The following is a 129,623-nucleotide window of genomic DNA, read 5'->3' as shown; positions in this document are numbered from 1 at the left end:
GTTCTTTTATTTTTAGTTTCTTGCTAAACAAATAAAAATTTAAATTATTTTAGCAAAATTTATGAATCTTGCACTTACCTTTCAGAGCCAGAATTGTTGATGTTAAATTCCAAGGACATTTATAAAGTACTGTTTTCCATTCAGTGTTATAAGTAGCTGAGTACTGAATACTTGACAATGTCAACCACTGAATGCTCCCCATACATGCAGCAAGGATGAATATGGATAGCTTTGTGGGCTCTGGAGGGAGAAAGGAAGGTTCTAAGAGAACATGGGAAATCTCCTAGGGCTGTTATTGCCTGTCCCTTTGAGAGAAAGGCCCTTGGGTTTGTTACAAAGAAATGACTTGTGGAGCCAGGTGACTCATTAAACTGGTTGGACCCTTCTGAAAGGAGCATCTATGTGCCATGGTGTCCTTTGGAATTCTTTCCTTCTTGCTTCATGAAAGTGAAGGATAGTGTTCTTGGTTTCCCAGAAGAATGACTAACATTCACTTATTTTCTTAATTGTGATCAATATGACAATGTCAAAATAGTTTCTCATTAAAATAACCTTTAAATCAAATTGAAAAGAAACATTGGAGGTGGAGAATAGTAAAGAAGAAAATTATCACTTTGACTTAGTGACCATTTAACTGCAGGAAAAGAAAAAAAAAAAAAACAAGATGATTCTTTCTGGAATTCTGTATACATGGGATTGCCCCTTTTAGAACAATTTAGGACACTCTTCCATTGAGGCAGCAAGCAATAAGGTAGTAAGTCAAGTATATTAGATGCTTGACTCAATTCACACTCCAAATACCTCACCTCCTTTTATATTCCTTAAGGGCTGACATTGGGATCCATCATTCCTGCTGCTCTTTTGACAAGTTCCAGTGAGCAAAGGCATCTCATAGTGATTTATTTTGTTATACACAACCATCATTGTCCACCCTTGAGTTCTGCTCAAAACCAAACTCCTTTACTTCTTGCACCATACATTTACCTAGGTCCCTTCTAGGACTGTCTGACTCCCAGTAAAAATATGTTCTTCAATTTAAAACCACCAAAACGTTTTTCTGCCATATATCATGAGCCTTCTCACTTCATCAGCTCTATTCAAAAGCATTTAAATTATCAAGAAATAGTGAGACTGCAACACCAGAATAAAAGAATACCTCATTTTATTGCACTTCATTGTATTACCTTTCACAGATATTGCATTTAGTACAAATTGAAGGCTGTAGCAACCCTATGTCAAACACAGCTATCACCACCATTTTTACAAAAGTGTGATCACTTTGTATTTCTGTGTGATATCTTGACAATTCTCACAATACTTCAAATTTTTTAATGAATTTTCTTATCTGTTATTGTGATCAGTGATCTTTGATGTTACTATTGTTTGGGGGCAGCACAAACCATGGTCATACAAGATGACAAACTTAACTGGTAAATGTTGTGTGGGTTCTGACTGCTCCACTAACCAGCCATTTCCCTGTCTCCTTTCCTCTCCTCAGGCCTGTCTAATCCCTGAGACACAATGATATTGAAATTAATAAGCCTGAAATGGCCTCTAAGTATTCAAGTGAAAGGAAGATTACACATCTCTCACTTTAAATCAAAAGCTAGAAATGATTAAACTTAGGAAGGCACACTGAAAGCTGAGATAGTCTGAAAGCTAGGTCTCTTGTACCAGTTAGCTATTTTGTGAATGTAAAGGAAAAATTCTTAGAAGGAAATTTAAAGTGATACTACAGTGAACACCTGAATGTTAAGAAAGCAGAATAGCCTTACTGCTGATATGAAGAAACTTTTAGTGGTCTGAATAGAAGATCAAACGAGCCACAACATTCCCTTAAACCAAAGTCTAATTCAGAGCAAGGCCCTAACTCTCTTCAATTCTGTGAAGTCTAAAAGAGATGAGGAAGCTGCAGAAGAAAAATTTGAAGCTACCAGAGGTTGGCTCATGGGGTTGGAGGAAAGAAACTGACTTCATAACATAAAAATGCAATGTGGGAGACAGGCACAGTGGCGTACACTTGTAGTATTGGCTACTTGCGAGGCTGAGGTGGGAAGATCAACTGAGCCTAGGAGTTAAAGACCAGCATGGGCAACATAGTGAGACACCGTCTATAAAAAAAGCCAAGATATAAGTCAAGTATAACATAAAACAGCCAAGTGCTGATGAATAGAAGCTGCAGAAATTTATCTAGAAGATCTCATTAAGATTATTGGTGCAGGTGGCTACACTGAACAACAGATGTTTAATGTAGATAAAGCAGATTTATATTGGAAGATGTCATCTAGGACTTTCATATCTAGAGAGAAGTCAATGCCTGGTGCTGACTCTCTTATTAGGAGCTAATGCAGCTGGAACGGAAAGTTGGCTTGCATTGGAGACCAGAAGCAATGCCACCAGGGCATTAATTTCATCTCTGTAGACAAAACAGTCTTCTTAGCTAAGGATGTCAGATAGCGGGGAGAAAACTATGCAAATAGAAACAAAGCACAATACCCTGTTACTCAAAATGTAGTTCAATATTCTGGAATAGTTTCAGCAGGGATGGTATCAGCTCTTCCTTGTACATCTGGTAGAATTTGGCTGTGAATCTGTCTTGTCCTGGGCTTCTTTGGTTGGTAGGCTATTTATCACTCCTTCAATTTCAGAACTCTTTATTGATCTGTTCAGGGATTTCTTCCTGGTTCAGTCTTGGGTGGCTGTATGTGTCCAGGAATTTATCCATTTCTTCTAGCTTTTCTAGTTTCTGTGCATAGAGGTGTTTGTAATATTCTCTGTTGGCTGTTTGTATTTCTGTGGAGTCAGTGGTAATATCCCCCTTATCATTTCTGATTGTTTTTATTTGAATCTTCTCTCTTTTCTTCTTTATTAGCCTAGCTAGCAGTCTATCTATTTTATTAATTTTTTGAAAAACTCAGCTCCTGGATTTGTTGATCTTTTGAATTTTTTTTTGGTGTCTCAACCCCCTTCACTTCAGCTCTGATTTTACTTTTTGTCCTCTGCTAGCTTTGAGGCTGATTTTCTCTTGGTTCTCTAGTTCTTTTAGTTGTGATATTAGGTTGTTAATTTGAGATCTTTCTAGCTTTTTGATCTGGGCATTTAGTGCTATGAATATCCCTCTTAACACTGCCTTAGCTGTGTACCAGAGATTCTGTTATGTCGTATCTTTGTTCTCATTAGTTTCTAAGAACTTCTTTATTTCTTCCTTAATTTCATTATTTGCCCAAAAGTCATTCAGGAGCAGTTTATTCAATTTCCATGTAATTGTATGGTTTTGAGTTATTTTCTTAGTCTTGAAATCTATTTTTCTTGTGCTGTGGTTCAAAAGATTGGTTGTTATGATTTCAGTTGTTTTGCATTTGCTAAAGAGTGTTTTATATCTGATTATGTTATCAATTTTAGAGTATGTACCTTGTGGTGATGAGAAGAGTGTATATTCTGTTATTTTGAGGTGGAAGGTTCTATAGATGTTTCTCAGGACCATTTGATCCAGTGCTGAGTTCAGGTCCTGAATATCTTTGTTAATTTTTTGCCTTGATGATCTGTTTAATGTTGGTGCATATATATTTAGGATAGTTAAATCTTCTTTTTAAATTGAACTTTTACCATTGTGTAATGCCCTTCTTTGTCTCTTCTGGTCCTTGTTGGTTTAAAGTTTATTTATTCTGTAATTAGGATTGTAACCCCTGTTTTTTTCTTTTTTTTTTTTTTTTTCTGTGGTAGATTTTTCTCCATTTCTTTGTTTTGAGCTTATGGGTGTCAGATGGGTCTCTTGAAGACTGCATACCAAAGGGTCTTGGGGTTTTGTTTGTTTGTTTGTTTGTTTGTTTTGAGATGGAGTCTTGCTCTGTTGCTAGGTTAGAGTGCAGTGGCACACACAACCATGCCCAGCTAATTTTTTGTATTTTTAGTGGAGACTGGGTTTCATCATGTTGGCCAGGATGGTCTCAATATCTTAACCTTGTGATCTGCCCACCTTGGGCTCCTAAAGTGCTGGGATTACAGGCGTGAGCCACTGCACCCAGCCGGGTCTTGGTTTTTTATCGAGCTTGCCATTCTGTGCCTTTTAACTGGGGAATTTAGCCCATTTACATTCAGGGTTAGTATTGTTATGTGTGAATTTGATCCTGCCACCATTATGTAAGATGTTATTATGCCAACTTGTTTGTGTGGTTGCTATAAAGCAGTGACAATTATAAAGTGTCACTGGTCTTTGTACTTAAGTGTGCTTTTGAAGTGACTGGTAACAGTCCTTTTCCATGTTTAGCACTTCCTTCAGGAGCTCTTGTGAGGCAGATCTAATGGCAATTAATTCCCTCAACATTTGCTTGTCTGAAAAAGATCTTATTTCTCCTTCACTTTTGCAGCTTACTTTGGCCAGATATGAAATTCTGGGTTGGAATTTCTTTGCTTTAAGAATATTGAATATAGACCCCCAATTTCTTCTGCTAAGGTTTCTGCTAGGGTTTCTGCTGAGAGTTCTGCTGTTAGTCTAATGGGCTTCCTTTTGTAGATGACCTGACCTTTCACTCTAGAAGCATTTAACATTTTTTTTCTTTCATTTCAACCATGGAGAATCTAATGATTATGTGTCTTGGGGATGATATTTCTGACAAGTATTTTACTGGGGTTCTCTGTATTTCCTGGATTTAAACATTGGCCTCTGTAGCTACATTGGGGAAGTTCTCATGGATGATATCCTGAAATATGTTTTCCAAGTTGCTTACACCCTCCTCATCTCTTTCAGGGACACCAGTGAGTCACAGATTTGGTCTCTTTACATGATCCCATATTTCTTGGAGGTTTTATTCATTTCTTTTCATTCTTCTTTCTCTATTCTTGTCTGACAGTCTTATTTCAGAAAGCCAGTCTTCAAGCTCTGAGATTCTTTTATCCACTTGGTCTATTTCTGCTATTAATACAGTTATTACATCATAAAATTCTTTTAGTCTGTTTTTAGCTCTATCAGGTTGGTTATATTCTTTTCTATGCTGGCTATTTTGTCCACCAGCTTTTGCATAATTTTATTGTGATTCTTAGCTTCCTTGGATTGAGTTTCAATGTACTCCTGCATCTCAATGATCTTCATTCCTATCCATATTCTGTATTCTATTTCTGTCATTTCAGCCATCTCAGCCCAGTTCATAGCCCTTGCTGGAAAGGAGGTTTGGTCATTTGGAGGAAAGAAGGTCCTCTGGCTTTTTGAGTTGTCAGTTTTTGTATTTCTTTTTTCTCATCTTTGTGGGATAATGTTTCTTCAATCCTTGAAATTGCTGACCTTTGGATGGGTTTTTTTCTTTTATTCTATTTGATGACCTTGAGGGTTTGATGGTGTTTTAAGGTGGATTCAGCTAAGTGGCTTCATTCCTGGAAGATTTTAGGGGGCCATGGCTCAGCTCCCAAATCCTTGACTGCATGCTTCAGCTCCAGGAGATACGTATTGGACCCTGACTTTGTTCTCTGGCTCCTTAAGCTTAGGGATCAACTTCACTGTGGGGGAAGGTACTCCCAGACCACTGGTCACTACACTCCAATGTGTGGTGTCAGCCAAATTATTTCTTAGTGCAGTGACATCAGGATCTATCCTCATTTGCACATGCCAGCAGCAGCAGCAGCAGCAGCAGTGGCAGCATGGCAGGGTGCATGCTTATTGGCTATGGCAGTGTGCTAGGGGGTGCCAGGGTCTCTGCCTTTGTGGGGGCATTCACCACAGTGGTGGCAGCCATGCAGCTCTTGGGGATGGGGGTCCATGCTGGTGACAGTGCATGCAGTCGTGCTGGTGGTGGTATTGACACAGGGGTGGGGCACTAGCAGATGCAGGTCTATTCGTGCTTTCTATACACCACAGGCAGGGATGGTCACTCAGGGGAGGGGAGCATCCGCTGTTCTCTATGCCTAATTTCACTCCCAAGGCACTGTTGATACAAGAGCAGGGTGCTAGCAGGGACAGGGCTTGCTGGCTGTGGCTGCCAAAGCTCCAAGTGCAATGGCAGTCACTGCGGAAATGCATTGGCAGGGCAAGGAAAGGAAACCTCACCTATGCACACACACACACCAGCAAAGCAATGTGACAAGTTGCTGTGGCCCAGGGGAAGCTGCAATGTGGGGAGAGAGAGGGTGGGCTGGTGAGTGGCTGTGGGGGCTGCCCACCTGGAGCTTTCCACTGGTCAGGCACAGTCCACCAGTGCAAGAGTTAAGATGTGGGCCCCCAGCGCACCCAAGCCCTCTGGGCTCCACATCAGCTGGCTGCCCCTACCACTTCTATAAGCAGCTCTCCCTGCCAACTCAAGTGTCCATAGTGGTCATGGGGTCTCGTGCTGCCAGTATTCCAGAGGCCTGTGGCAAGACTGGGTTGTTCCTTGCCAGTTCAACTCAGCCGTTCTCCCAGAGGTGTTGGGGCCAGAAACAAGTCCCAGTGCAAGGTAAACCTATTCAGATTTGCCAGCTTTCTCTCCCTTCAAACCAGCTTCTGTCTTTTCCCTCTGTCCACTCTCAGTGCCTTCTGCAAAAACATATTAGGTTGGTGCAAAAGTAATTGCGGTTTTTATCATTAAAAGTAATGGCAAAACCCGCAATTATTTTTGCACAAACCTAATATATTTAAAGTGTATGTAACATGAAGGCTTTCCAGAGAAACAGAAGCTAAAAAAAATTAATCACCAGTAGACCAACATTCCAATAAGTGAAATGATGTCCTTCAGGCAACAGGCAAATAATATAAGAAGGAAATATGCATCTACACAGAGAAAGAAGAGAATTGGAGATAATAAATGAGTAAATATATAACATTTTTAAATTCTAGGTTCATTAACTTCCCCTGCCTTTGTCTGTTTTGTTATTCTTTTATGCATTTTAATGAAAAATATATTTTAGACCCTATTTATATTTATTGTGTTGTACTGTCAATATCCACTTGTGTTTACTCATACATTCACCATTTTCTTTATCATTTATTGCATTTTCATGTTTTTATATGGTATCAGTTTCCATCTGTCTAAAATACTTTCTGTGATTTTCTTTTAGTTCAGGTCTACTGGTAGCAAATTCTCTTAAGTTTTTATTTATTCTAATTTTTAAAATTTCAACTTTATAAGGATATTTTTACTACATATGTAACCCAAATTGGCAATAATTTCTTTCACCATTTAAGAATGTTATTACATTGTCTTTTGAATTCCATAATTTCTTTGGTTAAATTAGTATTACTATTATCATTGAAGTGACAATGGTTATGGGTTGTTTTATTCCTTCAGCTGCTTTTTAGATTTTCCTTTAAAAATGTTTTTCATGTATTTTGCTATTATGTGCCAAGGACATTTTAAATTTATAGATGCAAGTTACACTATTTCACTCTGTTCCTGTGTCTTGTGTTTGCCATCCTCTTTTCTCTACAAGTGTCAGCCTTAATATTTTCTATTGACCTATCTACTAGTTTACTAATGCTTTATTATACTAATCTACTATGGAGTTAAGCCCACATTTAGCACTTTATTTCATTTTTCAGTTCTAAAATTTCCATTTGACTTTTTATGTGGATTCATATTTTCATCAACATTTTTCTTTTTCATTTAATAGATAATAACTGTGCAATCTGTTTTTATCGACTTTTTCTCTTGGTCATGTTTTTTCTTGTATTGGTTTCTCTCACTGTGTAATGAATTATGACAATCTTAGTAGTTTAAAACAACACATGGTCATCATGGGTAATAAGTATAATATATAATGTATAGTGACAAGTACACACCATTGTAGTATTATACAGAGTAGTTTCACTGCCCTAAAAATCCTCTGTGCTCTACCTATTTGTCCCTCCTTTCTCCTGGATAACCTTTGGCAATCACTGATCTTATTTGTGTCTCCATACTTTTGCCTTTTCTAGAATGCCATATAGTTAGAGTCATACTATGTAGCCTTTTCAGATTAGCTTCTTTTACTTAGCAATATGCATTTATGTTTCCTCCATGTGTTTTCATGGCTTGATAGCTCATTTCTTTTTAGCACTGAATAAGCCACTGTCGGATGTACCAGTTTATTCATCCATTCACCTACTGAAGGACATCTTGGTAGCATCCAACTTTTGGCAACTATAAATAAAGCTGCTATAAGTCTTCATGTCCAGATTTGTATATGAACATAAGTATTTTTCTCACTGGGTAGATACCACAGAGTGCAATTGCTGCAATGTATGCTAAGAGCACATTTAGTTTTTGCATTCCCATCAGCAATTAATGAGAGTTCCCGTTGTTCCATATCCTCAGCAGCATTTAATGATGTCAGTGTCCTGGATATTGGCCATTCTAGTAGATGTATATCTCATTGTTATTGTAATTATCAATTCCTTAAAGATATAATATGGAGTATCTTTTCTTTTTTTTCTTTTTTTAAAATTATACTTTAAGTTCTGGGTAACATGTGCAGAAGATGTAGTTTTGTTACATAGGTATACACGTGCCATGGTGGTTTGCTGCACCCATCAACCCATCACTTACATTCGGTATTTCTCCTAATGTTATCCCTTCCCTAGTCCACCACCCCCCACAGGCCCTGGTGTGTGATGTCCACCTCCCTGTGTCCGTGTGTTCTCATTGTTCAATTCCCACTTATGAATGAGAACATGCAGTGTTTGCTTTTCTGATCTTGTGATAGTTTGCTGAGAATGATGGTTTCCAGCTTTATCCACGTCCCTGCAAAGGACATGAACTCATCCTTTTTTATGACTGCATAGTATTCCATGGTGTATATGTGCCACATTTTCTTTGTCCAGTCTATCATTGATGAGCATTTGGGTTGGCTCCAAGTCTTTGTTATTGTGAATAGTGCCACAATAAACATATGTGTGCACGTGTCTCTGTAGTAGAATGATTTACAATCCTTTGGGTATATACCCATTAATGGGATTGCTGGGTCAAGAGGTATTTCTAGTTCTAGATTGTTGAGGAATCGCCACACTGTCTTCCACAATGGTTGAACTAATATATACTCCCACCAACAGTGTAAAAGTGTTCCTGTTTTTCCACCTCTCGAGCATCTGTTGTTTCCTGACTTTAGTTTGTTTCCTTTTTAATTATAGCCATTCTAACTGGTGTGAGATAATATCTCATTGTGGTTTTGATTTCCATTTCTCTAATGATCAGTGATGATGAACATTTTTTCATGTCTGTTGGCTGCATAAATGTCTTCTTTTGAGAAGTGTCTGTTCATATCCTTTGCCCATTTTTTGATGGGGTTGTTTGCTTTTATCTTGTAAAGTTGTTTAAGTTCTTTGTAGATTGCGAATATTAGCCCTTTGTCAGATGGATAGATTGCAAAAGTTTTCTTCCATTCTGTAGGTTGCCTATTCACTCTGATGATAGTTTCTTGTGCTGTGCAGAAGCTCTTTAATTAGATCCCATTTGTCAATTTTGGCTTTTGTTGCCATTGCTTTTGGTGTTTTAGACATGTAGCCTTTGCCCATGCCTATGTCTCAGGATGCCTATGTCCTGAATGGTATTGCCCAGGTTTTCTTCTAGGGTTTTTATGGTCTTAGGTCTTACATTTAAGTCTTTGATCCATCTTGAGTTGATTTTTGTATAAGGTATAAGGAAGGGGTCCAGTTTCAGTTTTCTGTATATGGCTAGTCAGTTTTCCCAACATCATTTATTAAATAGGGAATCTTTTCGCCATTACTTGTGTGTGTCAGGTTTGTGAAAGATCAGGTGGTGGTAGACATGTGGTGTTATTTTTGAGGTCTTTTTTCTGGTCCATTGGTCTATATCTCTGTTTTGGTACCAGTACCATGCTATTTTGGTTACGGTAGCCTTGTAGTAAAGTTTGAAGTCAGGTAGCGTGATGCCTCCAGCTTTGTTCTTTTTGCTCAGGATTGTCTTGGCTGTGCGGGCTCTTTTTTGGTTCCATATGAAGTTTAAAGTCATTTTTTCCAATTCTGTGAAGAAAGTCAGTGGTAACTTGATGGGGATAGCATTGAATCTATAAATTACTTTGGGCTGTAAGGTCATTTGCATGATATTGATTCTTCCTATCCATTGGCATGGAATGTTTTTCCATTTGTTTGTGTCCTCTCTTATTTCCTTTAGGAGTGGTTTGTAGTTCTACTTGAAGAGAACTACAAAGTAAGTTGTATTCCTAGGTATTTTATTCTCTTAGTAGCAATTGTGAATGGGAATTCACTCATGATTTGGGTCTCTGTTTGTCTGTTATTGGTGTATAGGAATGCTTGTGATTTTTACACATTGATTTTGTATCCTGAGAGTTTGCTGAAGTTGCTTATCAGCTTAAGGAGATTTTGGGCTGAGATGATGGGGTTTTCTTAATATACAATCATGTCATCGGCAGAAACAATTTGACTTCCTCTCTTCCTATCTGAATACCCTTTATTGCTTTATCTTGCCTGATTGCCCTGGCCAGAACTTCCAATACTGTGCCTAACAGGAGTGGTGAGAGAGGGCATCCTTGTCTTGTGCCGGTTTTCAAAGAGAACACTTTCAGTTTTTGCCCATTCAGTATGATATTGGCTGTGGGCTTGTCATAAATAGCTCTTATCATTTTGAGATACGTTCCATTGATACCTAATATATTAACAGTTTTTTGCATGAAAGGCTGTTGAATTTTGTCAAACGCCCTTTCTGCATCTATTGAGATAATCTGTCGTTTTTATCATTGGTTCTGTTTATGTGATGGATTATGTTTACTGACTTGCGTATGTTGAACCAGCCTTGTAGTCCAGGGATGAAGTCGACTTGATAGTCGTGGATAAGCTCTTTGATGTGCTGCTGGATTTGGTTTGCCTGTATTTTACTGAGGAGTTTTGCATCAATGTTCATCAGGGATATTGGCCTAAAATTCTCTTTTCTTGTATTTCTGCCATGTTTAGAGGTGTTTATAGTATTCTCTGATTGCAGTTTGTATTTCTGTGTGATCGATGGTGATATCCCCTTTATCGTTTTTAATTGCATCTATTTGATTCTTCTCTCTTTCCTTCTTTGTTAGTCTTGCTAGTAGTCTGTGTATTTTGTAGATCTTTTCAAAACACCAGCTCCTTGATTCATTGATTTTTTTGAAGAGTTTTTTTTTTTATGTCTCTATCTCTTTCAGTTCTGCTCTGATCTTAGTTATATCTTGCCTTCTGCTAGCTTTTGAATTTGTTTGCTCTTGCTTCTCTAGTTCTTTTAATTATGATGTTAGGGTGTCAATTTTAGATCTTTCCTGCTTTCCCTTGATGGCATTTCATGCCATAAATTTCCCTCTACACAGTGCTTTAAATGTATCACAGAGATTCTGGTACATTGTGTCTTTGTTCTCATTAGTTTCAAAGAACATCTTTATTTCTGCCTTCATTTCGCTATTTACCCAATAGTCATTCAGGAGCAGGTTGTTCAGTTTCCATGTAGTTGGGTGGTTTTGAGTGAGATTCTTAATCCTGAGTTCTAATTTGATTGCCCTGTGGTCTGAGAGACAGTTTGTTGTGATTTCTGTTCTTTTACATTTGCTGAGGAGTGTTTTACTTCCAATTATGTGGTCAATTTTAGAATAAGTGCAATGTGGTTCTGAGAAGAATGTATATTCTATTGATTCGGGGTGGACAGTTTTGTAAATGTCTATTAGGTCTGCTTGGTCCAGAGCTGAGTTCACATCCTGGATATCCTTGTGAATTTTCGGTCTCATTGATCTGTCTAATATTGACAGTGGGGTGTTAAAGTCTAATGAGTCTAGTGTGGAGTATCTTTTCATATGCTTACTTGCCATCTCTTCTTTAATGAGGTGTGTTTATTCAGGTCTTTGGCCCGTTTTTTATCAGGTTTTTTATTTTTAACTTTTATTTCAGTCTCAGAGGTACACATGCAGGTTTGTTACATAGGTAAATTGTGTGTCACAGGAATTTGGTGTACAGATTGTTTCATCACCTAGGTAGTAAGCATAGTATTCAATAGGTAGTTTTTTTATTCTTTTCCTCCTCCCACCCTTCACCCTCAAGTAGGCCCCAGTGTCTGCTGTCTGTTGTTTCCTTCTTTGTGTCCATGTGTACTCAATGTTTCACTCTCACTTATGAGAACATGCAGTATTTGGTTTTCTGTTCCTTTGTTAGTTCACTTGGGATAATGGTCTCCAGCTCCATTCAAATTGCTGCAAAGGACTTGATCTCATTCCTTTACATGGCTGCATAGCATTCCATGGTGTATATGTACCACATTTTCTTTATGCAGTCTACCATTGATGGTCATTTAGGTTGATTTCATGTCTTTGCTATTGTGAATAGCACTGTGATGAACATACGCATGCATGTGCCTTTATGGTAGAACAATTTATATTCCTTTGGGAATACCCAATAATTGGATTCATGCCTAGATTTTTGAGGATTTTTATCATGGAGGGATGCCACATTCTATCAAGTGCTTTTTATGTTTCTATTGAGATGATCCCATGGGTTTTTTGCTTAATTCTGCTTATGTGATGTGTTGCATATATTGATTTGCATATGTTGAATCACCATTGCATTCCTGGTATAAAATCCACTTCATCATGGTGTATTATTTTTTGATATGCTGTTGGATATGGTTTGCTAGTGGTTTGTTGAAAATTTTTACATCTATATTCATCAGGAGTATTGGCCTGTAGTTTTCTTTTTTGCTGTGTTATTGTCTGGTTTTTGGTATCAAGGTGATTCTAGCCTCATAGAATGGGTTACGGAAAATTCCCACCTCCTTTATTTTTTGGAAGAATTCCAGAAGGATCATCACTAGTTCTTCATTGTATGTTTGGTAGAATTTGGCAGTGAATCCATCTGGTCCTGGGCTTTTCTTTGTTGAGAGACTTTACTAGTTCTTTCTTGGATATGTGGTTTGCAAACATTGTCTCCTAGTGTAGATTGTTTTTTCATCCTCTTAAGGTCTTCTCAGAACAAAAGTTTTTAATTTTGATGAAGTCCAATTTCTAAATCTTTCTCTTTATGGATTATAGTTCCATTATCAATTCTATAAGCTTTTTGACTAGCCCAAAAATCTTGAAGATTTTCTCCATTTTTTTCTAAAAGTTCATAGTTGTATATTTTACATTTAATTTCATGATCTATTTTAATTTGACTTTTGTTTAAGAGGTGTGGTTCAGACTGAAGTTGTCCCCTTCCCCACATGAATGTCCAATTGCTTCAGCACCTTTTTCTGTAAAGACTATGCTTCTTTCATTGAATTTCTTTTGCATGTTTAAAAAAGTCAGTTAAGCATATTAGAGTAGGTCTTTTCTGGGTTTTTTTATTCTGCTTCTTTCATTTATGCATGTATTCTTCTACCAATACCACACTGTCATGATTACTGCACTCAGATGATAAGGCTTAATACCATGTACAGTGATACCTTCCACTTCATTCTTCCCTTTCAAGATTGCTTTAGATACTTTGGGACCTATGCCTTATCAACTGTTTTAGAATGATCTTACCTATATCTACAAAAATTTTTGAGATTTATTAGGAATTACATTAAACACCTAGGTGAATTGGGGGAGAATTAATACCTTTAATATACTAAGCTATCCATTTCCCAAACATGGGTTCAGCATGCAAGGTGAGTAGGGAGCACCGGTGGGAGGATTCACTTAACAGACAACATTTCATTGACTTCCCACAGCTGTTTTTTAGATGAGAAATCTGAGATAAAGAGAAATATGTTTATGCATTTATTTAGCTTTTCTATGATATCCTTTATCAGCAATTAGTAATTTTCAACATATAGTTTATCTACTTGCTTTGATTTATTCCAAATTATTTTATTTTCTTTGGAGCAATTGTAAATTCAATGCATTTTTAACTTAAATTCTTAAATGTTCATTGTTATTATATAGAAATTTAGTTAATTGTTGTGTGTTTATTTTGTATCCTTACCTTTGGTGAACTCATCTCTTTATCTAGGAGATTCTTTTACATTTACTGAGAGTTTCTACATAGACAATTACTTTGTCTGCAAATAGGAATAGTTTTATTTTTTATTTTCCAAATTTCACCTTTTCAATTTGCATTGGAATATCATTTCATTAATATCTGCAGTTATCTTTAGTCTTTCCTTCTTTCTTTTGCTTTTGGTGAATATCGTTCTTTCTCAAACTTCTTGAGATAGGAACTTTGATTACTGATTTCAGTTCTTTCCTCTTTAGTAATATATCATTTAGTGCTGTGAATTTTCTTCTCAGTGCTGCTTTATCTGGATCTCATATATATCCTGTTTTTGTTGGGAGGAGAGTTTTATTCATGCCAATTAGACTTTGTTGGTTTATGATGTTTATGAGTTCTTCTATATCCTTGATGATTATGCCTACTAGTTCTATCAGTTGCTGAGTTTGGATGTCAAAGTCATCCTTACTCCTTCCTACCTTTTGCCCAGCCCATGCCATTGTACATAAGCCTGCAGCTAATCTCTATGGTCACAAATGTACCTGCAGCCAGCCCCAGGAACAACACCTATGCAAAGTGATGGATCCAGCCTCAACTGCTGCATACCCTGGTGCTTTGCTGTTGGACACATAGGCATTACTGGCAAACCCAACAGACCTCACAGCTACCACAGTTTACACCAGCACTTGTCACCAATCCTCAATGCTATGGACCCTAGCTGCCTGAGTCAATGAGACACCATGTACCAGCAGACCAAGACCACCACATGCTCCTGCACTTGGCACCCTGTGCAACTAGAGCCATTGCCACAGCATGCTCCAGAATACCTCACTCACACAGTTGAAAGTATTTCCTTACCAAAAACAGTCCATAAAACCTGAAAGATGTGACTGTTTCTTTAAATGTGCAGAACCTATACAAGGCCACAAGGATCATGAAAAATCATGAAAATATGACATTATCAAAAGAATACAATAAACTTCCAGTAATTAGCCTCAAAGAAATAGAGATCCACAAACTTCCTAAAAATGAATTCAAAATAATTGCTCCAAACAAACTCAGTGAGATATAAAATAACACAGACAAATAATTTAGTCAAGCCAGGAAAATGACACAAAAACACAATTAGAATTTTGTTAAAGAGATAGAACACATTTTTAAAAACCAGAAATTTTAGAGCTAAAGAATATAATGACAAAGAAAACAAAAGCAATAGAGAGCTTCAATAGCAGACTTAAACACAAGTAATAATCAGCCAACTCAAAAAACAAGTTACTTGAAATTATCCAGTCAGATAAGAAAAAAGAATGAGAAAGAATGAGGAAAACCTATGGGATTTATGGGGCACTATCAAGAAAACTAATGTTGACATTATGGTAGTCTAATTAAGAGAAGGTAGAGAGAAAGCAGCAGAAAGCTTGTCAAAAGAAGTAATGACTGGAAACTTCCTAAATCTAAGGAGAGACATGGACATCTAGATACATGAAGCTCAAAAGTCCCCAAACATATTCAACTTAAAGAAGACTTCACTAAGACACATTATAATCAAAGCATCGAAAATCAAATACACAGAAAGAACATTAAAATCAGAAAAAGAAAGGAGGATTTCATGTACAAGAAAAACTCCATTAGGCTCTAAACAGATTTTTTTTGTGGAAACCTTGTAGGACAAGAGACAGTGGGATATTACATTCAAAGTAATAAAAGAAAAAAGTACTGCAACCAAGAATACTTACCTAGCAACGCTGTCCTTCAAAAATGAAAGTGAGATAAAGACTTCCTCATACAAACAAAAGCCTAATCACCACTAGACTTACCTCATCAAACATCCTAAAGAGAATTCTTCAAGTTGAAACGAAAGGGCACTATTTATGCAGGGCAGGGCCAAGATGGCTGACTAGAAGCAGCCTAGATCAGAGACTCCCATCAAAAAGAACCATAACAGCATGCGAATCGTGCAGCAACAACCAAGGTATCCAGGTTCTGTCATCAGAACTGACTACGTAGTTGGTGTAACACATGGAGTGGAAGAAAGAGCAGTGTGGTGCAGTGGCCCACCTGACAGCCACATGGGGTAGGGGAATCCCAACCCCCTAGCCAAGGGAAGCAGTGAGTGAGCAGGCTACCCAACCTGGGAAAACATGCATTTTCCCTGGAACTGTGCAACCCATGAATTGGAAGATCCCACTTAAGGGCCCATTCCACCGGGTCCTAGGGTCCCAACCACAGAGCCTTGTGGATTCTCAACAGCCACTAGGTTAGAATCTGCTTAAGCCTGCCAAGCTCCTGGGGGGAGGGGCAACCAGTTGTGGTTGTTTGCTGTCTAAGCCATTTGAGCTCCTTAGGGGAGGGGCAACAGCCAACACTGGGACTAACAGCTGCCTAACACACTAAGCTCCTAGGGCGGTGGAAGGGCAGCAGCCATCTCTATAGCTCCAGGCTGCACTTTTTCCCAGCTGGAGCCAGGGAGGCTGGATAGCTTGGTCTCAAGACGTATCCCCCACAGCCCAACACACCAGCTGTGGCAGACTGTGCACAGAGTGCCTCTTCAGGCCTGACCCTGACCCATCCCTCCTCATTGGGTGTGGCCTCCCTGCAGGAACTCAAACAACTCTAGCGGGGGGCTCAGGGACAGAATTCTGATATCCTGGGCCTGAGCCCCTAGGAAGAAGGGTGGCTGCAGTCTCCATGAACAAGCAGACTTAGACTTTCCTCCTGCTAGTTCTGAGGAATCCAGGCAGCCCAGACGAGTGGGTTTTCCCCCAGCAAAGCATACCACCTCCACCAAGGGACAAAGTGCTTTGTTAAATGGGTCCTGCTCCCTGTGCCACTGAACTGGGTGAGACCCTCCAATGGGGGTTGTCATACACCCTATACAGGAGCATTCCTGCTGGCATCAGCTCAGTGCCCATCAAGGTCAGAGATCTAAGAGGAAGGAGCAGGCACCCATCTTTGCTGTTCTCCAGCCTCCTCAAGTAACATCTCGAGGCACAGGAATGAACCAAATGAATAGGGCCTGAAGTGATCTCCCAGCAAACCACAGCAGCCCTACAGAAGAGGGACCTGACCACTGCAAGAAAAACAAACAGAAAGCAACAATAGCATCAACAAAACAAAAAGTCCCCACAAAAACCCCATCCAAGGGTTGGCAGCCTCAAAGGTCGATACTAGACAAACTCATGAAGATGAGAAAGAATCAACAAAAAATTCCTGAAAACCCAAAAGACCAGAGTGCCTCTTCTCCTCCAAATGATTCCAACACCTCTCCAGCAAGCATGCAGAACTGGACAGAGGAAGAGATGGATGAATTGACAGAAGTAGGCTCAAAAGGTGGCAATAACAAAGTCTGCTGAGCTAAGGGAGGATGTTCCAACCCAATGCAAAGAAGCTAAGAGCCTTGTTAAAAGGTTATATGAGATGCTAACTAGAATAATCAGTTTAGAGTGGAACACAAGTGACCTGATGGAGTTGAAAAACAGCATGAGAACTTTGTGAATCATACACAAGTATCAATAGCTGAATGGACTAAGCAGAAAAAAAGGATATCAGAATTTAAGACCATCTTGCCGAAATAAGGCATGCAGACAAGATTAGAGAAAAAGAAATGAAAAGTAATGAACAAAACCTCCAAGAAATATGGAACTATATAAAAAGACTGAACATACAATTGATTGGAGTACCTGAAAGAGACAGAGAGAATGGAATGAATTTGGAAAACACACTTCATGATATTATCCAGGAGAACTTCTCCAACCTAGCAACACAAGCCAACATTCAAATTCAGGAAATACAGAGAACACCACTAAGATACTTCATGAGGAGACCAACCCCAAGACACATAATCATGAGATTCTCCACGGTCAAAATGAAGAAAAAAATGATAAGGACACCAGAAGGGACAGGTATTCTACAAAGGGAAGCCCATCAGACTAACAGCAGACCTCTCAGCAGAAACCCTACAAGCCAGAAGAGAGTGGGGCCAAATATTCAACATTCTTAAAGAAAAGAATTTTCAACCCATAATTTCATATCCAGCCAAACTAATCTTCATAAGCAAATGAGAAATCAAATACTTTCCAAACAAGCAAATACTGAGGGATTTTGTCACCATCAGGCCTGCCTTGCAAGAGCTCCTGAAGGAAGCACTAAACATGGAAAGGAATAACTGGTACCAGCCTCTGCAAAAACATACTAAAATGTAAAGACCAATGACAATATGAAGAAACTGCATCAACTAGTGTGCAAAATAACCAGATAGCATCATGATGACAGGTTCAAATTCACACATAACAATACTAACCTTAAACATAAATGGGCTAAACACCCCAATTAGAAAACACAGACTGGCAAATTGAATAGAGTCAAGACCCTTCAGTGTGCTGTATTCAGGAGACCCACCTCACTTGCAAAGACACACATAGACTCAAAATAAAAGGACGGAGGAAAATTTATCAAGCAACTGGAAAGAAAAAAAAAAGCAGGGGCTGAAATCCTAGTCTCTGACAAAACAGACTTTAAACCAACAAAGATCAAAAAAGACAAAGAAGAGCATTACATAATGGTAAAGAGATAAATTCAACAAGGAGAGCTAGCTATCCTAAATATAGATGCACCCAATACAGGAGCACCCAGATTCATAAACACCCCATTGTCAATATTAGACAGAACAACAAGACAGAAAATTAACCAGGATATTCAGGACTTGAACTCAGCTCTGTATCAAGTGTACCTAATAGACATCTACAGAGCATTCCACCCCAAATCAACAGAATATACATTCTTCTCAGTGCCACATGGCACTTATTCTAAAATCAACCACATATAAAACATTCCTCAACAAATGCAAAATAACAGAAATAATAACAAACAGTCTCTCAGACCACAGTGCAATCAAATTAGAACTCCGGATTAAGAAACTCACTCAAAACCACACAACTACATGGACATTGAACAACTTGCTTCTGAATGACCCCTGGGTAAATAATAAAATTAAGGCAGAAATCAAGAAGTTCTTTGAAACCAATGAGAACAAAGAGACAACGTACTAGAATCTCTGGGACACAGCTAAAGCAGTGTTAAGAGGGAAATTTATAGCACTAAATGCCCACATTAGAAAGCTAGAAAAATCTCAAATTGACACACTAACATCACCATTAAAAGAGCTAGAGAAGTAGCTAAGCATGGTGGCTCATGCCTGTAATCCCAGCACTTTGGGAGGCTGAGGTAGGGGGATCAAATGAGGTCAGGAGTTCGAGACAAGCCTGACCAACACAGTGAAACCCATCTCTACCAAAAATACAAAAATTAGCTGGGCATGGTGGCAGGCACCTCTAATCCCAGCTACTCAAGAGGCTGAGGCAGGAGAATCGCTTGAACCTGGGAGGCGGAGGTTGCAGTGAGCTGAGATTGCACCATTGCACTGCAGCCTGGACAACAGAGCAAGACTCCATTAAAAAAAAAAAAAAAAAAAAAAAAGGCCAGGTGCGGTAGCTCGTGCCTGTAATCCCAGCATTTTGGGAGGCCGAGGCAGGCGGATCACGAAGTCAGGAGTTCAAGACAGCCTGGCCAATATGGCGACACCCCATCTCTACAAAAAATACAAAAATTAGCCAGGCATGGTGGTGCATGCCTGTATTCACAGGTACTCGGGAGGCTAAGGCAGAAGAATTGCTGGACCTCGGGAGGCAGAGGTTGGAGTGTGCCGAGATGGTGCCACTGCACTCTAGCCTGGGTGACAGAGTAAGACTCTGTCTCAGAAAAAAAAAAAAAAGAAAGAAAGAAATAAGATCTACTGATAGGTCAGTAGGGCAGTAAGGTGGCTGTAATTTACAATAATCTATTGTAGATTTCAAATGTCTAGAAGGGAATTCAAATGGTTCTAGCATAGAGAAAAGACAAATATTTAAGGTGATGGATATTCCACGTACACTGATTCACTGATTTGATCTTGTTGTCAGGGCAACAGGAGCTAAACTCCGTCTCCAAAAAACAACAACAACAACAAGAGCTAGAGAAGCAAGAGCAAAAAAATCCAAAATCTAGCAGAAGATAAGAACTAACTCAGATCAGAGCACAACTGGAGATGGAAACACAAAAAACCCTTCAAAAAAAATCAACGATTCAAGGAGCTGGTTTTTTTGAAAAGATTAACAAAATAGATAGACTGCTAGCTAGACTAACAAGGAAGGAAAGAGAGAAAAATCAAATAGACACGATAAAAATGATAAAGGGACCTTTATCACCACTGATCACACAGAAATACAAACTACCATCAGAGAATACTATAAACACCTCTATGCAAATAAACTAGAAAATCTAGAAAAAAATGGATAAATTCCTGGACACATACACCCTCCCAAGGCTAAAACATGAAGAAGTTGAATCCCTAAATAGACCAATAACAAGTTCTGAAATTGAGGCAGTAATTAATAGCCTATTAACAAAAAAAGCCCAGGACCAGATGGATTCACAGCCGAGTTCTACCAGAGATACAAAGAGGAGCTGGTACCATTCTGTCTGAAACTATTCCAAACAATCAAAAAGGAGGGACTCCTCTTTAACTCATTTTATGAGGCCAGCATCATCTTGATACCAAAACCCAGGAGAGACGTAACAAAAAGCAAAACTTCAGATCAATATCCCTAATGAATATCAATGCAAAAATCTTCAATAAAATACTGGCAAACAGAATCTGAAAGCACATCAAAAAGCTTATCCACCAAGATCAAGTTGGCTTCATCCCTGTGATACAAGGCTGGTTCGACATACGCAATTTAATAAATGTAATCCGTCACATAAAGAGAATCAATGACAAAAACCGCATGATCATCTCAAAAGATGCAGAAAAGGCCTTTGATAAAATTCAACATTCCTTCATGTTAAAAAATCACAATAAACTAGGTATTGATGGAACATATTTCAAAATAATAAGAGCTATTTACAACAAACCCACAGCCAATATCACACTGAATGGGCAAAAGCTGAAAGTATTCCCTTTGAAAAGCAGCACAGGACAAGGATGTCCTCTCTCACCACTCCTATTCGACATAGTATTGGAAGTTTTGGCCAGGACCATCAGTCAAGAGAGAGCAATAAAGTGTATTCAAATAGGAAGACAGGAAGTCAAATTGTCTGTTTGCAGACAACATGATTCTATATTTAAAAAACCCGAACATCTCAGCCCAAAAACTCCATAAGGTGATACGCAACTTCAGTAAAGTCTCAGGTACAAAATCAATGTGCAAAAATCACAAGCATTCCTATACACCAACAATAGACAAGTAGAGAGCCAAATTATGAATGAACTCCCATTCACAATTGTTACAAAGAGAATAAGAGAATAAACTACCTAGGCATACAGATATCAAGGGATGTGAAGGACCCTTTCCAGGATAACTATAAACCACTGATTAAAGAAATAAGAGAGGACACAAAAAATGGAAAAATATTCCATGCTCATGGATAGGAAGAATCAATGTTGTGAAAATGGTTATACTGCTTACAGTAATTTACAGATTCAATGCTATTCTGATCAAACTACCATTGACATTCTTCACAGAATTAGGTAAAACTACTTTAAATTTCATATGGAATCAAAAAAGAGACTGTATAGCTGAGAAAATCCCAAGCAAAGAGAACAAAGTTGGAAGCATCACACTACCTAATGTCAAATTATACTACAAGGCTATAGTAACCAAAACAACATGGTACTGGTGAGAGGTGACAATGTGCTAGCAGCCCTCGTTTGCTCTCAGTGCCTCCTCGGCCTTGGCATCCGCTCTGGCCGTGCTCAAGGAGCCCTTCAGCCCAACGCTGTGCTGTGGGGGCCCCTCTCAGGGACTGGCCGAGGCCAGAGCTAGCTCCCTCTGCTTGCAGGGAGGCATGTAGGGAGAGGTGCAAGCGGGAGCCAGGGCTGTGCACGGCACTCATGGGCTCCGTGGGCCCACACTCGGTGCAGCCAGCTGGTGCCTGCTGGACTTGATTGGAGGCTGGGTCCCCTGCATGGACCACTGTTCCCTCTTCACAGGGTCATTGTCCATGGTGGCAGGTCTCCATCTCTTTCTCGCTTCCCCTTTTTTCCTCTTGGTTGTCTGGGATGAGCTCCTTCTGGGTTGTCTGAGTGCCCAGGCTAGGTGCCACAAAGTGCCCCAGTGAGTGCCAGTGAGAGGTGAAACCGGCTGGGCTTCAGGGAGGGGTGGGGAGTTGGACAACTTTTCTGTCTAGCTAAAGGATTGTAAATATGCCAATCAGCACTCTGTGTCTAGCTAAAGGTTTGTAAATGCACCAATCAGCACTCTGTCAAAACAGACCAATCAGTTCTCTGTAAAATGGACCAATCAGCTCTCTGTAAAATGGAACAATCAGCAGGATGTGGGTGGGGCTAGATAAGGGGATAAAAGCAGACTACCCCAGCCAGCAGTGGCAATCCGCTGGGGTCCCCTTCTGCACTGTAGAAGCTTTGTTCTTTTGCTCTTCTCAATAAATCTTGTTGCTGCTCACTCTTTGGGTCTGCACCACCTTTATGAGCTGTAACACTCACCACGAAGGCCTGCAGCTTCACTCCTGAAGTCAGCGAGACCAAGAACCCACTGGGAGGAGCAAACAACTCTGGAGGCGCTGCCTTTATGAACAGTAACACTCACCACAAAGGTCTGTAGCTTCACTCCTGAAGTCAGCGAGACCATGAACCTACCAGAAGGAAGAAACTCCGAACATGTCCGAACATCAAAAGGAACAAACTCCAGACACACCATCTTTAAGAACTGTAACACTCACCGTGAGGGTCCGTGGCTTCATTCTTGAAGTCAGCAAGACCAAGAACCCACCAATATCGGACACACTGGTACCAAAACAGACATATAGGCCAGTGGAAAAGAACAGAGACCTCAAAAATAATACCACACATCTATGACCATCTGATCTTCATCTAACCAGCCATAAATAAGCAATGAGAAAAGGATTCCCTATTTAATACATGGTGCTGGGAAAACTGGCTAGCCATATGCAGAAGATAAAAACTGGACCCCTTTCTTCCACCTTATACAAATTAACTCAAGATGGATTAAAGACTTAAATGTAAAACGCAAAACCATAAAAACCCTAGAAGAAAACCTAGGCAATACTTTTCAGGATATTGGCATGGGCAAAGACTTCATGATGAAAATGCCAAAAGCAATTGCAACAAAAGCCAAAATTGACAAATGGGATCTAATTAAACTAAAGAGTTTCTGCACAGTAAAAGAAACTATCATCAGAGTGAACAGGCAACTTACAGAATGGGAAAAAAAAATTGTAATCTACCTATCTGACAAAAGTCTTAATATCCAGAATCCACAAGGAACTTAAACAAATTTACAAGAAAAAAAACCAGACAACCCCATCAAAAAGTGGGCAAAGGACATAAACAAACACTTCTTGAAAGAAGACATTTATGTGGCCAAACAAAGATATTTAAAAGAGCTCAACACTGATTATTAGAGAAATGCAAATCAAAACCACAATGAGATACCATTTCATGCCAGTTAGAATGGTGATTATTAAAAAGTCAAGAAACAATAGTTGCTGGCAGGGCTGTGGAGAAATAGGAATGCTTTTACACTGTTGGTAGGAATGTAAACTAGTTCAACCATTGTGGAAGACAGTGTGGCAATTCCTCAAGGATCTAGAGCCAGAAATATTCAACCCAGCAATCCCATTACTGGGTATATACCCAAAGGAATATAAATTATTCTACTATAAAGACACATGCACACATATGTTTATTGGAGCACTATTTACAATAGCAAAGGCATGGAACCAACCAAAATGCCCATCAATGCTAGACTGGATAAAGAAAATGTGGTACATATACCCCATGGAATACTATGCAGCCATAAAAAGGAATGAGATAATGTCCTTTGCAGGGACATGGATGAAGCTGGAAGCCATCATCCTCAGCAGATTAACAGTGTTGGGGTTAAATCAGGCTGGTGGGAAAAATATTAGAGATACTTATAGAAATAGACACAAATCTTCTTGGAAGGCCTAGAAGTTTACATAACTTCAGTTATAACTTCGGTTAGAAGTTTGCATAACTTCCACCTTCAGCTGAAGGTGGCCTGATCCCTTTACCTTTAGTTAAACAAATTAAAATAGTAATAAAGAAAGGCGGAGTAGTTTACCTAGCTAGCTTGTTTACTCATATCGTCTTAAGACTAACCTTTGGTGTATCTCCAGTGCTTAAGTGCTTTTAATTGGGAAGTCCACAATGTCAATTGCCCTCCAATGGTGTTGACTCAAGTTTTTGTCAGTTAATCCTACTGAATAAATGTGAGTGAGTCACAGCTGTTTACAGGACTCAGCAGGAAGCCTGTAAGCAGCGGGGACCCTCAGCTGTACTGGCAGAGCAGAATATCTGTGTGTCAGTTTATGTTTATTCATCCTTTGCCAAATCAGGGGTTTACAGAAATAGACCCCCCACAGCTAGTGCCCCCGCGAAAGGAGCGCTGCCCCAACACAGGAACAGAAAACCAAATACTGCATGTTCTCACTTATAAGTAGGAGTTGAACAATGAGAATATATGGACACAGGGAGGGGAACAACACACACCAGGGCCAGTCGGGAAGTGGGGGTTGAGGGGAGGGAGAGCATTAGGACAAATAGCTAATGCATGTGGCGGCTTAAAACCTAGATGATGGGCTGATAGCTGCAGCAAACAACCATGGCACACATATACCTATGTAACAAACCTACACATTGTGCACTTGTATCCCAGAACGTCAAGTAAAACGAAAACAACAACAACAACAACAACAAAGAAAGGACACTAATTAATAACATGAAAACACATGAAAGTATAAAATTTGCTGGTAACCATGGACATGTAGTCAAATTCATAATATTCATGCTGTAATTATAGTTGGTAAAACAGAAGTCTACTTTAAAAGTTAAAAGGCAAAAGCAATAAAAATAACTGCAACGGCAAAAATTTGTAAATGCATATACAACATAAAAAGATGTAAATTTTATCATCAAAAACATTTAAATATGAGAGAGGAAGCAAAAGTGCCAAGCTTTTATGTGGTAGAAGTTATTATCATCTCAAAATAAAATGCTGTAACTATATGTTGTATATATGCCTCATGGTAACCACAAGGCAAAAATCTATAGTAGATACACAAAACATAAAGAGAAAAGAATCAAGGCATGCAGAAAATCATCAAATCACAAAGGGAGACAGCAAGAAAGGAAGAAAGAAAAAAAATCTGTAAACCGGAAAACAAAATTTACAAAAGTAGTTAACAAAGTGGCAATCGTAAATACCTATCAGATTACTTTAAATGTATATGAACTATATTATCCAAAGAAAAGACATAGAGTGACTGAATGTATTCAAATGCACATGCACTGTATCCTGCCTATAGGATACTCAGTTCAGCTTTAAAGAAAACATAGACTGAAAGTGAAAGGATGGAAAAAGATATACCACACAAGCGGAAACCAAAAGACTGCAGCAATAGCTATACTTATATCAGATAAGATAGACTTGAAGTCAAAAACTGTCACAAAAGGCAATGAAGATAATTATATGATAAATATGGCAATTTACCAAGAGAAAAAGCAATAATTAATACATAGGCACCCTAGGTCAGAGCTCCTAAATACATAAAGCAATTATTAAGTAATCTGAAGGAAGAAAGTCAGCAGTACAATACTTCCAGGGGACTTCAATATTTTTCTTTCAATAACAGATAAGTTATTCAGACACAAAGACAATAAAAGGACTATGGATTTTAGGCCAAATGAACCTAACAGGCATATACAGAATATTGCATCCCACAGCAACAGAAAACACATTCTTCTCAAATGCATATGAAACATTCTCTAGGATAGATCATATGTAAAGCAAGAAAACAAGTGTTAATAAATGTTAAAAGATTAAAATCATATCAAGCATCTTTTATGACCACAATGGTAAGAAGCCAGAAATCAATGACAGGAAATAAATTGTAAAAATCACAAATATGTGGAAATTAAATATCACTTTCTTGAACAACCAATAGTCAAAGAAGAAAGCAAATGGGAAATAAAAATATATCTTGTGACAAATGAAGATGGAAACATAATATCTAAAAACTTACTAAATAAATCAAAAGTAGTTCTAAGAAGGATTATGGTGGTAAATGTCTACATTAAAAAAAGAAAGATCTCAAATAACAACTTTTAAATTTTACTTTATTTTAAGTTTTGGGGTATATGTGCAGGATGTGCGGTTTGTTACATAAGTAAATGTTTGCCATGGTGGCTTGTTGCACCTATTAACCCATCACCTAGGATTAACCCCAGCATGCATTAGCTATTTTTCTTGATGCTCTCCCTGCCCCCGCCCTCATCCCTGACAGGACCCAGATGTGTTTTGTTCTCTTCTCTGTGTCCATGTTTTCTCATTGTTCAGCTCCCACTTATGAGTGAAAACATTTGGTTTTCTGTTCCTGTGTTAGTTTGCTGAGGATAATGACTTCCAACTCTATCCATGTCCCTGCAAAGGACATTATTTTGTTCCTTTTTATGGCTGCATGGTATTCCTTGGTGTATATGTACCACATTTTCTTCATCAAGTCTATCATTAATGAGCATTTGGGTTGGTTCCATGTCTTTGCTATGGTGAATAGTGCTGCAAAGAACAAACATATGCATGTATCTTTATAACAGAATGATTATATTCCTTTGGGTCTTTACCCAGTAATGGGATAGCTGAGTCAAATGGCATTTCTGGTTCTAGGTCTTTGAGGAATCACTACACTGTCTTCCACAATGGTTGAACTAATTTACATTCCCACCAACAGTATAAAAGCATTCCTATCCCTCCACAGCCTTGCCAACATCTGTTGTTTCCTGACTTTTTAATAATTGCCATTCTGACTGGCATGAGATGGTATCTCATTGTGGTTTTGATTTACATTTCTCTAATTATTAGTGATGTTGGGCTTTTTTTTCATATGTTTGTTGGCTGCATAAGTGTCTTCTTTTGAGAAGTGTCTGTTCATGTCCTTTGCCCACTTCTTAATGGGGTGGTTCATTTTTTTCTTGTAAATTTGCTTAAGTTCCTTGTAGACTTTGGATATTAAACCCATATTAATATTAACCATATTAGTCAGATGAATAAGTTGCAAATAACAACTTAATGTTACACCTCAAGGAACCAGAAAAGGAAAAACAAATTAAGCCCAAAGTGTGCTTTAAAAAAAGGAAATAACAAATATCAGAGCTGAAATGAATTTTAAAAAATAGAAAAAAATAGACCAACAAATTGAGAGATTTTTTGAGTAAAAATTAACCAAATTGGCTAACCCTTAGACTAAGAAAATAAAAGAGAAGACATAAGTAAATAAAATCCAAACTAAAAGAGAATACATTACACCTGATACCACAGAAATACAAAGAGACTACCGTGAAAAATTATACACCAGTAATTGAATAACCTGGAATAAATGGATAAATTCCTAGAAATATAGGTCTTATATTTTTTACGTATGTCTAACATAAAAATAAAATCTGAACAGACCAATAAGGAGTTTGGAATTTGAATCAGTAGTAAACTATCTTCCATGAAAGAAAGACCCAGGATAAAATGGATCGTGAATTTTACCAAACATTTAAGAATAATTAATGCCAATCTTTTCAAATTCTTCCAAAACATTCAAGAGAAAGCAACACTTTGAAAATTATTCTGTGAAGTCAGCATTACCATGATATCAAGGATGGACAAATACACTACAAGAAAAAATTACAGACGAATACCCTGATAAATACAGATGCAAAAATTTTCAATAAAATACTAGTAAACAAATTCAACAACATATTATACATGATGATCAAGTGGGATTTATCCCTCTGATGTAAAGGTGGTTCAACATATGGAAACAATAAATATGATACACCACATTAACAGAATGTAGGATTAAAATCACATGATCACCTCAATAAATGCTGGATAAGTATCTGACAACATTCAACATCCCTTCAGGATAAAACTCTCAAAAAATTATGTATCAAAAAATATACCTCAACATAACGAAGGTCATGTATGACAAGCCCACAGCTAGCATCATATTCAGTAGTGAAAGGCTGAAATATTTTTCTCTAAAATCAGCAACAAGACAAGGATGCACACTCTCACCATTTCTAATCAACATAGTACTGGAAGCCCTAGCCAAATAAATTAGTCATGAAAGAAAAATAAAAGCCATCCAAATCAGAAAGATGCAACGTATCTGTATGCAGATAACGTTATCATATCTGTATGAAATCCTAAAGACTACATGCAAACACACACACACACACATTAGAACTAATAAATGAATCAAATAAAGTTGCAGGATGCTAAATCAACATAGAAAAGTCAGTTGTACTTCTTTATATGAACAAAGGTCTATGTGAAAATAAATTAAGAAAACAATCCCATTTATAATATTAAATAGCACCAAAAGAATAAAATACTTAAGAATAAATTTATCCAAGAAGGTAAAAAATCTATACATGAAAAATTATTTTAAAATGGATGTAAAAAATTGAAGAAGAAACAAATAAATATCCCTGTTCATGGATTGACAGATATAGATACCACCCAAAGCAAACTATAGACATAATAAAATTTGTCAAAATTACAATGATCTTTTTAGAAAAATTGAAAAAAAGTCATAAAATTCTTATGAACCTCAAAAAAGTTCAAATAACTCAAGCAGTATTAGGCAAAGAAGACAAAGCTAGAAACATCACTTTTACTGATTTCAAATTATATTACAAAGTTAAAGTGATCAAAACAGTATGGTACTGGCATACACACAGACCAATGGAACAAAATGGAAAGACAAGAAATAAATCAACATATATAGTCAATTAATTTTCCACAAGGGCACCAAGAATACACAATGGGGAAAGAATAGTGTCTTTAATAAATGGTTTTGGAAAAACTGCATATGCACACGCAAAAGAATAATATTGGATGCTTACTTATACCATACACAAAATCAACTCAAAATGGATTAAAGACCTAAACAAAATACCTGAAACTATAAAACTCCTAGAGAAAAGCATAGGGAAAAAGGTCCTTGATGTTGGTCTTCTCAATTAATTTTAGATTTGACACCAAAAGCACAGGCAACAAAAGCAAAAATAAAAAATTGGGACTACTTCAAACTAAAAATCTGCACAGCAATGAATACAAAATGAAAAGACAGGATTGGGAGAAGCTATTTGCAAAACATGTATAAGGGGTTAAGATCTAAAATATATAATTCACACAACTTAATAGCAACAAAAAGCACAAATAACTGGGTTTAAAAAATAGGCAAAAGTCCTGAATAGATATTTTCAAAAAGAAAATATGCAAATGGCCTATATATATTTGAAACATGTATTTGAAAAGGTGTTCAATATTAACCTTCAGCAAAATGCAAATCAAAACACAATGAAATATCTTCTCACACCTGAAAGTATGGCTACCACCAAAAAGACAAGTAGTAACAAGTGTTGGTTAGGGTGTGAAGGAAAGGGAACCATTGTACACTGTCGGTGGAAGATAAATTGGTATAGCTATAATAAAAACAATGTGGAGTTTCCTCCAAAATTTTAAAATAGAACTAACATATAGTCCAGCAATCTTTCTTCTAGGTATATTCACAAAATAAATGAAATCAGGATGACAAAGAGATATCTGCACTCCCATGTTCATTCAACATTATTCAAAATAGCCAAGATACAGAAATAACCTAAGTGCCCATCTATGGGTAAATAGATAAAGAAATTGTGTTACATATACACAGTGGAATATGACGCAGCCTTAAAAGAAAACAAGGAGATTCTCTCATTTACGACAACATGGATGAATCTGGATGATGCTATGCTAAGTGAAATAAAGAAGATAGAGAAAAATACTGCATAATCTCACTTATATGTAAGAAAAAAATGTTCAGTAGATAGAAAAAAATAGTAGACTGGAGCAAAGTGTGGGGGAAGTGGGAGATCTAGGTCAAAAGGTACAAAGTTGCAGCTACGTAGGATGAATTAAGTCTACAGCTATATAGCATGTGGACTATAGTTAGGGTATTGTATACTAAAAGTATGCTAAGAGAGTAGATTTTAGGTGCTTCTACCACACACACACACAAACACACACACACACACACACACACAAAGCTATGTAAGGTAATAGACACGTTAGTCTGCTTGAATATAGTTATTATTTCACTACGTACTTGTATACCAAAACATCATGTTGTACATCTTAAATGTATACAATAAAAATGCAAAAAAAGAAAAATATTCCACCCTCATTTGTTTTTATGGTATCAGATGAGAAACTCTCTGTCTTTTCTAAATGGTTTTCCACTATAAGAATAAATTCTTTCTCTCTAGTTCTTTAAAGGCTTTTCTGTTTTTAGTTTTTAAAATTTAATTAGCATGGATTTCCTTGGGCGTATCCTATTTGAGGTTTCTCAACTTCCCGAATCTGTGCTCTATATGTCTTTCACAAAATTTAGGAAGTTTTTTGCTATTGTTTCTTTGAATACTTGCTCAGTCCCTCTTTAATCCTCCTGTCCTTCTGGAATACCCACAATACACATGCTAGTTGTATTTTTACTGTCTCACAGTTATATATAGCTCTGGAGGAGTTTTTATTTTTCCAGGAACTGTGTGAAAATCAGATACATGGGAAAAGAGGAAAAATATCATACCTGATTTGATCTGGAGCCCCAAGAAGGCTTCCTACATGAGGGGAAATAAAATTTAGGTTGGTATGTATAGCGTAAGTAAGCATTACCCAGGTGAGAGGGGAAATGCGTTTCAGTTAGAGGTACTGCACATAAGAGGGTCTTGAGACATCAAAGAAAATACACATGTTTAAGGATTTGAAATAAGACCAAACAAGACCAAATAATTAGTTTTTAGAGTTTTGTGCTTAGGGCCAAGAGGAAGAGTGGTGAGAGATGAAAAAAAAAGGCCATATTCAGGATCTGAACTAATCTATTTAAATTTATGGTTAGCGTATTGAGGATTGGAAGAGAGTGAGAAACAAAGTAGAAAGCTGGCTAGGGTTTATTAGTCAAGGTTCTTCAGAGAAACAGATTCAATAGGATGTGTGTATACAAGTGTGAGTGTGTATGTGTCTGTGTATGTGAAGGGTGTGTGTGTGTTTGTGTGTGTGAGAGAGAGAGAGAGAGAGAGAAATTAAGAATTACCCTTATGCCATTATTTTGGTGGCTAGCAAATCCTCAATACACAGAGGAGATGAGCAGATTGGAAATTCCAGCAAGAGGTGATACTGCAGTCTTGAATCCAAAGGCAGTCTAGAGGCAGAATTTCTTTCTCTTTGAAGGTTCCTCATTCTTTTCTCTTAAGGCCTTCAACTGATTAGAAAAGATCCATTCATATTACAGCGGGTAATCTGCTTCAGTCAAAGCTACTGATTTAAGTGTTAATCACATCTAAAAAATACCTTTGCAGCAATATCTATCCTGATGTTCAGCCAAACAACTGGGCACCATAGCCAAGTCAAGTTGACACATAATAATTAGATATCCAGGGGTACTATTGTAAAATAAATGTAAGACGTGGTAACTTGAAATCGAAGTGCTGATAATGAAGATGAAGAGAAGCTGTAAATAAATATTGGACTCAGAATGTAAAAGAATTTGTAACACAGTGTAGGAGTGTAGAGAAGAAAAAAATAAATCACTATAAGTTTTCTGAATCAGTAAATTGATTCGGGCTGGGCACAGTGGCTCACACCTGTAATCCCAGTACTCTGGGAGGCCAAAGCAGGAGGATTGCTTAAGCCCAGGAGTTTAACCAGCCTGCTCAACATAAGGAGACCCTGTCTCCACAAAAAAATTTAAAAATTAGTCATGATGGCCCATGCCTGTGGTTCCAGTTACTCAGGAGGTTGAGATGGGAGGATCACTTGAGCCCAAATGCTCAAGGCTGCAGTAAGCCGAGACTGCACCACTGCACTCCAGCCTGGGCAACAAAGTGAGAATCTGTCTCAAAAATAATAATAATAATACATTGATTCAATGATGGTGCATATTACAGCAGGACAGCAAGTTAGGAGCCAAAGAGAGGATGAGGAAAGAGAAACAAATGTGGTAGTCATTGGCATATAGAGGAAGATTAAGATTATTTGGGATGGAACGGTCCACTTCCCTTAAGTATCCTTAGCAGGCTGTGGATCTAACTATGAACAAATCACTACAAGAGTTTATTCCACTCAATCCTTAACGAGTTCAGGAACACTGATGATCCCTGCAGAGGAAATCACCTCTTTTGGCCTGATGGAGGATTCCACAGGTAACTCAGGGGCATCTCCCCTTTACTTTTCTAGAGACTTCACATATCCAAGGCCAAATTCAGAGGTCAAGAACACAGTTTAGAATTTTATGGGTCCACAAAGCCCATCCCCAACAGATAAACTTACTGCAAGAAAAATGATCCTAGCAATTTTATTTTCTGGTTCCACTTTGTCATTTCCTCACAGAATGTAATTAGTCATAACTCTAGTTATCACACACATTTCAGGATAAGCTGCTGTTGAAAATGGACACAGTCTCAATGATTTTAAAGTGTAGTAACCTCAACTTACAGCAAACAACTACTTTTGAAAAATAAATGTGAATAACATTTTTTTAAATTTTTAGCATATTAAGTATTCTGTCATGTGAAACATTTTGTTTTTGTTAATTATACATTTAACTTAATTTTATTAAAGGTAACTAACTATGGACCTCTGATTTACTACTTAGTGTCTGAAAATCCACTAGCTGCATATACTAAAAAGCTCTGTACTAGTTAACTATATATAAACATATATTTCAATGACAGGCACTCAATTTCCTTTTATTATTATATCTATGGGATATCATTATATTAAATTCTACAAAAAAATAGTCATCATTAAGATAATATTTTTCTACCAAGCTCTCTCTTCAGAGCCCCCTTAATCTCCTTGTTCCTGAGGCTGTAGATCAGGGGGTTCAACATGGGAATCACCACCGTGTAGAACACAGACACCACCTTGTTCTGGTCAGTTGAATAGCTGGACTTGGGCATCACATAAATGAATGTAATGGTCCCATAGAACAGAGTGACTGCAGTGAGGTGGGAGGTGCAGGTGGAGAAGGCCTTGTGGCGCCCCTCAGTGGAGCGCATCTTCATGATGGTGATGAGGATATAGATGTAGGAGATGGCTATGACACACATAGTGACCACAATGATGGAGCCAGAAGAAAATGAGAGAACAACTGTGGAGACACTGATATCAGAACAAGAGAGTTCAAGTAAAGGAGCAAAATCACAGAAAAAATGATTTACTTGATTTGGTCCACAGAAGAGTAAAAAATAGAAGGAAGTAGTATAGGAGACAGCAATGAGAAAACCAGCCATGTAAGCTACTAAGAGTAGCTGGACACTGACTTGTGTGGACATTTTGGTTGAATAAAGCAGAGGACTGCAAATTGCCACAAAGCGGTCATAGGCCATGGCAGCCAAAAGGAAGCATTCGACTGTCGCAAAGAAAGCCGCTGAACCAAGCTGGATGGCACATCCAAGGTAGGAGATTGTATTTCTCTCCACCAGGAAGTTTACAAGCATGTTGGGTGTGACAGAAGATGAATAGGCCATGTCAGCAAAAGCCAAGTGACTCAGAAAAAAATACATAGGATGATGCAGCTGAGAAGAGATTCTGATAAGAATAATTATGCCGAGATTGCCAGATGTGGTTACCAGGTAGATGCATAGGATGATCATGAAGAGGATGACTCGAAGGATTGGATCATCTGTTAAGCCCAATAGGATGAATCCTGTCAGAGCAGTGCGGTTCCCGTCCTTCAGGGAATCCATGAGATGGAGTAGCTGCTGACTAAATGAACCCATGATGAGAACAGCATATTAAAATGTTATAAATTTGATGGCTTCATCTTCATTAATATATACATGAAGGTTAATATGAACAGATGTATCACTCAAGGAAAGTTTAGACTTTTTTTTTTTACCTTAGGGTTTCATTGTTTATATATTTGTGGGTAATGAGTCTTTCTGTATTTTAAAATCTGTTTTAGAAGAAACACCAAAAAATTGCTTCAAATAATGTGTATACTTTTCAATTTGTATTTTTAATGAAATATACTTAAAGTTGCTTTAAAGAGAAAGATTTTAAAACATAAGACTTACAAGAATAATAAAAGGTATGGTACATATAACAAAAATGATTAAAATATATTAATGTAAGATTAATGAAAACTTAAATATTAGCTAACATTTACTGAATGCCTATCAAAATACTGGCTCAGGGTTAAGAATTGTATCTATATGTATATAATATATAACATATATTATTGTATTATATACATTATATATACAGACGTACCTATTTTAATTTCCATAAAATAATATTAAGCACTTTTATTATTACCATTTTATAGATAGGGAAACTAAGTTTGAAAATGTTAAGTAACTTTCCTAAGGTTACATAGCAAGTGGTAGAGTCCAGATCTGAATCCCACGTAGTTTGAATCCAGTCAATTTCCATAATAACTATGTTATTAATGTAATTTGTATAAAATTGTACAATGTAATTCGTATAAAATTGTATAACCATTACATTTATAGCATAGTTGGAAAATATTTACCAGGAAATCTAGTACACTTGAAAATCAGTAGATAACAGATTAACATTTCAGTTCTCTGAAATGTACAACTGATGTATAAAAGAGATGCCTAGCTAGTTACATAGTTTATAATGTTTACCACTTAAACAACACTAGTTTTTTAAAAGAGACATACGATTTTCTTCATAGGACAAGGAAGAAATAGGAATTTCAAGTTGTGCTTATGAATGAAGTCACCTAGTATACATTGATTAACTACTTTTATTATTTCCAGTTAAAATATTATTATATCGGCCGGGCGCGGTGGCTCAAGCCTGTAATCCCAGCACTTTGGGAGGCCGAGACGGGCGGATCACGAGGTCAGGAGATGGAGTCGAGACCATCCTGGCTAACACGGTGAAACCCCGTCTCTACTAAAATTAAAAAAAAAAAAAATTAGCCGGGCGAGGTGGCGGGCGCCTGTACTCCCAGCTACTCGGGAGGCTGAGGCAGGAGAATGGCATGAACCCGGGGGGCGGGGCTTGCAGTGAGCTGAGATCCGGCCACTGCACTCCAGCCTGGGCGACAGAGCCAGACTCCGTCTTAAAAAAAAAAAAAAAAAATATTATTATATCAAGTAGGTTGAAATATCAATTTAACCACTATGCAAAATGTTGTATGATTAATATCCAGAACATAATTAAGATATTTAGTCAAACCAAATCATTTCCTAATATAACAGTGTTAACAAATTGAAGTATTATAGAATCAAATCATATTATTTTGGACATAATATACAGAAGAACAAAGTTTCAGCCTAGAAATATAAGAAGTTTACCAAGGACACTCTGCTGATGGCCAGCTTGACCCTCATCTCCAAGCTGTCTGGTCTTACAGCCTTATCTTTCTCTGAAGTGTCTAGTTGGGCCAGGCATGGTGGCTCACATCTGTAATCCCAACACTTTGGGAGGCTGAGGTGGACAGATCACTTGAGTCCCGAAATTTGAGACCAACCTGTGCAACATGGCAAAACCTCGCCTCTAAAAATTAGCTGGGCTTGGTGGTGTGCACCTGTAGTCTCAGTTACTTAGGAGGCTGAGGTGGGAGGATCACCAGAGCCTGGGAGGTCAAGGCTGCAGTGGGCCATGATTGCACCACTACACTCTAGCCTTGGTGATAGAGGGAGACCCTGTCTCCAAAAAAAAAAAAACAGTCTTTGGCTGGGCATGGTGGCTTACACCTGTAATCCTAGCACTTTGGGACGCTGAGATGGGTGGATCACTTGAAGTCAAGAGTTCAAGGCCAGCCTGGCCAACATGGTGAAACCCCATCACTACTAAAAATACAAAAAGTATCTGGGCATAGTGGTGCATGCCTGTAATCCCAGCTACTCAGGAGGCTGAGGCAGGAGAATCACTTGAATCTGGGAGGCAGAGGTTGCAGTAAGCCAACATCACACCATTGTACTCCAGCCTGGGTGACAAAATGAGACTCACAGTTAGTTAATTTATATTAGCATTATGGCTGAGTGCCAAGTTTAGACAGCAGTAAAAGACCATGTGAGTATCTGTTCTTATGGGTGGATAAATGAAGAGTCTTGGTAAACTGACTTATGCCTGTTAATTCACACTAAATTGACTGCAGAAACTTAATTTAATTCAGCTAAAGTTACTTGCTAGCTAATTGCAAGATTACATCGGTCTTGTTTCTTAATTGTGACTTGTGAGTACACACACAACTTTAGAGAATAAAGTGTTCTCAAATGGAAAAAATGAAATTTATTACACCAGATTCGCCCACAAATCCAAAGTCTTACCTTGTGAAATAAAAATTTAATCATCTGGCCAGGTGCAGTGGCTCAAGCCTGTAATCCCAGTGCTTTTGGAGGCGAAGGTGGGCAGACCATGAGGTCAGGAGTTCAAGACCAGCCTGGCCAACATGGTGAAACCCCATCCCTAAAAATACAAAAATTAGCTGGGCTCAGTGGTGCACACCAGTACTCCCAGCAACTCGGGAGGCTGAGGCAGGAGAACTGCTTGAACCCGGGAAGCAGAGGTTGCAATAAGTGGAGATCGCGTCACTGCACTCCAGCCTGGGCGACAGGGTGAGACTCCGTCTCAAAACAAACAAACAAAAAATTTAATCATCTTACACTTATAAATGTAGATTCCTTGTCATTTTATAGTAGCCACCCTATATTGTTTTTTGCCTTTGGGGATAAATCTCTGAAGATTCTAGAGATTCAAATGTGAATTTGAAGCAGCAGGAATCATTATCACATTTCTCAAGTGAATATTGAGCAGTTCAACTCACAAAAACACATATAATCTTTAAGAGTTTGTCAATTCTCAGATGATCAATTTTTTTCATTTTGTCTAGGAGGTGGTGCACTTTCATTTGATAATTAATGGGAGTATAATATAATGCATTATATCATAGTCAAATATTGGTTCTAAGTTTACTTTGATACTTCAGGTTAAAGAATACTAAACTGCAAATATAAAACAGTAAACGGCTTCATTCATTCAACAAATATTCATTTTCTAAGTATTTTGTAGTGTTAGAGAACATTCAAATAAACACAATTAGGAACAACAAAGGAAATATTACTACTGACCCCACAGAAATACAAATAATCATCAGAGACTTCTATAAACACCTGTATGCCCACAAACTAGACAATCTGGAAAAAAATGGATAAATTCCTGGACACATACATTCTCCTAAGACTGAATCAGGAAGAAATGGAATCTCTGAACAGACAAATAGCGACCTCAAAATGAAAACAGCCAACTATGAAGCTCACAGTCAACACCATACAGAATGGGCAAAAGCTGGAAGCATTCCCCTTGAAAACTGGCACAAACAAGGATGCTCTCTCTCACCACTCCTATTCAACAGAGTATTGGAAGTCCCGGCAAGAGCAATGAAGCAAAAGAAATAAATACAGGACATTAAAATAGGAAGAAAGGAAGTCAAACCATTTCTGTTTGCAGATGACATGATTCTGTACCTAGAAAACCCCAATGTCTCAACCCAAGAGCTCCTTAATCTGATAAATAACTTCAGCAGGGTCGCAGGATACAAAATCAACATACAAAAACCACTAGCATTCCTATACACTAACAACAGCCAACCTGAGAGTCAAATCAGAAAGGCATTCCCATTCACAAAAAGCATAAAATACCTAGGAATATAGCTAACCAGGCAGGTGAAAGATTTCTACAATGAGAATTACAAAGCACTACTCAAAGAAATCAGAGATGACACAAACAAATGCAAAAACATTGCATGCTCATGGATAGGAAAAAATTAGTATTATTAAATTGGCCATGCTGCCCAAAGCAATTTGTTATTCCTATTAAACTACCAATGATAGTCTTCCCAGAGCTAGAAAAAAAATTAATTCATATATAATCAAACAAGAGCCCAAATAGCCAAGGCAATCCTAAGCAAAAAGAACAAAGCCAGAGGCATCACGTTATAATACTCAACTTTATACTACAGGACTACAGTAGCCAAAACAGCATGGAACTGGTACAAAAGTGACACATCAACCAATGGAACAGAATAGACAATCCACAAATAAGGCCACACACACAACCATCTGATCTTTGACAAAGCTAACAAAAACAAGCAATGGGGAAAGGACTGTCTATTCAATAAATGGTACTGGGATAACTGGCTAACAATATGCAGAAGATTGAAACTGGACCCCTTTCTTACACTACATTTAAAAAAACTCAAGATGAACTAAAGACTTACACGCAAAACTATAAAAACCCTGGAATATAACCTAGGCAATACCATTCTGGACATAGGAGCTGGCAGAGATTCATGATGGAAACACCAAAAGCAAATATAACAAGAGCAAAAATTGACAAATGGGATCCAATTAAACTAAAGAGCTTCTGCACAACAAAAGAAGAAACTATCAACAGAGTAAACAGACAACCTACAGAATGGGAGAAAATATTTGCAAACTATGCATCCAACAAAGGTCTAATATCCAGAATCTATAAGAAACTTACACAAACTTACAGGACAAAAACAAAAAGCCCACAAAAGCAAAGGACATGAACAGACTATTTTCAAAAGAAGACATACAAGCATATGAAAAAAAAGCTCAATATCATTGATCATTAGAGAAATGCAAATCAAACCCACCATGAGATACCATCTCATACCAGTCAGGATGGCAATCATTAAGAAGTCAAAAAAAAAACAGATGCTGGTGAGGTTGCAGAGAAAAGGGAACGCTTATACACTGTTGGTGGGAGTGTAAATTAGTTCAGCCATTGTGGAAAGCAGTGTGGTAATTCCTCAAAGAAGTAAAACAGAACTACCATTTGACCCAGAAATCTCTTTCCTGGGTATATACCTTGATATGGTTTGGCTGTGTCCCACCTAAATCTCATCCTGAATTGTAGCTCCCATAATCTCCATATGTCATGGGAGGGATCTTGTGGGAGGTCATTGAAACATGGGGCAGGTTTTTCCCATGAAGTTCTTGTGATAGTGAATAAGTCTCACTAGATCTGATCATTTTATAAAGGGCAGCTCCTCTGCACACACTCTCTTGCCTGCCACCATTAAGACATGCCTTTGCTCCTCCTTTGCCTTCTGCCATGACCAGGAGGCCTCCCCAGCCATGTGGAACTGTTAGTTTACTAATCTCACAGTTTTCTTTACAAATTACTCAGTCTTGGGTATGTCTTCAGAGCAGTATGAAAATGGACTAATACATACCCAAAGGAATATAAACTATTCTATCATAAAGACACATCCCCATGTGTATTTATTGCAGCACTATTCACAATAGCAAGGACATGGTGATACGGTTTGACTGTGTCCTCATCCAAATCACATCTTGAATTGTAGCTCCCATAATTCCGTTTTGTGGGAGGGTCCCAGTGGGAGAAAATTAAATTATGGGAGTGGTTTCCCCCATATTTTTCTCTTGGTAGTGAATAAGTCTCATAGGATATTATGGTTTTACAAGGGGTTTCCACTTTTGCTTGGCTGCCATTCTCTCTTGCCTGCCACCTTCTAAGATGTGACTTTGCTCCTCCTTTGCTTCCACCATGATTGTGAGGCCTCCCCAGCCATGTGGAATTACGAGTCAGTTAAACCTCTTTCCTGATTGAGACCATCCTGGCTAACACACTGAAACCCCATCTCTACTAAAAATACAAAAAATTAGCTGGGCCTGGTGGCAGGTGCCTGTAGTCCCAGCTTCTCAGGAGGCTGAGGCAGGAGAATTGTGTGAACGTGGGAGGCAGAGCTTGCAGTGAGTGGAGATCATGCCACTGCACTCCAGCCTGGGCAACAGAGCCAGACTCCGTCTCAAAAAAAAAAAAAAAACCTCTTTCCTTTATAAATTACCCAGTCTCAGGTATGCCTTTCTTAGCAGTATGAGAACATGAGAACAGACTAATACACATGGAATCAACCTAAATGCCCATCAATGGTAGACTGGATAAAGCAAATGTGGTACATATACACCATGAAATACTATGCAGTTCTAAAAAAGAACAAGATCATGTCCTTTGCAGCAATATGGATGGAGCTGGAGGCCATTATCCTTAGCAAACTAACACAAGAACAGAAAACCAAATGTTGCATGCTCTCACTTATAAGCAGAAGCTAAATGATGAGAACACATGGATGCAAAAAAGGGGGACAATAGACACTGGGGGCTATCTTAAGGTGGAAGGAGGAAGAGAAGCAGAAAAAAAAACCTAAAGAAGAGACCTCAGAAACTGACCATGCTGGCATCCTGTTTCTGTAGAATTATAAGAAAATAAATGTCTATTGTTTAAGCCCCCAGTCTAAGTATTTTGTTATGGCAGCCCATGCTGACTGATACATTCATCAAAATTTAAAACATTTGTTCTTTAAGTGACAGCAAACAAACACAGAAACGGATATAATATTTGCGGTATATATATATATATATATATATCTCACTTAGGCCTTATGTTCAGAAAAGAGATCAGAAAATTACAAACGTTGGCTGACCATCTGTATTGCCTGTGTATTATAGTGACAGAGATGAGTAGTTATGACAGATTGTTTGGCCAATGAGCCCAAGATATTTCTCTCTGGCCTTTAAGATCTTGCCAACTCTTGAACAAGAATGTACAAAGAACTCTAATAAATAAATAAGAAGTAAAATAGCCCAATTTTAAAAATAGATAAAACATTTGAACAGGCATTATATACTTAATTAATTTTTTCCTGCTTGCCATCTGTAAACTACTTTTAAACCCATCTAGTTATTTTATCATTACAGTGACTGTATTTTTTCAGCTATAGAGTTTATCCTTTTTTATATAGTTTATGTTTTTCTGATTAGATTCTATGTTGGTTTGTTTATGCATTTTTAAGCCTTTGAACATATTATAATACGTTCTTTGAAGTCGTTGTCGCCTAAATCCAACAATTATTTGGAGTCAGTCTCAATTGACCACCATTTTTCATTGACATAGCTTATACTTTACTGCTTCTTTGCATTTTTTAGACACTTTGTTCAAAAATAGGACATTATAAATAATAATTATACTGACTCTGAAATCTGTTATATTCTTCTAATGGTTGTTGGTTTTATGTTGTGGTAGATAGCTGTCTTCTCTATATTTATACCATAAAATATATAGTAAACTCCTTTCCATTTGTTTTGCAGCACATGATATATTTGTTCAATTTATCTGGCTTCCAGCTGCTGTTCTTTTAACCCAGTGCCTAGGGGAACTCTTCCATGATTGTGAATTTATCAATAATTTAATAACTTGGGCAGTTTATTATCAGTTTGGAGAACAGGGTTCAGCCTCTCTGCAGTTAGTTCCCTTGCATGTAGGTACCCATTAAATTTCCAACTGCATTTTTGTTCCCAAGTTCTGTCATCTGACCATCCAAGTCATTTGTTAAATTTTTATCTGATGCCTGTGCTTAGAAATTCTATCAGTCAAAAGTGCAACAAAACAGGGGCCAATATGGCTGATTAGAAGCATCTCTTACCTCCTTTAATTAAAAGAACCAAAATAGTGAAGAGATAATCACTCTTTGAATAGATCATCCAAGAGAAAACACTGGAATTCAACAGAGAAGTGGCAACAAACACCTAAAGCAAGGGAAAGGCAGGGAGCAAGGCAGTCTGCTTAGCCAAGATCAGTGAAGAGCCAGAAGAGACTTCCTAATGCAGGGAAAATGTAAGTGAGAGATTCCCAGTGGTCCACATTCCCACCATGAAATCCTATAATCCTAGCCAATGGAGAGCTGCATGACCCTTGTAGGCCCCAAGAATAACATAGGGAGTCCCTGGAAACCACACAAAGGCATTGCTTCAGAAAGAGAGGTCATGCTGGGTCCCACAAGCCCTGAAGTCCTGCACACAACAACAAGACGCCATTTTGAGAGCCTAGCCCACACCAGACTGCATCTTGCCCTGCAACCTGGGCCAATATGGCAGACACCAGCAGCGATTCTGCCTCACCCCTGCAAAGGAATGGTTGCACATTCTCATTTACCCTGAGGACAAGTTCTGCTGCCTGCAACTGCTGTAGGTGTAGACTGCTATGGGCTGAGGTACACTAAAAGCCCACACCCCCAGCTGCCTGCCCATGGCTACCCCCAGGAAAAGCAACTCCACCCTCTGCAGTAGCACACCCACTGCCTCCTCCACCTAGGCTTACCCTACTACTGCACACCGTAGCCAATGTGTTTAATACCAACAAGAGGCCTGAGGACACAGGCAGGCCTGGTTACCCCCACCCAAGTACTTGAGCACATCACCCAGGAGTCTGGGACTCTCCCAGTCCAGTGCACCACTGGTGGCATCTGAGCACTTCTCCTAGAGTCTAAAGTTGGACCCACTCACCTGCCACTGCCACCACAGCTAGCATCTACCTACATATGCCACCTGTGGGTCTGGGGAACAGCTTGCCCAAACCATTTCAGCCACTGTTAACACCAGTGGGGACCACCTGGGTCCCAAAGTGCTCTTCTACCACTGCTACTGCCATTGCCCAAGCAACACCCACCCCTTAGGGGCTCAAGAACGCACCCAACCTGCCAACCCTCCACTGATATTCCCAATACTAGAGCAAGCCACCTGGAGGCCCAATAATTGGCCTGCCTCAACCCACTAATGCTGGTCCTATAGGGCCCAAAGACAGGCACACTCAGCCCACTGCTGCCACCACTGGTGTCTGAAGACTGGCCTACCTGGTGTTCCAGTTCCCAGCAAAACTTCATCAAAACCTTCACTAACAACTACACCCTGAGTCATTGAGGAAATTACAGACATCACTGACACTGTTTACAGCCAAAGAAATAATACAGAGACTACACTATTAAATGCACCCAGAATCAAAGCTAAAGTGCAATACCCAACCAGCACCATAGATATGTCTTCAGGAAAATGTCCTTGTCTCCAAAAACAAATTTTTAAAAAATGTATAAAGCAACTGTTACGTCAGACATGCAGGTATCAAAGTAAGTACATAGGAAGAAGAAAAAGCAAGGAAACGTGACACTTCCAAAGGAACACAATAATTCTCCAGCAACAGATACTAATCGAAAAGAAATTCATGAAATCTCAGAAGAAAGAATTCAAAACTTTGATGCTAAAGAAGCTCAGTGACATACAAGAGAACTCTGGAAAACAATACAGAGAAATCAGAAAGACAATTCAGAACACAAATGAGAAATTTACCATAGATAGATATAAAACAGAACCAAACAGAAATCCTAGAATAGAAGAATTAATTGAACAAAATACACAATGCATTTGAAAGTTTCAACAATAGGCTAGATCCAGCAAGAAAAAAAAAAAATCAGAATGTGAAGACAGGTCTTTTGAAATAACCCAGTCAGCAAAACTAAAAATAAAAAAGGATAACTAAATCCCTTGTGACATATGAGAGCCCATAAAGTGACCAAATTTTCAAATTTCACCTAAAAAAGGTGAAACATAGGGCACAGAACCACCTCTCTGCGCATACTCAGTAAACTGGTCAAAACCAGTCCACAGCCAGCAGTCATTTCTCAGAAAGGAATGCTTTGTAGACAAGGAGAACTGCCATGCCAGAACCATGAAAACAGAAGGAGTGGTGTCAGGTGGTCAAATGAAATAAGTGGAGATGTTTTCCTATCTTTTGTTCTGACAAGCTGGCTTTTGAGAAAATCTGGTAATAATAAGTAAGGGGAAGCCAAGAGTGGGATATCACCAATCTGTCTCACTATGACCAGAAACTTAAAGGTTTGGGGGTATTTTAGCCTAGTGGGTTGTATTAGTCCATGTTCACACTAATTTTATGCTAATAAAGACATACTCAAGACTTCACAATTTATAAAGGAAAAAGGTTTAATTGACTCACAGTTCAGCCTGGCTGAGGAGCCCTCAGGAAACTTACAATCATGGCAGAAGGAGAAGCAAACATGTCGTTCTTCACATGGCAGCAGCAAGAAGTGCCAAGCAAAAGGGGGAAAAGCCCCTTATAAAACCATCAGATCTTGTGAGAACTCACTCACTATCATGAGAACAGCAGCATAGGGGTAACCACCCTCATGATTCAATTACCTCCAACTAGGCCCTTCCTACAACATGTGGGGATTATGGGAACTAGGATTCAAGATGAGATTTGGGTGGGGATATAGCCAAACCATATTAAGGGTCCATTAGTCTGTCGGTGGGGGTTGAACCTTTGTTTCGGTCCTCAAATGGAGTAAAGAACAAAAATTATATAGTCATCTCAATAATGCAGAAAAATGTGAAAAAGTTAACTTCCCTTTATGATTAAAACTCTCAACAAACTACCCATAGAATGAACATACCTCAAAATAATAAGACCATATACGACAAACTCACAGATAACAACATACTGAATGGGGAAAAATGGAAAACCATTTCTCTAAGAACTGGAACAAAAAAGGATGCCCACATTCAGCTCTACAATTCAACATAGTACTGGAAATCCTAGCCAAAGCAATCAGGTGAGAGAAAGAAATAACCATCCAAATTGGAAAAGAGAAAGTCAAATTGCTTGTCTTTGCAAACCACATGATTTTCTATTTTTAAAAACCAAAAGATGTCACCAAAAAAACTCTTAGAACTGATGAAATACATTTAGTAAAGTTGTGGGACAAAAAATCAACATACAAAAAATTAATACTGTTTCTATATACCAATAATGAAATTGGAAAAAAAATAAATCAAGAAGGTAGTTCATTTACAATAGCTACCAAAAATACCTAGAAATAAATCAGAAATAATACAATCAAATAGAAAAACATTTTATCCTCATGGATAGGAAGAATCAGTATTGTTAAAATGGCCATACTGCCATAAGCAATTTACAATTCAATGCTATTCCTGTCAAACTCCCAATGACATTTTTCACAGAATTAGAAAAAAAAAACTATTCTAAAATTTACATGAAACCAAAAAAGAACCCAAATATCTAAAGTAATCCTAAGCAAAAAGAAAAAAGCTGAAGGCATCACACTGTTTGACTTCAAACTATACTGAGGCTACAGGAACCAAAACAGCATGGTACTAACTCAAAAACAGACACATAGACCAAAGGGACAGAATAGAGAACCGGGAAATAAAGCCATACACCTATAACCATCTGATTTTTGACAAAGTTGACAAAAACAAGCAAAGGAGAAAGGACTCACTATTCAATAAATGGTGCTGGAATAACTGGCTAACCACATGCAGAAGCCTGAAACCAGACCCTTTCTTTTCACCATATACAAAAATCAATTGAAGATGGATTAAAGACTTAAATGTAAAACTAAAACTATAAAAACCTTGTTGAAAACCTAGGCAATACCATTCTGGACATAGACCCTGGTGAAGATTTCATGATGAAGACACCAAAATGAATTACAGCAGGATTGACACTGCAATAGCCAAAGCAATTCTGAGCAAAAAGAACAAACCTGGAGGCATCATACTACCTGATCTGTAAATCTATTATAAGGCTTTAATAACCAAAACAACACAGTATTAACATAAAAACGGACACATAAACCAATGTAACAAAATAGATAACCCAGAAATAAATGCACACATTTACAGACAACTGATCTTCAATGAAGTCCTTAAGAACATACATGAAGGAAAGTGCTTTTAAATTAATAGTGCTCCATGTGATTACAGCAGGATCCTGCATGAATTGACAAGCAGGATCTAATTAAACTAAAGAGCTTCTGCACAGCAAATGAAACTATCAACAGAGTAAACAGACAACCTACAGTATGGGAGAAAATATTTGCAAACTATTTGCATCCAATGAAGGTCTAAAATCCAGCATCTATAAGGAATTTAAACAAATTTACAAGAAGAAAACAACCCCATAAAAAGGTGGGCAAAGGACATGAATAAATACTTTTTAAAAGAAGACATACACATGGCCAACATGCAAATGAAAAAATGCTAACATCACCAATTATTAGAGAAATGCAAATCAAACCATAATGAGACACCATCTCAAATCAGTTAGAATGGCTATTGTTAAACATTCAAAAAATAACAGATGCTGGTGAGGCTATGGAGAAAAGGAATACTAATACACTGTTGGTAGGAAGGTAAACTTGTTCATCCACTATTAAAAGCAGTTTGTAAATTTCTCAAAGGACTTAGAACTACCAGTCAATTCAGTAATCCCATATGCAATTTGATACATACCCAAAGAAAATAAATAATTCTACCACAAAGACACATGCATGTGCATGTTCATTGTAGCACTGTTCACAATAGCAAAGACATGGAATCAACCTAAATGCCCAACAATGGTGGAATAAATAAAGAAAATGTGGTACATATACACCATGGAATACTATGCAGCCATTAAAAAACAATATGAGATCATGTGCTTTGTAACAACATGGATGGAGCTGGAGGCCATTATCCTCAGCAAATTAACCACAGGAACAGGAAACGAAATAGTGCATGTTCTCACTTATAAGCAGGAGCTAAACATTCAGTACACATGAACACAAAGAAGGGAACAATAGACACTGTGGCCTACTTGAGATGTAGGGTTGTAGAAAGGAGAAAATTAAGGAACTACTATTGGGGTACTAAGCTCATTACCTGGGTGATGAAATTATCTTTATATCAAAATCCCTATGATGTGCAATTTACCCGTATAAAAAACCCACACATGTACCTCCTGAACCTAAAACAAAAGTTGGAAAAATAAAATAAAATAAGTCATTAACTAGTTGAGCAAATAAAACAGTGAAGATAGAAGAATACATGCTTAATACATGCACATATTTAAAGCCAATACATATTGGGTACTACAAGGTTACATCCAGAATTACTTCAGTATGTTGGCTAATGCCTTGCCCTCCACCAGAAACCAGAAGAAAGGGTGCAACTTACTATGTATTAATAATTAAGCACAGCCCAAGATCATAAACATTTAAACAGACTTTTTAAAAACATAGCCATGATCAATTTTTTCTTGTTTAAAGGAAATTTATATGAAAATGAAGGATTGTTTATTTAGGTGATAAAATTGCAAATAATAAAATATTCAGATATGTTTTCAAAACTAAAGACAGTTATATGTAAATAAATGAGTATTTCTTCAATAAAAGAGATAAAAAATCTCTACAAGGAATACTACAAAATAAAATACTGGTAAAAGAAATTGAAGAGAACAGAAACAAATAGAAAGAAATTTTATGCTCATGTTATGAAAGAATTAATTTTGTTAAAATAATCCTACTGCCTAAAGGAATCTGCATATTCAATGTAACCTCTGTCTAACTATCAATGTCACTTTCATAGAAATAGAAAAAAAAATCCCAAAATTCATATGAAACCAAAAAAAGAGACAGAATAGCCAAAGCAATTCTGAGCAAAAAGAACAAACCTGGAGGCATCATACTACCTGATCTGTAAATCTATTATAAGGCTTTAATAACCAAAACAACACAGTATTAACATAAAAACGGACACATAAACCAATGTAACAAAATAGATAACCCAGAAATAAATGCACACATTTACAGACAACTGATCTTCAATGAAGTCCTTAAGAACATACATGAAGGAAAGTGCTTTTAAATTAATAGTGCTCCATGTGATTAAAATGTGGAAGAATGAAACTGAACCCCACACTCTTACTATATACAAAAATCAACACAAGATTGATTAAAGACTTAAACATAACACCTGACACTAAAACTACTGAAAGAAAACATGGCGAAAACTATTCAGACACTGGCATAGGCAAACATTTTATAGCAAAGACCTCAAAACCACAGGAAATGAAAACAGAAATAGACAAATGAGACAATATTAAACTAAAAACCTTTGGTACAGGAAAAGAAACAGTCAACAGAGTGAAGGAAGAACCTCCTGAGTGGGAGTAAATATTTGCAAACTATTCATCCAACAAGGGACTAATATCCAGAATATACGAGGAACTCAAACAACTCAACAGTAAAAATAATAATAATTAATAATAATAATCCCATTAAAAATAAACAAAAAACACGAAAAGACATTTCTCAAACTAAGACATATAGATGGCTGGCAGGTGTATGAAAACATGTCCAACATTCCTAATCATCAGAGAAATGCAAATTTAAACCATTCTAATGGCTATTATTAAAAAATCAAAAACAACAGGTGTTGGTGAAGATACAGAGAAAAGACAACTCTTGCACACTTGATGGGAATGTAAACTGATACAGCCACTATGGAAAAACAGTACAGAGATTTTTTCAAAAAACTAAAAATAGTACTACCATGTGATTCAGCAATCCCACTACTGGGTGTCTATCCAAGGGAAAAATAATCAATATAACAAAGGGATACATAAACTCTTATGTTTGTTGCAGAATTACTCACAATAACAAAGATAAGGAATCAACCTAAGTGCCCATCAATGGATGAATGGAAAAGGAAAGTATGGTGTACATATACATGATGGAATAGCATTTGGACATTAAAAAAAAATGAAATTATGTCATTTGCAACAACATGCAACTAGAGATCATTAGGTTAAGTAAAATAAGCCAAGCACAGAAAGAAACATATTGCAGGCCAGGCGCAGTGGCTCACACCTGTAATCCCAGCACTTTGGGAGGCTGAGGCAGGCGGATCACAAAGTCAGGAGATCGAGATCATGCTGGCTAACGTGGTGAAACCCCATCTCTACTAAAAATACAAAAAAAATTAGCCAGGTGTGGTGATGGGCACCTGTAGTCCCAGCTACCAGGAGGCTGAGGCAGGAGAATTGCATGAACCCAGCAGGCAGAGCTTGCAGTGAGCAGAGATCGCGCCACTGCACTCCAGCCTGGGTGACAACGTGAGACTCTGTCTCAAAAAAAAAAAAAAAAAAAAAAAAAACCCAGAAACATATTGCATGTTCTCACTCATATGTCAAGCCAAAAAAGTTTATTTAATAGAGGTAAAGAGTAGAATGATAGGTACCCGCCTGGAGAGGGTGTATAGTGGTGAGGGAGGGTAGATAAAGAGAGGTCGGTTAATAGGTACAAACACAGTTAGATAGAAGGAACAAGTTTTTGGGTTTGTTGTTGTTGTTGTTGTTGTTGTTTTTGACACAGTCTCACTCTGTCACCGAGGCTGAAGTGCAGTCATGAGATCTTGGCTCACTGCAACCTCCCACGTTCAAGCAATTCTCATGCCTCAGCCTCCAGAGTAGTAAATTTTTGCATTTTTAGTAGAGATGGGGTTTCACCATGTTGGCTAGGCTGGTCTCGAACTCCTGGTCTTCAGTGATCCACCTGCCTTGGCCTCCGAAAGTGCTGGGATTACAGGCGTGAGCCCCTGTGCCCAGCCCATAAGGAATAATTTCTAATAAGTTCAGAAAGCAAAGTGGGGTGATTATAGTTAAAACTATGCATTACATTTTTCAAGATACCTAAAAGAGAACACCTGAAATGCACCTGATATGGCTTGGATCTGTGTCGCCACCAAATCTCATGTCAAATTTTAATCTCCAGAGTTGAAGATGGAACTGGTGGGAGGTGATGTGATCATGGGGGAAGTTTCCCATGAATGGTTTAGCACCATCTCCCTGGTGGTGTTCTTGTGGTAGTGAGTGAGTCCTCTTGAGATCTGATTGTTTAACACAAAAGTGTGTGGCAACTCCCCACTCTCTCTCTCTCTTGCTTCTGCTCCTGCCATGTAAGACATGTCTTCTTCCCCTTCACCTTTCACCGTGATTGGAAGCTTCCTGAGGCCTCCCTAGGAGCAGAAGCCACAATGTTTCCTGTATAGACTGCAGAACTATGAGTCAATTAAATCTCCCTTCTTTATAAATTACCCAGTCTCAGGTATTTCTTTACAGTAATTTGAGAATGAACTAATACAGAAAATTGGTACTGAAGAGTGGGACATTGCTATAAAGATACCTGACAATATGAAAACAGCTTTGGAACTGGGCAACGGGAAGAGGTTGGAAGAGTATGGAGGGCTCAGAAGAAGACAGGAAGATGAAGGAAATATTCAAACTTCCTGGAGACTTGTTGAATTGTTGTGACCAAAATGCTGGTAGTGATTTGTATAGAGACAGCCGGGCATCTGAGATCTCAGACAGAGATGAGAAACTTTTTGGGAACTGGAGCAAAAGCACTTTTGTTATACCTTAGCAAAGAACATGGCTGCATTGTTCTCCTGATCAAGGGATCTATGGAACTTTGAAATTGAGAGTGATGATTTAAGGTATCTGGAGGAACACATTTCCAAGCAGAAACGCATTCAAGATGTGGCCTGGCTATGGTCATATGCATGAGCAAAGAAATAACCTGAAGTTGGAACTTACACATTTAAAGGGAAGCAGAGCATATAAGTTTGGAAAATTTGCAACCTGTGGTAGAAAAGAAAAGCCGATTTTCAGGGAAAGAATTCAAGCAGCAATTTACATAAGTAAAAAGGAGCCAAGGGCTAATAACTGAGACAATGGGGAAAGGCCTCAAAGGCATTTCAGAGATCTTCACAGCAGCCCCTTCATCACAGGCATAGAGGTTTAGGAGGACTGAATTATTTCCTGGACCAGGCCCAGGAACTTGCTGCACTGTGCTGCCTCAGGACACCATCCCAGCCACTCCAGCTCCAGCCATAGCTCAAAGGAGCTCAGGTACAGCTCAGGCTGCTGCTTCAGAGGGAACATGACATAAGTCTCGGTGGCATCTATGTGGTCTTAAGCCTGTGGCTGCACAGAGTGAAAGAATTAAGGCTCGAGAGCCTCTGCCTAGATTTCAGAGGATGTATGGAAACACCTAGGTATCAAGGCAGAAGTCTGCGACAGGGTTGAAATTCTCACTGAGAAACTCTACTAGGACAATGCAGAAGGAAAATGTAGGGTTGGAGCCCCCACACAGAGTCCCCTCTGGGGCACTGCCTAATGAAGCTGTCAGAAGAGGCCACCACCCTCCAGATTCCAGAATAGTAGATTCACCAACAGCTTGTACCCTGTACCTGGAAATGCCACAGGCACTCAACACCAGCCCATGAAAGCAATGGAGGGGGATGAATCCTGCAAATTCACAGGAGTGAGTTGCCTAAGGCCTTGGAATCCCATCCATTGCACCTGTGTGCCCTGGATGTGAGACATGGAGTCAAAAAAAAAAATATTTTGAAGATTTAAAATCTAATGACTGCCCTTATGGGGCATAGCTGAACAAAAGTCAGCAGAAACTTCTGCAGACTTAAATGTCCCTGTCTGACAGCCCTGAAGAGAGCAGTGGTTCTCCCAGCACAGAGTTTGAGCTCTGAGAATGGAGAGACTGCCTCCTCAAGTGGGTCACCGACCCCCATTTAGCCTAACTGGGAGACACCTCCCAGCAGGGGCCAACTGACACCTCATACAGCTGGGTGCCCCTCTGAGATGAAGCTTCCAGAGGAAGGATCAGGCAGAAATATCTGCTGTTCTGCAGCCTCCTCTGGTGATACCCAGGCAAACAGAGTCTGGAGTGGACCCCCAACAAACTTCAATAGACCTGCGGCTGAGGGACCTGACTGTTAGAAGGAAAACAAACAAACAGAAAGGAATAGCATCAACATCAACATAAAGGACATCCACACCAAAACCCCATCTGTAGGTCACCATCATCAAAGACTAAAGGTAGATAAAACCACAAAGATGGAGAGAAACCAAAGGAGAAAAGCTGAAAATTCTAAAAGCCAGAGCGCCTCTTCTCCAAAGGATTGCTGCTCTTCACCAGCAATGGGACAAAGCTGGATGAAGAATGACTTTGATGAGTTGACAGAAGTAGGCTTCATAAGGTCAGTAATAACAAACTTCTCTGAGCTAAAGAAAGATGCTCAAATCCATCACAAGGAAGCTAAAAACCTCAAAAAAAGATTAGACGAATGGCTAACTAGAATAAACAGTGTAGAGAAGACCTTACATGACCTGATGGAGCTGAAAACCATGGTACAAGAACTACATGACACATGCACAAGCTTCAGTAGCTGATTCGATTGAGTGGAAGAAAGGGTATCCGTGATTGAAGATCAAATTAATGAAATGAAGTGAGAGAGAAGTTTAGAGAAAAAAGAGTAAAAAGAAATGAACCAAGCCTCCAAGAAATATGGGACTATGTGAAAAGACCAAATCTACGTCTAATTGGTGTACCTGAAAGTGATGAGGAGAATGGAACCAAGTTGGAAAACACTCTTCAGGATATTATCCAGGAGAACTTCCCCAACCTAGCAAGGCAGGCCAACACTCAAATTCAGGAAATACAGAGAACACCACAAAGATACTCCTTGAGAAGAGCAACCCCAATGGTCAGATTCACCAAGGTTGAAATGAAGGAAAAAATGTTAAGGGCAGCCAGAGAGAAAGGTCGGGTTACTCACAAAGGGAAGCATATTAGACTAACAGCAGATCTCTCAGTAGAAATTCTAGAAGCCAGAAGAGAGTGGGGGCCAATATTCAACATTCTTAAAGAAAAGAATTTTCAACCCAGAATTTCATATCCAGTTAAACTAAGCTTCACAAGTGAAGGAGAAATAAAATCCTTTACCAACAAGCAAATGCTGAGAGATTTTGTCACCACCAGACCTGCCTTACAAGAGCTCCTGAAGAAGCACTAAACATGGAAAGGAACAACTGGTACCAGCCACTGAAAAAACATGCCAAACTGTAAAGACCATTGATGCTAGGAAGAAACTCATCAAGTAAGTGGAAAAATAACCAGCTAACATCATAATGACAGGATAAAGTTCACATATAACTATATTAACCTTAAATGTAAATGGGCTAAATGCCCCAGTTAAAAGACACAGACTGGTAAATTGGATAAAGAGTCAAGACCCATCAGTATACTGTATTCAGGAGAAGCATTTCACATGCAGAGATACACATAGGGTCAAAATAAAGGGATGCGGATGCAGGAAGACCTACCAAGCAAATGGAAAACAAAAAACAAAGCAGGGGTTGCAATCCTAGTCTCTGATAAAACAGACTTTAAACCAACAAAGATCAAAAGAGACAAAGAAGACCATTCCATAATGGTAAAGAGATAAATTCAACAAGAAAAGTTAACTATCCTAAATATGTATGCACCCAATACAGGCACCAAGACTCATAAACAAGTCCTTAGAGACTTACAAAGAGACTTAAATTTCCACACAATAATAATGGAAGGCTTTAACACCCCACTGTCAATATTAGACAGATCAACAAGACAGAAGGTTAACAAGGATATCCAGGACTTGAACTCAGCTCTGGACCAAGTGGACCTAATAGACTTCTACAGAACTCTCCACAGAATATACATTCTTCTCAGTATCACATCACACTTATTCCAAAATTGACCACATAGTTGGAAGTAAAACACACCTCAGAAAATGTAAAAAAAAAATAGAAATCACAACAAACTGTCTCTCAGACCACAGGGCAATCAAATTAGAACTCAGGATTAAGAATCTCACCCAAAACCGCACAACTACATGGAAACTGAACAACCTGCTCCTGAATCACTACTGGGTACATAACGAAATGAAGGAATAAATAAAGATGTTCTTTGAAATCAATGAGAACAAAGACACAATGTACCAGACTCTCTGGGACACAATTAAGCAGTGTGTAGAGGGAAATTTATAGCACTGAATGCCCACAAGAGAACGCAGGAAAGATCTAAAATTGACGCCCTAACATCACAATTAAAAGAACTAGAGAAGCAAGAGCAAACAAATTCAAAAGCTAGCAAAAGGCAAGAAATAACTAAGATGAGAGCAGAACTGAAGAAGACAGAGACACAAAAAAAAACCTTCAAAAAAATCAGTGAATCCAGGAGCTGGTTTTTTGAAAAGATCAACAAAATTGATAGACCACTAGCAAGACTAATAAAGAAGAAAAGAGAGAAGAATCAAATAGATGCAATAAAAAATGATAAAGGGGATATCACCACTTATCCCACAGCAATACAAACTACCATCAGACAATACTACAAACACCTCTATACAAATAAACTAGAAAATCTAGAAGAAATGGATAAATTCCTGGACATATACACTCTCCCAAGACTAAACCAGGAAGAAGTTAACTCCCTTGATAGATCAATAACAGGCTCTGAAATTGAGGCAATAATTAATAGCCTACCAACCAAAAAAAGTCCAGGACCAGATGGATTCACAGCCAAATTCTACCAGAGGTACAAAGAGGAGGTGGTACGATTCCTTTTGAAACCATTCCAATCAATAGAAAAAGAGGGAATCCTCCCTAACTCATTTTATGATGCCAGCATCAGCCTGATACCAAAGCCTGGCAGAGACACACAAAAAAAGAGAACTTTAGACCAATATCCCTGATGAACACTGATGCGAAAATCCTCAATAAAATACTGGCAAACTGAATCCAGGAGCACCTCAAAAAGCTTATCCACCACTATCAAGTCAGCTTCATCCCTGGGATGCAAGGCTGGTTCAACATATGCAAGTCAATATACATAATCCATCACATAAACAGAATCAAAGACAAAAACCACATGATTATCTCAATAGATGCAGAAAAGACCTTCGACAAAATTCAACATCTCTTCATGCTAAAAACTCTCAATAAACTAGGTATTGATGGAACTTATCTCAAAATAATAAGAGCTATTTATGACAAACCCACAGCCAATATCATACTGAATGAGCAAAACCTGGAAGCATTCCCTTTGAAAACTGACACAAGACAGGGATGCCCTCTCTCACCACTCCTATTCAACATAGTGCTGGAAGTTCTGGCCAAGGCAGTCAGACAAGAGAAAGACATAAAGGGTATTCGCTTAGGAAAAGAGGAAGTCAAAATATCCCTGTTTGCAGATGACATGATTGTACATTTAGAAAACCCATCATCTCAGCCCAAAATCTCCTTAAGTTGATAAGCAACTTCAGCAAAGTCTCAGCATACAAAATCAATATGCAAAAACTACAAGCATTCCTATACACCAATAATAGACAAACAGAGAGCCAAATCATAAATGTTTCAAAGAGAATAAAATACTTAGGAATCCAACTTACAAAGGATGTGAAGGACCTCTTCAAGGAGAACTACAAACCACTGCTCAAAGAAATAAAAGAGTACACAAACAAATGGAAGAATATTCCATGCTCATGGATAGGAAGAATCAATATCATGAAAATGGCCATACTGCCCAAGGTAATTTATAGATGCAATGCCATCCCCATCAAGCTAACAATGACTTTCTTCACAGAATTGGAAAAAAAAAATACTTTAAAGTTCGTATAGAACCTAAAAGGAGCCTGCATTGCCAGGACAATCCTAAGCAAAAAGAACAAAGCTGGAGGCATCATGCTACCTGACTTCAAACTATACTACAAGTCTACAGTAACCAAAACAGCATGGTACTGGTACAAAAACAGAGATTTAGACCAATGAAACAGAACAGAGGCCTCAGAAATAACATCACACATCTACAGCTATCTGATCTTTGACAAACCTGACAAAAACAAGAAATTGGGAAAGGATTCCCTATTTAATAAGTGATGCTGGGAAAACTGGCTAGTGATATGTAGAAAGCTGAAACTGGATCCCTTCCTTACACCTTATACAAAAATTAATTCAAGATGGATTAAAGACTTAAATGTTAGACCTAAAACCATAAAAACCCTAGAAGAAAATCTAGCCAATACCATTCAGGAGATAGGCATGGGCAAGGACTTCATGACTAAAACACCAAAAATAATGGCAACAAAAGCCAAAATAGACAAGTGGGATCTAATTAAACTAAAGAGCTTCTGCACAGTAAAAGAAACTACCATCAGAGTGAACAGGCAACCTACAGAATGGGAGAAAATTTTTGCAATCTACCCATCTGACAAAAGGCTAATATCCAGAATCTACAAAGAACTTAAACAAATTTACAAGAAAAAAACAACCCCATCAAAAAGTGGGCAAAGGGTATGAACAGACACTTTTCAAAAGAAGAAATGTATGCAGCCAACAGACACATGAAAAAATGCTCATCATCACTGGTCATCAGAGAAATGCAAATCAAAACCACAATGAGATACCATCTCACACCAGTTAGAATGATGATCATTAAAAAGTCAGGAAAAAACAGGTGCTGGAGAGAAAGTGGAGAAATAGGAATGCTTTTACACTATTGGAGGGAGTGTAAATTATTTCAACCATTGTGGAAGACAGTGTGGTGATTCCTCAAGGATCTAGAACTAGAAATACCATTTGACCCAGCTATTCCATTACTGGGTATATACCCAAAGTCATGCTACTATAAAGAAACATGCACATGTATGTTCATTGTGACACTATTCACAATAGCAAAGACTTGCAATCAACCCAAATGTCCATCAATGATAGACTGGATAAAGAAAATGTGGCACATATACACCATGGAGTACTATGCAGTCATAAAAAAGAATGAGTTCACGTCCTTTGCAGGGACATGGATGAGGCTAGAAACCATCATCCTGAGCAAACTATCACAAGGACAGAAAAGCAAACACCGCTTATTCTCACTCGTAGGTGGAAATTGAACAATGAGAACACTTGGATGCAGGGCAGGGAAAATCACACACTGGGGCCTGTTGTGGGGTGGGGGCAGCAGGGAGGGATAGCATTAGGAGAAATACCTAATGTAAATGACGAGTTAATGGGTGCAGCACACCAACATGGCACTCGTATACATATGCAACAAACCTGCATGTTGTGCACATGTACCCTAGAACTTAAAGTATAATAAAAAAAATAAAAAATAAAAATAAAAAAAGAAAATACGCAGTCAGAGGAGATATTAGGTTGGTGCAAAAGTAATTGTGGCATCCTTATAGAATATACAAAATAGCCTCAAAAGGACAAATCTAAGAGTTATTGGCCTTAAAGAGGGGGTAGAGAAACAGCTAGGGGAAGAAAGTTTATTCAAAGGGATAATAACAGAGAACTTCCCAAAACTAGAGAAAGATATCATCATTCAAGTACAAGAAGATTATAGAACACCAAGCAGATTTAATCCAAAGAAGACAACCTCAAGGCATTTAATAATGAAGATAAAGCATGCAAAAAGCATCAAGAGGAAAAAAAAAAAACATACAATGGAGCTCTAATACATCTGGCAGTAGACTTTTCAGTGGAAAAGGCTAGGAGAGAGCAGCATGACATATTTGAAGTAAAAAAAAAGAAAAAATTACCCTACAGTAGAATATCTGGTGAAAATATCCTTCAAACATGAAGAAGATATAAAGACTTTCCCAGCAAACAATAGCTGAGGGATTTCATCAACAGCAGACCTGTACTACAAGAAATGCTAAAGCAAGTACTTCAAGCAGAAATAAAAAGATATACATGAGCACTAAACAATCACCTGAAGGTACTAAACTCACTGGAAAATACACAGAAAAACACAGAATATTATAACACTGTAACAATGGTGTGTAAACTACTCATACCTTAGTAGAAAAACAAAATGATGAACCAATGAAAAATAATAACTGCAACAACTTTTCAAGACATAGACAATACAATAAAGTATAAATAAAAACATCAAAAAATTAAAAAGCAGGGAAGATGAAGCTAAACTGTTTATTAGTTTTCTTTTTGTTTGTTTATTTGTTTATGAAAACAGCATTAAATTATTATGAGTTTAAAATAATGGGTAATTGCACGCCTCATGGCAACCTCAAACCAAAAAACATATGATAGATATACAAAAAAAGCAAGAGAATGAATTATATCACCAGAGATAATCACCTTCATTAAAAGGAAGACAGGAAGACAGAAAAGAAGGAAGAGAGGACCACAAAACAACCAGAAAACAAATAACATAATGGCAAGAGCAAGGCCTTACTTATCAATAATAACATTGAATGTAGTGGACTAAACTCTCCAATCAAAAGGCGTAGGCTGACTGAATGTATGAAAGAACAAGACCCATTGATCTGTTTCTGCCAAGAAACACACCTTACCTATAAAAACACACATAGATTGAAAGCAAAACGATGGAAAAATATTCCATGCCAACGGAAACCCAAAAACACCAGGAGTCACTATATTTATATCAGACAAAATAGATTTCAAAACAAAAACCGCAAGAGACAAAGTGTCATTATATAGCGATAAAGAGGTCAATTTGGAAAGTGGATTATAACAATATTAAATATACATGCATCCAACACTGGAGCACCCAGATATATAAAGCAAATATTATTAGAGCTAAAGAGAGAAATAGACTCCAATACAATAATAGCTGAAGACTTCAATACCCCAATATGCCTGATGAATATTGATACAAAAATCCTGAACAAAATGCTAGCAAATCAAATTCAACAACACATTTTTAAAAATTCATTCATCATGACTAAGTAGGATTTGTCACAGGGATACAAGGATGGTTCAACGTATCAAATCAATCCAATGTGGTACATCATATTAACAAAATGAAGAACAAAAACCATATAATCATTTCAACTGATGATGAGAAAGCATTTGATAAAATTCAACATCCCTTCATCATAAAAACATTAAAAAGTATATAGAAGGAGCATACCACAACATAATAAAATCCATATATGACAGACCTACAAGTATCATACTGAATGGGTAAAAACTCAAAGGCTTTCCTTTAAGACATAGAACATTACAAAGGGGGCCACTTTCACCACTGTTATTCAACATAGTACTGGTAGTCCTAGCTAGAGCAAACAAGAGGAAAATATAAAGGTCATCCAAATTGGAAAGAAAGAAGTCAAATTATCCTTGTTTGCAGATTATATAATCTTATATTTGGAAAAATCAAATGACTCCACCAAAAAAACTATTACAGCTGATAAACAATTTCAGTAAAGTTGCAGGATACAAGATCAACATTTAAAAAATCAGTAGCATTTCTATATGCCATCAACAGTAAACAATATGAAAAAGAAATAAAAAACAGAATCCCATTTACAACAGTCACAAATAAAATTAAATAACTAGGAATTAACCAAAGAAATGACAGATATCTACAAAGAAAACTGTTAAACACTGATGAAATAAATTGAAAAGGACACAAAAAATGGAAAGATAGTCCATGCTTGTGGATTAGAAGAATCAATACTGTTAAAAGGTCCGTACTACTCAAAGCAGTTTACAGATCCAGTGCAATCGCCATCAAAATACCAATGACACTCTTCACAGAAATAGAAAACAGAATCCTAAAACTTATATGGAACCAGAAAAGAGCCCAAGTAGCCAAAACTCTCATAGGCAAAAAGAACAAAACTGGAGGAATCACATTACTTGACTTCAAATTATACTACACAGTTATAGTGAACAAAACAGCATGATACTGGCATAAAAATGTATGCATACACCAATGGAACAGAAAAGAGAACCCATAAACAAATCCACACACCTACAGTAAACTCATTTTTGACAAAGGTGCAAAGAACATACACCGGGGAAAAGACAGTCTCTTCAATAAATCATGCTGGGAAAACTGGATTTCCATAAGCAGAAGAATGAAACTGACCCTGTTCTCTATATATACAAAGATAAAATCAAAATGGATCAAAGACTTAAATCTAAGACCTCAAACTGCTAAATCACTACAAGAAAACATTAGAGGAAGTCTCCAGAACATGGATCTGGACAAAAATTTCTTGAGCAATACCCCACAAGCATAGGCAACCAAAGAAAAATGGGCAAATGAGATCACCTCAAGTTAAAAAGCTTCTGTGCAGCAGATGATACAATAAACAAAGTGAAGAGACAACCCACAGAATGGGAGAAAATATTTGCAAACTACCCCTCTGACAAGGGATTAATAATCAGAATACATAAGGAGTTCAAACAACTCTATATGAAAATATCTAATAACCCAGTTTTAAAAATGGGCAAAAGATTTGAATAGACATTTCTCAAGTGAAGACATACAAATGGCAAACAAACATATGAAAAGTTATTCAGCATTGTTTGTCATCAGAGAAATGCAAATCAAAACTACAATGATATATCATTTCACCACAGTTCAAATGGCTTTTATCCAAAAGACAGGCAATAACAAATGCTGGTGAGGATGTGGAGAAAAGGGAACCCTCGTACACTGTTGGTGGGAATGTAAGTTAGTACAAGCACTGTGGAGAACAGTGTGGAGGTTCCTCAAAAATAGAATTACCATATGATCCAGCAGTCCCACTGCTGGGTATATACCCCAAAGAAAGGAAATCAGTATATCAAAGAGATATCTGCACTCCCATGTTTGTTGCAGTAATGTTCACAATAGCCAAGATTTGGAAGCAACCTAACCGTCCATCGGCAGATGAATGGATAAAGAAAATGTGGTACATAGACACAATGAAGTACTATTTGGCCATAAAAAAGGATGAGGCCCTGTCATTTGCGACAATGTTAACGGAACTGCAGAACATCATGTTAAGTGAAATAATCCAGTGATGATGAGCTTTTTTTCATACAGAAAGACAAATGTCACTCACATGTTCTCACTTATTTGTGTGATATAAACATCAAAACAATTGAACTAATTGAGATAAAGAGTAGAAGGATGGTTATTAGAGGTTGAGAAAGGCAGTAGAGGGTTGGAGGGGAAGTGAAGATGGTTAATCAGTATAAAAAAATAGAAATAATGAATAAAACCTAGTATTTGCTAGCACAACAGGGCGACTACAATCAATATTTTAATCATACATTTTAAAATAACTAAAAGAATATAATTGGGTTGTTTGTAATACAAAGGACAAGTGTTTGAGGGGGTGCATACCCCATTCTCTATCATGTAATTATTATACATTGCATGCCTGTATCAAAACATCTCCTGTACCCTATAAATATATGCACCTACTATGTACCCATAAAAATTAAAAAATTTTAAAAGGAAATAAAACATTTGCTCTTATTTTGTTTTTCCATCAATATTGTTAAAAATATCTCTAATATTGATAATCTATTTTTACTTCATTATTTTCTACATAGTCATCTTGTATAACACTTTACTTCTTTTCTTCTATTGTTATGCCATCTATTTCCTTTTCTTATTGTAGTGCCCTGCCTAGTGTCATCCATACCGTGAAGAACAGAATGCTAACAATGGCATCACTTTCTTATTCTCAGATACGAAGGAAAAGCTTTCAAACATGAGTAGTTTTTTCCTAGATGAAGCAATTATTCTATTTCAATTTTGCCAAGGCTTTTTAATCACAAATTGATGATAAAAATTATCAAAGTCTTTTCTGAATCTGCGGCTGTCATGTTTTTTTTTCAAGAAAAAATAATATTTTTATTCTACTCTTTTTTATACTTTAAGTTCTGGGGTACATGTGCAGAACGTGCAGTTTTTTTACATAGGTAAACACGTGCCATAGTGGTTTGCTGCACCCATCAACCTGTCATCTACATTAGATATTTCTCCTAATGCTATCCCTTCCCTGATAGGCCCCTGGTATGTGATGTTCCCTTCCCTGTGTCCATGTGATCCCATCATTCAACACTCATTTATGAATGAGAATATGCAGCGTTTGGTTTTCTGTTCTTGTGTTAGCTTGCTCAGAATGATGGCTTCCAGCCTCATCCATGTTCCTGCAAAGGATATGAACTCCTCCTTTTTTATGGCTACATAGTATTCCATGGTGTATATGTGCCACATTTTCTTTATCCAGTCTATCATTCATGGGCATTTGGGTTGGTTCCAAGTCTTTGCTATTGGGAATAGCACCACAATAAACATATGTGTGCATGTGTCTTTATAGTAGAATGATTTATAATCCTTTGGGTATATACCCAGTAATGGAATAGCTGGGTCAAATGGTATTTCTAGTTCTGGATCCTTGAGGAATCACCACACTGTCTTCCATAATGGTTGAACTAATTTATACTCCTACCAATAGTGTAAAAGCGTTCCTATTTCTCCACATCCTCTCCAGCATCTGTTGTTTCCTGACTTTTTAATGATCGCCGGTCTAACTGGCATGAGATGGTATCTCATTGTGGTTTTGATTTGCATTTCTCTAACGACCAGTGATGACGAGCTTTTTATCATATGTTTGTTGGCTGCATAAATGTCTTCTTTTGAGAAGTGTCTGTTTATATCCTTTGCTCACTTTTTGATGGGGTTGTTTGTTTCTTGTAAATTTGTTTAAGTTTTTTGTAGATTCTGGATATTAGCCCTTTGTCAGATGGATAGATTGCAAAAGTTTTCTCCCAGTCTGTAGGTTGCCCCTCCACTCTGATTATAATTTCTTTTGCTGTGCAGAAATTCTTTAGTTTAATTAGATCCCATTTGTCAAATTTAGCTTTTGCTGCTGTTGCTTTTGGTGTTCTAGTAATAAAGTCTTTGCCCATGCCTATGTCCTGAATAGTATTGCCTAGGTTGTCTTCTAAACAAATTTCTCTCAGAGCCCCATACTTGACACACAGAGTAAGGGGCCTATTTCCCAAATAACATTATTCATGGTCCTTAAGTTCTGCCTATGATTCAGTATGGAATTCTAAACAGTGCATTTGTTCAGAATTCTATGTAAATAGTGTATTGCACTTAAGACCCCCAATGACATGTCATTTGACTTCTTTAAGGATAAATTTTACCATGAGTGAACTTCCTATTTCTCCTAAATTGGGACAAAACTGAAATGTCAGGTGTGTTACATATAACACTACACTGTTTGTGACAAAAATGATTAATTGTAAATTCTATCCTTTTTTTTTTTTTTTTTTTTGAGACGGAGTCTCGCTCTGTTGCCCAGACTGGAGTGCAGTGGCGTGATCTCGGCTCACTGCAAGCTCTGCCTCCTGGGTTCACACCATTCTCCTGCCTCAGTCACCCCAGTAGCTGGGACTACAGGCGCCTGCCACCACACCTGGCTAATTTTTTGCATTTTTTAGTAGAGATGGGGTTTCACCATGCTAGCCAGGATGGTCTCAATCTTCTGACCTTGTGGTCCCACCGCTTCGGCCTCCTGAGATTACAGGTGTGAGCCACTGCGCCCGGCCTCTATTTTATACTTTATACTTCCTTGAGTTCCATGATTCTTATTGCTTTAAAAACCTTGCAGGGACCCTGGAACTAAACACTATACTAAATACTAAATAAATCAAGTAAAATATATTGATTCCAGTTAAGGTCATGAGGCTTCTAAAAAGGATAGCTCCTCTGCCTGTGCTGCCACTTGGGATTTCTATGTGAAGACCAATGAGGACTATGCTCACCAAATAGAAATGCCTGGTGTAACTCTACTGGCATTGTGAATTTTTCATGTATGATGTTCTAAATAATTGCATACATTTGGTCATTATTTTTGGTTTTCTGTAATTGTACACATTTCAAATAGTCTTTTTACTTTGAAACAAAGCAATAGTATAGTCTGTAATCATTCATTTCCATATGTTAAATCTTAGTTTTGTCTCTGTTGCCTGTTGCTTTCACTGGCTTTCATGCCTGGTACCTTGTTTCCTTTTGTGTTGGTCATTATTTTTCACTGTGTGTTGGTTATTGATTTTGAATAATTACCACTAGGAATCATTGACATGAGGTCATTGATTGATTTAAATAATTACCAGTAGAAATCATTGACATGACAGACATCAGGACAAATATCTGTCCTGATGGACATGAGGTTGTTTGCTTATTCAGTTCACCCTGATTCGGTCCACCTGTCCCTGACCATGTTATATTCAAATTCAAGCACTGAGCTTCTCAAGCTCTCCAGGGCTGCTAACCTGTGCCAGCCCTGGTTACTTCAGGTTTTCCCTTATCCTGAGGATATATGTGAGGTGTATAAATCAGACTTCTTACCTGGATATGCCATAGGCTTTTACTTGTGGCCCTCTCATCCCAAAAGAACACTAAAGCCACAGCTCAGGTTAATAACAATCTTCTGACTTGTCAAATTCTCTCTCGGCAAAAGCATTTTTGAGTATTGGGCCTACTTTTCTAGGTTATCACACTTTCTGGTAAGACAATTCCTTGTTATCCTGTAAGTGCTAATGTGAAATTTAAGATATATTTAACATTTTATCATGTTTTAATTGTACTTACCATGGCACTGATTAAAATGGCCAATTCTGCCATGGTTGGAACAGAAACCTCAAAAGTAAATTACATGCATGTGAGTGAAGATTAGACTCATAGAGCTGTTACACAGGTAACACCACATTCAACATGAACTGTGCTCACCTTCGGCAGCCGGTGTTCAGATGTTATGTTCCCAGTGAGACCTGCAGTGACTCCTCCCTGCCCCTGGCACATCAACCTTCCACATGCTGTTCCACTTTTTCTTTCTCCATAGCACTCATGCCCTTCTAATACTAGGTATCACTTACTTGTTAGTTTTATTGTCTGACTCCTACGTTAGCAGATAGATTCCATCACGACAGACATCTGTGGCTATTAGTCACTTATATGCTTATCTAGGGCAGTGCCTATAAGAGTTACCAAATAGGCCGGCTGCAGTGGATCACACCTGTAATCTCAGCACTTTGGGAGGCCGAGGTGGGCGGATCACGAGGTCACCAGATCGAGACCATCCTGGCTAACATGTGACACCTTGTCTCTACTAAAAAATATAAAAAATTAGCTGGGCACAGTGGCGTACGCCTGTAGTCCCAGCTATTCGGGAGGCTGAGGCAGGAAAATGGCATGAACCAGCAGGCAGAGCTTGCAGTGAGCTGAGATCACGCCCCTGCACTCCAGCCTGGGCGACAGAGCTAGACTCCATCTCAAAAAAAATTTTTAAAAAATAAAATACGAATCATCAAATATGATTTTATTTATTTATTTATTTATTTATTTATTTATTTATTTTTGAGACAGTTTTGCTCTTGTTGCCCAGGCTGGAGTGCAATGGAGCCATCTTGGCTCACCACAACCTCCGCCTCCCAGGTTCAAGCAATTCTTGTGCCTCAGCCTCCTGAGTACTGGGATTATAGGCGCCCGTCGCCACGCACTGCTAATTTTTTTTTTTTTTTGTATCATTAGTAGAGACAGGGTTTCTCCATGTTGGTCAGGCTGGTCTTGAACTCCCGACCTCAGGTGATCCGGCTGCCTTGGCCTCCCAAAGTTCTGGGACTACAGGCATGAGCCACTGTGCCTGGCCTCAAATATAGTTTTTGAATGTACAAAATAAAAAATATATGAATGAAATGATTGATACACTATGGTTCTATTGACAGAATGTTGGGATTGTTGTCTGAAACACTAAAGAGGGGACAGGAAAGAGAAATGAATCTGGTAGTGGTCAGCATACAGAGGTTGATTAAGCCTCTCCAGGGGCAGACATAATTTCAGGGGAGAGGCAGTCTAGTCCCCTTGAGTTTCCTGAGTAGGATGAGGATCTGACCATGAATGAGTTACTCTGAAAGATTGTTCCTCAGAGCCACAATGTCACACTATAAGCTAGATTCTCCTCTGGGAAGTTATTGCCTGATTTTTTTTCCACTCAGTCTCTAAGGAGTTCAGAAACCCTTCTCGTTCACACAGAAGTCACTTGTTTTGATCTGACAGATAAATTCATAGGCTAGTCAGGGGCATCTAACAGGTTCTTCTCTGGGACCCCTATAACCATGCTGGAGACAGAGAATAGAAACACAGACCAGATTGTTGTGGGTCTACCAAGCTCATTCTCAGCAGGCAACCTTTCTGGAAGAAGAACATCTCCAGCAATGTTACTATGGTTCCTTTGTCATTTTCTCGCACAATGTACTCAGTAACAACTATAGCTATCAGGCATGTATCTCAGGATAAGCTGATGTTGAAAATGGCCACAGTCTGAAGGGTTTTTTTTTCCAACGTTTTCTTTCTTTTTTTATTTTTTGTTATACTTTATGTTCTAGGGTACATGTGCACAACGTGCAGGTTTGTTACATATGTAAACATGTGCCATGTTGGTGAGCTGCACCCATTAAGGGGAACATCACACGCCGGGGTCTGAAGATTTAAAGGTATGCCTTAACTTATCGCAGAAAACAACTCTTGAAAAAATCAGAATAAAATTTTTAAAGGGTTTTCAACAGATAAAGCATTTTTTCATGTGAAATTATTTGCATTCTCAATTATAAATGTAATTCAATTTTATTAAAGGTAAAGCAAGATGGACTTCCAATTTCCTATTCTATCTGAAAATCTACCCTCATGATTGACTAAAAAGCTCCACACTGGGTGATGGTCTATGGACAGATATATTTTGACCACAAACACTCAGTGTCTTATTATTATTATATATAGAATATTAATATATCAAATTCTTCAAACTAGTTTCATCAAGGAAATATTTTTATTCTAAGCTCCCTCTTCAGAGCCCCCTTAATCTCCTTGTTCCTGAGGCTGCAGATCAGGGGGTTCAATATGGGAATCACTACCGTGTAGAACACAGACACCACCTTGTTCTGGTCAGTTGAGTAGCTGGACTTGGGCATCACATAAATGAAGGTAATGGTCCCATAGAACAGAGTGACTGCAGTGAGGTGGGAGGTGCAGGTGGAGAAGGCCTTGTGGCGGCCCTCGGTGGAGCGCATCTTCAGGATGGTGATGAGGATATAGATGTAGGAGATGGCTATGACACACACAGTGGCCACAACGATAGATCCAGAAGAGATAGCTGGAATTATTTCAACAGTAAAATCATGGGAACAAGCAAGCTTCAAAAGTGGTGAATAGTCACAGAAAAAGTGATTGACTTTATTTGGCCCACAGAAAGACAGTCTTTATAAGCAGCCAATGAATGTCCAAGCATTCATACATCCACCCAGGTAGGACATGCCCACTAAGATGATGCAGCCTCTGGGGGACATGCGGGTAGAGTAGAGCAGGGGCGAGCAGATGGCCACATAGCGATCATAGGCCATGACAGCCAGCAGAAAGCATTCAGCTGTACCAAACGTCAGTACAGAACAGAGCTGGGCCACACAACCAGCAACAGGGAGAGAGGTTTCTTTCCTTAGGAAGCTCATGAGCATGATAGGTGTGACTGATGAGGAGTACCCAATGTCTACAAAGGCCAAATGGCAGAGGAAAAGGTACATGGGTGTATGAAGATGATGATCAACATGATTATGCTGATATTACCCATTAAGGTGACAACATAAATTCTCAGAAACACAAGAAATAAAATAGCACATAGTGCGGTATGCTCAGATAACCCCAAAAGAGTAAACTCTACCATAGCGGTGTTGTTTCCAGTGCCCATCTATATTGGGAATAGTGCCCACTGAAAGAAAAACAAATGAGTATTATAATGGGATTAAATGCTATAATTGCACATTTATTTTTACAATATCTATTTAATAAAAATATATAACAATGTAGGTACTCATGTAAATTTGGGAAGAAAATGCTTTCACACACAATATCTCATGTAAGACTTAAAAACATAAATGTTCACTGATGTAAGGTCAGGAATACTCAGAAAAATCTTTTTTTTTTTTTTAACTTAACACACTCAACTTGTATTGATGTTTAATTTAGGCGTTCTGTGAGCACATCTCAGAGATGGCCACTAGAATACATAAAGAATCCAGTAACTCAATCCTCTTAGGTCAAAGACATGATTGAAGGGAGACATAAATGTCAGAACAGACCAAGACTCATGGAAAAGAGCGGCTGTTCAAAAGGATGTTTGAGGTATCATCTCTTGTATCAAAGATGTGTAGTCATTAAGAATTCTGAATTCCAAACAGAGGTCAAACACATTAGCTGCATGCTAATCCATAGGACCAAGAAGAGGTCACTTAACTCAACAATGGGCTGTGGTCCCTACCCAGAGATCTCACAGTTGAGGGAAAGTACACCAAATGTCCAGGAAGTCTGGACGGAGGCAGAAGGTGAAGTAATGCACTCACCTTACAGACAAGTAAACAGAACAAGACTGAGGTTTGAAAGAGGAGATGAGCTAGCTCCTGATTATCTCAGGATCAAGCTAACTGATTCATGATAGTGAGCCAATCTGGAGAAGACATGATCAGGTTACTCCTAGAAGGCTCCAAAGACACAACTTGTGCCCAAGACGCTGCATAAGCTGGGGCTAGGTTGCTAACAGAAGATTCCGGCCTTCTACAGCACACAAATATCCAGCCCTATCTTAATAGTTGCTGTCTGATAAAACATGCATCTGTATGTAGGTCAGCTTCTGGAAAGCCTTCCTCCATACCAACTTGCTTGAGAAAAATCATGAAAAAGCAAGAAAAGCAGGAGAGCTTTCTTACAGGATGCCCAGCTTCAAAAAGGTCCTAGGGGCCGGGTGCGGTGGCTCAAGCCTGTAATCCCAGCACTTTGGGAGGCCGAGACAGGCGGATCACGAGGTCAGGAGATGCAGACCATCCTGGCTAACACGGTGAAACCCCGTCTCTACTAAAAAATACAAAAAACTAGCCAGGCGAGGTGGCGGGTGCCTGTAGTCCCAGCTACTCGGGAGGCTGAGACAGGAGAATGGCGTAAACCTGGGAGGCGGAGGTCGTAGTGAGCTGAGATCCGGCCACTGCACTCCAGCCTGGGCGACAGAGCGAGACTCTGTCTCAAAAAAAAAGGTCATAGAAATAATCCACTCCATTTCTCCCATTTTATAAAATTATAAACTAAGCTCTAAAAAAGTTAAGTAACTAACTTCAGATCAAATGCCTTTCTGGAAACTGAGCTAAAATGAAGAACCATATCCCTGGACTACTTCTAATTCATTTACTATCTTTATTTCACATATTATACATCTTTTCTATAATTTCTAAAGAAGACTATAGACTATCAGAAAGTATATTTGGTTCATTACATGTTTAAAAAAAAGGTTTTAAAATTATGCTAATATATAAATAATACATTTACTCTTGAAAGGGTAATTTTGCAGTGCAGTAATTCACATAAAGATGCAGCTGAGAGATAATGACAATTCTGTGAGGCAGGTGATAGTCTCCTTCAGTGCCCAGTACCTAGGGAGTTGTGCTTTTGTTTTCAGCTGAACAGTTCTGAGTGCCTGATAGATGAGGAGTCAGATTTCACTAGGATTTTCTTTGCTGAAAGAGCAGAAGGGAGAGTGAAAACTAATCCCAAAGTTGTGAAGATTGTGAGGAAGGGGGAATAGGCAAGCAACTCAGCTGACCTGGAGTGACTTAACAGTTTTGAGGCAATCCCAGTATCTCACCCTAGGAAAAGTCATCCCTATTGAAGAATTTAAAACCAATGAGAAAAACTAGTAGGTAAAATAAAAGGGTCAAAGATCCTGGAGTTAAAAAAAAAAAACTAGATTCCGGTGATAGTCATTTCTGAGATTACTGCAGTGGTAAGTTCACGTAGATCCAAAATTGCCATTGCTAGTCATGGTTACCTTTATGGAGTATGCATCTTGAATATTACATATGGTCTGTGAAGACTTTGATCTCCACCTATGCTGTTATTTCATATGGGGTTTTGAAAAATTGGCTAGAAATAGAGAACATCTTACTAGGACAGGGAAGAATGAAGATGAACAGATATTATATAAAATGTTTAAACTAAACATGGAGAGTTGAGGGAAAATTTTCAAAAGGAGAAGTTAATTTTTATGAAGGAGAGAGAAATTACCATAAAAATAAAAAGTGTACTTTGTCATAAATATGAAAAAAAATTTGAAAATATAATTGTGTCTGTATTTGTAAGGTATCATGACTTTATGAAAAAGTAAACTGAATTGGTAATAGAAGTTGGGATTACAGCATAGAAAGACCAATATGCACCAAAGGGCATCAGCAAAATGGGGAAGAATGTTGCAGTGGCTGCTACAAAACTAGGGTTGCTGATACAGAAATTCCATGTTGATTGGGTGGGAATATGAGTAAAGAGAAGCAGAAGATACAGAGTCTTAAAGTGAATGAAGGAACATAAACAATTTATCTTGGGCAAGAAATGGCTCCTGAAGGAAATTAACTTTTATCTTATTTTTTTTTTTTCCTACTCTAGTGCTCAATTTTTAGACGTCTGAGGATATACAAAATAACTGCTCAGTACATGGGAGAACCATCAAGCAGTCACAATTGTGCCCAGTTGGAATGGGCTGCAAATTGGTGAGAGCACTATGAAAGAGATTCAGGAATCACAGGTCTGCCTGAGCTAATGTGAAGCTGAGACATTTTAAAATCAATGCTGATATTCTAGGATTCAGCATAGTAAATTAATCCACTACAGTCTATACACATCCATATGAAGACAATGCTTTAAATTTCTCAATAGATTACTTTCACTCTGGAGTCTGCAAACACTTTGCTCTTTGCTCCTATGTATCTTAAGTATCCAACTGATGCCGCTATTAGAATTAAGAAAAAAGAGAAGCAAAAGTATTTTTTTAAAGTAGAGAGGAATGAATGAAAGGCAGAGGAAGATGAAAGGCAGACCATACAGAGGAAACCAAAAGAGGTGCTATAGCTGATAAGATAAAAGAGGGAATTTTTATTTCACATGTCAACAATTTAATTCCATTTTTATCAATTATATCTTCTTCTATGGAAGAAAATTAAGATAATTCAATGTTTTCCTACATCATTTAATATAAGGTTTATTTAGTCTTGGAAACTTCCATTCTTTATTGCTCCTCAACAATAGCAATCACAAAAGTTGCCATAATTCTCTTTTTAAAGATCAACCAAAATTAAAGAATAATGTATTTTTCTTTAAAGAATTTGGTATAAAGCAGACTGAACTCTCTCACACACATGCACTCGTCTTTCTCTTTTTCTCTCACACACATACACACACTACATGCATATGCACACACACACTGGCATCAAAGTCATGTGCTCATCCAGCCACATTATTTTCACACTTTTATTCTGAACTGAGATGCCTGAATAATTTTATGTGTGAATTAACTGATCAATAGTATGCTGTTAGGAACACCATGCAATTACATGTTTGAACTCTAAAGTCCTATCTTCCTTATCTTTGTACAGGACTTTATTAAGTGGCATGGACCCAAGAATGAATGAATGTTTAAAATTTTAGAAAAGATAGATGTGTATAACAGAAATTCAGAGTCAGTTATACGTGCTATTACAGCATGGAAGCGATGTGTTGGACAGAAATGCCATGAGCTTTGGAAACATACGGCCCTGGGATTAGATTCAGCTTTGTCACCAGCAATCTATGGAATCTTGGAAATTTTACATAAACTGTTCAACTCTTCATTATGTTATTTGTTTAAAAAAATACTTCACATGATTCTTGTGTTGAATAAGATGATGTACATGATAATACCAAGTATCGATCATAGAAATAAGTGGATGTTCAACAAATGATTATTTCCTTTAAAAAACTATACCTTAACTTCTAATACAGAAATGAGAAACAAACATTCCTGTATCAATAGAAAAGGGAAATTATTACCTGCGGATGAATGTACATCAACAATAATGACAAATTCCAAAGAGTTGTTACTGTATAGGAAGGTGATATTTATGAGATTTGGGGTCCTTTGGGATATAGCCTCTTGAGTACACTACTTGTTTATAAAAATTTCACTGAAAATTCATCAAGACAATGCAAATTACAGGTACGTATGCTCATAATAATATGTGTTGCTGCTGGGCATGGTGACTCACACTTGTAATCCCAGCACTTTGGAAGGCCAAGGTGGGAGAATTGTTTGAGGCCAAGAGTTCAAGACAAACTTGGGCAACATAACAAGACCCCATCTCTACAAAAAATATAAATAAATACAAATAAAATTAGCCAGGTGTCATGGCTCATGCCTGTAGTCTCAACTACTCAGGAGGCAGAAATGGGAAGATGGATTGAAGTCAGGAGTTTGAGGCTGCAGTGAGCTAGAATTGCACCACTGTACTCCAACCTGGGCAACTAAGCAAGACCTCATCTGAAAAAAAAAGTCTAAAAACATCTGTAAATTTATTTATTTTTAGTATGCATTAGAATTTTTTAATAAAACTTTTTGATGAACTGCTAAAACCACTGTAACTATTTGAGATTTATAGGAATAAGCAAGAGTACAGTGTACCAGCATAATTTCTCTTCAAAATAAAAATTCTTCTGGGAAAAAATAAGTGCTTATGTTTTCTGTATGTTTCTAGATGACACTACCTTTATTTTTTAATTAAACTTTTTACTTTGAGATTATTGTAGATTTACATGCAGTTTTAAGAAATGTAAGTAATACAGAGATATCTTATATGCCCTCTACCCAATTTCTTTCAATGAAAAGCATTTTGAAAAACTGTAGTATAATATCACAATGAGGATATTGGCAGTGATACAGTCAAGATACAGAACATTTCTATGAACATAATGACCCCTCACATTACTCTTTCATAGCCACAACAACCTCTGTCCCATCCCCATGCCTTCCTTAACTTCAGGAATCCTCTAATATGTTCCCTGCTTCTACATTTTTATAATTTCAAGAATTTTATTATTTTATTTAATATCCCTCTCTACCTCCAGTAATTTTATTTGCTCTGAAGTCTACGTTATTCAATATTAATACAGCCACTGCTTTTCTTTTGATTAATATTTACATACTATGTCTTTTTCATTATTTTACTTTCTTTTTTGGGTTTTGTTTTTTTTGTTTTTGAGATGGAGTCTCACTCTGTCGCCCAGGCTGGAGTGCAGTGGTGCAATCTCGGCTCACTGCAAATTCCACCTCTCGAGTTCAAGTGATTCTTTTGCCTCAGCCTCCCAAGTAGCTGGGATTACAGGCGCCTGCCACCATGCCCAGCTAATTTTTGTATTTTTAGTAGAGACAGGGTTTTACAATGTTGGCCAGGCTGGTCTCAAACTCCTGGCCTCCTGATCCACCTGCCTTGGCTTCCCAAAGTGCTAGGATTACAAGTGTGAGCCACCACGCCTGACCCATTATTTTTCTTTCAACTTGCCTATATTATTATATTTGAAGTGACTTTCTTGTAGAAAGCATAGAGTTGGGTCATGTGTTTTAGCTCACTTGGCTGGGTGAGGGCTCAAACAGAAATAAGGAACATGCTGTTTTGAAACTAGAGAAAAAGTGATCCTTGTTAGATAGTGACAGAAAGTCTAGCTTAATTATGACCTGCAGTTATGTGGAAAGCACAACTTATAAGTGATGAACTTAGATATTTAGATAAGCAGATTTACAAACAAAGTGTTGAAGGTACAGCCTGTTGTTGTTTACTCAATGTATTAAAATGTGAGAACAGATTACTGTGTACCCAGTAACAGGATTGCTAGGTCAAATGGTAATTCTATCTTTAGTTCTTTGAGAAGTCTCCAAACTGGTTTCCACAGGAGCTGAATTAATTAATTTACATTCCCAACAATAGCATTCCTTTCTCTCTGCGACCTTGCTAACATCTGCTTTTTAAAAACATTTTTATAATAGCCATTTTGACTAGTGTGAGATAATATCTCATTGTGGTTTTAATTTGCATTTCTCTAATGATTAGTGATGTTGTGCATTTTTGCATGTGTTTGCTGGCCACTCATGTCTTCTTTTGAGAACTGTCTGTTCATGTCTTTTTCCAACTTTCTAATAGAGTTATTTGCTTTTTGCTTCCAGATTTTTAAAAATTCCTTATAGACTCTGGATATTAGTCCTTTGTCAGATACATGGCTAGTAAATATTTCTCCCATTCTGTAGGTTGTCTATTTACCTTGCTGATAGTTTATTTGGCTCTGTAGAAGCTCTTTAATTTAATTAGGTCCCAGTTGTCAATTTTGGGGGTGCTGCATTTACTTTTGAGGTCTTAGTAATAAATTCTTTACCTAGGCCAAAAACCAGAAGAATATTTTGTAGGTTTTCTTGTACGATTGCTATAGTTTGAAGTCTTACATTTAAGTCTTTACTCCGCCTTAAGTTAATTTTTGTATGTGGTGAGAAGTAGGGATTGAGTTGATTCTTCTGCATATTGTTACCCAGTTTTCCCAGCACCATTGATTAAATAGTCTGTCCTTTCCCCATTGTTCTTTATTTCTGGGTTCTCTATTTTGTTCCATTGGTCAATGTGTCTATTATTGTACCCGTACCATGCATTTTGGTTACTGTAGCATTATAGTATGAGATACCATCTCACATCAGTGAGAATGGCTACTATTAAAAAGTTAAAAATATATCAAGTGCTGGTTAGGCTATAGAGAAAAGGTAATACTTATACACTGTTGGTGGGAATGTAAATTAGTTCAGCCCCTGTGGAAAGCAGTTTGGAAATTTCTCAAAGAACTTAGAACTATCATTTTACCCATAATCCCATTGCTGGATATATACTCAAAAGAAAATAAACCATTCTACCACACATGCACTCATATGTTCATCACTGCACTATTCACAACAGCAAAGACACAGAATCAACTTAGATGCTTGTCAATAGTGGATTGCATAAAGAAAATATAGTACATATACACCATGGACTGTTATGCAGCCATTAAAAAATAAAATCACATTAATTCAAGATGGATTAAAGACTTAAATGTTAGAACTAAAACCATAAAAACCCTAGAAGAAAACCTAGCCAATACCATTCAGGACATAGGCATGAGCAAAGACTTCATGACTAAAACACCGAAAGCAATGGCAACAAAAGCCAAAATAGACAAATGGGATCTAATTAAACTAAAGAGCTTCTGCACAGCAAAAGAAACTACCATCAGAGTGAACAGGCAACGTACAGAATGGGAGAAAATCTTTGCAATCTACACATCTGACTAATATCCAGAATCTACAAAAAACTTAAACAAATTTACAGGAAAAAAACAAACAACCCCATCAAAAAGTTGGCAAAGGATATGAACAGAAGCTTCTCCAAAGAAGACATTTATGTAGCCAACAGACACGTGAAAAAATGCTCATCAACACTGGTCATCAGAGAAATGCACATCAAAACCACAATGAGATACCATCTCACACCAGTTAGAATGGCAATCGTTAAAAAAAATCAGGAAACAACAGATGCTGGAGAGGATATGGAGAAATAGGAACACTTTTACACTGTTGGTGGAAGTATCAATTAGTTCAACCATTGTGGAAGACAGTGTGGCAATTCCTCAACGATCTAGAATTAGAAATACCATTTGACCCAGCGATCCCATTACTGGGTATATACCGAAAGGATTATAAATCATGCTACTATAAAGACACACGCACACATATGTTTATTGCGGCACTATTCACAATAGCAAAGACTTGGAACCAACCCAAATGTCCATCAGTGATAGACTGGATTAAGAAAATGCAGCACATCATAAAAAAAGATGAGTTCATGTCCGTTGTAGGGACATGGATGCAGCTGGAAACCATCATTCTCAGCAAACTATCGCAAGAACAGAAAACCAAACACTGCATGTTCTCACTCATAGGTGGGAATTGAACAATGAGAACACTTGGACACAGGAAGGGGAACATCACACACCAGGGCCTGTTGTGGGTTGGGGGCAGCAGGGAGGGATAGCATTAGGAGATATACCTAATGTAAATGACGAGTTAATGGGTGCAGCACACCAACATGGCACATGTATGCATAGGTAACAAACCTACATGTTGTGCACATGTACTCTAGAACATAAAGTATAATTAAAAAAAGATCAAAACATACGGATAGACATTTCACAAAAGAAGACATACAAATGGCCTACAAGTATATTAAAAAATGCTCAACATTACTAATAATTAGGGAAATATAAATCAAAGCCACTATGAGATATAATCTCAGTCCAGTTAGAATGATTGTTATTAAAATGACAAAAAAAAATGACATGACTGTGGAGAAAGGGAAACTCTTGTATGCTATTCGTGGGAATGTAAATTCATACAACAATTATGAAAAATAGTATGGAGGTTCACCCCAAAATTAAAAAAAAAAAAGAAAGAAAATGCGGCACATATACACCATGGAATACTATGCAGCCATAAAAAAGGATGAGTTCATGTCCTTTGCAGGGACATGGATGAAGCTGGAAACCATCATGCTGAGCAAGCTATCACAAGGACAGAAAACCAAACACCACAGGTTCTCACTCATAGGAGGGAATTGAACAATGAGAACACTTGGACACAGTGAGGTAGGGAACATCACACACCGGGGCCTGTTGTAGGCTAGGGGGCTGGAGGAGGGATAGCATTAGGAGATATACCTAATGTCAATGATGAGTTAATGGGTACAGCAAACCAATATGGCACATGTATACCTATGTAACAAACCTGCATGTCGTGCACATGTACCCTAGAACTTAAAATATGATAATAAAAAAAGACACCAACACCCCAAATAGATTAATATTACTTTAAAAATAAAAAATAAATAAAATAAAATCAATCCTTTGCAGCAACATGGGTGCAGCTAGAGGCCATTATCCTAAGCAAATTAGCACAGGAACAGTAGACCAAATATCACATGTTCTCACTTATAAGTGGTAGCTAAGCATTGGGTACACATGGACATCAAGATGGGAGCAATAGACACTGAGGACTACTGAGGGGGAGGAGAGAGAGTGGAGAAAGGGCTGAAAAATTACCTATTCCTTACTATGCTCACTACTTGGGTGATAGGATCATGTGTACCCCAAACCTCAAAATCAAACAATATACCCATGTTGCAAACCTGCACATATACCTCCTGAATCTAAATAAAAGCTGACAGAAGTTCTCTGGGGCCTTTTTCATAAGAGCACTGACATATTCATCAAGGCTCCACCTTCATGATATAATCACCTCCCAAGGAACCCACATGTTAATACCATCATATTGGCAATTAGATTTTCTGACATACAGATTTGGGGGGGAAGCATACATTCCGTCCATAGCAGCTAGCTAGAACATATGGACATGGTTCTAATTACTTATTTAGTTGGTTGATTAAAACGTACACTGAACAGTTGCCTGAGTAAAATGAAGGCCAGAAGAAATTCCTTGGTGTTTCCAAAAGAGACAATTGAAAGTTTGGGAAGATGTGGTATGTTGAGCTGGTTTTATCATGTGCATTCCATGTATGTAGCCCATGTATGCATCTTCCAAGAAGATCTCAGGAGCATCTTCTACTCCATGACATTGAACTCATTGGTAAAGAAGCATAACTATTATTAAGAAGTACTGAAATAGATATTTTTTGTAGCTCTGAGATGTAAGAGATGAATAGCAAATCTAAATGAGATCAATTTCAATAATGATACCAAAACTCCAAAGTGACAGAGATCATATGTGTGCTAAAAGTATAACACCAAGGTCGATAGGGCAATCATAACAGTATACAAAAATGTCTGACCTACAGGGAACTTTAGAGGTGGCTAATTAAATATAATGGCCTTAAAATCATTGCTGGACAACCCAGTAAGGTGCTACTTGATATGTATGATTCAATACATTCTAGGGACAGAGAGCAAGAAAGGAAACTGATTTGAAATACCATGAAATGTAGTGAAAGCTCCTCACACAATTCTGACCTGAATCAATTCAGAGATCTAGAGTATCTTAAAGAAATATTTTGTAAATTGAGAAAAAATTCTTACAGTAACATCACATACATATTCGGATACACATATATACTCTCATTCTTCATCCATTCCAAATGATTTTGAGGCTATTTAAAGGTAATTATTAATGAGAAAGGGAAATACCCAGACCTTTCACGAGTTATTACACCTGACTTTGAGCTGCACTAATTTTTGGAGGTCCAGAAGTCCGCTGTTGTCCAGTCTGCCAATCGTAGAGAAAGCTTATAAGAATCCGGATGTGAGTGGAATTTTGACCTAATTTCACCTTATTGTAAGCCCAATATCAACCAGATTTAGAATCGGAATAGGTTTGGTCATCAACTACCAAAATTACCCCAATATTGGCTCCTGGATCCAGGGAATCTGGAGCTATTATATTGGAAGGTTCAAATGGAGGCCGCTGGATCTACTCATCCCAGCCAACATGGCAAGTCAAAGGAATATTGCTTTCTTCAGGAAAATGAGCTAAATAATCTTATTTTTATTATCATTATTATTCAGTTCTACTAGCACACTGACTCTGATCTGAAGCCAGAGCTGATTTATTGTAATCATAAGCAAATACATTTTATAGCTCATTAGTACAATTACATCCCTTTGATCTGAAAGTTGGTTACCTGAAATTAGACTTTGGGTTTGGATTAGTTGGCTCACAGTTTAATGACTCTTCAGGGAACAGGGTAACCTCTGCTCATAGTCAATTTTAGAGACGCCATTGAGTCTAAAGATTAGTCCAGGGGTTCACATCCACTGTGTTTGGAACGGAAGATGAGGTGCAGAATTGAAGACAAAGCCCCAGAGGACTCATAGGTGAGACAACATCTCTGCCAGCCCCTGCTTCCCTAGCAGCTCAAGCTGATACATCTGTAAGTCACAGCACATCCCCAGATAATGGGGCATTAGAGCAACAGGGGATGTCATTAATTCTCATACATATATATATATGTGTGTGTGTATATATATGTATGTATATTCAAATAGCAATTACAAATACTAAGAAATACACCATTTCCCCCTTTGGGGCTTGAAACTACCTGGCTCTCTGAAATTGAACAAAACCGGCATTTTTAAATAAAATTTCTAAAATCCCTACTAACTACTTTGTGGATGACTGGTGAGTACTGTCTGAATCTATAGTTTGCCCCACCACTGACAGTGACCATTTGGTCAGGTTTCATTCAGAAACCAATAACAGGCTTGAAAATAATCTCTTAGATCAGTCTGTGCAAATGTGTACATGTTAACCAAGTGAGAGTTCAGAAAGGTTCAATGAATGGTCGGGATCCGGCTTTCAAGCAAACAGAATCTGACATAAATAGTGAAACTAAGAAGAGTGAGAATAAGACGAAAGAAGGCATTTTTAACCTTGCATTAAAAATTGTCTCTGTAGAAATAACTCCTGGCCAAAAAGATATCAAAATCTTTTACTATATTATTTTATAGTAAAATGCTAAAGAAAATTATCTTCATCTTCATGTCCTGTTTTATCAAATTGCTTTTCTGAACTAAGTTCAATAATAATTAAGGAGATGCATATTTCCATTTTTTCCAAGTTACATACAAATTGTGTTTTAAGTGTGTACACTTGCAAATTAAATACTTGGGGGAAGAGCATTCAAAGATTAATAATGTGCAATTTAAAAAGCAAAACAATATAAAATATGAAAAGAAAGAATGTAAAATGTCAAATTAGGCATAAAGTAAGTGCATAGACTAAAGGCAATAGGTCTTCTTATTCAACTGCATGCACTTGTGAAAAAGTTTAAATAATTCTGAAAATAGCATGGCTAGAAATAATTATAGACACCCTAGTAGGTAACAACAGCTTTGAAGCATGAATTAGTTAATTAATGCTATAGTTCTAGGTATTTGATTGATCAGTAAAGGACATTTTCACTTAATGTCATATTTGAAAGAGCAGGAAAGAAAAGGGTATAAGGGTGTAAGTGTAGCAATGAATGTTCTGTCAGCTCTTTGGACATCTGTGTGGGAGGATGACACACCTGGAATACCAGTCAAATAACAGCATCTTATAATCTTATCATACATTTGTCTTATCTTCATGCTGTAAATCATATGAAGTCCATAGTGCCCCATGCCAGTGGCATATTACTATATTCTAAAATAAAAATATCAAGCCATGAGGTATCATCAGAAGTCCTCCCACTGAACATTTTCCTAGATTACCTTTTCACCTAGATATTTTCATTCCCAGGTAATAAACCTGCACATGTCCCCCCTAAATCTAAAGGTTGAAAAAAATAAACTGACATATAAAAAATAAAATTAAGCAAAATATAAATATAAAAAGGGAAATTAATGGCTAAAATCAGGCTCAGATGTAAGATGGAATATTGTCAGAATGCAGGCCTACAGTGGTGTAAATCAAGGAAGGGATAAGAGAAAAAGATTTTTAAATGGCTTGGGGTGAGACAGGAGCAATGTCAATTTTTTAAAAACCATGTTTAATGTTCTTTGTAGGCATGAATGAAGTAATACAACTTTGGAGTTATGTTTGCAGAACTAACACCAAAATGTGCTGGGGGAAAGCTATTTACATCTAATCTCAATCCCACTGTTTATTCATTGTCTTCCTCAATGCCTGTGAATATTTTATCTTTTCCCCAGAAGAAAAAATTTCGAGGAACAAAACGACTGCAGAGACTCAGTATACCAGACCAAAGTGCCTCCATGTGTTCCCCAAAAATCAAGAGCATCAAAGGTCTCTTTCCAAATCTTTCTTAATATTAAATGTCCTCATCCTCATATGGAAGCAGGAGCCAATCCTGACACTCCAATTTGGTTGGAATTTCTCTTGTTCCATGCACATTTCAGTCTGTATGGGCTGCTGCCATTCCCACAATATACTGCACAGTCTCATTTTACAGAGAGCAACCAATGTCATGATGGGCACCTTTATCCAGATTTATTTCTTACATGTCCCACTTGCCAAGGATCACCGTTTCCTGGCCAGAGTATCCTATGAGCAATCCAGGTCCATCAGACACTCTGTGAGCTACACACAGTCATAGTGACTGTAGAAGTTCAAAGTGACCTGCTGGCCCAGCCTCACTTGAGTTCAAGGACACACACAATGGCAGTCTCTCTGCTTCTGCGTGCTGACTGGACAATCGTCTGTCTCTAGTCTTACACAGTTCCTCAGACTCTAACTCTTACCTGTTAGGGTTTTGCTCAAAAGACTGCCAGATTTTTTTACTGGTGTTGCCTTAAAGATCACCAGTGCTTTGAGGACTATCTTCATCCTTCAGGTATCCATCCTGGCTTTGGCCCCAAGGATTCTCCCCTCTGAAGTTTTTTGCAGCCATGTCTTCCACCTCTCAATCCTGAGTCTATCCAACCTTATTCTCTGAGATTACAAAACAAACTGGCTCAAGTCTTGTCCTAAATTGTACCAGGTAACCACAGCCATAATCATGCTGAACCCCCTTCATACACTTCAAGGCATTCTGAGGGAAGGAATTTCCCAGAGATGGTCCAAATAAAAAGACTATTGAATGTGCATCAAAGGGAAGCATATTAAAGCCTCTGCTGTTAATTAAGCTGAAACTGAAGCCCAATCTGTTTGGTGTCATCTGGTCTTGGAAATTGAGATAACATGAATTTCAAAAATATCAAATGCAAAAAACCAAAATGTTCTGTATAAAACAAAAGAAACAGTCCATATTTTAAGATTTTGCTGAGTGGTTGGTTGTTTTTTTCTCAAATAAAAATTTTCTTCATGCCATTTCTTTTTTCTCTTACATACTCTATGGAGCATGTGGGTGGGGAATACAGAAGACATTCATTTCTTACATCACACAACACCTGTTTATTTTGAGCTCATGCAGTAAAAATTCTGAGTTAGTCTCACCCATGGACTTTCCTCTCTGAAGGAAAACAACACAAGTCAATTGTACTATTAAAAATTTTATAAGTACTATGTGAATCATTTTCTGGAAAAATATTTTTCTGTTATAGCACATGTTATTGAATAAGTCCTGTAGGTCGATATGTTGTGTCATTCAAATAAATCTGATGGATGCAAACAATTGGGCATTTAAGCTGTGTTAGTCATAATGTCATCACAGCCTAGAGTGTCTTTTCTCAGGTCATAAAGAGCAGAGACTTTCCTGGGCCAGACAACTAAGCTGTTCTATGGGATGTCACAACATACACATGGCTCACAAATACAAAGAAAGTCAATGCGGGACTGAAAAAGCCTTCCTTTACCCTGAAGGTTGAAATTTCCCACTCCAGGATAGTACCAGCACTTCTTCCAGCCTGTTAAATTAGATACAAAGAAAGTAAATGCAGGAGTGAAAAAGCCTTCCTTTACTCTGAAGGTTGAAATTTCCCACTCCAGGATAGTACCAGCACTTCGTCTAACCCTGTTTAAATTTCGTTAAGAGTAAGACAGAATTATAGGTGGACATTCCTCAGAGCTTAACCGACTCCATACTGTATTAATAGGGAAACATTTCATCAAGGGAAATCTAAGCCTCAAACCAAATGCAGCAGCACTTCAGCTACTCCAGGGCACACAGGATAATTCAGAGCGCCCACCCACCCATGGTGCTATGAAAGAATCATCAACCCCACATGAATTCCTAGTAGTGGTAAAACAAAGTATCAGTGGTTTTGAATTCTGTCCCTAGCACCTACTGGTCATTACCTTCAAGAATGAATATTACCAAGATTCTTACAATCTAGAGAATGCTCTTTCTCAAAGTGTATCCCCAGTTGAATGCATGAATCATATATGCACCTTCCTTTAACAGGAGTCCTTCCCCAAAACTAGAATGAAATCTCATGACCAAGGCCAGGCGTGGTGGCTCACACCTGTAATCCCAGCACTTTGGGAGGCTGAGGCGGGCAGATTAAGAGGTCAGGTGATCGAGACTACGGTGAAACCCTGTCTTTACCAAAAATACAAAAAATTAGCTAGGCATGGTGGTGGGTGCCTGTAGTCCCAGCTACTGGGGAGGCTAAGGCAGAAGAATGGCGTGAACCCGGGAGGTGGAGCTTGCAGTGAGCTGAGATCACGCCACTGCACTCCAGCCTGGGACAGAGTGAGACTCTGTCTCAAAAAAAAAAAAAAATTATCATGACCAAGCAGATCCTTAAAAACACCTTCCCCCTCTTTAGAATCTCGCTGATGACTAACACCCCTGAACTTAGAATTTCTCTTTCTCAGATTTGTGAGCAATAGGGTGGCATAGTGTAAATGCTGGTTCAAAAGTGCCGAAGTCAGTCTTCCTTAGCTCTGTGAGACACACGGTGTCAGTTGATCCCTTCATCTCCTCCCTTCCGGGCATTCACCCAGACAAAATCCGCAAGGTCCTGTGCTTTCTGCAAACCCAGTCTTTAGAAGGCCTGGCTGGATTTCACCCCAGATATTCAATTCCTAGAATTGGCTCATCATGCAATAAGAATTCCATAGAAAAACCAATTCTTGCTAAAAAGTACATTACCATTTGTACTGGGACTAGACAGTGAAATGATAGTGATGAAATGTGACATAAATGGCAGTAGTTCAGCTGGCTCTCTGATTCTATCCCTAACTCTGGCCCCTTTGGTCACTACTCAAGATAGGCACACAGTCCTAGGGACTGGAAACAGATGTCCTATGGCTTATTGTTAAGGTAACCTGGTGGTGAGCAACTACAGCATTTGCAAAATCATGGAGTTCTTCAATTAGCAAATCAAACTTACATTGCACTCTCCACTAGATATAACCTAGATATTCTCCCCCCTCACCAGAATGAAAAGTCACAGATTTACCTTCTACAAGTTACTGAAATTGGCAAAGTTGACTAAGAAAGACCACTAAAACCAAACCTCCAGGTCTGACCCAATTGTATTTTTTTTCCAGTTTCCTCCTCTTTGGTGTGAATTAATGAACTCCAGGAATGCTGAGGGAGAGAAAACGCACTTTCTAATTTGAGAATGCTCTTGACTTCAACTCTGCCTTGACTTAAATGCCAAGGTTGCAGACAGTGTCCTTGCACTTTAAGGGCTGTGCTGAATCACTACAACTAATGACCTAGACAACCAGGTTCTAATCTTTTTTTCCCCAGTGGCCATGAGAAAAAGGGCAGCTGCATTGAGAAACTGACCCTAACCACACCAGGAGGCATGGATTGCCCCAGTTTCAATCCAGAGAGAAATGGAGAAGGGAGAAAGGGGAGGAGGTCTACAGGACCATTAGAACATTCAGTCTCTGACTCCTTAATTTGATTTGATGGGAAATACACAACAGTAGGAGAAATGAACACTACTTTTCTCTTACATTATCTTTTGGGATAAATATGCTAACCAAGATCATCTTTTCTGTGCAAGCAAAAATGTCCTATATGTGCATCCTAGTCATACAATCTTTGCGTAATCTTAGCTAGCCCCCCATAAAACATTTACAGCCACAACTTTAAGGCCACCCACTGTAGATGTCATGGGAAAGGGAGGATGGCTGTCTCCTAGCATCACACCCAAGGTTCTGAACGTGGGAGTCATCCTGAGAACAGGTACCAAAGCATCATGACCTGAGTCATCATTAGTTATGGGGATGATTTAGGGATTTTAATTCCCAAGGGTGATTTAAATCAAATGTAATGTATCTCAGAGAAACTCTGTATAAACTGTTCCCTTGGTACCCATGAAGTTCTGGAATCACAAGAGATAACAGACTCATTACATTTTATAAGTACAGTTTCTGCGGAGAACAGAAACCAAGGCCTCCAGGCAGATACGAAGAAGCCTGTTTGTCTGACTGGAAATGCACTAAATGGATGCTTCTAGAACACTGGGAATCCCGACTAATTGTCTGACAGGCACTTGGTAAGTTGCATTTACTTCTAAGGCTGTCGTGGCTAAAGCCACAAGGCAGCCTAGAGAAGGGTTTCAGCTCCAGAACTGTGAAGAGGGCAGGGCTTTGGGACAGGTGTGCTTTGTTTCCACCAGAGATGAAATGGGGAAATATTGGTTGGCTCTTACTTGGAAATCTGGGATTTATTTTTTAAACTAGCGCATTATTCTATGAGGAAACCGCAGCAGTGACCTGACAAACATAGGAAGCCTCTGAAATCACAAGCCAAATTTTATGTAAGTGAAATCTTCCTAGGGACAGGTACTTAGCTTTCATCAGATTCTCAAAGGAGTTTATGTTCTTTCACTTTCTAAGAGTTAAGAATATTTCTTAGGTTCTTCCACCAAGTTGTTTGAATTGTTTCCCCATGAAGAGTAAAGGTAAGGAAGGAAACAGCACTGAGTTGTCAAATGTTGAACATACTGGTTAAACACAATAAATTGTAAATGTGCCAGAACAAATTAAGAGGAAGTGTTACTGAACTCATTCCAATATGCCTAAAATTTCCTCACAGGAGTCTAATCTTGCAAGAAAGAAATAGGCAAAACAAAATTATGAAAAATCATAAATGGAGAAGATAGTTTAGGCAGAGGGCTCTGGAACACTGAGAAATCATAAATGGAGAGATAGTTTAGGCAGAGGGCTCTGGAATCAGCCTACCTGGTTTCAAATCCTGGCTCATCTATTTTGGGAATTTGACAAACTACTGAGCATTTCCATGCCTTAGTTTCCTCCTTAAGAAAATAATGAAAATAATAATTATGTACTAAATAAAATAATATATGTAAAACAGAATGAATCTTGGCATATTGAAAGTTTTCAGATAACTACTCGTTATTTGGATTCATTAAGTTTGACAGTAATTAAATCTCAGCATTTTTTTTCCTGATTCTTTTGTTTTATTGATAACAGAAACGGTGCATAATTACAGATTTGATGAGGAATGTGCAAATAATAAAGAATGTGTCTATTGCCAGCAAAATACAAAAAATACTGGAATAATGGAATAAATCTCAGCATTTTTTAAAAAGCAGACCACAAATTTTCTCTTAAGTAGAAAATTACAAGTCAAATATTTATAATTAGAGATTTACTATTTTGTTTTTCCTGGAATTTATCATCAGGTCTAGTTATATTCTAAAAACTAATAGTCTTGATATTATTAGTAATCCTTAAACTTAAAAATTAACTCAATTAGAAGTTCCTTGGAATGCAAAATAACATTTTCATAGGATAAAATGATATATAAATATTTAGCTAATGGAATGGAAATTTTTTAAAACCTCCAAATTAGAATGTGTTAACCATGTCTTAGAAACTTTAGAGGCAAATATGAAATCACATCAATAATAGCTAACAGAGTAAAAAATATATATATATCTTCTGCCAGGCAAGAGCTGTTAAAGCTAGAATCTCCACACTGGCTTTTTAGACTCTTCCAGAGTTACTAAACCTTTCCATGTCTCAGTTTGAATTGGTAACTGTTCGAATGCACATGGAAGACTTGGTCACTTCTAGAAATGAATCCAAAAGAATGTTTTGCTACCTTTAGACGGCACAGAATTCAAAACAACAAAAAACTTACAAGCAAATATTTTAATGGGTAAGACTGTCTAAGTGCAATGCCTGAAGAGGTTTGGTTTTGTGTTAGGCTATGATTGAGAGAGATAAGATCACAACAAAACAGGTTACATCTACCATAAGCCAGGAGTGTCAGAAATGCTCTTATTTCCAAGGTTCCTTACTACTTGTTAGATATCTTAGGGCACCTTTTCTTCCCTGCTGACTCCTTGCCCCACCCATTAAAGATAAATTTTACCCTAAGGTCTATCTCTGATCTCTTGCTGTCACTATTCTCTCTCCCTGAATGATCTCATTGGTTCCCACCCTTCATTCCATCATCTGTATATCCATGGCTCCTGAACCAGGATCCTGGCTTTGACTGTGCAATGAACCTTTGTCCATCCTTCCAGCTGAATTCAACGCTATTTTCTCCTACTCCACTCCTAGCCTAGACTTACTATGTTGAACATATTCGAAGTAACAACATAGCAATGTTATTAAATATAGTGGGGAAATTTGCTTCCTCTTTTCTCTCAATTATGTCTTCTACTTTTGAATTCTACGATAGTAATTGTGGTATGAGTGCGTGTGTGTATTTGTTCGTGTGTGTGTTTAAATTGTGTCAGATCTCCTTAGGAAAGAAGTAAGGGGTAAAATTATACTAAACTGTTAAGTCTTACATTATCATTATTCTGGTCTCCCAGACTTGAAAACTTAGAGTCTCAGTCAATTGCCAAGTGACACAAACTCTGTCTTTGAGATACTTCTTGTGCCTATCTCCTTTCTTCATTTGTGCCATGATTCCCTAGTTCAAACCCTGATCCTGTCTGACATGGAAAATGTCACAGCCGGTGTCCCTGCTGATGGCTCTCTTTTTTCACACCATCCACGCATACTGCCAGACCACCTCCATGAAAGCTGAATGCTGGTCAAGTCAATTCTACTGCTCAAGTGTTCAATGGGTCCATGCTCACTACCGAACTAGTTATTGCATCCCCCTGACATCCAAAACTTTTCACATGTAGTTTATCCACCATGAATCTCTTCCATAGGCATTTTCTCTCACCCAAAAGGAAGCCCACAGTCACCAGTGCATGCTCTGGGCTGCTCTAGCTGAACCCCTTGCTCAATTGTCCTCTGTACCCAAAACGCTCCTTTAATCCACCCTTCACATTTTGAGGTTCTTTCCATCTTCCAATGGCCAGCTCAGTTCAATTTGAAGGCTGCCGACTCTCTGCAGTATACAGACTGAACTCCTTATAGAGGGATACCAGGCCTTCTGTTATCTAGCCCAGATACACATTTCCAGCCATGTTTCTTATCACTAACTCACAAGCAGTAGCACCTTTTGATCCAAACAATAGGGACCCTGCCTTGGCCCCATTCTTCAGAGCCATTCTGGGCTTCTTACTACTGCACTACATTCCATGGGGCAAGGCATCTATGATGCCAAATGGATGTGTCCTTCCAGTCCCTGGTATCCACCCCTTCTAGACCATCTTCCTAGTAATGAGACCTTAAGGTTCCTTGCTCAAAAGGCTTCCAACTTATTCCCAGAGTCCATAAGTGTCTCTTTACCAAATCGTCCTTGTAAGGGTAAACCATGCTGCTCATGTTCTCACAACTAGGCCTTATGGGTGGCCAAGGGATGGCCACTTGCAGGAGTGTAAACAGAGCTTATACATGCTTGCTCGCGTGTCTGTGCAACTGCAGTCATGTGAGCTAGCAATGAGTCCTCCTTACAAAACTGCCTTCCAGCCTGTGATTCCAAGGATCCCAAGAACTCTGCCTTCCAGATATTATATAAGTATACTTGTTAAGGAGGGAGGATAAAATGTATTTTAGTAATTTGTTATCTTGATTTTTAACTTTTAAATATTTAGGCATATTGTATGTGGGTCTTCATTTATTATTCTTGCCCTGGGCCCTGCCAATGCCAAAGGCAGCTTTGCTCCTAGGAAGCCTGCTTTCTAACCATAGCAAATATTTGTAGTTTTTAACGCCTGGACTTCCTCAAACCTCAGTAACTTTGCACAGGCTATTCCCTCTGTCTAGAATGCCTGAGAATGTCCTTATACTTCTGAAGCATCCTTCAAGAGGTTAAAAGGTAAAAATTGCCACCACTCTTACTATATATTAACATTGCTCTGGAAGTACTAACCAATACAAGTAGAGAAGAAAAAGAAACAAAAATATGTTAGAGAAATGGGAAATGAAATTCACATCCTTTCATAATGTATGATTGTGTAGTTAAGAAACCCAAGAGAATCAACCAGAAAACTATTTTTAAATGATAGGAAAGTATTGTAAGGAAGAGAGTTATAAAATTAATTTATAAAAAAATCAGTAGTTTTGCTGTATGCAAATAATACTTAAATAGACCACAAAAAAACTTTTTTAAGATTTAATTTGCAATAGTAACAAAAAGATAAAATACCTGTGACTAGAATTTAAAGAAATACATAGGATGTATATCTGTAAAGTTTAAATAAAACTCTATTTAGGAAATTATTTAATCAATAAAATAAATACCACAGTTAAGAAAAGAAGATTCAGTTGTAAAAATGTCAATTTTCCCTTAAACTGACAAATCAATTTAATGCAATAGCATTCCAAGTACAAACAGGATTTTTTTGGAACTTGATAAAATAATGTTAGACTGCATCTGGAAAATGTACACCTGAGAATGGCCAGAAAAATTGCTACTAGATAATAAAATGAATTATATAACTATTTAATTTAAATGTGTTGTCTTGGCCGGGCGCGGTGGCTCAAGCCTGTAATCCCAGCACTTTGGGAGGCTGAGACGGGCGGATCACGAGGTCAGGAGATCGAGACCATCCTGGCTAACACGGTGAAACCCCGCCTCTACTAAAAAATACAAAAAACTAGCCGGGCGAAGTGGCGGGCGCCTGTAGTCCCAGCTACTCGGGAGGCTGAGGCAGGAGAATGGCGTGAACCCGGGAGGCGGAGCTTGCAGTGAGCTGAGATCCGGCCACTGCACTCCAGCCTGGGCGACAGAGCGACACTCCATCTCAAAAAAAAAAAAAAAAAAAAAAAAATGTGTTGTCTTGGTTCTAGAAAAGACTACAAAAAAAGAAATCATAAATTGACCCAAGTACTTCAAGATGTTTTAGTATTAATATAGGATAAGTCTGGAGTTTTAAATCAACAAAACCAGCAGGAAAACAATTTCACCAATAAGTTGCATTAGAACACCTGGCTAGCCATTGAAGAAATAAGTAAAAATACAGTCATGCAGTACATAATGACATTTCAATCCACAACAGACGGCTTACAATGGTGATCTCATAATATTATTTTACTGTATTTTACTGTACCTTTTCTTTGTTTAGATATGATTAGATACACAAATAACATTGTGTTACAATTGCCTACTATATTCAGCACAGTACATGCTGTACAGGTTTGCAGCCTAGGAGCAGTAAGCTATGCCATATAGCCCAGGTGCATAGTAGGCTATATCATTTCAGTTTGTATAAGTACACTCTATGATGTTTACACGATGACAGAATCACTGAACAATGCATTTCTCAGAGTGTATTCCTGTCTTTATTTGAGGCATAACTGTGTTGATTGCCTCATTCCTTATATCAAAATTAAATTTCCAGGAAAATCAAAGTTTGTAATATAAAATTGAAATGAAGTCAGTCTCTGGACTAAAACAGGAGATAATTTTTTAAATAATTTTAAATTGAAGATGTTTCATTTAACCATATTGCAAAGATCAGAATTCAAAAGGAAAAGGATTGATAAATTTGAAATCAACGCAAAACTCACTGCATAGCATACAAAGTAATTATCATACCCATGTTAAGGGACAACTGACAAACTGAAAAGTAATTTGCAATACATGTATCAGACAAAGAGCTGGTTTCCTTCATAAACGAAGGCCTCCTAGAAATAAAATGTTCTAGAAAATCAATCAACCTAATAGAAAAATTCACAAAGGAAATGAACTGACAGTTTATAGGGAAAAAAATATACATGCAAATAATTGTTTGAAAAATGCTAACTCCTACTCATAAAAACACACAAAACTACAGGAGTTACCAATATCCACTATCACAGTGGCAAAGGCTTAAAACTTAATAAAACTTTGGATAAAAGTATGGGAAAATCAGTATTCTTGCCCAATATTGTTAGAAGGGAGTTTGACTTGGTGAAATTTATTTGGAGGTCAATTTGTCAATCACCATCAAAAAAGTAAAATGAATATATACATTTTGACCCAAACTTCACTTCAAGTGGTTTATCTTTTTCTGTCTTTTTTTTTTTTTCTTTTGAGATGGAGTCTCGCTGTGTCACCAGGCTGAAGTGCAGTGGCATGATCTCAGTTCACTGCAACCTGTCTCCTGGGTTCAAGCGATTCTCAGGCCTGAGCCTCCCGAGTAGCTGGGGTTACAGGCACGCATCACCACACCCAGCTAATATTTTTTTTTTTTTTTTTTTTTTTTAGTAGAGACGGGGTTTCACCATGTTGGTCAGGATGGTCTCGATCTCTTGACCTCGTGATCCACCCACCTCGGCCTCTCAAAGTACTGGGATTACAGGCTTGAGCCACTATGCCTGACCTAGTGGTTTATCTTTAATCCACATACATGCTTAGACATATGAACGCAAGCTTTATTTGAGATAGGGGGAAAAAAAGAAATAAAATCGTAAACATTTAAATATCCATTAAGACAGAACTTATTAATATATTATGATACAGTTATGAAAATATCATGGATTTCTATGAACTGCTTTGGAAATACTTCTTTAACTTTCATTTTAAGTTCAGGGGTACCTGTACAGGATGTGCAGTTTTGTTACATAGGTAAATTTGTGTCACGGGGGTTGTTGTACAGATTATTTCATCACCCAGGTACTAAGCCTAGTATTCATTAGTTATTTTTCCTGATCCTCTCCCTCTTCCCACCCTCCTCCAATAAGCCGCAATGTGTGTTGTTCCCCTCTATGTGTCCATGTATTCTTATCATGGAAATACTTCTTAAGTGTAAAAAGAGAAAAGGTGCAAAACTGTATGATTTCATTTATGTAGAAAAGTGTGTGTGTGTGTGTGTGTGTGTGTGTGTGTTTTGTGTGTATTGATACTTGTTTATACCTAAGTGTTTTTAGAATATTAAAGGAACTGTTAACACTGGATACCATTAAGTAATTACATTGGAGGTAGAGCAGAGAAACTGTTTTTTCATTTCTATCCCTCTGTCCTATTGATAAGTTCGCCAAGTGGATATATTGCATTTATAATTTTAAATATCCAGCTTAAAATTTAGGACAATTCAGTGTTGCCTAAGACAGCTGATCCTCCACCGCCACGCACTGCCTTCACAGCAAGCAGGTTGAGTTAGGAGATTCCTCTCTTTCAGAGCATTGCCCACAGTGAATTGTAACTAGTTACTTACATGCATGTTTCTCCTACCAGTCTGTACCAGTCTGTGTGCTCATTGAAGGCAGGCATACGTTTTATTCATCTTTGTATCACCTTCATTTAGCATAGCATCTGGCACATTGAAGAGGGGCAATATGTGTTTTAAAAGGGAACAAGAATGAATGAATGAAGCTTTTCCATTTCCACCATCCACATTCAATCTCTCCCTCTTATGAACTCCTACAGCACTCTGTACAGCTCCAAAAGTACTTGGCTTACTTCCCCTTATGGAATGTTTTACGAACCCTCCACTAGACTCCATAAGAACAAAGACAATGTCATTGTCATACCCATCTCCAGCCCAGCACCAAGCATGCTATCTGGCCCCACACAAAGCCCAGAAGTATCTGTTGAGTTGAACTGAAAACACTAACACTGTTAACATAAAAATAGGTTCTGTCCTAAGAAAATCGTTCTCCTGGTTCCAAAAAGAAATGAGTACAGTCTTGCCAAGTCTGTTTTAGCAGAATAAAGTCCCATAGTTAATGACGGCCTTTAACTATTGGAAGTGTAAAGCCACATTTTTTTTCATATGGTAATGCAACAAAGAGGTAAGAAGCGTTTGTTTTAAAGTATCTAATCATTTCTTATTTTTGCAGCAGGCGAGAGAACATGGCAAAAGGCAATCATACCACAGTGACCAAATTTGTCCTCATGGGATTCACAGACCGTCCTGAGATGCAGCTCCGCCTCTTTGTGGTGTTCCTGGTCATTTATCTCATCACCCTCGTGGGAAACTTTGGCATGATCCTGATCATCAGAGCAGACTCACAGCTCCACACCCCCATGTACTACTTCCTCAGTCACCTGGCATTCATTGATCTTTGTTACTCATCTTCCATTGGGCCCAAGATGCTGCAAAATTTATTAGTGAAGAAAAAAACCATCTCCTTTTCAGGCTGTTTTGCTCAGCTGTACTTCTCCAGTGCTTTCACCACTACAGAATGCTTCCTCTTGGCCACGATGGCCTACGACCGCTACATGGCCATCTGTAACCCCCTGATTTATACAGCTATTATGACGCAGCAGGTCTGCAGGGAGTTGGTGATAGGGGTCTATACCTATGGCTTCCTAAACTCTGTGATACAGACAGCTCTGACGTTCCAGCTGTCTTTCTGCGACTCCAATGTCATCCACCACTTCTACTGTCCTGACCCCCCTCTTCTGGCCCTCTCCTGCTCTGACACCCACAGCAAAGAAAAGCAGCTCGTGATCTTCTCTGCAGTAAATCTCACTGGGTCCCTCCTGACCATCTTCATCTCCTACATTTGCATCCTCTTTTCCATTATAAAAATCCAGTCTTCCAAGGGCAAGTGCAAAGCATTTTCCACCTGTGCCTCCCACCTCACTGTGGTCACCATCTTTTATGGAACACTGTTTTTCATGTACCTGCAGCAACCAAAAGCGGGGAATTCATGGAAACAAAACAAAGTAGTCTCTGTGTTTTATAGTCTTGTAATTCCCATGCTTAACCCTCTTATCTACAGCCTGAGAAACACAGAAGTAAAGGATGCCCTGAAAAAAATGCTAGAGGGCAAAGAGTTATAGTGAGTGAGTTAATGGAATGCAGCATATTGAAAGTTTGGTATATTGACAAGTATAATCTCTCTAATTAAGTTTAGATTTAGCAGGCGAATTGCTGTCCAATCAGGAAGCAAACAGTAATCCAATTTGGGAATTTTAATGACCAAAGTACTGGGTCACTTATTTAACATAGTAATATTTAATCCAGTTATCATGAACTATCAAAATTGACTTACAAGCTAGAATGTCAATAACTGTGTCCTTCATATGCTGAAGAAGAAATGGCTTACTACCAATTAAACAATAATATAAACTGTAAATTTAAAAAAATCCTGAAAAGCAACATTCTGGGTGAAACTATAATTTAACAAAGCTGGGTACAAAACCTACACATGAAAATCTATGTTATTAGAAACACTTTTCAGTTTACAACAGGCTATATTGTAGAGAGTCATTTGTTAGTCTTAGAATATATTTCTTCATAACACTTTGCTGCAGATGGTGATTAAGTTTCAAGATCAACTTACAAAAACCTTATTTAATCCAAATGTAATTGAAATACTGCACGCTTTAAATAAACAATAGAAAATATAGTATGGCAGCAATAGTGTGGGGAGAAAAGAACAAAAAAAAAACCACTGCGATTAGATAGGGGGTTTGTTTAGAAAAGAAAGTTTAATTAAAAGAGATAAAAAGAAGGTTTAGGAAACTTTTAGAGATGTTAAAAAATAGTCATTTTTTCAACAGCCAGGGTTCAATTTTTCTAGTCTCTGGAAAATGGAGCCACAGTGAGTTTTCTGGGAGGGGGTGAGGGATGAGTAGGGAGAAAAAGGAATGGAAAGAGGGAGAGTTTGGGGAAGTAATCAGGCCTGGATATATGTGAATGTTTCTAAGAAATAAAATTATTGCCTTACTTAATTTGAATGATCTAGAGAAATACTTTAATTTTGCAACATTTTCCATGTTCTTTATTTTTGTTTTCACAGATCCAATATTCCAATTTCTTGGAAATAAGGCTATATGAATTCTTGCTGTTTTGGGGGATACATGAAAGAAAAATCTCTAATTTTTTTCATTTAGGCAAAAATATGAGCAATCTTTGTTTTGGGATTTGTTTGTTTGTTTGTTTGTTTTTGAGATGGAGTCTCACTCTGTCACCCAGCCTGGAGTGCAGTGGCACAATCTCAGCTCACTGCAACCTCCGCCTCCCGGGTTCAAGCTATTCTTCTGCCTCAGCCTCCTGAGTAGCTGGGATTACAGGCGTGTGCTACCACACCCGGCTAATTTTTGTACTTTTAGCAGAGACAGGGTTTCACCATATTGGCCAAGCTGGTCTCGAACTCATGACCTCGTGATCCACCCAAGTCGGCCTCCCAAAGTGCTGGGATTACAGGCGTGAGCCACTGCAACAGGTCAAGCACTCTACCTTTTTTCCAAGCCTCAATTCTAATACTTCTTTCAAAATAATTCTTAAGGCAAACAAATCTGCCATAAAAATGTTTACTTTCCTCCTATTTTCAAAAGTGATTACTATTAAGTAATTTTTGATGGTTCATAACATATACTACCCATTAATTACAAGTAAGTTTAAAATTAATCAAAAAACTAAGAGGTCCCTGTTGTCCCCAAATTAACTCTGCAGATAATAATATGGGATCTTCGTTTTGTTGTTGCTTATAATCAGATAATTTAGAAAAATGAAAAGAGTTAAATATTTACAACTTCTCTTACTTAGTTCAGAAAGCCTTTCCAGAGAGTTGAGGTATAAGTTGTATCGCTGAGCACTTGAAGATGGAGTGTTGGCTATGGTTGAAAAGGAAGACACTAGCAGGATAAAGGAACAGTGGGAAGAAAGGCAGGAATTGAGCCAGAGAGGGAGGCACTGTTGCACAGGTAATGAGCAACAGGGGAACAGGCAAAGTGGAGAGGATAATGCTGAGGGATTGTAGGAGCCTGGGTATTAGACCAGGAGCTCCCTTTTGAGACCAAGCAAATTATCTTCTTCATTTTGTACCCCAGCACCTACTGCAGATCCTGGCATAAAACAGATGCATCATAACTGTTTGCTGAACTGAACTGAACTCTTTTGTGTTTATTCCTAACTCCCATGGATGGGCAGACATGGTGCCCAGCAATGGTCCTGCGGTTTGGAAGTGACAGAGAAAAGGAAGCCACTGGGGTTATGACAGGAAGACTGTTTTTCAATATCCTCATAATGAAACTTACATCCATGAGGTGGGAAGACATACAAAGGCAACAGCGCAAGCTAACCAGGGAAAGAGATGCATTTAGAAAGTTGGCGCACTGGGAAGGTGGCACGAGCTGGAGCTGTCGACGTACCATAACAATCAACGAACCACTGCTGCAGAACAAGGTTGCTACTAACTGAGATAAAGATGAACACGGACCAACATTTACATGCAAAATTGTGCTTTCAATTAAAAGCCATGTACTTATTTCTCAAACTGTTTATGTCAGTTTAATTTAGAAAGTGAAAAATAACCATGCACTAATATCACATGTTTCAATACATGCCTCTCACAAACACATTCTATTCATGTTTTCAAAGGAATATTTGGTCTAAAAGTTTCATCTGTTTTCAGTTCTTTTCAAGGAAACCTGAAGAAAATGTCACCTCTCCATAATACCTTCCCAGCTGTTGAATTTGTATACTTTGCTCAACATGCTTCCTTGATTACTCTGTAAAACGAAGCATAAAATTGAGAATATTATATTCATAGGTTGCGAAGGATATAAATCTACATTTTACTAAATTTCCCAAAAACTTGAAAAGCAAATAGGTATGAGAAAAGGTCAGAATCAGCTAATTTTTGAGCTAATAATTCCCATTTTCTTTTCCCATTGAGACTCAGCGTTACAAATATTTCTCCCTGACTCTGGCCGTATGAAGCAAGAAAAGTCTCAGGTGAAGAATTCTCAAATTAATTATTTGCATTAAAAAATAGAGTACTGTATAAATGTGTAGTATTAATATGATAATATATAATCCACAAGAGAAACAAATATAATTATACACCTTTGTTTCCTAATAAAGTGAGGCTGTTTCAGTCAATACACATAATAATTACACTAATTATTCAGCCCAAAGTATCTTCTGAATATGTAAATGTCACCAAAATAATGGAAGATTTATCATAATTAAAGAGTGCAACATTTTGTTGAAAGTGTAAACAAACTGTTCTCACATGTAAATAAACAGCATACTCATCTTCCTTATGATAATCCTAAAACTGAATGTTATTTGCCAGCATTCACCACTTAGACTTTTCATTAACAAATCTGATATGTATCTAAAATACTCATTTGCACATAAAATGCTGAATTTTTCAACTGGTATAGATTTCAACTTCTTATTTCTCTTCATTTTATACTCTATTGATCTGTCATGTTTGGAAACATGCCAAATGAATTTTTTTATTATTCCGATCAAAATAAGGAACCATGAGAAGGAACCATAGTATTCTTTTCCATTTTCTTTCATATTATTTGACATATTAGCATTTCAGAAATTTAAGCATTTTAAAATCTCAAATCTGTGCCCCCAAATTTTCAACTCTGCCCTGGATGTATCATTCTAGCATTCTTTGGTGAACAAGATTGAATAGAAAAGTGTTAACTCAGTGCACAAGAGTGGCTCCACCTGCAACTAAGTGGTGCATCTACCAGCGACAAAGAGGCCACTGATGTCAGAGCTTTGGGAGTTTAGGCTCCTGCGAAAGTGACAGATTTAGCCTACTTTTCCAAGCTGGCTTGCTCTAAAAATATAAACATTTTATAAATAAATAGAACTTCCATGTCTGGTAAGACAGGAAAAATTAGAGAAGGGAAAAGACTATCTTTATTTAAAAACTAAATAAGTATCTCTTAGGCCTTTGCAGAAACTTAACTATCCTAATAGAGACAGTTTCCAGAAGGTCTTATTCTGTGGCCTAAAACAAAAGTGCTTTACTCCCTCAAGCTTGCTTCTTTTTTTCTTGCCAATAACTTAATAGTTTATTAGTCAGTCAACAATATTACAAATATTTTTAAATTACTTAATATAAATAGTTGGCAGTAAACTATTCCATTACAGAGTTAAATTACCAGTACAATAGATAGACTGGAGATTTAGACACCTGGAAGATAACAATAAAATAAACTAAAATATTTAACAAAAAATTTAAACTGAAGGCATTTACCTAGTGTCCATAAAAACACAAGCTTACTTTCTTTGCTTGGGTGTGTTGGCCAGTCAGGCACCTGGACACCTACGAACCTGCAGCTTCTGCTCCTCATTGAAAGGCAGTCTTGTCTGGCAGCCATGTTGGATGTGGCATGAGGAGAAGGATAGCCAATGAGCCAGCCAGGCTCCAGCACTCTCCTGCCCATCTCTAGCTCACCCTCAGCTGGGGATGCTACGTGACTACAGCTTTCTCATATTTAGGCAAGAGTACAGAGAGCTCTCAGGTCCATCTCTGGGTTTCTCCTAAAGTTTTTTATTTCATTTTTATTGTCTTTCCTCTTTAGAAAGAGCCACTTTTAACCATTTTTATTCTTATCATGTCATATTTCATGTGAAAGTTATCATAAATAGTATTTCACTTATCATTTGCTTTGGCAAAAGTAGCTACTAGCTTTCCTCAGATATCTTTCAAATGCAGAGTTTAAATTAGTGTTAACTATAATAAAGGAGCAAATTGAAAGAAAATTCCAATTAATGTTGCTTATGTTGGGGAGTAGTCATTTTATGAAGAAAGGTTGAAATATCTTCTTAAAACTTTGGACTATCTTTTCTTCTTACGTTTACCACAAATCACAGGTAATTCTCAAGTGTTCACAGGCCCAAAATAGCAACTCTATCAGCTTTAATCTAAGAATACAGTTCTCTGCTCTGCTTTATTTAATTAGGTGTTAAAACACAATCTGTTAAGCTTTTATGTCCTCACATATTCATATATTCCTGTATATTAAATTGTTAAATTTATCAAAAGAAGGCTGTGTCGGTATGATCACTTCATTAAACCTGTAACTGACTCCTGATAATGCCTATAAGTCCGCATTTTAGACGTGTATAATAGAGCACATTAGTAGGCACCTGCAAACCAAGTAAGCAGAATCAATCATGCTGAGCCTGAAAACATGCATGTTCTTGGAGGTAAAGATTTTGCTTACCAAAAATAAAGTATGGTCTGAAAAAGCAGACACTCAAAGCCTGTGGGAGCAGTGGTGAGGTACTAGGAAAAGGAATAGATTGGGAAACTCACAGTCTGAGCTTGAGTCCCTTGATGCTCTGACCTGTGATATCAGTCAAGTGGCTTGCTTGACCCCTCTAGCCTTAACTTTTTCATCTGGAAAATGAGGAAAATTATACCTCAAAGAGCTTCCAAACAGACAAAATAGTATAAGGTATGCTGAAATAGATTTTAAATATTATAAAAGTATAAAGCTTTTCTTTTTAATAACCAGACTCTACGTGATTAGTGTTTAACTTTTAAAGTCTCTGATTTGAAGTGTTTGGGAAGTCCTTGCCTGAAAATGTTTTTATATCTACCTATATGACAAAATATAGAAGCTGCATGCATCTCCAGTAACAAATTTTCTTTATGCATGACTGGAAGAAATTAGTACAGCCCGTTTCCAACTTACATGAGTTCTGGTCCCACCGTCTGTTTGCAATTCAATGATCTGGAACACGGAGACTGTCCCCTGTACACAAAGTTGTCTTCTGAACTCATCATAAATGTTCACAGACATTTCATTGACCCTAAACCACTACAGCTCACACATTTCCATAGTGGACACTAGAAATGTTTTTCTTGTTACTGCTACAGTTGTGAAAGGCAGCATTTGTCCCCCATGTCTGTGACTGCTCTAAGCTTCTGCTGGTCTCACCCAGCCTCTGAAAAAACATTAGAGGTAAGCTACAGGAGGCAGGCCAGGATGTTCTGTGGGGAAGGGGTAAAGGTAGGAGACATTTTCCTTGGTCTCTGCTTGGACTAGCAATAAGCCTGGCAGAAGTTGAAGGAAAATAGCCCAAGAGTTAAGGTTCTGCAGAATCCTTTTCCCCTACCTTCTTTCCCTTCCCGTGCTCTCTACCTTCCCCCAGCAGGCCTGCTAGGATGAGAATTCCACCGCCTCTCTAACCCTAGGAGGAGGGTGATAAGGAGCCTGAGATGTGAGGATCCAAGGCTGGGTAGGAGGAAAGAAAAGGGGGCTGGGAAGAGGGCTGGGGAAAAGATGATGTGCCTCTCTGAGATTCTGTGGAGATGCTGGCTATTGCTTTACTCTTTTGAGAAAGAGTAAAACCTCTCAAATGTTGATAAACCATCCAGGAAAATGCAGTGTTGTCTAGTACAGTAAATAAAGTAGTTACAGTAGATATGTAACAAAAGTTAACTGAATCTAGATTTAATCTGCTCCCTGCTTCTCTCTCTCTCTCTCTCTCTCTCTCTCTCTGGCTCTCCCTCTCGCTCTCGCTCTCTCTCTCTCTCTGTCTCCCTCTCTTCTCACCACAACACAGATACTCTATTGGGACCACAAACTCAAAATGCTAATGATTAAATTGATCATCATCTTCCACTTCATAGCCAACTCCTTCTGCTTTCCCCATTTTTGTACATGACAATTTTCCCCAGTCACCTAGTTCAAAAAATATATAGTTTCTCCTTATTACCTCATATTTCAAAGAGGAGACAAGACTTATTTATTATTCATCTATTCATTCATGCAAGATTTCTTGCACTAATAGTTTTCCTTTTCATTGCTACTAGCAGATTTATCATTGCTTTTCACCTGGACCTCCCAGGTATCTCTGCATCTAACCTCTTCACATCAAAGATCCTCAGTAGATTCATGTATGTATAACATATAATGATATCACCATTCCAGATCAGTGAGGGAAAAGATGGATTTATCAGTAAATTAGAGTGAATGCAAGCCACAACACAGTTACTTTTTCTTATACTCTGTATCAAAATAAATTCAACATTGATCAGAACTTAAGGTAACAAAACCTTAAGAGTTCTTGAATAAAATATTGCTGAGTATTTGCTAGACTTGGAATGAGAAAAGCTTTTCCAAGAAAAGAATTAAGTTCAGAAGTTGCAAATAAAAAGTGTGAGAGATTTGATGAAATCAAAAATTTTAATGTTTATTACATTAATTAGTAAACAAACATCAAATGGGAAAATATTAACTCTATATATGACAGAATTAATATAGACAAATAATAAGATAAATCAGTGATAGTTACAAGATATGAATGGATAACTCACAAAATAGGAAAAATAGCCTTTTATATGCAAAATATTTCAATCTCATTAGTAATCAATAAAACACAAATTAATATAATAATATCATTTTCCCCTTTCAGACTGGCAAAGATGTTAACAAATATTAATAACCAGGATGACACTGTAGAGAAAGAAGAAACACAGTGTAAATTGGCATAAAATTTCCAGAGGGCAATTTAACAATACTCACCAAAAGCCTTAAAATTAAGCATCCTTTGATCTAGCAATTTCCTTTACAATAATTTGTTTGATGAAAGTACTCCAACAAATTCATGAAGATCTAGGTATTTAGCAATTTACTGTTAGTGATTATAATAGTAAAAAAAGTATCAATATAAAAAATATCAATGGAGGATTGATTAAATTAAGGATTAGTGACACAATAGCATGTAATGCATCAATTAAAATTATGATTTATTTATTTTTATGAAAGTGCTCATGATATATGTGCAAATGATTTCAAATTATGTGTATATGTTATTTTTTAATCACATATGTGAAGTATGTAAAGATACAGAGATTGCTGGTAGTGGTTGGTATTGGTTATTTCTGGGTGATAGAATCCCAGATGCTTTTTACTGATGTCTTTATTTATAAATAAACAGAAATTAAGAAATCAATCCCATTTGGGAATAGTCTTAAATCTTCAGTTGAGATTTTACCCTATATTAACTCCAAAGTTATATATACCCTATATTAACTCCAAACTAGGGACCCTCCTAGTGACCAGTGTCAAGCCTACAGGCAGGGGCCAAATTAAAAGGATGCTACCACAATCTAAATGTATAGTGAGTGAATAATGCTAGTGGAAGAGACAGAGAATAAGACAATACAGGGGTCAAAGATGATGTTGGAGTTTTAAACCTGTCTGACTAGGAGGCTGTTGTCCCAAAGAAGAGATGGTTAGCAGAAAGATGCTGGGTCTTTCTAAGTGCTGAACACACAGCCTTAAACACAGCAGTCATTCAATTGTTTTAAATGGAAGAATGTGGTTCCAGATTATTTCTTATTATGACCAGTTGTATCTATGCTCTGTACAAAGTATTTTCTGGAGATTCTAAGAAGACTCTAACAGAGGCAGTTTGATCAATATGGGAAACATCAAAATGGGAGTCAGGAGACCTCTTTTACCCACATCCTAGATGCATGTTTCTGAGCAAATCACCTCACCCTTTCCACTGCCAAGGAGTCCTCATTCTGCACAGGGATTTGAATGCTACTGTTTTAAAGAGATCTTTCCTGACTTGCGGTCCTCAAGAAAAAGAAAGTAGCTGAGTCCTCCTGTTCTCACTCGTCTGGTTGTCAGAATCTAGCTGGTGCCTAGGAATTCACAAATCTCTGTCCCTCTTGTCTGGACTTGCCACTGACATAGTTAGTTCCCTTATCATGTTTTGGACTTACCTGACATAAAGAATACACTAAGGAACCTGCTCAGAACATCGCAGGATATTGAGTTGGGCCTCTATAAAGGGTCTTAAACCCTGCGCTTAACATTCATTGTGCTCTTACCACCCTTTAGGCCCTGCTCTAAGCACTTTGCATACATGAGCATATCTCACTTCATCATTACTTAGCAAAAGCCGTTCTGATTAACCATAACACGGATGAGTAAAGTAGAGCTTAAAGAAACTAAATGATGGATCCTGGATCACATAGTGTGGCAATGGTGGAGGCCAGATTCAGACCTAGGAAGGAGATTGGCAGGGGATTAACAGGTGCAGATGCTGCAAGATCTGAGGCCATAAGAGGTTTTACAGCTTTCTTCACTGAAGTTTTTCACTGTACTTTATTACACAGTGTATACTTATATCACGTTATTACATTGTACTCCTTGACAAATTTTTATTTGTGAACTAAATATGTTTTAAGAGAAAAAAAAAAGAATGTGAAATATAGTGACCTGGTTGACCTGTTATAGGAGTGGGGGCTGATAATAGCACAAATGCCCTCTGATTCATGGTGTATGTCTAAATGATGGGGCTAGGTTCAGGCTCCAAGTTGCTTCTCTGGAGCACTGCAGTAGGCTGTGGCCTATTGGCCCTATGCCCACAGGGATTACACTGCTCCCCACTGTCCTCACCAAGGAAAAGCCCAGAGCTGGGCTTGGATTGCTGACAGGGCTGGCCTGGGCATCAGCCTGTTTGCAACAGGGACCAATGCACAGCAAAGCTTTTCACACTTACTCTGCCATCTGAACCAGAAGCCTAGCTTGCTTTTGTCCAAAGTGTTCTTAGTTACAAAAATATAACAAGGAATTAAATAAAGCACATCTGCAGATTTCCTTCAGGCTTTACATATTCCCTTCCAAGGAACACATGCCTGAGGCTCCATAGGACAAGCAGTGGCTCACCTTTCCTGGGCCAGCTGGTAAATAATTTGTATCAGAGGAGATGTCTGAATGCTATAATTCTTGTCACTTCCATATTCTCCATATTCTTAAGCTGCAGGATCAAATTACTGTCATAATGCAAAAAACACCAGAGTAGACACAAGTTTTTCAACAATTTAAATCCTATTTGAACCTCTCAGTTTTAGAGTGAAAACTAACTTTTGAGATGTGATAGATGAGAACCTAACAATTGCTAAAATTCTGGAATAAAAATTAAAGAAAGGAACTGCCTCTAAAACCTTACAAACCTTTGCTTAATTAGTAAAGGAGCAACAAACAATTAATAAGCCCTTACAACAAACATCACACTAAGAAAAAACATTTTACTTAAGAGCCTTTAAAGCATTTAAAAAATAATGTTCCACAATAAACATACATGTGAATGTGTCTTTATAGCAGCATGATTTATAATCCTTTGGGTATATACCCAGTAATGGGATTGCTGGGTCAAATGGTATTTCTGGTTCTAGATCCTTGAGGAATCGCCACACTGTCTTCCACATGGTTGAACTAATTTACACTCCCACCAACAGTGTAAAAGCGTTCCTATTTCTCCACAGCCTCACCAGCATCTGTTGTTTCCTGACTTGTTAAGGATTGCCCTTCTAACTGGCGTGAGATGGTATCTCATTGTGGTTTTGATCTGCATTTCTCTAATGACCAGTGAAGAATGAGTTTATGTCCTTTGCAGAGACATGGATGAAACTGGAAACCATCATCCTCAGAAAACTAACACAGGAACAGAAAACCAAACACCGCATGTTCTCACCCGTAAATGGGAGTTGAACAATGAGAACACATGGACACAGGGAGAGATCATCACATACCAGGGCCTACTGGGGGGCAAGGAGAGGGAGAGTACTAGGACAAATACCTAATGCATGTGGGGCTTAAAACCCAGATGATGGGTTGATGGGTGCAGCAAACCACCATGGCACATGTACACCTATGTAACAAACCTGCATATTCTGCACATGTATCCCAGGACTTAAAGTAAAATAAAAAAAATATGTTCCAAGTTTTGATACCTTAAAAAAACTTTGCAGAATTCAAACACATTAGAATAAAATTTGATTTTAAAGTATTGATTTAAAAGTTGAGTTGAACTAAACTGTTCAATGTATTACACACTCCTTCTGATGATTTCAAGTCTAATTTCTTAGACTTCCTTAAATTAAATATAATACCTACAAATTATCATTTCAAAATAACTATTTTTTAAAAATCTGCAATATTGAAGCTAGAAGCCACTTACTTGCATGTTTTTTCTATCTTGAATGTGTTGTTACCAGGTTCATACAGTGGTATAAATGAGGGAAGTTTATCAAGTCTGAGTTTTATATAACTTGAGAAAATGGGTTCTTACAACTTTCCTCTGCAATTTAATACTAATCCTGTTACTGAGAAAATGATGAGGATATTATTAGAAAAGTCACAGCACTGGTACCTTCTTGAAAAACATGAGCACTGTGGCCACACTGCATTCTAGCCTTTCTAGCCTCTGTAAACTCCAGGTAACTCATGGGTTATTTTCACTCTCAATAGATAGTTTTATTTGCATATTTTTTCTTAGCCATAAAAGGAACATCAGCCTGAAATTACAAGACCAGTAGAAAGAGTTTTCTAAGCAGAGGGAACAGCAGGCTGAGGGGCCCAGATGACACAGAATGTGAACTGGAAGAACTAAAGTCGAGGAAAAAGGTGCTGAATTAGAAAGTACAAACTAGGGAATGGCCGGAAATGATGCTATAGATGCTGTAAAGGACAGATGATGTAAGGCCTTGACCATATTAAGGAGTTTGGACTCTATCCTAAAAGCAATGTGAATTTACTAGACTTTCAAACAGACAAAAACACATTTTAGAAAAGTTAGTCTGACCAGTGTGGGAGGTGAACAAGAGACAGATAAGACTAAAGACGAAAAGAATTATTACAATTAGGCTCACATAGCAGTCATACAGGAGCAAGATGATGGGATGAACAATAATGATGGGATAGAGAGACATGGAATTTTTTTTTTTTTTTTTTTTTTTTTTTGAGACTGAGTCTCACTCTGTCGCCAGGCTGGCAGGCTGGAGTGCAGTGGCACAATATAGCTCACTGCAACCTCTGCCTCTCAGCTTCAAGGGATTCTCCTGCCTCAGCCTCCCGAATAGCTGGGGCTACAGGCACCTGCTACCACGCCCAGCTAATTATTTGTATTTTTAGTAGAGATGGGGTTTCACCGTGTTAGCCAGGATAGACTCGATCTCCTGACCTTGTGACCAGCCCGCCTCATCCTCCCAAAGTGCTGGGATTACAGGCGTCAGCCAGGGCGCCCAGTCGGGTTTTAAAAAAAATTTAAGAATTACTTACATGGTATACTTTGGCATCACTTTATTGCTAAAAATTATCAGTTATTTCGCTTTAGTTGGGTCCCTTGTAAACAGTTTATATTCAAATTTTACTTTTGATGCAATTTGAGAATATTTATCTTTTAATTCAAATCTAAATTATTCACATTTATTTTTATAAATATGGCATTTGGTCAAACTTTACCACATTTTTCTGTTAGTATGTTTTCATTTTCCTAATTTCACACTTTTTTGCTTTTTCATTTTTCTAACTTTGCACTAGTGATTATCTTTCCTCCATATTTTACTTGCTAGTTACTGGTTATCTCTGATTTTTTTTTTGAGAAAGGGTCTCACTGTGTCACCCAGGCTAGAGTACAGTTGTATAATCATGGCTCACTATAGACTCAACCTCACAGGTTCAAGTGATCCTCCCACCTCAGCCTCCTGAGTAGCTGGGACCACAGACATACACCACCACTTCTGGCCAATTTTAAAAATTTTTGTAGAGATAGGGTCTCACTATGTTGCCCTGCCTGGTCTTGAACTTCTGGGTTCAAGCAATCTTCCTGCCTCAGCCTCCAAAATGCTGGGATTACAGGCGTAAGCCACTTCGCCAACCTGTGATTTTAAATATTGTATTTGAATTTGAATCACTTTCCAGAATACATCCTGATTTTTACATACGCCCTATAAAAGAAACAGTTTATCACATGTTTGGCTCCTCACTTATCTCCCTACAACCCCAAGTCCCGATGATCTGAATATTTTAGACTGATATCACAATTTTTTTAAACAATGCATCTTCTCTTAAAAATCATGTATGGGCCGGGCGTGGTTACTCACGTCTGTAATCCCAGCAGTTTGGGAGGCCTAGGTGGGTGGATCACCTGAAGTCAGGAGTTCAAGACCAGCCTAGCTAATGCGGTGAAACCCCATCTCTACTAAAAATACAAAACTCAGCAGGGTGTTGTGGTGCGCACCTATAGTCCAAGTTACTCAGGAGGCTGAGGCAGAAGAATCATTTGAACCCGGGAGGCGGAGGTTGGAGTGAGCCAAGATGGCACCACTGCACTCCAGCCTAGGTGATGGAGGGAGGCTCCGTCTCAACAACAGCAACAAAAATCACTTATGAACCTATATATTATTTCAAAATCATATGAACAGGAATTATTTAAACAATTGTTTTAGAAGCGTTATTATTTATTACCTTTTCTTTCTACCACGTCTTTCACTTTCTTGAGTCAATCCTTTTTTCTAAATCTTTTCTTTAATTCTGCTTTTGTCTGACATTCATTGAGCCTTTGTAATCTGAAGATATGAAGTTTTCATTAGCTCAAGAAACGTTTATTAATCTTATCTATTTGTATCATTGATTCTCCCTAATTATTATGTTCTTTCCTTCTAAAAAAATTTTTCAAGAACATTCACTCCAGTTTTCAATTTTGCTCCCACATTTATTACTCTCTTGAGAACCTCTATGACAATTTAGGTCAAAGGACAATTTATTCAAAAAAGAACAAACCATCTGCAAATACTCTTATCACGTGAGCCTCTCTCCCATTCTGGGTCCAGTGTGGTTTCCCACAAAGGTGTTTAGAGAAGAGAACCAATGGAGGTGGAAAACGTTGGTCCAGCAGTTGGATGAGCCACAGGACCTTTTGGCCCATCTATTGTGTTTCAGAATATTTGATTCATTTCTTGTCAAAATAATTATGTCTTTGAATAACTTTCAATGAAATGTGCATAAATAGTTCATTTTCAGAGGCTCTATATAAGTGAGAATATGTCTATTCTCTTATCACATAAATTCCTGTCTCGTACACATTTTCCACAAAGTTCTTAAGACTTCTGGAAACTATTTGATTTTTGTCCCTTGTGAAATTCAAAAACTTCACCAATCAGTCTCCGTGTTGGTCTCTTCTCATTATTATTTTTGCCTGAAATACAGGGACTATTCTCATTCTGCAGAATCATATTTTTTCAGTTTATGAAATTTTGTTTAATTTATTATGGCTTCTGATTCATAGAAGATAAATGCTTCCTCAGAGATACCTATTGTCTGTATGTTGAATCTTCAGACTCTGTACTCCTTATTTTTCATCATCTCTCTTTCTCTCATCATTTTTAGCTCATTATTACTTTCTGCATTGTGGAAGAGTCTCTCAACTTTGTGAATCTAGCACCAATTCAATAATATGCAATACCCATGTTTCACTTTCACATAATTAAATTAATTCTAATTTTGATTTTTTTAAGATTGATTTTATTCTTTCTCTGTTTTAGTCAACCAGTCATTTCATTTCATCTATCATCTCCCAAGATTTTTTTCTTTTATTCTTTCATGTATTGTTTCATTCAGCAATGTTTTGGATTTTTGTAAATAAAATATCAAGTCAAAATAAGAAGTTATGATAAGAAGAAGAAAACTAGTTAGAAAAACAGGAATATAATAGGATACACAAATAATTCTAAAGGCTGGGCCTTCTATTTTAAAACTCATTAATCAGGAAAGTCTCCAAAAAATCTAATTAAGAAAAATGCAAAAATTTAAAGACACAATGTTAGAAATAAGAAAAAAGCTGTACAGCAGCTACTGAAACTTTAACAAGTATATAAGAACACAGTACTTAGCACTTGCACTATGCATAATCACTATTCAAAATAGCAGAAGTGTGAGAGACATGGAAGTTTTATTTACATGATTTCCAAATTCTTCCTTTGAAACTAACATAACCTTGATGTCACAGCCAGAAACACACACACACACACACACACACACACACAAACTATAACCCAATATCAGTTGTGAAGATAGAGCCCAAAGTTCTAAGTCCAACATGTGCCATTTGAATTCAATACATTATGTATTAAACAGTCCACACCCTGACCAGGTAAGGTTTATTTCAGAGGGTCAGATATGAATAGAAACGATGTTAATATAATTAATTCTACTAAGGAAGAAAAAAGAGAAAACATGTTAATTTTAGACTTGAAGCGCTAAAAGCATTCTCAAAATGTAAGAAAAAAAGAACGGCTATGACCATGATCACAGCCATCAAGTAGCATGATTCAGGAGAGGCTAGCTATTGCCTATGACGAAAAACTAGTATTATCTTATTTTATGAATCATAGCAAGTAATACAAGGTTATTGTTTTAAAATATTAAACAAATAAATGATACAGATTTCCACAACTCACTTTCTGGAGATAACCACTATTTAACCAGTACGCATGAAAATATTCATATATTCTCTTAGGGTATTTTTGTTCCTCAAACTTTTAAAATTACATCAATAAATTCATGGTTATAGAAACTAAAATATTTTAACAATATATTGAGGTAAAAAGTAAAAATCCCTCTTACTCCTCCCTACTATTACTTACCTCAAAGAAACAAGAGTTCACAATTTGATATGCATATTTCTGAAACTCTTCTGCATTTCACATATAGGATATGCAAATATTATCTTTCTTCAATATTTGAGATCTACTATGATCTATAAATATGATATATATACATATACAAATAACACATATATACACACATATTATATGTATATATATTTCTCTGCCTTGCTTTTTTCACTTAAATTTAAATCTGAACTCTTTATGAAGCTGAATTAGAGAAGCCCAGCTGGATTTACACAGTCAGCCAGGTCTATGACCTAGCAGGTCTTTTGACAGTGCAAAGGCTTCCCCTTTAGGGCTTACTACAGAGGACACAGAATACATTATTTAGTTCTAAGAGAGAATAAATAAATGACTAGTCCAGTGTCTTCTGAACTCACCAATCAGATAAGTCATCACTCTTTTCATATCTTCCCATGTCACTGTGAGATGAAGAGAAGTGTGGAAACCATTATCCCATACTTCTTAAAGCGTGAATATTTCTGTTTCTTGAGCCAAAGCAGGAAGGTAGGGAGAGGGACTAAGATAATTCCAACTACACAGAACATAGAATATAGCACAGAAGTACCACAATTTATTTAATCATTTGCCTATTGATTAACATTTTTTGTTACAAATATTGCCACAATAAACAGTAGGATAATGAATGCTTCTGGAATAAGACTGCTAAAAGTAGAATTGCTATATCACAGAGCACATACACTTTTATTTTTATATATTGTTTATTTAAATTCTAAAAGCAAAACATGAATATGGCTTTAAAATTTCCAAAAGTACAGCAGAGTAGAAAATTGAAAAGCATTATCTCCCTTTAAAATTTCTATTGGCCACCACAAAAACTCCATTTATTATACCACTATTTTCCTGATTTATCAATCTAAGATCTTAGCTGCTGCCTCCCAGCTATAAAAGATAAAAAGGCAGTACATTTAAACTATGATCCATCTTCTCTCACACCAAACCCAAAATCCATTCTCAATATCTCTCTCTGAAGTATACAAAGGATATGATACTAAAGGTTATGTAAATGCCCAACAGACAGTCTAAAAACAAATGCATATCACAATGCTTACCATTGTGAAACTTCTGACAAAGGAGGCAGAAAATGGATTTTGCTGGATTCCAGAGAGGGGAAAATAAATATCACAAGCTTTATTAGCAATGAGAATGGCTTTAAGACTTTCAACAGCAATATGGGAAGCTAAAAGACAATGGAACAAGAATTCAAAATGCTGTTTTAAAAAGTGATTTCCAACTTAGAATTCTATAACTATCCAAGGGCCAGGGTAGAATGCAGAGCTTTTTAGATGAACAAGATATGAAAATGTTTACCTCCCACACACCCTTTCTCAGGAAACAACTTGAAAATGTGCTTCATCAAAATAGGAGACTGAATCAATAAGGACATTAAATACCAGAGACACTCCCAAGATAAAAGTGAAGAAGACTCCAAGATAATAGATATGCTTCAAATAGGCATGGAAGCACATTAGGAAACACCAGTGAGAAAACACCAGGGACTCTCTAAAATGATGAAATTCATAGAATATCTGATATGAATGAACATACTGAGAGAATTTTTAAACAACCAGAGGAGAAGAATTTGGAGATTGAATTAGCAGTATAGTTTCCTAGTTAACTACAGAAAACATAGAAAGTTATTTAGTAAAGTTGGCTCAGGTTTAAAAAAAAAGTCATTATTTACTACATATCTCAGTTTTGAATTATATACATAGTCATGATCATTTAAAACTAAATATTGATCTAATCTATATTAAAAAGTAGTAATATCAGGAGTGAAATAACAAGAAATTAGCTGTGTAGAGTGGGAGAGAGAGAGGAAAGAGAGGAACATACTCATCTTTTATAACAGGAAGTCAATGGATAGTGCTTAAACCAAAAAAAATAAGAAATAATGCAAGCTTGATTTTTAAAGATATAATGATAAATAAACGGTTCAGCTAAAAAATAATTTAAAATGGCCAACTGTGGGGTAGGAGAAAAGTTAAAAGGGAGAAGGGAGACTGAGTACACTAATTTTTAACTTTTAAAATTAAATTAATCTTAAAATGTGCAATTTTGACTTCGATAAAGACAAAATTTTTGAAAATTTTAATATAATGCATAATGATCCCATTAATGATAACAACAAATACAGCATCAAAAGAAATATTCAAAACTTATGTTAAAACAAGCAAGCAAACAAATGATAAAACTTTACACACAAATATAAGTATCTGAATAAATAGAAATGTTTCACATGAGAAAATTCAATATTACAAATATGATTATCATCTATTTCTCTTATATATTTAAATAATTTCCATTGAAATTTTAAAACATTTTAACAAATGATGCTGAGATAACTGAATATCCATGTGCAAAAGAATGAACTTGGACTTCTACCTCACACTATATACAAATATTAATTCAAAATGCATCAAAGATCTGAATGTAAGAGCTAACACTATAAAATCTTAAAAGAAAGCATAGGTGTAAATCTTTGTGATCTTGCATTAGACAACATGTTTTTAGCTATAATACCTAAAGCACAAACAATCAAATATATACACAGGAATGCATCAAAACTAAAAACTTTTGTGGTTTGAAGGACACTATCAAGAAAATGAAAATACAACCCAATGAAAGGGAGAAAATATTTACAAATCATATATCTGATGAGCCTAGTATCTAGAATATATAAAGAACCATTACAACAGAATAATAAAGACAAATAACACAATTTGAAAATGGGCAAAGGATTTGAATAGACATTTCTCTGAAGAAAGTATGCAAATGACCATTGGTCCTTTGAAAAGCACATGAAAAGATACTAAACATCATTAAATATCAAGGAAATGAAAATGAAAACCACAATGAAAAGAGTTCTACTTCCTGTGTGACAGCATGGTGAGCTCCAAAGTCCAACCCCCCAGCAAAACAGGTGAAAGTTGTATTTGAAAACACAATGATTTAGTCTCTGGAAATGCTTCTAAGGGTATACAACAAAATTTTTAAAAATTTTTATTCTGGAAAATCTACTAAAACTTAATAAGAACAGTAAGATTCTGTGGTATTCAAAACAAGACCTGCTCCCTCCCTCCCCTATCCAAGTTCATCAAGAGACAAACTCTACTCCAAACTGATGAGGTCAAGAACACAGGGCTCTCTTTCCTCCCAGCTTCCAGTTGGAGGGCTAACTTCCTAGAAGAGGGGGGATTTCAGCATTTCTTCTCCTATGCCTAGTTACTGCTTTCTGAAGCTAAGTTTCAGGTGAGAAGTCAGCTCCAGGTGAGAGGTCAGGGCTCACTTCTTCCACCAAGCCCCCACCTTCGGGATGGAGGATCTACCTTAGGCATAGTATCATTGTGAATTATGGGGCCCTGATCACTCTTGCCCTAACAAATAAGGCAATAAAGAAGAAATTGAGAAACAAAAGCATGCAAGACATACAGGACACGAAAACTAAAATGGCAGAGATAAATCCAACTATATCAATAATAACATTAAATGTGAATGTATCCAACAATCCAGTCAAAAGGCAGGAATCACAGACTGCATTTTAAAAACACACACACACAAGATCTAACTCTATGCTATCTACAGGATATACACTTTAAATGTATATACAGGATACAAATGTTTTCAAAGTTCATCCATGTTGTAGCATGTGTCAGTACTTCATTCCATTTTATGCCTGAATAATTGTCTACTATATAGATACACTACATTTTCTTTATATATCTATAAGTTGAGCATTTGGATTGTTTCCATTTTTGGCTATTATGAATGATGCTGCTATGAATGTTTGTATACAAGTTTTTGTGTGAACATATATTTTTAGTTCTTTAAGGTGGGACTTCGGAGCTCACCATGCTGTCATGGAAGTGGAACTCTTTTAAGTGTGGTTTTGATTTGCATTTCCTTAATGTTTAACAATGTTTAGTATCTTTTCATGTGCTTTTCAAATGACCAATGGTCATTTGCATACTTTCTTCAAAGAAATTACTATTCAAATCCTTTGTCCACTTTTAAATTGTGTTATTTGCCTTTATTATTCTGTTATAATGGTTCTTTATATAATAAATATATTATTCTATAATAATATAGAAATATCAGTGTATATACAGGATATACACTTTAAATTCAAAAATTCAAATAGATTAAAAGAAAAAGGATTATCCTCAAGTGCACATAAAATATTCTCCAAGAAAGACCATATGCTGTACCAAAAAAGAAACCTCAGTAAATTTAAAAGGATAGAAATTACAAGATACGTTCTATAACCACAATGGAATACTATTAGAAACCAATAACCAAAAAATCTGGAGTTTCACAAATATGTGGTACATAACACACCCATAAATAACCAATAGGTCAAAGAAGAAATCAAAGAGAAATTAGAAAATAATTTTAAATAAATTAAAATTAAAATATAGCTGTCAAAATTTATGAGGCATAGCTGAAGTAGTTACTTCAGAAAAGAGTTTGACAATTCTTCAAAAAGTTAAACATACAGTTAACATATGATCCAGGAGGTTCACCCATAGAACTATACCAAAAAAAACTAAAAATACATGTTCACACACACAAAAATTGTGCACAAAAATTCATAGCAGCATTATTCATAATAGCCAAAAAATGGAAACAACTTAAATGTTCAACTTACAAATATATTTTAAAATGTAGTATATCTATATAGTAGACAATTATTCAGGCATAAAACAGAATGAAGTATTGACACATGCTACACATGCATGAACCTTGAAAATATTATGCTGAGTGAAAGAAAACAGAGATAAAAGGTCATATATTATATGACTACATATATATATGAAATGTCCAGAATAGACAAGTCCATAGAAACAGAAAATACATTAGCAATTGCTATTCTCAACATTTCATGTACATTTAATCATATAATATGCGGCTAGAAAAGTTTTTTAAAGGTGATTCCCACCAAAAACAAAGATGTTTCTGGAGACAGCTCACTGGCTGGGCGAATCCTAAATAGCAAACCCATTCTGATTGGTTAGTTAATTGGGATACTCCCAGCTGAGTTGTTGAAAGCTAACATTAATAGATACTGAATTCAGTTGTTATCCAACGCTATTGAAACATCCTGTTGTTTGACCTTTAACAGCCGTGAGTGTAACCCTCTTGCAATTTCCTGACTCCACTTTAAAGCTTTAGCCTTAATAACTTCCTTTTTTTCACATTTCCCCCTTTTGATCCAGAACTTTCTTCAGAAAGCATTGCAGATCAATTGGCAAGTCTTATTTTGTCCCTCATTGCTGAGATGAATGTGACCAAGGGATTCGTGTTTCTTATTGGGAGTTACAAGTTCTAAGAAGTGTATGGCTATATTGGGCCACATTTGAGTCACAAAGAGATTTTGAGAAGAGAGTTCTCAAGCAAGGTTTGGTCCAAAAAAAAAGTTATCAAATAAGATGTCTTTTCTGAATCATAGGCTTGATAGACCACGCTGAGCTTCTAAGTGACAAGTATTTTGGATGGAATTTTAGCCAGATTTTGACTATAAAGGGTAGTCAGCTATACAGATCAAAAAGCCAAACATTTTAATGGTGGGTTTTCCATTTAGCTAATTCACATGTTCATAGATTTTACCTACTCAGTCTCTACTTTGTTAGAAGCATTTATTCAAGTATAATAGTAGGTATTGGCGACAGTGAAAACACCCTCTGCTTGGCCATGAGGTAACTCTGTTGCGCAAGAGAGTAGAAGGCGAAAACCAGAATACAGAGAAGGCAACATATAAGTGGCTCAATATTTCAGGGATCTTAGTCATATACAAGTCTAATCGGGGTGTTCTTGGATGATCAGTCAACTTCAGCTGACATATGCTTCACTTCTGGGTCATTTTTAGCCTCAAGTCTCTGATTGTTTCTGAATTACAGCAGGAGGTAAGAGAATCCTTTAAATGAGAAACATGAATCTAAGCGCCAACATCTTTCAGTTTGGCAGGATGTGGATTGGGAAGGAGTACCTGATATGAACCTTGCCACCAAGATTGAAGGAAATTGTTTTGTAAATGTCTCTTCCAACAGACAAAATCACTAGACTAAAGGTTGTGATGTTTGGTATTTTCATATCCCAGAAGCACAATGTGGGAAGATTGTCTACCAGCGTATGATTTTTTTGTCTATAGCCTTACTTATTCCTTTGTAATATTGGAGAATGTCTCCTTTAGTCAATTGAATAACAAAGGAAAGAGGGCTAAATGCATCAATCATCCAGTGATAATTTCAAAAGGTGACAACTTATGTTTTATAAAAGGTGCAGACCTTAGATTCAATAGGACTAGATAAAGTGCCTTTGGCCAGAGAAATTTTAATGTTTCCACAAATTTTGACAGCTAAGTTTTGATAATGTCATTTGCTCTTTCAACCAGTCTGAAAGATTGTGGACGGTAAACCCAATGCAAGTATTGTAATATGGGCCAAACTTTGCAAATTTGTTTTGTAATATGGCCAATGAAGTGAGATTCTCAGTCACTATGTAACTCTAATAGTATACCCCATGTAGGAATAATCTTTTCTAATAACTGTTTTGTAACAGCTGAGGTAGTGGCAGGTTGGCAAGGAAATGTTTCTACCCAGTGAGAAAACATACAAATTATACTGAGAACATATTTATAACCTTGAGAAGGAAGTAACTGAATGAAATCCATTTTCCAAAGAAAAAAGGGTCAATTAGGCAGGTCAAAATGACTGGAACTCTGAACTGTTTTCCTGGATTGAATTTTGGCAAAGCAGTACAAGTCAGTTGTACCTCTTTGGCGATCCTAAAACGTTTCCCCACCAATACAGTTTCATAAAACTTGTAAGTCTATCAGTTGTTCAGTAAGTCATCTGATGTGTCATTTCAGGTAGGAATTTTTTATAGATTCTCATCATACTGGTTTATCATTGGACCATATCATAAATTTGTTGGGCAAAAAAATGCAATTGTTTTTAATCCCAAAATAATGTTATTTATGTGGGGCTTGAGACTGAGCCACTTTAACAACATTATTTACATTCTTTTGGGGGAAATAATTAATATTCACTATAAATAAGGTTTTCAGTCTTAGTGGAACTCAACATAGCCATTTTGTGGTGCGTGAGCAGCCAAGTTGTTTCCTTTATCCTCAAGAGATTCCAATTTTCAGTGCCCAAGAATTGTGATTATGGCCAAGGCAAAGAGAAGTTGAGTTGAATTTAATAAATTTTTGACAAAAGCTCCATTTTTAATTTGATTCCCTTCAGAAGTTAGAAATCCTCTTTGCATCTGAAGCAACCAAAATCTTGAACAACCCCAAGGCATAACAGCTGGCTCTGTGAAGATTTTCAGGTTTACCTTTCACCAGGATACAAGCCCCAGTTAGGGGATAAAGTTCTGCTTGCTGGGCTGAAGTAGCCACTGACAACACGGCTGCTTCAATTGCTTAAGAAGGGTGATAATAGTACATCCAGCAAGATACTTTCCTTCATTAACTGACATATATGATCCATCAGTAAACTATGAAAATTCTGCATTTGGTGTAGGTGTTTCCTGTAAATCAGCTCTAGGTTTTAGTAGCTGGTCAGTTAGATTTAATCAGTTATGAGGTGTCTCGTCATTGAATAAGAGATGGCAAGTTGCTGAATTATGATTATTGAAATGAGAAATAATACTATGAGAAGTCAATAGCAAGATCTCACAAAAAGTGACTCTGCTTGCAGAAAGATATTGAGTATTATGAGAATTGATTAAAGCTTCTACAGCGTGAGGAACATAGATTTAGTTAAAGCCACAGTGCCTAATACAGCTCCCATGCAGGAAGGGAGTCCCTTAGCTACTGAATCTAACTGCTGGCTGTAACATCCAAGGGGTGTGTGTTAATCTCCATGTTTTCAGTTAAGAACCCCTAATGCATTTTCTTCTCTTTCATTCACTAGAAAGGAGGAAGGGGAGCTGATAATTGGGATGCCCTAAGGCAGGACGACCTAGAAGTCCTTATTTTAATTGAAAGGTGACTATACAAGCATTCTCTTCCCAGTCCAGAGGCTCTAGCTTATTAAGTTTCAGAAGGATATATAATGATTGAGCTATTAAGAAAAATTAGATATCCAGTTTCAACAGTACTCTGCCAGGCCCAAAAACCCTTGTGACTGTCTCTTAGTCTGAGGTTGAGGAAATCTTAAAATGCTTTTGTATTAGTCCCTTCTCACATTGCTACAAAGAAATACCTGAGACAGAGTAATTTACAAAGAAAAGAGGCTTAATTGACTCACAGTTCTGTGGGCTGTTCAGGAAGCATAGCGACATCTGCTTGGCTTCTGGAGAGGCCTCAGGAAACTTACAACTATGGCGGAAGGCAAAGAGGGAGCAGGCATGTCACCTGGGCAGAGCAGGAGGAAGGGGGGCAGCAGACAGGAAGGTGCTACACACTTTTTTAAACAACCAGATCTTATGAAGACTCACTCACTATCCCGAGGACAGTATCAAGAGGATGGTGCTAAACCAGTCATGAAAAATCCCACCCCTATTATCCAATCACCTCCCACCAGGCTCTACCACCAACATTGGGGATTACAATTTGACATGAGATTTTGTGGGACACAGATCCAAACCATGTAAGCTTTTAAGTCTATCAGGATCCAAGAGAGGTCCCTAGTTTAATATCAAGTATCTGAAATATTTGACATGCCTTGGTAAATTGAAATTTTCTCTGGAAACTTTATGGCTTTTGTCTGCTAGAATTTTAAGGATATAAACACTATCACGTTCAGAAGCCTCTTTACAAGGAGAACAAAGAAGGTTATCAACATACCGCAAGAGAGTCGACCCTTGGGGGAAATAAATGTCTGTTAAATCTGCCTTCAGTACCTATGAAAAGTGAGAGGGGCCTTCAGTACATCCTCGAGGCATTTCTGTCCAGGTATGTTGTTGTCCTTTCCATGAGCAGCAAACAAAAATTGACTCTCGGTGTCCACCAGAACCAGTGCCTTTAAAAAGCATTACAAATGTCTATCACTGTGAAAATTTTACTTTCTGTGGAGATGAAAGTCAGGGAGGTACAGAGATCTGTAACGATACAGTGTCGAAGAATGATATTGTTATCAATGGCTCTTAGGGCCTGTGCAAATCTCCACTATTGCCATGAGGTTTCTTTACAAGAAAAATAGAAGTATTACAGGAGCGAGGGCAAAGCAGTACAAAATTCTCACCATGTGAAAGAAAATGAAGTAATTAAGGCTAAGACTTTAAAGTGGAGACAGGAGATTGTGAGAGGATTGCACTCACACTGCTAAAGGATTACAGGATATTCCAGCTGACTTGGATAACAACTGAATTCAGTGTCTGCAGCCCTTCAACATCTCTCAGCTGGGATTATCCTAATTAACTAACTAATCAGAATGGGTTTGTGTTTTAGGATTTCTGGCTAGCCAATGAACTGCCTCAAAAAACAACTTTTTGTGGAAACCACCTAGAAATAGAAAAATAGATCAATGAAACAGAACAGACCCAGACAACAGAGCAAAGAGCAAAGTATAGCTGGGAGCTAAAAATAAGATAAAAGAAATATTTGAAGTTACAGCAGAAAAGATGTTATTCAAAAGTGGTATAAGACTAGACTATTCTTGTGGGAAAAAAATACTAGATACCTAGCTCATAATAGCCAAATGTAAATGTGTCTATGGGAAAAATTGAAAAATGTGCTTTAATGAACTTTAGTTTGGATAGATTTTTCTTGAGATGACACCAAGAACAAGATTCAAAATGAAAATGATGACATATTTGATCCCATATATGTTTTAAATATTTGTATGAGATATTGGAAAGAAACTGTTAAGGCAACTAAAAAGTACTTGAAATCTATTCAATTGAATCTAATATTTATATTATATAAAAATTACTCACAAACCTAAAAAAGCATCCAATTTAAAATATATTTAAATATTATATATTATTATATAAAATAAATATATAAATATAGGATTTTTTTAATTGTGTGTGTATATATACATACATTCATTTAAAGCAAAATACATATAGGATAAAAGGCTCAACTTTATTCATGATCAAAATAATGCAAACAAAATAATACTGATATATTAATTTTACCTATCAGGTTAGCCAAGATTTAAAATGTAAGCATAAAAACCCCCCATGCTAGTAAGGCTAAGAAGGAAAGGGAAATTTCATACATAGTAGGGGTAAAATGTTTCTGGAGGGAAATGTGGCAACATTTATAGAAGTTAAAAATATAATTTTCTTTTATACAAAGAATTGCACTTGTAAGAATGGATTTTAAGAAAAAAAATTCATTTAAGTGCAAGGATATTCACTTTAGTATTCTGTGTAATAGTGGAAAAAATTGGAAACAACTTAATTGCTCATCAAAAGGAGGATGTGTAAGTATATCCAGGGCTATTCATATCATGGGATACTATCTGTAGTTGCATAGAAATAAATACCCATGGTCTTCTATTAAATTACAAATAAAGGGATTCAAAACAGTATATATAAGATAATTCAATTTCTATAAGTAAAAATATGTATGCATAAAATTTGGAAGGACTATAACCAAAAAAAGGAAATTGGGAGAGTGTACAACTAAATATTATCAACATTTCTCTAAGTCAGTGGGAATATGGATATTCTCCTTGTTTTTATTGCTTGTCTGTATTTTCTAGCCTTTTAAAGCATTTATTTCTCTGTTAATTTTCCAAAATAAAAATTTTAAATAGGAAAAAGAGCAAAGAAAGAAACTTTTCTTTGCTGGATTTAAAATGTATTCCAACAATAACAAAGTAATAACTAAAACAGTGTAGTGCACTGGCCCAGGAAAATAATAAGCACATAAAGGATAAGAAATATGATATAAATATTTATAAACTCATATAGATGAATATATTTTAAAAATATGTGGATATTTCAATAAGTTGTGCAATAAATGTAGGGGTTTTTTGGAAAAGTCATGAAGTACCAGAAATTTACGTGAAATTTATAAATGCTTAGGGGTAGGAAAATGCTTTTTAAGCATGGTATCAAAGGCAGAATCACAAAGGTAAAACAGATTTAATGCACAATTTAAAACTATCTATGTCCGGACACAGTGGCTCACTGTGAAATTCCAGTACTTTGGGAGGCCAAGGCGGGAGGATTGCTTGAGCCCAAGAGTTTGAGACCAGCTTGGCAATATAGAAAGACCCATCTCTACAAAAAGTAAAGAATTGGCCAGTCATGGTGGCACACGCCTGTAGTCCCAGTTACTCATGAAGCTGTAGTAGGAAGATCGCTTGAGCCCAGGAGGTCGAGGCTGTAGTGAGCCCTAATTGCACCATTGCACTCCAGCTTTGAAGACAGAGAAAGATCCTGTCTCAGTAAATAAATAAATAAATAAATAAATAAATAAATAAATAAATAACATGTTCTATGTATTTAAAATATAGCCAAATCAAAAATAAAATGAAAATTTTGAAAAATATTTGTTAATAAATGAAAAAGACAAATGCTCATAACATATAGTTTTCACAGAATAAAAATGTAGCTATGATTATATCTCTACTGGCTGGTGTTTTTCACATCCACAGTCCACATCAGAAAACAGCAATCCTGAGTTGATTCTTCTGTCTCAGGTACTACAATTTTCAATATATTGCATATAAAATACGCCCTGTATCCTGGCCCCAACTGACTGGAACAAGCACCAGTGTATGCTCTGGTTATCCTTTTTCTGACTTGGTGACAATCTTTTCTTGCCCTTCTCTGATCCACTCTGCTCTGTGTCCCAGAGGGCTGCACACATGCATGCATGCACACACACACACACACACACACACACACTCTCTGCACCACACAGGCTCTTAGATCTCTGCATTCTGGTTGGGTCTAGCCAATTGAAGGCACCAGCGAAAGGTTGGAAGTGTGGGAAGAGAGGTTCGGGGATGTAGTCTCTGCCTTCCTCCCTGCTCCCCCTTGCACTGTGGTTCTGGCAGTGTCTGGTCCCTCTACCATTAGTGCTCTAACCAGGCAATCCCCTGCCACACATCCACCATTCAGTGACACTAATTCCTTATCACCACTTCAAGCCTAAGGTCTTAATGGGTTTATTTTTAGTTAATGTTGTTACTAGTCTCTGAGTGCCTCAACATCCCTTATGATTCCCCTTAACTCTGCCCACACCTTGGTACAAAGCCTCTTCATTAAATTCTCTCCAAAGTCCCCACAAGTTGACCTTCATTTCCTGTACTCCCTGCCTGAGAAAGTGGATGAACACAATGCTATCAAAAATTAGCAAGGACCTGCAACCTCCTCTGGGTTGGCTTAGTAAGATTTTATGCCTAATCAGAATGATCCCCATTAAGATGACACATCTCCCTATTTATATCTCCTTCAGGTGAACTCAGAGGAAGTAGGTCACTGAGTTCCAGCTGTATCTGGATGACCCTAAACTCTTGTAATTCTCTATGATGCCAATGCACTGGAAGCCCTGGGAGTCGTAGGGGGCTTGTTGTTATAACTCAGATTTCAACAGGCTTTTCTAACTCCTTAAGACCTAGAAAACTCTGTGAAATTTTAGCCACTGTCAGACTTATGAGACTATAAATATTGGAACAAAACAGGTAAATTATCATTACTTCCTGATGATGCTTATGAAGCCCGAGAAAATCAGCTAAAAAGAATACTATGTATAAATAATTATTCCATAGCTGACTGGTTCCATATTTGTCATAAATTATTTTTTATTCTTGATTTTTCCCTCTTCCTAATGTCCCATTGCAATGGGATCTTTGGGGTGTCACTTTTCTGGCCAGAAACTTCTGTGGCTGGCTGGTGACACCTTTGCCCGAGTTCTTGTCCTATGTCCAGAAAGCATGAGGTACGCAAACCAGTGGAAGTTGAACAAGATGAAGAGGAGCGTATTGAGTGTTATGACAGCTCAGAGGAGACCCACAGAGGGTAGCTCCTCTCTGTAGGCAGGTAGTCCTGTCAAGTGTTCAGCTCTCAGCAGAGAGGAGGGCCTGGAGAAGGTAGCTCCTCTCTGCAACTGGTCATCCTGATGTCTGCAGCTCTCAGCAGAGAGGAGGCCCTGGAGAGGGTGGCTCCTCTCTGCTGGCAGGACATCCTGTGGTCTCTACAGCTCTCAGAAGAGAGGGTAGCTCCTCTGCAGCTAGTCATCTCATTATCTCCAACTCTCAGCAGAGAGGGTATTTCCTCTCTGCAGCTGATCATCAGTCCTCTCTCCATCCACTCTGGGCTCTGGCTGAGCCTGTGGCTTTTATGGGCCTCAGAGGGAAGGAAGTGTGTGCTGATTGGTCCATGGGCAGCCATGGGTGGCAGGTCCTGGAAAAGGCACCACAAGCCCCCACTCCAGTTTGCGGGACTGGCAGCCCAGACCCCAGAATTCAGGCCCTCCCTCGCCTGAAGGTGGGGCCTTACTGGGACTGCCCTCTTCTGCCCAGGAAACTGTTTGCCTCCTGCTGCCATTCATGGTGCCAAGGCTCACCCAGACTTCCCTGAGAACTGAGCAGGCACCAACAGCAGGGAGAAGCCAGGCAGGCAGTGGGAGCAGGCACTTCTGAGTCTACAAGGGCAGGGGGGCCTTCCCAGCCCCCAACAGTTCAGGGATGCCAGGAAAGGGGGAGGGTCTGGCTCCTGCTCCTGCTCCATGAAGTGGGAGGCCTGGATCTGTAGCCACAGGTCTGGTTGCTGCAGCTGCACCTGGTAGGGCAGGGCTCCTGCCTGCTCCATGGAGCAGGAGGCTCCGGTCTACAGCTGTAGTGTGGGTAGCTGCAGGGGCACCCTGGGAGCTCCAACCCCAACTCAGAACAGGTAGGGCTCCCGCTTGTCCAAGGATCCCACCAGCTCCATGGAGCATGCAGCCCTGGCAATGCCTCCCTGCTGCTGCCATCACCATGACCTATCAATCACTAAGTGAGCAATTCTATCTGATATTTCTTGAAACTTTCCATCTGACTCCATTTTTATTTTGACTGCCCAGACTATCCAGGGTCAACAGCAGTCAAGGCCTCTTTGTCATGGCAGCGACCCATGAGTCAGCCAAGATGAGCAGACAGGCTGCCTGAAGAGCCCACTGGGACAGGGGCTTCTGAGCTCCACTGGACCAGCAGGTGGCAGCAGGTAAATGATCAAGTGAACTGACTCATGGACATTAAAATGAAGCAGAAAACACTAGATGTGTTTGTGTGAATGCATGTGGGTGAGTGTGTGCTTAACTTTAGATCCCAGTAGGAACACATGTTCCTTTCAAATGCTTATGACACACACAAATTGACCACAGATTTGGCTGCAAAGAAGTTTTTAATAAATTTCTAAAGATAGAAGTCATATAGAGCACAGTATTTATCAAAATAAATTAAAACTGAAAATTGATAACAGAAAATAGAAAAAAATTCTAAGTACTTGAAAATGAATGCCTCTCATAAATATCTTGAGTTTTTAAATATATTCCTTTTATGGCATAACTGGAAATGGATCACTATCATCAAAGGAATGCATTGTATATCACTATTTGTCCAAAGTGGTAAATTGCAGAAAATTTGTAGCCTTAACACTATTTAATTTAGAGTTAGAGTGATTTATAAAATGAAACATTCAATCAAGGGGGCTAGAAAAATATCACTAATCATAAAGCAAAAAGTGGTAGAAATGAATTAACACATATAAAAGCATGAATTAAATAAATTACAGAAAACCAGTATACTTGATTTAATGAGGAAATATCTACTTCTTTGCAATAACCAATACTTGGCACATCCTGGATAAGTCTATCCAAGGGAGAAAAGAAAAAGAAAGAAAAGAGATATAAAAAGAGAAAGGAAAAAAACATAAAATTAAAATAAGGAAAAGATGTACAACCACAAATTAAAGTAATTCGCTAGGTTCAGCTTGATACTATAACCATTGTATAACAAATAATTTGAAAAAGCTAAATGAAGGAATTGTTTTCCCAACTGTTATAGAGTAATACTTCCCAATATTTTTCACACCATAGAATACTTGGAAAATGATAATGTTGCATGGCACAGTAGTGTGAAAGAAAAATTTTACTTGTGCCTAGAAGCAATAGGCATTAAAATTCTGGCCATCTCAGCACATCTGTTACCCACTTATGGCAGGCTGGTTGGAAGTTGTATTCTAAAAGTCCTAGTCTAGGCAATATGCTAAGATTAGGAGGAGACAATAAGGAAGAAAATGCTAAAATGAAGAAACAAAACAAAATCATCAAAAAGTATGATTTTTTTGCAGATATTATTATGTAATTAAATTGATAGAGAAAAAAATAGGGAAAACCTCAACATAAAATCATATCAGAAGAGTTAGAAGTGGAACTCTAAGTTCAGAATCAGTAGATACAAGCAAAAGGAAGAGGCGTTAGAGATAGTCATCAAAATGATTAAATAAGGTATTGCCAATGGTTGACCAATCCCTTTTCCTCTGCTTATGCTGAGCACAAGCTCATTCCCTGTGAAATTAAAGTAGTGAGTGTGGACCCTAGGAACAGAGACTCAGGGTAATTTTCCAGGTAGGGGGGGCAAACCAAGATGAATGGATTGCACCAACAATCAAAAAAATATTTTTTAATTATCGACATACCCACATGGCATGTTCTACTCCTCCAAATGATAAAGGAAGGCTGATCAGAAACCACATACATAGGTAAATACAGGGAAATTACCAATCAAAAGGTGAGATGGCAATCAAAAACCACCAAGCATTTGAGGAAATTGTATGCCTTAAAAGAGAGAAACTGGACAGGTGCAATGGCTCATGCCTGTAATCTCAACACTCTGGGAGGCCAAGGCAGGAGCATCAGTTGAGCCCAAGAGTTCCAGACCAACCTGGGAAACGTGACGAGACTCTGTCTCTACAGAAAATTTTTTTTTAATTAGCAGACATGGTGGTACGAGCCTCAGCTACTCAGGAGGCTGAGGCAGGAGGATCTCTTGGCCCAGCAGGTTGAGGCTGCAGTGAACCGTGATTGCACCACTGCACTCCAGCCTGGGTGATAGAGTGAAACCCTGTCTCAAAAAGAAAGAAAAAAAGAAAGAAAGAAAGAAAATTTCATTAACAAGAGATAATACCTAATAAAACAGATCACAAAACCAAAACAAAAAATGTTAAAATTACTTCAATTAATAGAAACACACATTACTAAGATGATTAGTTAATTATGTACTGTAAACACTTTAAATTGTGGTGACTGAAAAATATTTGAAACTTTTTTTTTTTTTAATTATACTTTAAGTTCTACGGTACATGTGGATAACGTGCAGGTTTGTTACATATGTATACTTGTGCCATGTTGGTGTGCTGCACCCATCAACTCGTCAGCACCCATCAACTTGTCATTTACATCAGGTATAACTCCCAATGCAATCCCTGCCCCCTCCCCCCTCCCTGTGATAGGCCCCGGTGTGTGATGTTCCCCTTCCTGAGTCCAACTGATCTCATTGTTCAGTTCCCAACTATGAGTGAGAACATGCAGTGTTTGGTTTTCTGTTCTTGTGATAGTTTGCTGTGAATGATGGTTTCCAGCTGCATCCATGTCCCTACAAAGGACACAAACTCATCCTTTTTTATGGCTGCATAGTATTCCATGGTGTATATGTACCACATTTTCTTAATCCAGTCTGTCACTGATGGACATTTGGGTTGATTCCAAGTCTTTGCTATTGTGAATAGTGCTGCAATAAACATACATGTGCATGTGTCTTTAGAGCAGCATGATTTATAATCCTTTGGGTATATACCCAGTAATGGGATGGCTGGGTCATATGGTACTTCTAGTTCTAGATCCTTGAGGTATCGCCATACTGTTTTCCATAATGGTTGAACTAGTTTACAATCCCACCAACAGTGTAAAAGTGTTCCTATTTCTCCACATCCTCTCCAGCACCTGTTGTTTCCTGACTTTTTAATGATCGCCATTCTAACTGGTGTGAGATGATATCTCATTGTGGTTTTGATTTGCATTTCTCTGATGGCCAGTGATGATGAGCATTTTTTCATGTGTCTGTTGGCTGTATGAATGTCTTCTTTTGAGAAGTGTCTGTTCATATCCTTTGCCCACTTTTTGATGGGGTTGTTTGTTTTTTTCTTGTAAATTTGTTTGAGTTCTTTGTAGGTTCTGGATATTAGCCCTTTGTCAGATGAGTAGATTGCAAAAATTTTCTCCCATTCTGTAGGTTGCCTGTTCACTCTGATGGTAGTTTCTTTTGCTGTGCAGAAGCTCTTTAGTTTAATTAGATCCCACTTGTCAATTTTGGCTTTTGTTGCTGTTGCTTTTGGTGTTTTAGTCATGAAGTCCTTGCCCATGCCTATGTCCTGAATGGTATTACCTAGGTTTTCTTCTAGGGTTTTTATGGTATTAGGTCTAACATTTAAGTCTATAATCCATCTTGAATTAATTTTCGTATAAGGAGTAAGGAAAAGATCCAGGTTCAGCTTTCTACTTATGGCTAGCCAATTTTCCCAGCACCATTTATTAAATAGGGAATCCTTTCCCCATTTCTTGTTTTTCTCAGGTTTATCAAAGATCAGATGGCTGTAGATGTGTGGTATTATTTCTGAGGACTCTGTTCTGTTCCATTGGTCTATATCTCTGTTTTGGTACCAGTACCATGCCATTTTGGTTACTGTAGCCTTGTAGTATAGTTTGAAGTCAGGTAGCATGATGCCTCCAGCATTGTTCTTTTGACTTAGGATTGTCTTGGCAATGCGGGCTCTTTTTTGGTTCCATATGAACTTTAAAGCAGTTTTTTCCAATTCTGTGAAGAAACTCATTGGTAGCTTGATGGGGATGGCATTGAATCTACAAATTACCTTGGGCAGTATGGCCATTTTCACGATATTGATTCTTCCTACACATGAGCATGGTATGTTCTTCCATTTGTTTGTGTCCTCTTTTATTTCACTGAGCAGTGGTTTGTAGTTCTCCTTGAAGAGGTCCTTTACATCCCTTGTCAGTTGGATTCCTAGGTATTTCATTCTCTTTGAAGCAATTGTGAATGGAAGTTCATTCCTGATTTGGCTCTCTGTTTGTCTGTTACTGGTATATAAGAATGCTTGTGATTTTTGCACATTAATTTTGTATCCTGAGACTTTGCTGAAGTTGCTTATCAGCTTAAGGAGATTTTGGGCTGAGACAATGGGGTTTTCTAAATATACAATCATGCCATCTGTAAACAGGGACAATATGACTTCTTTTCCTAACTGAATACCCTTTATTTCTTTCTCTTCCCTGATTGCCCTAGCCAGAACTTCCAACACTATGTTGAATGGGAGTGGTGAGAGAGGGCATCCCTGTCTTGTGCCAGTTTTCAAAGGGAATTTTTCCAGTTTTTGCCCATTCAGTATGATATTGGCTGTGGGTTTGTCATAAATAGCTCTTATGATTTTGAGATATGTTCCATCAATACCGAATTTATTGAGCGTTTTTAGCACGAAGGGCTGTTGAATTTTGTCAGAGGCCTTTTCTGCATCTATTGAGATAATCATGTGGTTCTTGTCTTTGGTTCTTTTTATATGCTGGATTAAGTTTATTGATTTGCGTTTGTTGAACCAGACTTGCATCCCAGGAATGAAGCCCACTTGATCGTGGTGGATAAGCTTTTTGATGTGCTGCTGGATCCGGTTTGCCAGTATTTTATTGAGGATTTTTGCATCGATGTTCATCAGGGATATTGGTCTAAAATTCTCTTTTTTTGTTGTGTCTCTGCCAGGCTTTGGTATCAGGATGATGTTGGCCTCATAAAATGAGTTAGGGAGGATTCCCTCTTTTTCTATTGATTGGAATAGTTTCAGAAGGAATGGTACCAGCTCCTCCTTGTACCTCTGGTAGAATTCAGCTGTGAATCCATCTGGTCCTGAACTTTTTTTTGTTGGTAGGCTATTAATTATTGCCTCAATTTCAGAGCCTGCTATTGGTCTATTCAGGAATTCAGCTTCTTCCTGGTTTAGTCTTGGGAGAGTGTAAGTGTCCAGGAAATTATCCATTTCTTCTAGATTTTCTAGTTTATTTGCATAGAGGTGTTTATAGTATTCTCTGATGGTAGTTTGTAATTCTGTGGGGTCAGTGGTGATATCCCCTTTATCATTTTTTATTGCGTCTATTTGATTCTTCTCTCTTTTCTTCTTTATGAGTCTTGCTAGTGGTCCATCAATTTTGTTGATCTTTTCAAAAAACCAACTCCTGGATTCATTGATTTTTTGGAGGGTTTTTTGTGTCTCTATCTCCCTCAGTTCTGCTCTGATCTTAGTTATTTCTTGCCTTCTGCTAGCTTCGGAATGTGTTTGCTCTTGCTTCTCTAGTTCTTTTAATTGTGATGTTAGTGTGTCAATTTTAGATCTTTCCTAATCTAAAATAATTTCTGTTCTTGTACATTTGCTGAGGAGTGCTTTACTTCCAATTATGTGGTCAATTTTGGAATAAGTGTGATGTGGTGCTGAATAGAATGTATATTCTGTTGATTTGGGGTGGAGAGTTCTGTAGATGTCTATTAGGTCTGCTTGCTGCAGAGATGAGTTCAATTCCTGGATATCCTTGTTAACTTTCTGTCTCGTTGATCTGTCTAATGTTGACAGTGGAGTGTTGAAGTCTCCCATTATTATTGTATGGGAGTCTAAGTCTCTTTGTAAGTCTCTAAGGACTTGCTTTATGAATCTGGGTGCTCCTGTATTGGGTGCATATATATTTAGGGTAGTTAGCTCTTCCTGTTGAATTGAACCCTTTACCATTATGTAATGGCCTTCTTTGTCTCTTTTGATCTTTGATGGTTTAAAGTCTGTCTTATCAGAGACTAGTATTGCAACCCTGGCTTTTTTTTGTTCTCCATTTGCTTGGTAAATCTTCCTCCATCCCTTTATGAGTCTATGTATGTCTCTGCATGTGAGATGGGTCTCCTGAATACAGCAAACTGATGGGTCTTGACTCTTTATCCAGTTTGCCAGTCTGTGTCTTTTAATTGGAGCATTTAGTCCATTTACATTTCAGGTTAATACTGTTATGTGTGAACTTGATCCTGCCATTATGATATTAACTGGTTATTTTGCTCGTTAGTTGATGCAGTTTCTTCCTAGCCTTGATGGTCTTTACATTTTGGCGTGTTTTTGCAATGGCTGGTACCAGTTGTTCCTTTCCATGTTTAGTGCTTCCTTCAGGGTCTCTTGTAAGGCAGGCCTAGTGGTGACAAAATCTCTAAGCATTTGCTTATCTGTAAAGGATTTTATTTCTCCTTCACTTATGAAACTTAGTTTGGCTGGATATGAAATTCTGGGTTGAAAATTCTTTTCTTTAAGAATGTTGAATATTGGCCCCCACTCTCTTCTGGCTTGTAGAGTTTCTGCCGAGAGATCTGCTGTTAGTCTGATGGGCTTCCCTTTGTGGGTAACCCGACCTTTCTCTCTGGCTGCCCTTAAGATTTTTTCCTTCATTTCAACTTTGGTGAATCTGGCAATTATGTGTCTTGGAGTTGCTCTTCTCGAGGAGTATCTTTGTGGCGTTCTCTGTATTTCCTGAATTTGAATGTTGGCCTGCCTTACTAGGTTGGGGAAGTTCTCCTGGATGATATACTGAAGAGTGTTTTCCAACTTGGTTCCATTTTCCCCCTCACTTTCAGGCACCCCAATCAGACGTAGATTTGGTCTTTTTACATAATCCCATACTTCTTGCAGGCTGCAGGCTTTGTTCATTTCTTTTTCTTCTTTTTTCTTTAGGTTTCTCTTCTCGCTTCATTTCATTCATTTGATCCTCAATCGCTGATACTCTTTCTTCCAGTTGATCAAGTCGGTTACTGAAGCTTGTGCATTTGTCATGTATTTCTCGTGTCATGGTTTTCATCTCTGTCCATTCGTTTATGGCCTTCTCTGCATTAATTATTTTAGTTATCAATTCTTCCACTCTTTTTTCAAGATTTTTAGTTTCTTTGCACTGGGTACATAATTCCTCCTTTAGCTCTGAGAATTTGATGGACTGGAGCCTTCTCCTCTCTTCTCGTCAAAGTCATTCTTCGTCCAGCTTTGATCCATTGCTGGCGATGAGCTGCATTCCTTTGCAGGGGGAGATGCGCTCTTATTTTTTGAATTTCCAGCTTTTCTGCCCTGCTTTTTCCCCATCTTTGTGGTTTTATCTGCCTCTGGTCTTTGCTGATGGTGATGTACTGATGGGGTTTTGGTGTGGGTGTCCTTCCTGTTTGTTAGTTTTCCTTCTAACAGTCAGGACCCTCAGCTGTAGGTCTGTTGGAGATTGCTTGAGGTCCACTCCAGACCCTGTTTGCCTGGGTATCAGCAGCAGAGGCTGTAGAAGGTAGAATATTGCTGAACAGCGAGTGTACCTGTCTGATTCTTGCTTTGGAAGCTTCCTCTCAGGGGTGTACTCCACCATGTGAGGTGTGGGGTGTC

General features: G+C 37.7%; 3 protein-coding genes across 3 annotated transcripts; 1 reads left to right on the top strand and 2 right to left on the bottom strand.

Annotated features, from left to right (window-relative positions):
• Nucleotides 1–32,807: 32,807 nt before the first annotated feature.
• LOC105488725 (olfactory receptor 5P2) lies at nucleotides 32,808–33,752 on the bottom strand. The gene has a single exon (XM_011753067.2). The coding sequence runs from the start codon at nucleotides 33,750–33,752 to the stop codon at nucleotides 32,808–32,810; it is 945 nt and encodes a 314-aa protein (XP_011751369.1).
• Nucleotides 33,753–66,213: 32,461 nt separating this feature from the next.
• LOC105488792 (olfactory receptor family 5 subfamily P member 3) lies at nucleotides 66,214–67,139 on the bottom strand. Its single transcript, XM_011753222.2, is given in 2 exon segments — nucleotides 66,214–66,992; nucleotides 66,995–67,139. Coding segments are annotated over 2 exon segments (924 nt in total).
• Nucleotides 67,140–67,691: 552 nt separating this feature from the next.
• LOC105488793 (olfactory receptor 8U9-like) lies at nucleotides 67,692–116,227 on the top strand. The gene is made up of 6 exons (XM_011753223.2): nucleotides 67,692–67,802; nucleotides 68,895–69,002; nucleotides 69,875–69,978; nucleotides 91,860–92,807; nucleotides 114,097–114,133; nucleotides 116,150–116,227. Exons 1-6 carry the CDS (start codon nucleotides 67,692–67,694, stop codon nucleotides 116,225–116,227), a joined length of 1,386 nt encoding a protein of 461 aa, XP_011751525.2.
• Nucleotides 116,228–129,623: the final 13,396 nt, after the last annotated feature.

This window comes from Macaca nemestrina, chromosome 12 (genome assembly GCF_043159975.1).
Source record: "Macaca nemestrina isolate mMacNem1 chromosome 12, mMacNem.hap1, whole genome shotgun sequence".
In the NCBI taxonomy this organism is placed as follows: Eukaryota; Metazoa; Chordata; class Mammalia; order Primates; family Cercopithecidae; genus Macaca; species Macaca nemestrina.
Note: the sequence above shows the minus strand (reverse complement) of the source record. Positions and strands in the feature narration are given on the sequence as shown.

Excerpts from the sequence above, each read along its gene's own strand:
- LOC105488725 (XM_011753067.2), bottom strand. The coding sequence starts at position 33,752 with ATGGATTCCCTGAAGGACGGGAACCGCACTGCTCTGACAGGATTCATC.
- LOC105488793 (XM_011753223.2), top strand. The coding sequence starts at position 67,692 with ATGGGCTGTGGTCCCTACCCAGAGATCTCACAGTTGAGGGAAAGTACA. Across the intron at positions 67,803-68,894 it reads TGCACTCACCTTACAGACAA|CTGAACAGTTCTGAGTGCCT; the intron begins GTAAACAGAACA and ends TTTTGTTTTCAG. Across the intron at positions 92,808-114,096 it reads CTAGAGGGCAAAGAGTTATA|CCTCAAGTCTCTGATTGTTT; the intron begins GTGAGTGAGTTA and ends GGTCATTTTTAG.